Raw genomic sequence first — 109,211 nt, 5'->3', positions numbered from 1 at the left:
GCTTAGTTTATTTCAATTATAAGGCAACATTTCTATTTTGGTTAAATGTAAAGTTTTTCATCTAATATTTAGATTTTATTTCCGCTTCATTTCAACTGACAAAAACAATTTGTAATAGTTTTAGTAACAACAGTAACAACACTGTTGCATGAATGGACAAGCATATTAGTTGTCTAAGTATTTTTAGTATGAAATGGCTTTTAAATCCATAATGTTAACTGGCACTTGCTGATTTAAATGCATTATGTGAATAAAATAAGTATATAGACCATCACTGTCCAGAACAGCCTGCCACTTACTTGACTGTAATTTAACTGTACAGCACCATCTATTGGACAAATACATAATACCAAAAAAGATACTCCCAGTGGTTGCTTTGCTGGTGGTGTAACAGTGTGGGGAATATTTTACATTAGGCTCCTTATTTAAACATTACCTGCTATTAGGCATCAGCATCTCTAGAATGATTCCAGCAACATGAATTGAGTGTATGTCATTGTTTCACTAGACTTCTGCATGGCTGAGTGCAGATTAATTGCATGAAAACCAATGATAATGTGTTCAAGTGCGAGGCAAAATAACACTCCCTTTTTCAGGTTTCACTTCCTCATGAACAAAGGTTCAGCTTCAGCCTACATGAACAACAGAAAGAGAAAACATGAAAATGTTCACTTCTAGAAATACAACAAAGCTAATGTTTTCACAACAGCACGTTTAGCGTTTGCTGATTATTGGAACTCTGTTTGCACAGGTGGGTCAATATTTGTTCTTTATATTTTCAGCGTGTTGTGCTGTAGATGATATACCACACGATATACTAAAGCGATGTCAGATTTTCATCCGTTACATCTTCTGTTACCTGCACAACATCAAAGTCTCACCACGTCTGTGAGCCATTTCCTTTAGAGGTTTATTTATAGTTGTTTCCTGGAGAAGTGTGCCTTCTACCTTTCCTTACATGGGATACATCTGATGTTGTGTAATTCTGGGATAAACTTTTACATTTTTCTTTATTACATTTTTTACCATCAGAAAGAACTGTTATAGAAGCTTCCATTCATATGTAATTGAAAAGTATTGTTTTCCTTTACTCAGTGTTGTCTGCTAGTTTTGATAAAATCTGAAGTAACAAACTTTCTACAGGAAATACTCAGTTCCACAATCAGCGTTGTTTTTATTTTTTGCCTTACAAGAATAGCTTGGATGCTAAGATATGCCAGTGGGGTAAGTTGAGCCACCTCGTTTAGATAAGTTTAGTTATGTAATCATATAATCATTAAGGGTTCATCGTTTAGAGAATCAACAGACTGTGATTGAGAGGGTCATACAGTGAAATTAAAAGTATTTTTAATGCCAAAAAATTACCAGATAACAGTTTAAGTGTGATAGATAGATAGATAGATAGATATGATAGATAGATAGATAGATAGATGAATCATACAAATAAAAGAAAATAAATGCAATTACCATGGCTTAAATTAGTATCTTCAGAGCCATATTTCTTTAGAGAATCCAGAGTTTAATGCCTTTGAGTGCAATGACTCATGATAATGATAATAAATTAACATTTTTCATCATCCATAAAACTTGTTGAGGTCAGAATGGATCTGCCTTATCGTCCATGCTTATGTACCAAAATGTTATCTGTAATGATGACTCTATGTGAGTTATGGTAATAACCTATTAAATTCCTTTGCAGAAAGCTAAATTAGAGCACATTGTTATGGAGGAAGAACTAGAACCACACAACACCAAAACAGAAATGGTTTCGTCACCTCCTGAGCATTCTTCACCACAACAGGAGACATTATACAATAATGGTCAGTTGTTTTGTAACTGTGAAATTATGAGAGCAGAATCTGATTCAGTAGTCTATGGTGGTGTGTGTTATGACATTTGAACTGTGTGGTCACCGTTTTGATTACATGTATCCTCACAGCTGAAGAGGCTGATCTGGGTTTTAGCGCCTCCTGTCTGACCACAGCGGAACTGCAGCAGCACTGGAGAGCCGTTAAGCAGGAGTTCAGAAGCGTTAAACTGCTGTTCGACATCCCCAACACCCGAATCATCGATCAAACAATGTCCAAATACGTGGTACATCAAAGATTGTAGTGAAATAACTATAAAAATGAAATCAAACTTTCTATTTTTGTTATTCCAACAGATTAATAATTACATTATTCCATCAAAATGTAGCAGCTTGCCTGGCTCATTTTGTTATGAAAATATTCACGTTTTGGAATAACATTAGACCAGCCTTCTGTCTGTGCCATCTTGACTTAGACTACTTGCTCTCTTTCATCTCTTTCGCTTTAATTCTCGTGCACTGACTCGTTCGCTAAGCTGAACATCCAATCAGAGTTCCCGCACTCACCGACGGCCTCAACGCCGTTTCAACGTGCTGAATCAGGCAAAGGATTGGGAAAGGTCCTCAAGCCGGGACTTGAACTCGGGTCACCCAAAGCACAACGGCGCTATATGTCGGTGCGCTGCCCACGAGACTATCGGCGCTGATGACCTCGTATTTTTAACCGTTCCCCTTTTCCACTTTATATTCAAGGAATGTGCTGCATTTTACATCAAAATTCATTCATTCATTCAATTCATTCATTTTGGAAAAAGGATGATCACTGTGGAACCTTGTTTCCACCACAGAATTTAAAAAAAGGTAGCATTTATCTCATGATTCTAACTTTTTCTCTCACAATTGCCAAGTTCCACCACAGAATTAAAAAAAAAGGTAGCATTTATCTCACGATTCTAACTTTTTCTCTCACAATTGCCGAAGAAAAAAGTCAGATTTGTGTGATATAAGCTTGCTAATGTCAGAAAAAAGTCAGAATTGTGAGATATAAAATCACAATTGAACCTTTGCCGGGAGTTTGATTGACAGGTGATCTAACCAGTCATAACGTCGAATCAGCCGTTTTGAGCCGTCATTTGCAGTTCACGAGCTACAGCGATCTGTCACGACACATTAAAGAGCCACAAAATGGTATTTATTGTTTAAATTTCCTTAAAAATTACAAAATTTGAAATTGTTTCATATCAAAAGTAACCTGCTCTGTCTTGTCTGTCGACACATTGTCAGTGTCCTCTTTGCTCTGCGATGTATTTTTCACTGCGTGAGAACATGGTGAGAGCGGCATGGCACGTCGGATGTAGCAACAGTAACTAAAGGGGGCGGGTCTTTGCGAACAGTCAATTGCGAGAAAAAAAAAGTCAGTATTGGGAGATAAAGAGTCGCAATTACTTTTTTTTTTATTCCATGGCGGAAACAAGCTTCCATAGTTTACTCACCACCCAACAACACAGACCATTCAGCTAATGTTAGTGTATGGTTCTTATTTGATTATTATTTTTGGGAACCAAAATAATAACCTTCCTTTATAAACATATAAATTAATATCAGAACTTTTTTTTTTTTTTCAAACCTAAAGGGAACCTAAAGGGCAGTGTTGTAGTCAAGACCAGCTCATTTGAGTCTTGAGTCCAGGCAGAAACTAGAAGAGGGTCTGAATGATTCAGACAATGAAAATATGTTGTCTTTTGGAATGAATGAAGCCTGGTTTCACTTCAGTGTCACGCAAATAGCCGGAGCTCTGGTCTAGAGAAATGATAGCACAGAGCAGAGCATACGAGCAAGTTGGAACATACAAAAAAAACTTATCCCCAGTGTTACAGTAGTTGAGACCAGACTCTGTCTCAAGTCAAGGCCGGGTCCATGACATGACCAAGACTATGAAATTATGGTCTGGTCTCAACACGGCCTTAGGATCAAAAACTGTTAGCTGTACATGTCTTTACCAGACAGCAATGCTTCCTGTCTCCTCCATATTAGGTCTAAGTTTGCAGCTTATTTCTGTCCTTCAGGTGTACCAGATTGTGGTGATCCGCTCAGGCAGTTACGACTGTGAGCGTGTAGCTATTGAGAGACGCTACTCAGACTTCCTTCACCTTCATCAGGAGCTCCTGGTGGACTTCAATGAGGAAATGGAAGACATTGTGATGCCTAGGAAGAAAATGAGGGGCAACTTCTCAGAGGAGAACATCGCTGAGCGGCGCGTAGCCCTCAGAGACTATCTTACTCAGCTCTACTCCATCCGGTGTGTCCGAAAATCACAAGCGTTCCAAGCGTTCTTCACTCATCAGGAACTAAAAGCTGCATATAACCTCCTGCGTGGGGGGCGCTTTTCCCGCGCCCTTGAGGGCCTCCAGAAGGCGTTAATACTTCAGGAGAAACTTTCTTCTCATGACCCTACTTTGGTGATACCAACCTTGTGCGCCATATTGGTGTGCCAAAGGGATCTAGAAGACTTTGACGCAGCATTTCAAACTGGCAGAAGAGCTCTGCCCACAGTGAGACGCTACGAGCTCCGGCAGTATCAAGGGCCCCTGCTGGAGGCTCTTGTTGATTTGGGCTACAGTCTTGAGTTGCCTGTGGCCCAGTTACAGGATGAGCTGACCAGAGTGCAAGACTCTCCACATGCGCAGTTGTCACAGATGTCCCTTAAAGAACTGGTGGTGCAAGAGTTTGTATAATCAGTAACAACTGTAATTTAGTTGTGTTAACAAACATGGTTTGAACAAATTCCCTAATCCAGAATTGTTCTAAGTGATCAGACTAACAATTGTCACCTGGCAGACAATACAAGAGTGGAAGGTCCCTTAGACTTACATTGTGGAATGGACTTGAGCCATATCTAGAGACCAGAATTTCATAGAGGCTTGGGTGGGCTGTTTTAACTTGGACCAGAAAGCAACCGCCTTTAAACCACACAGAACATCCTAGCAACTGCAAAGCAACATGCCCCAAACAAATGTCAGCACCAGAACATCATAGACATGAGGATAGACTGCTTTGACTTAGGGGAGTGTGCTGACTTGTTCAAATGTATTTCATGAGCCCATATGGTCCAACTTTATATTAAGTGTCATTAACTACTATATACTAACATTTAAATTAATAATTTGATACAATGCACTTATTGTGTACATACATGTTTTTACATTGTACTTATATTTAATAAATACCTGCATATAATTACATATGTAATTAACTTCTGTAATTACATCTATAATTACACTATTGACCCTTTCCTTACACCTTAATTTCAATTCAGAGTTGTTATTGTTAACTAAAAATATTAAAGCTGAAATAAATCTGAATTAAATTAAAATATAAATATTAGAGGAAAAACTTTCTGAAAATTCTAAATGTTGCCAATGCAACTAACGGAAATAAAATAAGTTTAATTTGAGGTACTAAAATTACTGAAAAACTAACTAAAAAACTAAAACGGAAATAAAAATAAATAAATAAAAACTAACCAAAATGACAGCTAAAATTAAAATGAAAACTGAAAATATAAAATATCTCATTCAAAGTATTAATAAATACTATAATATTATATAAATAACACTAAAATTTTGAGCAGTTTTTCGCAGCTGCCATATGGAAACTTTGAGCCACAATGGGATAATACATTAAAAAAAAAAACTATTAATTTTTAAATTAATTTGTTTTTGTATTTGATATATTTATACACTTGCAAAAGCTCACACCAAGTGAATCACTAAGCATATGATTCTCATTTTGGGAAAGAAAAGTCCTGGTGTACAAATCCCGGACGAGCCCCCAAATAATGATTTGTACGTCAATATAAAAGACGAATAAAAACTGGACTAATTCCAGTATAGAGCACCTACAAAGTTGCTTTGAATGTACGGACTGGGACATTTTTTTTTAAATGGTAGCCCTGATTTAAATGATCAAGTTTTAGTGGTTTCGAACCTAACTTTTGTGTCGATTCTATTATTCTGGCTGATGGTATTTCCTAACAATAAGCCATGGGTTACTAAAGAGCTTAAAAATATTCTTAATATGAAAAAAAGGATATTTTTATCAGGGACAAATGAGGAGAAAAAAATGATCAATAAGAAGTAAAAAGAGCAATTAGATGTGCTAAATTGAACTACAGAAATAAAATAGAAGGAAAGGTTATTCAGGGTGATATGAGGGCTGTTTGGCATGGAATCAAAAATATGCCAGACATAAATATAACAAAGAAAGTTCCAGTTGAAAAAAGAAATGCAGATTTTTCAGCTAATGATCTAAACTTGTTCTTTACATGTTTTGAGAAGGATGAATTAATTGTCAAACTTGAAAAATATTAAACAGATATTAAGTGGCTCTGCCCCATTGAAACCGTATTCTCAGAATATATTGAAACAGCTAAAAAACATAGGGTATGTTAGCAAGGCTACTGGACCTGAAGGTATTTGTGGAAGAACACTTAATCACTGTGCGGAGCAGCTCAGTGGGTTGTTTTATAAACTGTTTCAAGCATCATTGGATCAGGCTGTAGTTCCTAAGTTATGGAAAACTTCAATTGTAGCATACCCAAGAGAGAGAAACTCCATTCTTTTAATGATTTTAGGCCCATTGCTCTAACCTCGCTAGTGATGAAAACTTTGGAAAGGGAAGTCAAGTCTCAGATTATATTAGTGACGGATAAGAAATTAGATCCGTTGCAGTTTGCATATATCACACTAAAAGAGGTGTGGATGATGCAAAACTATTTCTATTGGATACTCTCCATCAGCACCTAGAAAGCGGGAATTCTTTTGCCAGATTGTTGTTTGTTGATTTTTCATCAGCATTCAACACAATGAATCCTATTATCTTGGCTAAGAAACTTGTAAATGAATTTAATATGTGTCATGAACTGGTGTGGACTTTCTAACCTGTAGGGAGCAAAGGGTTAGGATGAATGGAGTTTTATCAGAAACACTTTGTACATCGATCACATCTCCACAGGGCTGTGTATTGTCATCAGTTCTTTTTATCCTGTATACGAATGATTGTCGAATTTATGAGGAAAACTGTCATGGTGTGAAATATGCAGATGATACAGTATTTTTATCCTTGTTGTCAAACACAAATCTAAACAAGTTCACTTTTTATACAAGAAGTCATTCGTATTTGTAATGCAAATTTTACTAAGGATTCTTGAGGGTTTTTTTTCGTTTTTGTTTTTTTTAATCTTTCTCTCCTTGTGTGAATTTTATTATAAAGCGTGGTGCATTGTAATGTTGTAATATGTAGATATTGGAGTTGAATATGATGGTTTTAATGTATGTTTTTCTTTTTGTTTGTGATGTGCTGCCATCGCCCTAATACAATTGCCCCTTGTGGGATTAATAAAGTGGTTAACAATAATATTAATATGTGAATATGTTTTTGTGCCAATATCCCCAGTAACTAGGTGAGTGAAATTATATTTATATTTTCTTGCTGTATGTTTGTCATTTTACTTTTTTTTTATATTATTATTATTTTTATGTCTAAAAGTGACCAAAAATGCCATTTAAAGTAGTTAATAATAATAAAAATAAATCCTCTGTTTTAAAATCCACAAACCACCACTGCCACTTACCTTAACTGTTTGAGCTTTGGGAAGTAATACAAACTTTAAACAAAAATACAGGTGCGCAAACAATATTTTTCATTGTGTGACAGCATCTAAATTTCAATTTAATCAGTTACATGAATTCCTACTGTCCCAGAACAACAAATGTTATGCATGCGTGGCCGACTTACTTATGTCAGCATATGAAACTCCAGAAAGCAGATTCTTTTTAATATGATGCACAAGTGCATGTCGCCGATCCCTTTACAGCCGGGATATTTGCACCTCCCTTTCTTCTGCTTGACAGGCCAGTGGTCCGTTCGGTCCAAGCGCATCTCAATAGACCCTTGGGCCATTTTTCTTCTCCTTCAGGGCTTCTGTCACTCTGTGATGGAGGTTTTCCTATAAAAACCAGAATATTGAGGCTTGGATACACCATATAATTACCACATGTATGTACCAAGGTACCTGGTAATCAAAGGTACTTTAAAGAATACCATGGTATTACTGTATGTCAAAAACCTGGTGGCACTATTGATAGTGAGATAAACAAATAAAATGGCGCTGTGGTAATGAGGGGAAAAAACAAACATTTCAGTATCAATATTTGAATATATTATGAAAGCAATAAATACAATTATATTACTACAAATACAAAAATAAAAAACTGAAATAATATAGTTGATACCTCCATCTATGGAAATCCCAAATAAGAAAATACATTGCAATTCTGTTCTTGTACAGAGCTGTCATATGACAACATTTAACTGTACAACTGTGTTACACAAAGGCGATTTGTAAACAACAACATCTGTTTAACTTACCAAAAAAAATCCTCACTGTGATGAAATATACAAGAAAGTGTTTAGTCATGCATTTTGAGAAGGAAAATCAGGTGTTGCCAACTTTTTAGTAAGTTAACAATTTAGTATCACTGGAAATAGAGCTCCTCAGACATGAATAATCGATACCTTAATTAAAATTATGTATTGTAAATAGTTTTAAACTAAATCATATTATAAATGATTAAACTATTATTAAATAAAAAACATTATTATACTATTATATTTGTAATATAAATGATACAACTGCAATTATTGTCAATCGATCTTTGTTGTGCGACTAATCGAGCCTTGCACATTTTGCTACAGCGCTTGCGCAGACTTCATGGCATGTGGTCTCGTATTTATTTCAGCGTCTTGTGCTACATACAGTCATGTTGCCCATGTGATACATAATTGATAGAATAGCACTTTATATTCGTTCACATTAAAACGTGCAGTTTAGTTCTTGTCTGAAATGGCGAAAGATGGTGCAGCGAAACTGTCTAAAAATCTCCTGCGAATGAAGGTAAGAAGCTCTGACTACATCAGAATCGGCCCTAACATAATTATGGTATTCAGAAAATCCAGTTATTCGGTGACGAGCTTTTGATTGAAACTGTAGCAAAACGTCTTCATGTTGGGGTTTTGTTTTGAGTCTCGTGGTGTATCTGAACGCACTGTGTTGTAGATCAGTCACGTGCTGCAGTGAACTGAGTCTGATAACAGCTGTCTGTGTGTCTGTAGTTCATGCAGAGAGGGTTAGATGCAGAGGCGAGAAAACAGCTGGACGAGGAGGAGAAGAGAATCATCAGTGATGATCACTGGTTCCTGGACCTGCCAGAGCTCAAGGCCAAAGAGTGAGTGAGACCTCACTGACATTTCACTCATATACTGACCTCAGTATAAAGTATTTCGAATCTTAAGTCACATTTAAAGGGATAGTTCACCCAAAAATGAAAATTACCCCATGATTTACTCACCCTCAAGCCACCCTAGGTGTATATGACATTCTTCTTTCAGACAAATATAATCAGAGTTATATTAAATAATGTTCAGGCTAATCCATGCTTTATAATGGGAGTGGATGGTGCCCCAAATTCTAAAGACAGAAAAAAATGCACTCATCCATTATAAAAGAAGTCCACATGGCTCTGGGAGTTAATAAAGGCCTTCTGAAGCAAAGTAATGTGTTTGTGTAAGAAAAATATCCATATTTCAAACTTTATAAACTGTAATCTCTAGCTTCCACTAACTGTCATACGCGCATTCACGAGAGAGTGGCGTCCCAGCTTATGACGTAGGACGCATGGTCAGTGTGAGCTCCGGTGACGAACACGGAAGTGCAGAGGAGAGAGCAAAACAAAATACCGGTCACGAATTAAAAGTACAAAACTAGGATTTCTTAAGAAAAATGTTGAAGGATTTCGATATAAGCCAAGAGAAGACTTTGTTTTTTGCCCAGCCATATTTGTTTGAACTGGAGTATACCGACCAGGAACTCCGTGAGATGGAGGAGGCTGCAGCAGCAAAACAAACTGAAAAACGAGGCATGTTTATATTGGAGTAAATGCCAATCACTAGCGAAAACCACATTAGCCAAACCCTGGAAGTCACATCACCAAAAACAGCAGGCTAAGAGGGAGACAACACACCCAGATAGCAAGCAGTAAACAAACCGCGCAACTGATAGAGAGAGCGGTAACTCACCCATCTGATGAGCCGAAAGTGATGGAAGACGCAACAGGGTAGAGAGCTCGCAGCAGCCCGATGACAGAACTTGCAGGCAGTAAAAATTGCAGTCAACAATCAAGTCCAAAGCACCAACAGTTAGAATTGGAGTAATCCGATGGTGATATAGAAATACAAATAAAGCAGTAATCCGATCAGTGCAGCAAAACATACAAACAAACAATCCAGGTTTGAAGCGGCAGCCAGTCACGCACAGCGCTCTGCATCTCCCCTTGATGTTGGCGCACGTATTCTCAAGACTTTAGCTTTGTTGAAGCAACCCGGATATTCACAAGAAATCAGCATTTTAACACTAACAAAATGTAGAGTATAGCTCAAATAATTCGCTTCTTTACGTGGATTTCCTTTGCTGTACACAACTTGGTTCTCTTGGTTCTCGCGAGACTAGCATATTCTCACCGGAGCTTAGGCTGCGCATGCGTCTTACATCACAAGCTGGAACGCCACTCTCTCGTGAACACGCGTACGACAGCTAGCGGAAGTTAGAGATTAGAGTTTATAAAGTTTTAAATATGGATATTTTTCTTACACAAACGCATCGCTTCGCTTCAGAAGGCCTTTATTAAGCCCCCGGAGCCGTGTGGACTTCTTTTATAATGGATCAGTGCATTTTTTCTGTCTTTAGAATTTGGGGCACCATCCACTCCCATTATAAAGCATGGATTAGCCTGGACATTATTTAGTATAACTCCGATTGTATTCGTCTGAAAGAAGAAAGTCATATACACCTAGGATGGCTTGAGGGTGAGTAAATCATGGGGTAATTTTCATTTTTGGGTGAACTATCCCTTTAATGTCTAAACGTCATTGTGTGACAAATGTCTATGGAAGCCCATTTCCACCACATAAGAAAAAAAACATGCTTTGGTAAATTATAATTATGAGAATAAAAGTCAATATTTTGAGATACTAAGTCTTAGTTATGAGTTAAAAATCTCGAAATTGTGACAAAAGGTAATAATGTTAAGTCAAAATTATGACAAAGTACAAATTATGAGATAAAAAGCCATGATTATGACATGATGAATTGTGCCATTTATGGCTTATTTTTTTGTCATAATTTTGACTTTCTCATAATTGTGAATTAGTATCTCATAATGAGACAACATCTGTACTGCAAACCCCTCCATGCTGCGGTTGTTGTTTTTGCCAAATGCCCACCAACGCAACGTCATTGCCTTAGAAACCAAAGCAGATCTTCTGGAAAACGAAATAGTGGCATGGACACACAAATCAGATCTAAACAGTTGCGATACACAATGTATGACAATAATTTTAGATCAGATTCCAATCGGATACACAAATAATCAGATTTGAACTGACAGTGTGAACATAGCCTTAGTTCTGAGAAAAAATTTGAAGATGACATGTATTTTTGTAATGTTAAATGTGACCTAAGCAACCAAATTCCTTATCCTACATATTTGATGTGTTAATGCCGTCTTTATTTATTAAACTCTGCTTCTGAAATTAAATGAATCGTATAATCAAGATCTGTATCTGAATAAAAAATAACTGGGAGCTTTTATTTTGACCAGAAACCACATCATTGAGGAGAGAAGTTACATTCCCTGTGAGGATTTGGTTTATGGCAGAATGTCATTCAGAGGCTTCAATCCTGATGTTGAGGTACAAATTTTGTGAACTTTTATGGAAGTGTGAGACCACAAGTTTGTTTCCATTTCGAATTTTTCCTGAATTGATGATAAATAACTTATTTGATCATCTTATTTTTCATTGTATCATGTTGTGTGCCATTTTTTTTTAATGTACTTGCTCAAAAATGTAATTTTGTTAATGTTTAACCAATAAATGTCTCAAATTTGGTTATTTGATTAGGAATCTGAAATATTCATTGTATGTAAAACAAACAAATTTTATCTAAATAACATTGAACGTTGTTTATTTACCACAAAACTGATTTCTTCTAGAAATTAATGTTACTAATGAACACACACAAAGAGGAGGAGGAGGATGGAGATGAGGACGACACTGTGAGCAGAATGGAAACCGATATTACAGATGAAGAGATGGCTAGAAGGTGAGAGGAAAATGTGATGTCATACTACAGGAGATGTCTGTAATATTCAGTCCAGATTTTGTGAGCGAAAGACATTTATTTTTTTCTTTCAGATATGAAAGCTTGGTTGGGAGCATGAGAAAAAAGTTTGCCAAGAAACGAGATCGCTCCGCCATTGCTAAGAAAGAAGAGGACGTCAACTGCAATGTTGTTGATAATCAACCCAAAAGGGCGTTCATGAAGCCTCAGGACTGAGAAATGTTGTAAATGTTTTTTTGTTTTATTCAATGGACAACTTTTTTAAAGATATTTTTTTTTTTTTTTTTTTTTAAAATATCTGTTAAGTGACAACAAATGCATTGTTAAAAGATCATATTTTTTATGGAAAAGGTACTAGTGTATGGATTTGTTTGAACATCCTAAGACATGATATATAATATTTTTTTTCACAATTAAATGTACCATCCTAAAAATTGTAAAAACCTGACCAGGATGTGATGACTAATTCTTTAAAAATGGTTGAGATCTCAGTGGTGAATTTATAGTAGAAAATAACCCATGAAGGTGCAGTCACATTTGTGAAATTTTGACAAACTTTCACAGGCAAAAAAGGTTTGTTTTCAGTAGTATAACGATTGTAGTTACTTTCAAACCTAGCAGCTTTCTGTTGAGCAACATGGAGAATCCAAGTGACCAAATTGTACCTGTTGTGAAATCTGTTTTGGAAAATATTTCGTCCTGACGTGATGACTTGGATAGCTGTCGGAATGACTGGATTTTGCTTGGATTTCATGATTTCTTGGATACTTACTGAAATGGCTGGATTTCACTTGCAAAAATTCGTTACAACAATTTTTCGCAGCACCATGCTAGACTTTAAAAATGGCCTCTGGTGCTGTAGTATTTGCTTGCCTAAATTGTTTACAAAAATGAGGTATGTAAATGTGAAGTGCATCACCAAACAGAATCACAATTCCAGAACTCTAAGTTCTGCTGGTTGGGCGTCACCAGTCATAAAGATTTGTGAGAGGATTCTGTCAGACAGTGAGGTGGGACAGTGTCTGTAGAGTAAGGGAAGAGCCCATGCTGCGGCCCCTGGGTAATAGAAGTGTTTTGGTCTCGGGGACAGTATTGCATGCTTTAAATCCTCCAGAAACAGCCCTGTGTCCGAGCTTGATGCTGAAAACATGTTGACCAGCCTCTGCTGCATTGAGCAGATGTATTCTTCTCCGTAAGACGTCATCACTTCCTGAGACAAACCACTGAGGATGTCCTCCTGAGCACAATTCCACTGCTCTCTGCTGCCAAAAATATCTGGAAAATCAGTGTAGATGACAAAATTAGTTGTTAAAACTGCTTACAAAACCTGTCAATATAAGTGGGTAATATTTCACTCCAAAAAAATTCCCCAGGAATACAAAAATAACATTGCAGGTGAATAAATAATGACAGAAATGGAAGAACTATTCATTTAAAGGAACACTCCACTTTTTTTGAAAATAGGCTCATTTTCCAACTCCCTTAAAGTTAAACAGTTGAGTTTTACTGTTTTCGAATCCATTCAGCCAATCTCCGGGTCCGGCGGTACCACTTTTAGCATAGCTTAGCATAGTTCATTGAATCTGATTAGCCCGTTAGCATCTCGCTCAAAAATGACCAAAGAGTTTTGATATTTTTCCTATTTAAAACTTGACTCTTCTGTAGTTACATTGTGTACTAAGACCGACGGAAAATAAAAAGTTGCGATTTTCTAGGCCGATATGGCTAGGAACTATAATCAAGGAACTTTGCTGCCGTACCATGGGTGCAGCAGGCGCAATGATATTACGCAGCGTCTCTCACAAATGTCTCCATGGTTGCAAGGCACGCTCCCTGTGCAAGCAGGGGGTCACAGGCGCTGCGTAATATCATTGCGCCTGCTGCACCCATGGTACGGCAGCAAAGTTCCTTGATTATTACGCCGGAATGAGAGTATAGTTCCTAGCCATATCGGCCTAGAAAATCACAACTTTTTATTTTCCGTCTTAGTCTTAGTACACAATGTAACTACAGAAGAGTCAAGTTTTAAATAGGAAAAATATCAAAACTCTTTGGTCATTTTTGAGCAAGATGCTAACGGTCTAATCAGATTCAATGAACTATGCTAAGCTATGCTAAAAGTGGTACCGCCAGACCCGGAGATCGGCTGAATGGATTTGAAAACGGTAAAACTCAACTGTTTAACTCTAGGGGAGTTGGAAAATGAGCCTATTTTAAAAAAAAAAAAAAGTAGAGAGTTCCTTTAAAGGTGCATACAGTAGGTGCGTTTGTGTTTTTGTAGAGTCCTCATGCGAGTGTACACCACTCGCATAAGGACTCTACAAAAACCCAATTGCACCTACTTAGATGAAGGCTGTACTCATAATGGTTTTACATAAATAGTGTTTTAATTATGTATGGTGCCAGGGTAATGATACCAGAATAAAGAGAGTAAGGGAACATTCTGGGAATGTTAGAATAACGTTTTACAAACCAAAAACTAACATTCTATTTCCGTTAAGAAAACACTATGGTTACTGACATAGTTTCACTGATGCTTATGAGGAAAACTCCTGTTTTCTCCGAATCCTGAAGCCTGATTGGTTCACGTCTGTGCAACTGCACAGACAAATGGTGTTTCAGCCCGCCAGAAAGGGTGGGGTGACTGCCCAAGTCATACAGAAACACCCTCAGTCAGAATCTTTCGACTGAGGAGCACCTAGCATGACTTGCTGGGCAGTGTAGTAGCAAGGCAAGCTATGCAATGGTTGTTCCCATTATGTCAGGAAACCAGGGTTACATGAGTAACCATAGCATTCCCTTTCAATATGGTTCACTCGCATTGTGTGAAAATTATTCAATAATTTACTCACCCTCAAGCCATCCTAAAAATTAATCCATACGACTCTATGGGGTTAATAAAGGCCTTCTGAAGCGAATCGATGCGTTTGTGTGAGACAAATATCCTTATTTAAAACTTTATAAAGTAAAATAACGAGCTTCCGGCACGATATCCATATGCATTTGACGGATGTCCAAAAAGCATTAACTTCCGCGATGTAGTACACAATGCCATGATGTTCTACACTATGTCATGGCGTACTACTACTTTAATCCAATAGCGCCGTGCTACAAGCACAGAATGGAAGTTTCTCTGTGAGCTGACAACTTGCAGGTGCTTGATTCGAAAGCCCCTCGATCGGCTGTATAAAGAGAGTCTCAGACCGCAGTCGGAGCCTGCTACATAATACGTAAGTATTTTTAGACTGACAACACCTTTGCTTGAAGAGCAGGCATGTCCAGGTAGTAAAATCTGATGAAAGTGGATGGCGAAGACCAGCCAGACACCACAAAGATATCTGCAATAGAGATTCTGATGGACCAAGCCCAAGAGGAGGCCATACCTCTAGTGGAGTGGGCCCTCACTCCTAAGGGGACTTGTAAGTCAGCGTTATCGCATCCACAATCCATCTGGAAAGTCTTTGCTTCCAAACCGACAGCCCTTTAGTGTGACCTCTGAAGCTGACAAACAGCTGCTCTGATTGCCGAAACTGGCCAGAGCGCTCAGTATAAACTCTGAGGATGAGGTCGATGAGGTGCCTGTTCATGTTCCATGAGCGGAAGAGCTAGCAGCGCTATCACCTGCGTTCTGAACGGGTTACAACGCACTTTTGGCACATAACCTTTCCTCGGACAGTAAAGGACCAGTAAAAGACTGCTCTCATTAGAGTTACTAATGATTTGCTCTTATCGTCAGATTGTGGTTGTATCTCTCTATTTGTGTTACTGGATCTTAGTGCTGCATTTGACACTATTGATCACAATATTCTTTTAAATAGACTCGAAAATTATGTTGGCATTAGTGGAATTGCATTGTCATGGTTCAAATCATACTTATCTGACCGTTATCAGTTTGTAGTAGTAAACGAAGACATGTCATATCGATCACAAGTTCAATATGGAGTACCACAAGGCTCAGTACTTGGACCGTTGCTGTTCACTCTGTACATGCTACCCTTGGGAGATATCATTAGGAAGCATGGCGTTAGTTTTCACTGTTACGCTGATGATACTCAGCTCTATATTTCTTCGTGCCCTGACGAAACTTACCAATTCACAAAATTAACGGAATGCATAGCTGATATAAAAAAATTGGATGACCAGTAATTTCCTACTACTAAATTCAGAAAAAACAGAGATTCTAATTTTTGGACCAAAAACTTCTTCACGTAATAACCTAGAATACTTGATGGCTGCTCTGTTAAGTCTTCGTCGTCAGTTAGGAACCTGGGTGTGCTCTTTGATACCAATCTTTCATTTGAAGGCCATGTTACTAGCGTCTGTAAAACCGCATTCTTCCATCTTAAAAATATATCTAAACTACGACATATGCTCTCAATGAAAAATGCAGAACAGTTAGTTCATGCGTTCATGACCTCAAGGCTAGATTACTGTAACGCTCTACTGGGTGGTTGTTCTGCTCGCCTGATAAATAAACTACAGCTCGTACAAAATGCAGCAGCTAGAGTTCTTACTAGAACCAGGAAGTATGACCATATTAGCCCAGTTCTCTCAACACTGCATTGGCTTCCTGTTTAACATTGTATAGATTTTAAAATCTTGCTAATTACTTACAAAGCACTAAATGGTTTAGCTCCCCAGTACCTGAGCGAGCTCCTAATTCATTATAGTCCTTCACGTCTATTGCAATCTCAGAATTCAGGCCAGCTGATAATACCTAGAATATCAAAATCAACTGCAGGTGGTAGATCCTTCTCCTATTTGGCACCTAAACTCTGGAACAATCTTCCTAGCATTGTTCGGGAAGCAGACACACTCTGTCAGTTTAAATCTAGACTAAAAACGCATCTCTTTAACCTGGCATACACATAACACATTACCAATTTATATTTTCAAATCCGGATTAAAGGATTATTAGGCTGCATAAATTAGGTCAGCCGGAGCCGGGAACACTTCCTATAACACCTGATGTACTTGTTACATCAGAAGAAGAATGCCATCTACGCTAATATTAGTCTTTCTGTTTATCCCGAGGTTCACCGTAGTCAACCGGATCCGGGCCGTATCCAGGTAAGACCAAGGACCTGCACCTTGACACGACCACAACGCAGCCCTGACATATCAGCAGAGATTGAGTCAACTAGATCATCCACTGTGAGGGCCTCATCGACACGACAGCCATGACACAGTTCCTCAACAACCGTCCATACCGGCGTGATCCTCAATACGATCCTCAATTGGATGGGACTGGAATAAATACTTTTAATGTTGCGATCCTATTGGACTTATGATAGCAACCTGAATTGTAACAAAGCACTGTTGGCCAGAGGAGAACTGGCCCCCCGACTAAGCGTGGTTTCTCCCAAGGTTTTTTTCTCCATTTTAACACCAATTTGCCACTTGTCTGCCACCTGATGTCACCTGATGAAGTTTGGGTTCCTTGCCGCTGTCGCCTCTGACTTGCTTAGTTGGGGACACTTGACATTTGATATTCAACAGTGCTTTGATCTGCCTGCATTGACACTATTCTTTAAGAGCTGCTGTGCAGCCAAATAATGTACCAGTTATCAATGTAAAGCTGCTTTGACACAATCTACATTGTAAAAAGCGCTATATAAATAAAGGTGACTTGACTTGACTTGACCATCATCTGGGGGTTGAGTCTCCATTCCCCCGGCGGCGGTCCACCACGTGAAAGCATGTCCACTCCTACATTCAAGTAGCCTGGCACGTGAACCAACCTCAATGAGCTGAGGTTCTTCTGTGCCCATAGGAGAAGACAACTTGGCAGTCTGTGTAGAGGGCGAGACTTGATACCTTGGTTGTTTATGAAGGCAACCACCGTCCTGTTGTCCGAGCAGACCAGGACATGATGACCTCTGAGTTCTGTCCAGAACTCCTTGAAGGCCAAGATTACCGCCAACATCTCTAGACGGTTAATGTGCCAAATTCATCAAGGGAGTCACCCATGAGTGAAGGCTATTCTGCCGTCACACAGGGCGCCCCAACCTATTTTGGAGGAGTCTGTCATGACCACTTTCCTTCTGGAAACAGAGCCCAGCATTATCCCGCTCTGATAAAGGTGGGAAGACTTCCAAGGAACCGCTGACACAGCGGTGGGTCACCCCTAGAGAGTGTCGGCCCATGTGCAATGAGGTGGGACACGGCCTTTTAACCAATGCTGAAGTGGACACATATGGAGCAGGCCAAGTGGAACTACTGAGGAAGCTGCCGCCATCAGGTTTATTGACGACTCGTATGAGCTCTGAGTCCACATGGGGCCGCACATCATCAGTCTTTTTAAGCAGCGGAGGGGTGGAGTCATCACTGGAGTTCGCCCACTCACCACTTTCAGAAGCTGCTAGAGACATTGAATTCAATTCGATGTTAGACCCGCCAAATGATATCATGCGACTCGCAGCAGATGAGGGGCGCTGATCTTCACTGCTCAGGCTGGTGGCTCTGCTTCTTTCACCTCGGCTCGAGAGGATAAGGAGATGAGGGAGCGGGCGCACTGAAAAGTGCGATTCGATCACACAGCGATGCGAGGCTCAGCTTCTCTCAGTGTGGGCAGCTGGAGTCTAGAAGTGCCGCCTCTATGACTAAGAATATTTTTAAATATATATCTGATTGTGTTCGTCTGAAAGAAGATAGTCATATACACCTAGGATGGCTTGTGGGTGAGTAAATCATGGGATAATTTTTATTTTTGGGTAAACTATCCCTTTAAGAGCTGTTCACACCATAGACAAAAACTTTGACAGTAGCTATAACTATAGCTTTAATGTTCTAATTCTTCGAGAATAGTGAAGTCCACACCATGTATATAATGATAATGACACAGTAACAATATGGTTGGAATTCATTTTAGGACAATTTTCTTCCATCTGATGAATGATAAAAAACACTTGACAGCCAATCAGAATCCATTTGACTCCAGCACAAGCATTTAAAGCAACAGATGACGAAAATATCACTTATAATAAATAGAATGTGATTGATCATTGGTGTGGACTCTAATATCATTATAGTCTTTGTAGTTATGGTTCATGGTGTGAACGGGCCTTAGTTCTCACTTGTTTTGAAAGCTCCAGGTTGAATGATGATGACTCTGACTCCCCAGCGTGAGAGTTCTTGTCTGATTGTTCCATTGTACATGATCATCGCTGCCTTAGATGCACCATAGCCTGCAAACCCAGGAAGTGGAACTTCTCCTGAAGGAAACCAATGATGTGATTGATTTCAAAGCCGTTGAAGCGAATTGGTATTTTAGACACCTTTAATTGGTTTATGCTATATGTTTTGTGAGAGACTGTTGAGTAACTTGAGTTAGTATTCCAAAAATAATGCAAGTTTACCTCCCATACTGGATATGCTGATTATTCTTCCTTTTGATTGTCGTATCAGAGGCAGAAAGACTTGTGTTATCTCCACACTACCAATGAAATTCACATCTAAGAATTTTTTATACATTTTAATTGGCAGAATTTCTCCATCACACACGTATCCCAGCACTCCTGCATTGTTCACTAGTGCCCAGAGTCCTGCCCACAAGAAACGAGTAATGAAAAATAATAACGCACTTGTCTCTATACACTCAACTTTAAACAGTAACATTTCTTTGTGAGTGTTAGTAAAACTTATTAGCACTATGCTAGCGAGATCTGAGAGGTCACCAGGGAATTGCTATGTGGTCGCTAACTTGAGTGGTATGTTGCTATGTGGATATTTTGGGTTTTAAAGCCTTGTGATCTACTATGTGGTTTCTAAAGTGCTCTAGGGGGTTGCTTTGCAGTAACTAGGGTGTTTTTTGGTGTTATTAAGTGGTCACTAGTGTGTTCTATGTGATTGCTAGGTTGTTGCTAAGTGGTTGCTAGGGTGTTCTGGATAGTTTCTAGAATGTAGCAAAGTGGTCGTTTTGGGTAGTTGCAAGGATGTTGCTAAAAGGTCGCTTCGGTGTTCTGGGGGGTTGTTATGCCGCAGCTAGGGTGTTCTTTGTGGTTGCTATGCGGTCACTAAGGTGTTCTTGGTGGTTTTTAGGATTTTTCTGTAGTTGCTATGCAGTTTTTAAAATGTTCTGGGTGGCTATGCAGTTAATATGATGTTCTAGGTGATTTTAGGTTGTTAAGTGGTTACTAGGTTGTTCTGGGTGATTGCTAGGATGTTGCTAAGTGGTTGCATATGGTTTTCTGTGTCTATGCTATGCTGTTGCTTGAGTGTTCTTAGGTTACTAGGAAGATGCTAAGTATGTGTTCTGGATAGATGCTATATGGTTTCTAGGGTATTCTTGATTGTTGCTAAGATGTTGCTGGTGGTTGCTAAGGTCTTCTGGTTGGCTGCTATAGCATTGCTAAGCGGTTACTAGGGTGTTCTAGGAAGCTGCTACAGTATATGATAGCTAGAGTGTTCTGGAAGTTGGATATTGCTATGATGTTGCCAAGTAGTCAGTTTCCAAGTGAGTGTTCTGGCTGGTTGCTGTGCGATTGTTAGAATGTTCTAGATGGTTGCTAGGGTGTTGCTAAGTGGTTGCTGGGTGTTTTAGGTGGTTGCTGTGCTGCTGCTAAGGTGCTATTGGTGTTTTTTTGGATGTTCTAACTTCTGAGTGGTTGCGATGTAGTTTCTAAGGCACGGCTGGGCAACTCTGGCCATCAAGATCCACTTTTCTGCAGAGTTTTGCCGCGTTCTGCCATAAATTAAGCTCCGAATGCTTTCGAATCACTCTCGCAGTACTATGATGTCATACATCGATCTGTCTGCACAGCACCTCTTCAAGTCGAACACACCTTAAATCTGCAGTGGTCAGGTGGTACAAGTCATAACTCTCCGAAAATTACCAGTTTACACGTTGTAATTACAAGCACGTGAAGGCTTTTTACAGTTCAGAATCATTATGGTAATTGTGACATGGCGTGAACGCACTTTTTAGCTCCAACCCTGATCAAACTCTAGTAATCCTGAGGACTGTGATTAGCTTGTTCAGGTGTGTTTGATTACAGCTAGAGCTAATGCTGTGTTCCATTTACCTCAAAGGAGCGATGTCGGAGCTGGGAATGATGTTACACCTGTCGACCGCATCCCAGTACATGGATTAGAAAACCAAGATGGACGCATCCAGGCAAACCTTTGTTGTGCTGAGAAGCCATAGTGGATTCTGAAGTCGGGATTGTTGCACTTCCCCCAGTTTCCCAGCCAAACTCCAATTTAAGGGAGTGTTCCAGTTAAAAGTTCCAACTGGGGACTAGGACTTTCCCACATCCAAGGAACGCACTATAAACTCAGCAGGAAATTGATCTTGAGGACCAGAGCTGCCCACCCCTGTTCAAGGGTATTCTGAATGGTTGCTACGTGGTGGCTGTGGTGTTCTTGGTCAGGGTTTCTCAACTCTCGCCCTCAAGGCACACTTTTCTGCAGAGTTTAGCTCCAACCCTGCTCCAATCAAACTTACCTGCCTGAAACATTCTAGTAATCCTGAAGACCTTGCTTAGATTGGTCAGATGCAAATGTGCCGCACAAGTCCTGAAAAGTGAAGCTGAAGCATTTATATCATCCCCTGGTGGCTGGCTGCAGTATAGGTCATAAACCCCACCCTCTCCGTATAATCAAATGGGACACAAGCCAAACTAAGTAATCCAATTACACTTAAAACTTTTAACATTTAAATCCAAAGATAGTTTCTGTCATTTTAGGTAGTTCTTATTACGTAGACGAATGTTCAAGTGTTCATTTTCCCAGTAAGTTAGGTTTTAGTTAGTGTTTTGATGCTATAAAAAGGGGGTGTAATGTCATGATTGAGTCTGCGGGAGCGGGAGTGTGGGTGGGACCTTAATGGTGCATTCACACGGGGCATCAACGTTAACGCTTCTCATTTACTTTGAATCGGTGACGTAATGCATTGCCGAAATGAATTTCTGTTGCGTTGCTCATGGCAGAAGTTGAAAATTTCTCAACTTTTCAAACGTCAATGCAAGCGTCATGCCTTATGCAAATACCCTAGTGCGGACGCTAGCCAATTGCATTCATGCTACACTGAAAAGTAATGTGATTGGCTGTTGTCACTATGACACCAGCCAAGCGTTGACGCCGATGCCCCGTGTGGATGCAGCGTGATACCACGGCTCCACTACTGCGTACATTCAGCCTCTGAACGACGTAATCAGCAATGAAGGTTACTGGGGTATTTTGGCTTAATTGTTCTAGAGTGGAAGGAAGCAGAGATGCGCTGTCCATCTATTTTGCACTCTATGGTCAGGTGTGTTTGATTAGGGTTGGAGCTAAACTCTGCAGGAAAGTGGACGTTGAGGGCCAGAGTTGAGAACCCCTGTTCTAAGTGTCTGCTTACTGGCCCAAATCAAAAGACCTCAAGTGATCATGAGTATTAGTAATAAGGATGCTTGCTTTATAAAATACTACCAATAAGATCAGATGTCAACGCCACATTTAGCAGTTCTGTTCTTACCTGCTTTGCCTGTTTGGCTCCTGATGTACTGATGTGCCTGTGTGATCTGGCTGCTGTTGGTGACGTCTAACTGTAGGACGGTGAGGTTTGGAGATGCAGCTTTCTTCAGCTTCAGAGCTCCAGGACTGAGTTCATCCAGAACCCCTGCAAACACCTTCATCCCAGCACTGTCCAAAAACCTGGCCAGATCATGACCAAAACCCGAATCACAACCTATGCAACATACACAATCTCAATTCCTTACACAATCACACCAGCATTCCAATATTCCATTGCATTGTGGGTAATAGTGGTTAGCTGCCACATAATCATGCGGCAATTCATGTATGTTTATCATTTTAATCTATGTTAAGTGACATCACAAGAATGCAGCAGTGATTTATGGTCTTATGGGAACCAGTGAAGTTAAGTTCAAAGTGCAAAGTTCACTAGGACATCAGACAAAAACTGTTTCCTACTAGGTTAAATGTTTACATTTCATCCCAAATTTTAAAGGGATGAAAAGACATTGTCAGACATATTTTCATGACAATTAAGAACATTTACCCCTAAATTCTCAATACTGTATGGCAAAAATCACATTTTTTTTACTATATTACAGTATCATTTAATTGATTTTACTGATGTAAATTGAAATAATGATGTGTAGATGTTTTTAAAATTAAATTCAAAATAAACATTCTTTTCAAATTACAGTAATGAAAATGAGCTACAGCATTACAGTAATGTTACATATATATATACATAAGTAAATCTAGATACATTATGAGAATGAGATTTATTTATTTATTTTACTGTATTGTTTTACTACAAAAATGAGAATATGGGAGGAAATGTGCTTAATTGTCATAAAAACAATGTCACAAATGCAAAAAATCACAATGGTCCTAAAAACAGTCTCAATTTCTTAGTGCAAGTTTTAGTTTCTTATTTCTAACATTTGATTTGGTGGTGAAATATGACCTTGTTCTCGAAGGGTTTCATAAGGGATACCCTACTACACTATACTGTGAATACATTAATATATGCTGACCTTCATTATATATACAAATGTACATAAACAGAATTTGAGAGCAAACAGGATGGTGTCTTACCTGTGATCAGTACCGCCTTGTCCAGGGTAGGCAACATTACCTCTTCTCTCCCTACATAGTAGATCACACTACACAGCACACTCACAAGCCCCACTTTAAGAACACTTGAATGGACGAAACAGCTCAACATCACTCCGGAAACCACAAACAGCACCAACCACCTCACTGACTGGCCTTGAGCAACACGCAGAAGCAGTTGCCCAACACATATTACCATGAGTAGATCGTATAGAAAGCCCAGGCAGCCTTCTACAATTTCCTCCATTTCTACACAGCACACAGGAGTGAAGCAGCCAATGCTATCAGGAGATCTAGAAGGGCGCCTGTGAGATTACAACCTGTCTATTGTGCTCAGCTGGTTTGATGAGTGTGTGAATCTTGTAAATCTTCAGGTTTATGCTTTACTGCACATAGAAATTAATCACGCCCCTCAACCAGTGCATAGCATATGTTGTATATTTAGGCATGTCTAAACGTGCTGTAGAGTGGTGTCACTAGAGGTGAATTCTATCATTGTATTATGTAACACTACACAGAAGTTCATCTTTCGTCTCAAGAAACTTACATGGAAACAAACGGAAACTTTAAAATAACATAATACATGTGACAGAATTTAATATGTGCTTTTAACAACATAACTGGATGCATTTACTGATGAATTGCGAAACTATACTTGGCTCAAAGGTCTTCTGGCCTGACATATAAAGAAACATTTGGATCTAATTTCACAACCAGCTTTAGTATCCTGTTTATGTAATTCTAAATACATTTTGTACAAATTCATCTAGATTGATTTGGTAATGCATTATACTGTATGTTTTTTTGAAGTAACCTGAGACGTTTATAGCTCAGTATCTTTTGTCCGGAGCAACATTCCTGCGAAACAAAAATAACTCCATTTATGATCTTTACTCAGTTACTTCACATCAAATTACAGGGAAATTATTGATTGCTAGCATAATCAATTGCAAATTCCAGCAATTCCCAAGTCTGATTGGTTGATAGGAACACCATTCCAGGATCGAAAAATTATGTCAAACCATCCTACTTGACAACACATGCCAAGGTAAACACACACACTCCTAAAACCTAAGAATGCAAACATGCATTAGCGTAGTTTGTATACAGTAGCTGCAATGTTAGCAGGTTTGCTAATTCAGGGAGAAATTTCTCTCTTCAACTCATTGAGCTTTTTAAGTAACATGTTTGATATAGATAAGGTTCCATAACAAGGACTGATGTCAAATTGGGCCAGATGGCAGGAGAAGTCATGGAGCATAAAAACAAAATGCATTTTACGCATTGTTTTGGCGTAACATTACCAAATAATGCCGGCGAGCCACCGGATTTTCACGTTTTGGAAATATTACTCAAAGCTAGTGTTCAGTTATTTACTAATGTGAAAAGTATCTGGGTAATAAGTTGAATACATAGAATGGGGTAGGTAATTGCTGAACATGAAATCTTAGCAATTAGGCTACATTAAAGTATGATAAAGAGGTGCGATCTTTAATTAATATGTTTAATGTTAGTAGAGATGAAAATATTCAACAAGTTATAGGCTATTGTACATAAATATATCCTATCAATTCATAGGCACTCCTTTGGCTAAAATGATCCGTGCTGAATTGGTCTGGTCTGTCTCAGTTTACCATTGATTGGGTGAAAACCGTTCAAACCTACTGGCTGTGGAATCAGTGGGCGTGACTCATTATACTATAAGCAAAACGCTGTAAAAGACGCGCGCTCTGTGCAACCAAAACGGTGTTTTTTATGGCATCATATGGCAAGATGAACGGCGTAAAAAGTAGTGCTTTTCATGCACACTAAAACGCTGTTAAATACGGCGCCATTGACGTATTTTCACGTTTTTTTACGGCGTTTGTAATCACAACGCTGTATTTTGCGGTGCAAATACCTGTTTAAAACGTTGTATTTGACTGCGTTTGACTGTAAACGCGATTAATCTATAGCGTAATTCTGACCCTTTTGGCTTGCCATAGATCCATACCCTCTATTCCGCGTCCTGTCTGAAAAGGCCATTGCGCGAGCACTCTTCACAAACAAAGCGCGCGTGAGCATTTGAAATTGACAGCAGTCTTCTGTTAGTGAGTTTCATATTTTAAATATATAAGTCCACTGCAGTCCAAACGACATAAATGATGCCTTCGTAGAGCATTTGTAAGGAAAATACAGAGAGTCGAGACTGCGCACTGCATGTGTAACTAAAGGCTGATTCTGCGTCGAGTGTACGGCGTAGGCTGTGTATAGCACGCGTAGCCTACGACGTAGCCTGACGTGCACCTCTTCAAAAATGTAACAACGCGTCAATTCTACGCGGACCGCAATCGGTTATTGGTCTGCTAGAACCCCTCCCTCAGGTCAAAAAAACTGGCGCGTTTTCAACTTCCATATGAATGAAAAAACACTGTTTCAGGGGACACATTCAGTCAAACTGCAACAAAAGTCGTTACCTATTTGTAAGCTTCTCTGACAACGTACATGACAAGCTGCTTCTTCTTCGGCTTCGACGCGGACAACTACGCAGAAGTATACATGAAAACAGACACAATGCTTACGGCGCAGAGGCTCCGGCGTAGGTCCGACGCATAAGTATAAATCAGCCTTAACAAGCGAGCGTCTCTCACAACGCATCCTGTGCAGTGAAGCCCGCGAATGTCCTTGTAATTTGCTTCAATCTTTCCGAACTTTATGAAAGATTATTTTATGGAAGGTTTGAGTGGTGTATTTGTGTGAGGAATTGGAAGCAAGCAGAATACGGTGTTTCTAAAGCACACTCGGCGTCATCGTGCATCTGAATAAAAACTAAGCTCAGAATCAATTCAGAATCGTTTCAGAGAGAATCGCGATGCATCGATTTTTTTCTACCACCCCTAATAGGCACGTAATGTTTCTTTAACAAAGTGACATCGCCACCTACTGGCCTGACAGCAGAATACAGCATTTTCAGTCATTCTCTGCGGATCTGTGTAAATGGGGATCCTTTTGACAACATTGTCGTCTGTAAACGGAAAAAACAAAGGAAAAAACGTTTCCGTTTTTAGTACACCATTGTCATGTAAATGTACCCTAAAACAGCTTACGAAAACAATTCTATAGGTGCCAGTTCTGGATCTGGAATATATGCAGGTTCATGTAATGGACACTTAATTGGTCATCACTGAATACATTTTGCTGAACAAAAATAATAAACCACCAGGGAAAGTGTCAAATAATACATTTATTGTGGTTCGCTGGTCCAAAGGAGAAGATGAAATCCATCTAGTATGTGCAGTGCATACGGATACAGTCGTCTCATACTGGTCCACAGATACATGAATACAGTCAAATCTTACACAACACACAATCTCATGGCTTATAGATAATGACAGACATAAAGTGCTCATCCTCCTTGTCTAGGCTTACCATCTGAACTATGCCAAGCGTTAAAACATAATTCACTAATCTCATTGGATGAGGGGGCAGCAGAGGTGGGGTTAAAGCCGAGGAGTCAGGAAACATTTAAGAGCGGTTCTTCTTGAAGAAGCTGATGAGTCCATTGGTGGAAGAGTCGTGGGAATGAACCTCTGCGTCGTCCTGCAGCTCAGGCTCGATCTTCTTGGCGAGTTGCTTGCCGAGCTCCACTCTGATGGGACAGAAAAAATGTATCATTCTCTATAAATGTACAGATGCCCGAAACTCTCTGAAAGTCTTTTTAAATAATTCACAGCATAATGTAATAAATTGCTAATGACTTTCCAAGCTCAATTCTTTTTTGGCTCCTCTAATCTAATTGCTTCATTCTGGTAAAGAGCGGCAAAATTTCACAAACCAATGGATTTTTTTTCCCCTCATGAATAAAGTCCCATCCTACACATCTTCAAGAGCCCTAATTGGCTAATTTGTGGTATCTATCAATTTTTATTGAATGAACTGGACCTAAATTTAAGTTGCAAAATATTTTGAATTGGACTCACCCCCACTGATCATAGCTGTTGATATCCCACATCACACCTTGCACAAAGATCTTGTGTTCATACATGGCTGAAACACATGAACAAATACAGCATACCATGAGCATAGGGTCTACAAAACACACACATCTACAAAAACAAGTACTGGTATAACATATTTGATACTCACCAACCAGCGCACCAAGCATGAAGGGTGAAAGTTTTTTAAAGATGATAGAGTTGCTTGGCTTGTTTCCTTGGAAAACCTACAAAAAAGTTTTTGTATTTCATTATACAAAAACAGATCACATGTACTGCAATTTTACTCTCCATTTCAGTCAGAATGAAATGCCACATACAACAAGGCTTCAAACAGTTAGGCTGTATCCGAACATTTCGTATTTTTTTTCCGAACACAAAAAAAAAAAAAATAATAAAAATACGAAAAGAGTAGTATGCCCGATGTCACAGTTTCGCAAAAACGTAGGCAGAAAAGTACTTCTACTTCCGGAAAGATTCTGAAGTGCGCATACAAAGGATACTTTTCCGTCCCATAAGGCCACAGGAGAGGATTCGTAAATGAAGGGTAAGAGATGCAACTGATGTTATTGGTCACATGACAGTTAAAGGGTTAGTTCACCCAAAAATGAAAATCATCCCATGATTTACTCACCCTCAAGCCATCCTAGGTGTATATGACTTTCATCTTTCTGATGAACACAATCGGAGATATATTAAAAAATATTCTGGCTCTTCCAAACTTTATAATGGGAGTGAATGGGGGGCCCGATTTTGAAGCCCAAAAGAAAAAAAAAAAAAAAAAATAAATAAATAAATAAATAAATAAATAAAAAATCGATTCCACGGCCTTCTGAAGCAAAGCGATGGGTTTTTGTAAGAAAAATATCCATATTTATAACTTTATAAACTATAATCACTGACTTCCGGTAATGGCTGTACGCAAGTCCGGCGGAAGAATGACCTCTGACCCGACGCATGACGTAGGATGTAGGAGTATCGTAAGCTTAAACGCCTCTCGCGGTTCAAACAAATAGGGCTGGGCAACAAACTCAAGCTCCTCTTCTCTTATATCGAAATCCTCCGACATTTCTCTTTAAAAATTCTCATTTTAGACTTCTAATTCATGACCGATGTTTTGTTTTGCTCTCTCTGAGCTTCTGCATTCGTCATTACGTCATACATGGGGTCAGAGGTCACTCTTCCATCAAAACTAGACTTGCATAAGGCTGTTACCGGAGGCCAGTGATTATAGCTTATTAAATTATAAATATGGATATTTTTCTTACTAAATGCATCACTTCACTTCAGAAGGCCTTTATTAACCCTTGTATGGATTACTTTTATGATGGATGGATGCATTTTTTGGGGCTTCAAAATCTTGAGCCCCATTCTCTACCATTATAAAGCTTGGAAGAGCCAGGATATGTTTTAATATAACTCAGATTGTGTTTGGCTGAAAGAAGAAAGTCATATACACCTAGGATGGCTTGAGGGTGAGTAAATCATAGGATAATTTTCATTTTTAGGTCAACTATCCCTTTAAGTTCAAAAAGATGTACCTAAGATTTTGGATGCAGCCTTATCTTATTTTACAGGACACTATGGAGTCACACTGCTGTTAACTGTCTGAAAAGTTATATTAGGTGTGTTTGAATAGGAAGAGTTTCAAAAATGTGTACTGTTGGAGTGCTTCCAGGAACATGGCTGGGAAAAGCAAATTAAAGCAGTCTTGGCAAGCATTGTTTGCTCAAACGAAATTTACTGTATGACCTTTGGACCATAACACATTGGTGGAAGCACATTTGTAACAGCATGTCCACTAACCACCAGGACCCAGCTCCACCACTCTAAACCAGAGGTCTTCAACTCTGCTCTCTAGTAGGTTGGAGATAAACTTTGCAGGACAGTGGGTTTCCAGGAGCAAGGTTGAAGACCTCTAAACAGACCCTAGTTTAGATACCATCCAAAGTGTTATATATGGACACATGGTTTTCAAGTAAAGAATCACTCACTTTATGGGGCAAGAGTTTCTCCAGTGCATCCCCAGACATCCCAGCACCCTGGAGCTCTTTCTTGGCCTCATCAGAGGTCTTTCCCCTCATCAGAGCCTCTGTCTGCGCCAGAAAGTTCGCCATCAGGATCTACCATATTCACAAAATGAGAGCGTGTAATGTTACACTTAGACAAACACTGGTTCAAATAACATGAAACATCATCTGGGGCATCAGATGCCCAAGAGAACCAGTAAACAAAGACGTGTTCAGAAACACATAGACCGTCGGCGCACCTTATGATGCAGATTATCTCTGATAGGATGCTGGCTCTGAGCAGGAATGAGGAAGTCAGCGGGAATCAAGCGAGTGCCTGCAGAGAGAAAGATCTATCATGATAAACGCATCACAAATGGGCATTAACATGTCAATTAAACAAGGAACTAGTCCATAGGGGAAGTTCAGGATCACAGACCCTGGTGAATGAGCTGGTAGAATGCATGCTGTCCGTTGGTTCCTGGTTCTCCCCACACGATGGGTCCAGTGTGGTAATTCACACGAGTGCCAGACTTGGTGATGTACTTCCCGTTGGACTCCATGTCTCCCTGAAAGATCAATGAAAACTCAATAAAGTGTCCTATCAGAAACAATGACATTTATGATGTCATTTCCTGAAACGTCATCAGACCAACCTGTTGGAAGTACGCAGCGAAGCGGTGCATGTACTGGTCATAGGGCAGCAGAGCATGTGTTTCGGCCTGGAAGAAGTTGACGTACCAGACGCCGAGCAGGGCCAGCAAGACTGGAGCGTTCTTCTCCAGAGGGGCCGAGCGGAAGTGGTTATCCTAAAAGAAAAATAGCACAGAGAGGTTACTCCCAGAAACACTTGAAGTGCCCCTATTATGCCACTACATTTCATGTAGTGTGTAATATAGCTGTGTGTGAATGTAAAAGGTCTGCAAAGTTTGAAAGATCAAAGTGCAGATAAACAGAGTTTATTGTCTTTCCAAAGAAAGAAGCGAATCTGAACTGCCTGAAACGAGTCGTCAGTAATTCAAGTCTCACTTTCTGTTGGACCTACATAGTTTTGTAACAAATTTGCCTAATACCCGCCTATGGTCTTCATTGGCTGCCCGCAAACAATGTCTACTTTGCCCTGCCCTCAAACACTGTAGTTGTAGCTGAGACCAGAAGAGTTTGGTTAGTGTTATCATCAAGTCGAGAAGACGCTGTTTACTGCGGCGCCAAAGCAAATCCACTTTGATGCACTTCCAAAAAAATGTGATTGATACAGTAAAACCAACGGCATCATTACCGTTCACATCACCGTTTATATAAGTGCCGGGGAAGATCCAGAGCTGAAATTCAGATATGGAAATGGGTGTTTGGTTTTTGACACGTGCTGTAAGCAGTAGACCAATCACAACAGACTGACTAATCAGTGCAGAGACGGCTCTCGGAAAGGAGGGGTTTAGAGAGACCGAATTGTTTATCAAACCGTTTCAGACACTGTGGCCCTGTTTACACCTGGTATTAAGATGTGTTTTGGTCGATCGGATCACAAGTGGACTAAGGAGACACATTCCCATTTACACCTAGTGTTTTAAATTTGTCTCTTTTGTCCACTTTCAACCACTTCTGTCCTGATTTCTTCGAAGGGGGGGGGGTCTATGGGTGAGTAAATGTATGGGCTTTTTCAGATCTTTCGATCTAATGGACAAAATAAACTCACGCAATTTACATATGAACACCACCAGAGATGACGAAAAAACACCAAGAGCATCAGCTTTCTTTCTACTCTGACAGATGCAAGACCGGGGAACACTGTGAGTGCGTGTTAGAAATCAGAAATGGTGAGAGAACATTGTGCTTGGTACATTTTTTGTCTTCAAACCTTTTGGGTCTTTTGCCGACAAAGTTTAAATCCCGTCTGGTTAGCGCGCTCCCCATAATGTTTACTCATTAGGTCAGTAGGCGGAGAGTAGACGTCTTTTATGGCAGTTCGAACACATTTGACGACATGAGCGTTTACAATACGAAAACAATCCAGTCGAATGCGTTTTTGACTACTTCTGGAAGTGGTAAAAAGTGGACAAGCTCAAAACATATTAGACCCCGTTTACACCTGTATTTAGCATTGATCACTTGTGATCAACCAAAATGCACCTTAATACCAGGTTTAAACAGGGCCTGTGAGAAAGGAAGTGATGCTGCAATGTATATTATAAGAAAATTAAAATGATTTTTGACCTTGGATGCATGTAGGGTTGCAAAGGGGCGGAAAGTTTCCGGTAAATTTCCGGAAACTTCCCACAGAACTTAACCTGGGGAATTTTGGAAATATTCCAATTTGGAAACTTAACAGGAATTTACGGGAATTTATGGGAATTAATTGGAAATTTTGGGAAATGTATATAAATGTGTAATATTTATATAAAATGTATCATATACAAACATAAATATACACATTTTGTTTGGTCATAACATGAAATAAGTTATTTCTTTTTCGCATTCAATTAATTCTAATTTAGTTAATATGTAAAATAAATATTTTTATTGCAGCAATTTTTGTGTGTTATTTATTTCAGTGTCACATGATCCTTCAGAAATCATTCTAATATGCTGATTTGATACTCAGTTATTATCAATGTTAGAAACAGTTGTGTTGCTTAATATTTTTTTGGAAACATACTTTTTCAGGATTCATTGATGAATAAAAAGTTAAAAAGAACAGCATTTATTTAAAATATAAATCTTTTCTAACAATATCACTTTAGTATCACTTTTTATCAATTTAACACATCTTTGCTGAATAAAAGTATTAATTTCTTTCAAAAAAAAAACCCAAAATTTTGACCGGTAGTGTATATCGTTACAAAAGATTTCTATTTTAAATAAATGCTGTTCTTTAAATATTTATCCATCAAAGAATCCTGAAAAAAAGTATCACAGGTTATAAAAATATTAAGCAGCACAACTGTTTCCAACATTGATAAATGAGCATCAAATCATCATATTAGAATGATTTCTGAAGGATCATGTGACACTGAAGACTGGAGTAATGATGCTGACAATTCAGCTTTGATCACAGAAATAAATTATATTTTAATATATATTAAAATAGAAAACTATTATTTTAAATTGTGGTTATATTTCACAATATTTCAGTTTTTTCTGTATTTTTGATCAAATGTATATGTTACGGACTGGGGGAATGCACAGTGCATGCAGGGGGTGTGGCCTCAATAGCCCTGCAGTAAGTAGTGTGCTGTGTGAATGTCAGGGTAAAAATTCAACTGAAATTGCATTAAATCTGGTTGTTTTAACCAAAATTATGCTGCAAGATGTTTTTTTTCAACTACATTTAAGTACCCTGTTATAGGCTAACCTGCAATTTTGCAAATTCCTTGTTTATTCCCATTAATTCCCGTTAATTCCCATATATTCCCGTTAATTCCCATGGAAAGTTTCCAGCTTTGAAAATTCCCGGAATTTTGCAACCCTAGATGCATGTAATCCTATTTTAGGAGACATTCAAAACAAAATTAAGAACCTTTAGAATAGCACTTTAACTCTCTGAGGTAAACAGTGTGCAGTGTAGAGTTATTCTCCTCTTGTATACTGGAATACTATAATTGTACTTACCATCCAGTGAGCACCAGCTAAAAGTTGCTCAAAATTGTCGAAACCTACAAGACGACAACAAATAAAGTTACTGGAACATTAACAGACAGAAAAACATAAACAATCTATTAGTACAAGATGCTGCATTAGTGGTCTTTCAAATTTGATTCAGGCAGTAGTTCAGTAGTAGGCCAGAAACATACTGTACGCAAGTACATAAACATGAATGTTTGACCAAAACATAGGAAGCGTGCTGCCCGTATACTGTATATATTTCTGGTGCATTCATACGTTACTGTGACGGTAGGAAACCTCAGTACTCAAGGGGGTGATGTAGTCACCTTCAAATGTCAGTGTCATTACGAGGTCAAATTGATATGGACTGCTAAAGACATTTTACTATTGGAACATAAACTTAAAATTTAGTCAATAACAATTTATTCAGTGTTGATGAAAGATAAAAACAAACCGTATTTTTGGGATTAGTGCCAAGAACATGGATTAAGAAAGTAGATGGGGTCAATTATGATTTAATATTGATTTTAAACCAGTTTATTTAGTTAACTTGCTCAGAGAAGCTCTAATCTGTGGCTCCAAATGACAGTAGTTGATCTGAAAGAACAAACTGACCATAGAAGACTGGTTAAGCTAATGCCTGTTATAGCTCCCCCTCTGGTGATGCAGAGAATGCAACACATATTTGAATTGTGTTTTATGTACAACACACCAAATCAAAGTAGCATAGCTATAAGTGTTTGCGTTCACATACTTGCATACAGCATGTTTTAGGCCTTAAGGGACCGTTCGCACAGCAGACGTACCTATGTGCAGTGCAATGGACAAACCGATAGCCGACCACAGTGAGTAGCGCCCGCCGACCCACTAAAACATGAGCAGAAAAACAGTCTGGGCTTTTGAGAAGCAATATGCCAGAGTATTTAAACATTACTAGCAATCATGCAATCAGTCATTACGTTCTCGTGCAGTAATATGCTTGTTAAGAATACTCACATCCCAAAACTCAAACATGTTGTTGGTGTCGATACCAAAGTCCTTGACTTTCGGCTGGTGAGAAGACAGGAAATGTATGTAAGTTCCTTACAGATGAATCCAATTTACTTTTAACACTGACATAACGGTGACATAATGATGTACTTACTGCATTTGTGGAAAGAGCCACAAAATGTTTGGCCACAGCCGATGTCTGAAAACATACAAACACAGAATTAGACCAATGGAAACTTTCCATTTAGGACAGTTACAGCAGTTTGTAAAGGTACTAACATCTTTAGCGCTCTTAAGGAACCATTCTCTGGCCGTCTCAGCGTTAGTGATGGTCTCCTGGGTGGTGAATGTCTAAAGTACAAAAAATATTAAGAAATTAAGTACTTCAACAAGTACAATTTGTATAATGAATTCTGTTTAACATACACTACAGTGCTGTACAAGACTGTACCCTTTACTGTTATCTCAGAATAGGGTATTCAGGTTGTCACCTTTGAAGCGATGATGAAGAGGGTGGTCTCAGCGTTAAGCTGGGCGAGGGTCTTGGCCATGTGCGTCCCGTCAATATTAGAGACGAACCACACATTGGGTCCTCCTTTAGAGTACGGCTTCAGAGCTTCAGTCACCATCAGAGGACCCTGAAGAACCAATCATAACAAACATTATTCCACACTCTATATTGCTTATGATTACCAGATTTGACATAATGAGGCCTAGCTTTTGGTTTAAAAGAGAGAATATCTAACAAACAGAATCACACAGTGGAAGAGGAAACACTTGATATAAGCGTAACTAACCATTTACTATATATATATTACTATAATAGACAGTTTTATTAAGCTGCCCAACTAGGAGATAACCAAATCTCCATCATCGGTTAATTTACAATGTGTGGAAACTGGCTCTCAAGAAACTCATGGTAAACTCACCAAGTCAGAACCTCCAATGCCGATGTTCACTACATCAGTGATGGCTTTACCACTGAAGCCTTTCCACTCGCCGCTGCGCACTTTCTGCAAAATAATTCACACATGCGCAATGTCAATATTCGGTAATATTATATTTGGTTTTGTTTTCATATTTGCGCAAGGTAATGACTGAAAAATAATTTGATCAATAGCGTGCATTATACATAATCGACCAATCGTGGCTTGCGAGAAGGCTGGATCTACAGAGAACGGTCAAAGCATTGCAAATACAACATTTTTAATGCATTGCATGAAGACTGTCAATAAGAACAGCGGCTTGCACAGACCTCCGTGTAGAAATCGCGTTCCTAAATCGCGTTCCGGGGGCACATCGATATGACCACTTTCACGATTAAAGAGGCAAGGGCTCAAGCCATTTTAGAAATCCTGGACAGGAAAATGGGCTAAGGTAGGGTGACCATATGTGCCATTTTCCAGGACGCGTCCTGGGAAAATGGCACATATGGTCACCCTACCTTAGCCCATTTTTAAACTATAATTTCATTAAACATACTGGTATGGATACTGGTGTTTTCAATAATACTGGTATTCTTAAATGTTCCTTCTTATGTATTTTAATATTATTTATACCATGGACTGTCTGAATACTTGATTCTGATTTGCTGGAAGGAGTGCATTAAATTGGTTCCAGCCAATATTCTGTCAAGCGATTAAAATTTTTAATTTAATTAATTACATGATGTGGCAATTAATTAATCTAATTAAGTGCAATTTAATCGCACATCAATTCTGGCTGTGAAATTACCCCCCAAAATAATTAGAAGTCATTATTGTGTAAAGCATCAAATAGACATTACAAAAAGTAGCTTCAGAAAGAAATATTTTATTCGATTCAATAACTTTTGTAACATTAAGGTTGATTAAATAATGACAATTTTAATTTTTGGGTGAACTATACCTTTTTAACTATATTTTGTTCAATTAGACTCTAAATAAGAAATTAAAACTGCCAGTAGGTGGTGGTAAATGTCTTAATGATTAAGTTGTTAATTCATTTAAATCGATTCATTCAAACCGGCTGATTCATTCAGGAGTGAAGTAAATGGTTCTCTTCAGGCTTGTTGGACTTGAAGCGGCGCTACACAGACCGATGACATGTATGACATCAAAGTATCACGAGAGCGCGAGAGCAGACGGCTGTATTTTGATGTCATACACCGATCGGTCTGTGTAGCGCCGCTTGAAGTCCAACAAGTCTTTTGTTTTTATCAAACAGGTTCTGTTCCATCTTGTTTTAAACATGCAGTGGTTCATCCACTGCTTAAAGTAAATCTGGATCCATCTGATCTTAATAAATATAGACCTGTCTCGAAACTGCCATTCTTATCGAAAGTATTGGAGAAAGCCGTTTTATATCAGTTATCCCCTTACTTAATTGAGAATAATATATTGGATCCTTTTCAGTCCGGTTTTAGATCTAAGCATAGCACTGAATCGGCCTTGTTAAGAGTGGTTAACGACTTGTTATTATTTGCAGATTCTGGAAATTGTGCAGTTTTGGTATTATTGGATTTAAGTGTGGCGTTCGATACAGTGGATCACTGCATTCTTTTAAACCGGTTAAAAACTGAGGTTGGTATTTGTGACTTAGAGTGGTTTGAGTCTTATTTTACTGAGAGGAGTTTCTCTGTGGAGATAGGTCAGTTTCATTCATCGCCTGCTTCTGTTATGGGCGGGGTGCCACAGGGCTCTATTTTAGGCCCGATTTTATCTTCCTTATATATGCTCCGCCTACGTTACACTTTTGAATTTCATAAGGTTCCACATCACATTTATGTTGATGATACTCAGTTGTACATGTCAATAAAACCTGGGTCTAAGTCCTTATCTGATTTGTTAGCCTGCGTAAAAGACATCAAAAGTTGGATGGGTGGAAATTTTCTTCAGTTAAATGAAAACAAAACTGAAGTCATTTTATTTGGTACATGGTCTGACTCCCAGTTTGGGTCCTCTGCAAGCAAATATCCACACTTATGTAAAGAACCTGGGTGTTGTTAAAATTCGACAAGCAAATAAACTCTGTTGTTAGAGCTAGTTTTTTTCCAGCTTAGGGGTTTACGGAAATTGAAATCTTTGCTATCTTTTGGTGACCTAGAGACAGTTATTCATGCCTTCATTTCAACAAGGCTTGATTACTGTAATGCTTTATATGCTGGTATCAACCAGTTTTCCCTATCACGTTTGCAATTAGATCAAAATGCTGCAGCTCGCTTTTTGACGGCAATGAAAAAACGTGAGCATATCACCCCTATTTTGGCACGCTTACATTGGTTACCGGTCAAATTTAGAATTAATTACAAGGTTTTAGTTTTTGTATTTAAAGCCTTGCACGGTCTGGCTCCAGTTTATATCTCAGACCTTATTTGTCCATACTCTACTCAAAGAACTCTCAGATCATCCTCTGACAAACTATTAGCCGTTCCATTGTCTCGCTTGAAATCTAAAGGTGATAGAGCCTTTTCTCATATTTGCCCCTAAGCTGTGGAATTTGCTTCCTCAGTCAATTAGGTTTTCCTCCTTCCTATCTGTATTCAAGTCATCTCTGAAAATGTATCTTTTTTCTCAGGCCTATTCATAATTTTTAGATCTGTTAGTCTTAGTGAGTTAAAATCTTAGTCTTGATTTTATTTGGTTTTATGGTTTATGTTGTTGATTTTGCTTAACTCATATAATCTAAATATAAGACAAAAACTCAAAAAGGAGAATTTTTGCCCCATTTCTTGAATTTTAGGGAATTTCTGACTGCATTCTATAGGCTTCATTATGCAGTGAGTTGTTGCCCTGCATCATATTTGTCATCAATCGACTGTATGTAATGTCAGATGAACTACATAGGTCTGGGGCGGGGCAAGTGCGTTAAATGCATTAAAAATCGAATTAATGCAATAAATTGACAGTGGGTTGTTGTTACACGCATGTTCACTCACATGGACAAAAGCCCTTCATCTGCTCCAGGACTCTGTTCACCTCCGGCATCACATCTGTACCGTCCACCACGATGGGAGTGTTGGAACGGTTCCTCAGGGCGGTGTGGAGAACAGCACGACCCTACAAACCAACATACCAAGACCTCGTTTTAACAGAGATTTAATAGCAACTATACTCTCTTTGTATATTGACATTTGTTTAATTTGTAACCGTTTCTTGTCAGCTATGTCTTTCTGAGGTGTTAATTGATATACACTTTTACATTAGGGTCCAATTATCACTATTAACTAACGACTTTTGCTTATTAATAGTTATTAAGGTAGTTGTTAAGTTTAGTTATTGGGTAGGATTAAGGTATGTAGAATATGGTCATGCAGAATAAGGCATTAATATGTGCTTTATAAGTACTAATAAACAGCCAATATTCTAGTAGTAATATGCGTGCTAATAAGCAACTAGTTTTAAGTGAGAATTGGACCATAACTAAAGTGTTACCGATATATCATTTACCATAACCAAAAAAAGAGAATACATGCTGCAGTTTCAAAACAGCCAGTGAGATAAAGAGGAAACTGAGGGTCACAACTTTCTGCTGTGTTTCCATAGAAATTTACACAGAAGCAAATTATAGAAGTGTATCACAAGAGGACTTGACATTTCAACCCAAACTGCTCAGTTTATGTTCATTCACGGTGAAATGTTTTTACTGAGATATTACCTCAGTGAAGTTGATCTTCTCTCCTGCAAACATCTTCTCTCTGGCGGCTTCAACACCCAATGATCGTGCCTAATCATGATGAGACAGGGACAGAAATCAGTTCATGTGACTTGTGCTAACATACATACAAAGAACTATAAATACACCAATTGTGTATTTTGTCCTGCTGTGATTACTATGAGAAATCTGCTGCATCAGAGTGATTTAGTTCTCAGTTGCTACTCTGATTGGCTGAAGACAGGAAGTACAGAATCAGGTTAAATATTTTCAAAGGCTCCAAAGTATACTTCCATTTTCACTTACACCGTGTCTAATAGGGATGTAAATTTACATGAATTCCCATAATCGATTGCGGTTTAAATTAACGATCCATTAATCGATTAATCGTTAACCTCTTAAATCCAAAGCGGAGACATTATTAAGTTATCATATTACTTAAAGTGAAAATTCTGTCATTTATTACTCACCCTCATGCCGTTTTACACCCGTAAGACCTTCGTTGATCTTCGGAACACAAATTAAGATATTTTTGTTTAAATCCGATGGCTCTGTGAGGCCTACATAGGGAGCAATGACATTTCCTCTCTCAAGATCCATAAAGGTACTAAAAACATATTTAAATCAGTTCACGTGAGTACAGTGGTTCAATATTAATATTCTAAAGCGACGAGAATATTTTTGGTCCGCCAAAATAACGACTTAATTAGTGATGGCCGATTTCAAAACACTGCTTCAGGAAGATTCGGAGTGTAATGAATCAGCGTGTCGAATCATGATTCGGATCGCGTGTCAAGCCGCCAAACTGCTGAAATCACATGACTTTGGCGCTCCGAACTGTGGACGCTGATTCATTATGCTCCGAAGCTTCCTGAAGCAGTGTTTTGAAATCGGCCATCACTAAATAATTCGTTATTTTGGTTTTTTTGGCGCACCAAAAATATTCTCGTCGGCTTATACTATTAATATTGAACCACTGTACTCACATGAACCGATTTAAATATGTTTTTAGTACCTTTATGGATCTTGAGAGAGGAAATGCCATTGCTCCCTATGTAGGCCTCACGGAGCCATTGGATTTAAACAAAAATATCTCAATTTGCGTTCTGAAGATTAACGAAGGTCTTATGGGTCTGGAACGGCATGAGCGTGAGTAATTAATGACAGAATTTTCATTTTTGGGTGAACTAACCCTTTAACAACAACTTCCTTAAACACAAAATAGGTGTCGTTTTAAAGCTTAGAAGCTTGGCTTTGCAGTAAATATAGGGAATATGACCATCACTTAACAAGTGCTTTTAAATTTGCTGACATAGTGCTCTATTTTCATATTGTGAAAAAATATCCTCTTTACATGAAAATGTGATCTGTAAAATCATAGTACACAACAGACAGACTTGTGTCATGTATCATTGAAAAGGACAACAAGCAAGTATTTGTATGGAAATGTGTAAACAGTATACACATGATGCTTTTACACCACGTTTTAGTTTGTAACTTTGTGAAACATTAGTAAACCATAGGAGATGACATAACTTTATTTAGAGCAGGTGGCCTCGAACGAGCCCAAACACAACATAAGACAACGTAGATCTCAGAGTGACAGTGACATGCCGCTTGGCTAAAGCTATAGGACTTCTGAGATCTGATTACGTTGTGATCATTCCAAAGACTATAGAATAACACAAGACACGTCACTCGCATTGCTTTGAATGGGAGAAAGTGCAACATGCAATATGGCGGAATAAGTCCTGCCTCTAAATAAGAGCCAATCACCGATTGGTAACAGGGTTTCTACAGGTTTCATCAAATCTAATTTAATGCTTTTTAATGCCAATTTTTAAAGCCACACATATACATATGTATATATTATTAATAAGTGAGTCATTCATTTAAACGATTCATTCCAATGGCTGATTCATTCAAGAATGAGGCAGTTGTTTATGAATGGGTCATTTAATCTTTGACTCAACCGATTCAATCATTCAGTATTGAAAACAAGGCTGAGTGTTGCGCTATGGTTCTGCTGTGATCTTTGTTTTAAACTATTTTTGCTGCTAAAATAGAACAAAAACAGTCAATGGTCCTTCTAAAACATAAGTGACTTAATATTAACTATTTGTTAACTGAACTGTTGTATGAAATCAGTGTCATGTTTTTAATCATGACGGTAGCCTATTTAAGAAAACAGCATTCTTGGTCGTGTGATTTTGTTTACCTGTATCAAGTTATAAAAACTTCTTTTTGTGTGTGCTTCGCTCATGTTTCCATTTCTCCTCAAGATGGTGCGTGAGCCTCAACAGGGCAACCTTGTTATCGTCACTACATTATACAGCCTATTATTATCCACTATGGATCGCCACTTAAAGTAAATGTAATAAAATCAGTCATTCTCGCGTTTTTTTGTTATTGGTATTGACGTTTTAATCAGGTCCTTGCCCGGCCTGGCAAGTAAAATTCTCTTTCACTTGCCTCTTCAAAAAAAATACACCTATCCCGGACTAATTGACAAGCGTTAAGGCCCAGGTATACTTCACTTTCCGCGCCCGAACACGTCCGCGCATCTTTCAAAAGTATACTAAACCACGGATGCGCGCGGATGACCAAGTTCGACACATGCGCAGTATAATTTTTTCTATACTTTTACCAGACATCATGTCATCAACAGGACATTCGCTGGGCAGGATCGGAGAAGAAAAATAGTGCATCCACCATTGCAACATAGTTCAGAAGATACACCAAGAGAACAGGAATCAAAAAGCGATGGAGAAGGCATGCTTCTGAGTTTACTCGTCTTGTTTTTGAATCGCTCTTTACACACTCTTCTTCGACGACTGCACATTGTGCTCAGTACCGTGCGTATTGCCACCTAGTGGACTCTTCTGTCCTGCTTGCGCGCACTGTCTGTGCGGTCTCGAAATTTGGGCTGCACGCGGATGGGGTGTGAGGCCGGCCGCGAGCCGTCCGCATGACGTAATTTTCGTCACAATACGCTTTCTTGGAAAAAAGTCGCAAAAGGGGTCTGAAAAGTCTCTAAGTTGGCAACACTGATTCAACCTTCCGTCTCCAGGTCCCAGCCCGCCGCTGTCCAAAACGGCGTTACGGCAAATTTGCAACGGCCGGAGGCAATTACCAAACTGGTTCCGTGTGTGTATCACACCAATGTACATATTTTGCGACAGCAAATCAAAGTTATTAATTATTTAGGCTTTATTCAATATAAACTGGTATTATTTTCTTTCAAAACTATCTAAAAAAAATTAATGCCTGTAGGAATAAAATTTAATGCTTTTTAATGCCATTTAAGGCCTTAATTTTCGCAAAATCCATTTAATGACTTTTAATGCTTTTTAATGCCCCAGGGATACCCTGGGTAAAGTCATCGTGTCACTGCAGCGGCCGTTAGAAGCTCTGGTTCCTATAAAAACAGTCAGAAGCGCTCTTCCTATAGAGACGCACACTTAGGACTGCGCATGCGCATTTTCAGCAGTCTGAAAAATACAGTTTTTTGTCATGATTCGAGCATTCAGAAACAAAATTTATGAGACAGTTGTTGTCAGATTTCACTGGTAATTTCAAAAATGAAATTTAATCGAAAGCTTGGCAAACAGCTTTGGAGAATTTGATGTTTCCCCATTTAAAGAGATAGGAGTTACACTTGCATGACCAAGAGGCGTTTCAAAGATGGCCGCTGAGTGAAATGACTTGTCTTAAAGGGACTTTGTCATTACACAGTGTTTTCCAATGTCATTTACCAATGGACCAATGGAAACTAGAGCTAAGCTTTCTAGAGTGCATGTGTCGAACGCCTGTGTTCAGGCACGCTATCAAATGAAATATACTTTGAAAGGTTATGCACTTCACTGTAAAAAAAACTGAAGTACTTTGGGCTTAAAGTCATACTATGTAAACATTACACCACACACGTGTGTCCCAGTGACACGGTTCACCTGATACACAGTCTATTTTCAGCAGCTTTTAGGACACATGCATTAAGCCAATTAACATCTGGAGATGGACACACATGAGGGGTTTAAAGATGCTTAGCTGGACTAAAGAGAGATTACAGTAACAGCTCCGATACTACACAGCTTTTTAATAGTAATGCCCTCTACTATGACTTTGTGAAGTGAAAATGTAGTCTGAAGAGTCGATTGTGATGTGAAAATTGTACCATGTCGAAGAGCATTGTCAGGACTTCTTCACTGATGAGATTCTTGGAGTAATCCAGCAGAATGTCTCCATCATCTGTTGCCAGCTCCAGACTGCGCAGAAGACGAGATCACACACACGGTTAGGATATACAAAAGCTGTATTATTATTTGTTTAATTCTGCTTCATGCGCAGCATGGATAATCCAGAAACATCATTCAAGCCTGGTATACATGCAAGTGTCAGGATCTTAGTGATATTTAGACTGGGAAAGTCAAATAAACAGATGAGGAAAGCTAAATGAGCCATTTCAGAAAACGTATTAGGCCCAGCAGCCACACAGCACTCTCAAACTGCAGTATGTCACATGAATCTGAAAATTTAGTTATACAAAAATACCACCGCAATGTATATCCCTGATCTATCGCTTACAAAACTGTATTATGGCAAACATAGTTTTGTGCAGTTATTTTCCATATGTGACCCTGGACCACAAAACCAGTCATAAGTCGCACAGGTATATTTGTAGCAATAGCCAACAATACACTGTATGGTTCAGAATTATCGATTTTTCTTTTATGCAAAAAATCATTAGGATATTAAGTAAAGATCATGTTCCATGAAGATATTTTGTAAATTTTCTACCGTAAATATATCAAAAAAAAAATATTTTTGTGAGTGGATATGCATTGCTAAGGACTTTAAAGGCGATTTTCTCAATATTTTGATATTTTTTGCACCCTCAGATTCCAGATTTTCAAATAGTTGTATCTCAGCCAAATATTGTCCTATCCTAACAAACCATACATCAATGGAAAGCTTATTTATTCATTTTTTATTTTTATTTTTTTAAATGACCCTTAGGACTGGTTTTGTGGTCCAGGGTCACAAATAAGCTTTCAAAATGTATTTTTTGTTATTTTTATAGCCTAATATTTGGACTCTTACGCCATAATTTGACCTTATTACGTTTGCTGCGCAAACTCGTGCTCGTTCTCCATCATCAGAACGGTCTTAGTTAATTAATTGTATTAATATCAGTAATAAATATATTCACTCGCTACACGTTGAGTACACAGTTCACCGCACTGATTCAGCCCTGCAGTGTGTGAGTGTGCAGGAAGGCACGTACTACATACTGCTATAGCGCCCTCTGTTGATCAACCCCTATAAAAACACTCTACTCTGAGAATGAATGCATACTAATTATGAACACTCAATACATTAGAATTTAATCCAGAACAGATCATAAATTCTTAAAATATAGAAATATAGTAGTGTAAACATGCAACATTTACAGAAGTATCGCAGTAGAGGATGTGACACAACTTTAAGAGATTGCATAAGCACTTGAGAAATGCCTGATCACGTGCATTTAATGAAATGTAGTCATACCAGAAACTATTATATATATATAAATATGATTCCACATAAGAGCCGTGTCATAAGAGCATGTACAGTTGTAACACATATGATCGATGAATGACCTTGTTATATGTGTAGCTGCTAACATGGCTATGTTTATACTGATTTAAAGCAAAGATAAATAGTTAAAAATGCTATTATTGTATTATATGAGAGTAAATGAAAGATATAAAGCAGGTGCAACAGTGCTGAGGGCGGAACCTGGAGCTCCAGACTATTGGCCTGATGTGGCAATAACCTTGCAAACATCAACGTGGAAATCAAGGGTAACATGTAACGCGCACTCTCGTGATATGTGCATTTATACACTAATATATGCCCTGATATTGCATTGTATTGAACATTAAGATACTATCTTACTAAAATAGTACATACACTGTGTTCTATATAAGAGATTTGCTCATATAGGCCTTAATAATCCAGATGTAAGTGCTACTAAGTGAAGCACGGCACATGTGATGCTGACACACGCTTGAGATGAAACATCAGTATGAATGTCTATCAGAGCTCGTGCACGCAACGGAAGCGCGTTTGATGTGTGTTTCACCTGAACTTGTTGAATCTGTCAGGATCGGCCTCGAACATCTCCCTCATGTTGAGGTTTCCTGCGTTGGATTTGTACCATTGTTCCAGTTTGCGGTAGATCGGATCGCTGCTGAGCCCCATGATGAAAAGATCCCGCTGTTTTTCGGTCCAAAGCTGCTAAAGTGAAACACAACCGTCCAAACAGTCGTTCAGTGAGGAAAAGCGTGAGGAGGAAGTCCAATGACAAATCCTGAAAGTCACGCCCATCACGACAACGGCGAATCCTGCGTAGCCCCGCCCACTGTTACACCGCACTGACTGCTGTGGCAAGATGGTTATGTGATGTAGTGTTATATTAAATTAGACACTCTTGACTATTTGGAAAACGTTTTGCATTGCAGTTTAATATCGAGCAACTTATTTTATACGTGATTTGGCGAGCTAATTTGTTTATTTTGCAACGTCATATGGGGTATGGAGGACCAAACCTGCAAGAAAATAAAAATAAATAAGTAAAGGGATAAATGACTTGATAAAACAAATATTATTCATTTTTAATAAAACTGAATCCTGAATTTATTTTTGTATTACTTTTTTTCATGTATTTTTTTTTTTTTTTTCTATATTTAATATGTATTTATTTATTTTTAACTTCTGGTCCTCCATAATAAACCCCACAAGGAAAATAAAACAGGTGAAAAAAAAAAAAAGTTTTGAAATATAAAATGTCCAAACAATATATCAAAATCAAAAATCTGTATCAATTAAAAATATAAATTAATAATAATAAACATTATATATTAGAGCAAAAACACTACATTAAAAAAAGATCCCCAAATTTTTGTACCACAATTAGCAAAAGTGCTTGTGAGAAAAACTGGTTACAAATATGCGTAGTTGCATAACTAGATCAGTAACCGGTAGATTATCAAAAGTTAATGAAACGTATTTATCTGAAGCATTTATTTTATGGCCCTTTTTTATTTTTTTTATTTCTATGTGTTGCCTCAACCTTATGCTTGCGGTTTAACACATACGTACGTGTTTGTTTTATTATTTATAACACAACAATAAATATCTTTATAGAAATTTTATAATATATTATGATGTAAAAGACATAGAATTGTCTCTTCATTTTAAATGGACAGCGCTATATTTAATTGTGTCCGGCAACTTGAACAATGTGTTCCCTTTCAAAAACGGTTCACTCGACATTGCGTCAGTAGCTGAAGCTATTGGGAAACCTCTTTCTCCTGGAATACAGAAGCCCTATTACATCAATCCAGTAAAACTTACTGGCCACCAGTAAAAATTGAGTGCTCGTGTGAAGGGCGGAGCCATCTGCTATATAAGACAGCTCTGGGCCGTCACTGCCTCAGAATCTTTTTCCGTCGCCGTAGATCTATGCACTCGAGAGGACGACACTCTCTTTTGCCAATCCCCTTCAGAGTTCTTGCGCTCACGGCGAGATGGCTCTTGACAGACCCGGCTGTCAGCAGTGTGAGGAGATGACAGTCGAAGTGCTGTGCACAAGACTCTCTAATGCTGTTTCTGCTGCCCCTTCGTGCCCTCCTCCCACCACCATTGCGATACCCACAACGGCCTCAGAGAAGGACAACTGGAATCACAGCTCTTTCCAGGAAGTGGACACTTGGATTGGTCTCCTGGTCATGGCGCACCCTCCATTCGACCTGGACCCATGCCAGAGAAGTCTCGCTTCTCTCATCTGTCGACGGAGCCAACTGCTGAGGCTATGCCGTGGGCACGTGCTCTGAAAGGTTCTTGGAGGCTCAGAAGCAGGCCATGAGCTACTGTTGTGGCAAATTCGATGTTTCTTCAGTTCTGGTCTCAAAGAAACTCTCAGAGTCGAATGTCCAGGTCCCAGGAGTTTAACTTTATTGACAAGCAACAAAGTGAGATGCCAGTGTAACCCCTCACCCAGGTCCTGCTCGCCCCGCTCTGCGCGGGCCTTAAACCTGGGTCTCCCGTGTGGGAGTCGGACGCTCTAACAAGGAGGCTAAAGGCTGCAACCTCTAGCATCAGTCACTAGAGCATCTCTTAAGATCAGTGGAGTGAGGTTTACTCACACAGCGATTACTAGCTGGCCTCCGTTACACTCACCCCCCTAAACCTCACTCCCATCCGGGTCACTGCACCAATGTAACCCCTCATCCAGGTCCTACTCGCCCCGCTCTGCGCGGGCCTTAACACCTGGGTCTCCGGTGTGGGAGTCGGACGCTCTAACAAGGAGGCTAAAGGCTGCAACCTCTAGCGTCAGTCACTAGAGCATCTCTTGAGATCAGAGGAGTGAGGTTTACTCACACAGCGATTACTAGCTGGCCTCCGTTACACCAGCTCCACATCTGAATCTCTCTAGCTAGGGCACAGTTTTTCTTATCTGTTAAAACAGTGTAAGATCCACCCCTACAGTTTTTTTCCCATGATCTCATTTACAGGTGCTCTCCTCCCTTTCTCTTCCTGGAGTCTCCCAAGTACTCCCCAACATTTTCACCAGTCACTTCACCAATTAAACTGCAGGTGTTGCTTATGCAAGAGATAATTCTCTTTGTAAGGGTGGCCAACTGCCAACTAGTCTACATCTTTTTACTAAATCTCTCGTGGTGGAATTCTGCCAATTGATGGTCAACCCTTTCTCATAGGCAAAATGAAACATTGTATCAAAAACAATCAACACTCCCTGGAGACACAAAGCCTTCACATGACACCCTTAATAATGATCTTATTCATTTCACATTCTCCTGTTGTCTGGTGGAAAACTACCAGCAAAATATGCTTAGTGGCCAAGCTAACATCTCAGATACATCTGACCCTTACAGTCACGTAGGCCAAGAGGCCTCAAAACACTTCTGGTTTTTATAGTAAGCAAACTAATTCTACAATTGTTTTCTATAAGACAGATAAAATACTCCATCACTAATTCCTGCCCAGACGCACTGGAGCTGCTTAACCAGAGCGTTCAAGGCCATTGTCCACCCAGTGCCCATCTCGGTGGCATGACAGGCACACAGCCAGTGGTGAGATCCAAGACTTCAAAGCGCTTCCCCAAGCAGATCCGACCGCACCCCAGCAAGCCAGCGACGGAGTCCCTGCCACACTCCAGGACCTTGCCTCCACTGCCAGCTTTCTTCTTTTAACTCGCCTACACACACAAGTCTGTTTCTCTGTGTTTCTCTGGGACATTATGTTGCTGTTTTGTTTTAGTTTAAGCAGCAGTCATAAGTGGGGTTGCCACTTTAGTTTTGTTATTTGTTTATTTTATGATTAAAGTTATGTTGAACGTTCGCCGGTTTCCCCCTTCTTCTTCCCTGAGCCTTTAAAATCGTTACAGTAAAAGAGGCTGCGAATGTTGAGTGCTCCAGCTAATTTCGTCTATTGGAGCAGGGGCCGGTTGCATAAACCACAAAGACTAGTCTTACAAGTTAGTTATCAATTTTTTTTCTTTAAGACTGTTCATAACTTTTATAAGTCAGTTACATAAAAATGTAGATTGGCCTAAATTGATATTGAAAAGTAAAACTGACTGCACCTTGACTAACTGCTAGTGGGTCGTACTAGATCTTAGGACACTGTCTTAATACACCGATCAGACATAACATTATGACCACCTTTCTTATATCATGTTGGTCCCCCTTTTGCTGCCAAAACAGCCCTGACCCATCAAGGCATGGACTCCACTAGACCCCTGAAGGTGTGCTGTGGTATCTGCACCAAGATGTTCGCAGCAGATCCTTTACGTCCTGTAAGCTGCGAGGTGGGGCCTCCATGGATCGGACTTGTTTGTTCAGCACATTCCACAGATGCTCGATTGGATTGAGATCTGGGGAAGTTGGAGGCCAAGTCAACACCTCAAACTTGTTGTTGTGCTCCTCAAACCATTCCTGAACCATTTTTGCTTTGTGGCAGGGCGCATTATCCTGCTGAAAGAGGCCACAGCCACCAGGGAATACCGTTTCCATGAAAGGGTGTACATGGTCTGCAACAATGCATAAGTAGGTGGTACGTGTCAAAGTAACATCCACATGGATGGCAGGACCCAAGGTTTCCCAGCAGAACATTGCCCAAATCATCACACTGACTCCGCCAGCTTGGGTGCCACACCTGGTGCCATGTGTTCCCCAGGTAAGCGACACACATGCACCCGGCCATCCACGTGATGTAAAAGAAAACTTGATTCTTCAGACTAGGCCACCTTCTTCCATTGCTCCGTGGTCCAGTTCTGATGCTCACATGCCCACTATTGGTGCTTTCGGTGGTGGACAGGGGTCAGCATTGACACTCTGACTGGTCTGCGGCTATGCAGCCCCATACGCAACAAACTGCGATGGACTGTGTATTCTGACACCTTTCTATCAGAACCAGCATTAACTTCTTAAGCAATTTGAGCTACAGTAGCTCGTCTGTTGGATCGGACCACACGGGCCAGCCTTCGCTCCCCACGTGCATCATTGAGCCTTGGCCGCCCATGACCCTGTCGCCGGTTCACCACTGTTCCTTCCTTGGAGCACTTTTGATAGATACTGACCACTGCAGACCGGGAACACCCCACAAGATCTGCAGTTTTGGAGATGTTCTGACCCAGTCGTCAAGACATCACAATTTGGCCCTTGTCAAACTCACTCAAATCCTTACGCTTGCCCATTTTTCCTGCTTCTAACACATCAACTTTGAGGACAAAATGTTCACTTGCTGCCTAATATATCCACCCACTAACAGGTGCCGTGATGAAGAGATAATCAGTGTTATTAACTTCACCTGTCAGTGCTCATAATGTTATGCCTGAACGGTGTATAATGGCTATGTTCATGCCCCAGGTCTTCATTTGTTTCGGAGGCTGCACTAAGGGTCTGCCGGTTTCAAAACAGAGACTATCTTACTGGATTGTGGAGGCAATTGCTTTAGCTTACACTTCCCAAGGTGAGACTTTCCCGTTTGGGGTTTGGGCCCACTCAGTGTCCTCGTGGCTTTGGCTTTGTCTAGCCGCAGGATGGGTTTCTCAGAATACATTTGCTAGGTTTTATAATCTTGAAATCTGTCTGTCTTGTCTGTGCAAGGGTATTGCTAGGCCTATATATCATATAGGCCTAGCTTACGCCCCCTTCTTGGTAAGAGGTGGTTTTGACCAGGTTGTATAGCCGACAACTCACTGCCATGTGTGCGAATATAATATACTGACTGTGCAGTTATGTTGATGCCAGCAATGCTGTCATCATCTCTCTATGCATTTACTGAGCACCGGTGCTGCCCCTGTGCTCTTACCAGCTGTATTTCTCTAGTGATTTCCGACAGGTCCACTAGCCAGAGTGTGACGTATTGCTCTTGGGCTTGAGTGTTATTGGGAGTATTGGGTTAGCCTGTCTTTGGCATGCTGCTGTTTGGCTTCTATTGTGACTTTTGTCACTGGGCAGTCGCTGTAATACGGAGGGATATTACACGATCCCCATAGTGTCAGCTACTGATGCAAAGTAGAGTTAACCGATCTCAAAAGGGAACGTCTCTGGCTAAATAACATAACCATGGTTCCCTGAGAGGAGGGAACGAGACTGCGTAAGTTGCCATGATACAGTCTCCAGTCTTAGAGCACTGAAATTGTCAGAAATCCCGCCTACTGATGCTCGATTGACACCCTCTCATTAACATGTTGCAATAAGGAAAAAGAAAAACACAACTACATGCAGAAATAAATTAATCATTAAAGAAAAACAGAAATATAGAATAAAATAATTCAATTTTTCATCACCTTTAACATTTTTGCATTTCCTCAACCATTTGTTTTGTTGTAGTATTTTTGCATTGGTGGGTGAATTTATTTATTTATGAATTATTTATCTTCTTGCACAATTATTTATATATTTGTGCGTGAATATGTGATTTGTTTATTTATTGTTTTTGCAGGTTTCATGCAACTAAAGTTCTAAAGGTAGGCATGACACTATAGCAAAGTTTCAGTATATATATAATTCTCATCATGGTGAACATTTTCTGGTTTGTCACCACAAGATGGAGCCAATCACACACAAAAAAGTTGTGTAACTGGATTTGTAAGAATGCCAACTTGCTTACCATTAAAACTGAAAGGCTATTTACTTAAAATGAGGCATTAATCTAAAATGAATTCTTATTATAGTCAAAACTATTTCATAAGCGCACAGAATTTTAAAAGACTAGGCATTGTGAAAAAGAAATGCACTTAACTGTATTGAATCTTAAAAGTATATTTAAACAACTGTACTTGAAGATAATATAATATGAAATAAAAGGCCATGCAACTAATTAAAGAGAATATTTCCATATTTTTCTTGTAACACTTAAGTACACTATTGTGGGCTTTGTATTGTGGACCTTGTAATGTATGTAAAATTAACAGTTTAACTCTTTGCAGTTTAACAGCTTAACTAATAAAAAAAACTGTTTAAAACTGTTAACTAAAACTAAAACCATTAAAAAAAAAACTTTTTTGCTCAAAATAAATGTTATCTGAAATTATAATATATACTTATTTTAACATATCTAATCTTCATGTAGTTTAACTTGATGTACTAACTAAAACAAATTAAAATAAACTATAAACATTTAAAAAAAAACTAACAAAAATTAAAATGAAAAATATAAAAATAATTCAAAATATCAAAAAAAAAAAAAAAATACCATCCCAATACAAAAATAACAGCTTTATATCACTTATAGTGATGTTACTAACACAATAAAGCACATGTAAAGTACTTGATTATAATTTAACTAGTGTGTTATTTGATATTACATTTAAAGTTACTATATTTTAAATGTACTAAATTGAAATTTCACTTTAAATGTAATAAATGCATGGCATACAAGAAGTGCCAAACTGTTTACCATTTTGATAGTTTGTCAGCATAAATATTTCAAATACAACAAGTTCAACAAACTACATTTACCTCTAAACTACATTTTCAATTTGAAATTAACATGCAATAAAGTGTCTGAAATCATTACATTCAGTTCGCAGTTAAGTATATTATTTCTGTGCTAAGTACTCATTTTATAAATATGCAAGAGTAACGTATGGGAGCATAAAGACAGCTCAAACCAAAGAAGTAAACAAATCACACAACAGATAGTAAACAGTTTATTCTTGCATCTAGTAAAAACCTCTTTACATGTAGTTGTGAACAGACACCATGCTGAGGTTCAAAAGGAAAGTGAGTCGACCCTGAAGGAAGGATTCTGTGTTTATCACAAGACATTTCCATAACAGTATTTGCCTCACAAGCATTGCCTATATTGGTGGATTGTGACAAGACCTGCATGCAGCAACTTCCTGTTTATATACGCGAGTATTACTGTTCCAACATTGAACAAACGTACAACTGGAATTTACACAAGTGTAAAACTGTAATACACGGTCTCTAAAATTGGGGGGAAAAAAAGTGAATGAAATTAACTGACTAATAATACAAGCTGGATCCTTTTACTGTAACGTTCCTAATTTTACTATATATTGTTCATATTGACCAATTAATTACACACAGCTCCTTTACTCCATGTCCATGTGCTTCAGATGATTCACTCAAGTCAAATTAAAATGTGTATTACTGGAACAAAGCGTCTGTTCTCTGATTTTAAGAGCTTGAAAAGTGCAAGAGGATATTTCAGACAAACTCCAAAACTTAAAGTGTTTTGGGTCTTACAGACTTGTACTTTAATATATAATCTGAGTTTATTTCATCATCAACTTGCCCAAATATCCCAACAGTTTAAACAAACATTTAAGAAGATGAAACATTTTTGCAGTGATGTCATAACCATATGCTACACAACTAGATCTGAAGTGAACGGATAATCATAACTGCCCCGTTAAAAGACCAAACCTTCAACTTTAGTGACACAAATCCATTAAAAAAAAAAAAAAAAAAAAAAAAAAAAAAAAAAAAAAGATTCATCTAACATGAGCAAGTCACTGTGAGGAAAACGCAAAGGTGTCAGAGACCAAAAATAAAGTTGATTACAAAACGAAATATCCAGTCAACATAGTGACATCTTGAGTGATCTATAGGTGTGGATATGACATCACGATGTGCACGTCAGGTAAAGCTGCATGAGGTTACGTGTCACTGTGACATCATGCTAGTGCAGTCAGTGATTATAAAACAGCAGCTGAACAAGGAGAGATGGGGAAAAGCTAAACTGCGCCTGCATAATTCTACACAACATATCAGCGGTCCAGCTTCCGGTCACATTAAAGATAGAAAGCAGAAGAAACGACCCACTAGGAAGTAGCGCTAATGAATTAACTTCTCAAATATCTAAAATAATTTTAAGAACTCACTTCCCAGCGAGCTCAAGGCTCAGTGTAGATATGTCAGTTTTACGACGTGAAGAATATACGATATCAATGTTGAACAACAGTCATAAAACTTAGTGGTGAAAGCTCAAAAGTGACAAAAACACATTGTCAAAGTAACTGCAGCAAAGATTTTCGTACACAGGAAAATCCCCAGAGTTAAATCAACTCTACTCAGAGTAAATATGGTCCTTCTCTAAATAGTGTTAAAATAACACTGAAACAGAGTTAAAGTTAATGAGATGATTAAGCAATTAATTAATGATTGCGCATTAGTGATGAACACCTGCTGTTAACAAGAAAAGAGAAACATAAGAACTACAACTTGATTCAGTCACAGCCTTATTAATCGCTTAATTTTCTCATTAACTTTAACTCTGCTTCAGTGTTACTTTACCACTATTTAGAGAGGGACCATATGTACTCTGAGCAGAGTTGATTTAACTCTGGGGATTTTACTGTGTAGATTCACAGAGTAGCATTGTTGTCTAAGTAAAGATGGGACATTCACTTATCAGTGAACGTCTGCTACAAAGTGCTACATACTGCAAAGTGTACCTCATCAAATATAAATCCATATAATATATAAACATATCGCTGTCACTTTAGTTCAAATTGCGTCATTACATATTCGAAAAGTAATTGTTTCCCTCAAACGCAGCATTTCCGTGTTTTATCATTTTATCTAAAATGTCCTTTAGTGAACTTCTATCAATACTGGCACTTGCCTCAAAGCTCGAGGAATCTCACTTTAAACTATAGACCTCTTACAATGGATGAATACATCCAAAGAAATCCAAGTCAAATGTACCACATTTCTATATATGTTTTAAAAAAATCCCTACTTACTACAGGAATAGTGATTTTGGGGGTTGAAGAATGAAATTACATTAGAAAAATATGGTAATATATAACTTCCAGGCGGTCTATTCTGATGCCAAATACACTGTATGATACTTCATAGCAAATCAAGTCAAAAATAAAGCTCATTCAGTGATCAAAATCATCACAATGCGTCGTTATAGATAATCTGTTAGCTGTAAGCAGCAGTATATCAAATTCAGGTTGAGCATGGAAGGTCAACACAACAAAAAGTCCCTCAGAAACCATAATATATTTGAATCCATCTAGAAATATTATTCTCAAATTAACAATTCAAAAGATTGCATGTGTTCCACTCCTCAGGAAGAAATAGAGTAGATGTTTCATTAATATCCAGGTTTCAAGCAGTCGAACCCCAGTGCTGGTGACAGATTTACAACACGTACATTATCTCCACGTTGTGACCCGAAACGCAGTTCCCACACAAATCAGGTCTTCTGGATCCATTTCCTGTCATCACTATGCAGCGATTTTGTTATCCTTCTGGAGAAACAAATAGAGAAAAAACAGTGACTGGTTATTCATAATTCGGTTTTAAAAAACAAAAACCACAACTACAAACTAACGGTCATAAAATTTAACAAATTCGGTACAAGGTGTTGGGAAAAAGTTCTCTTTTTTAATTCATTTTATTTTTTCTATATTTAACACCTGACTCTAATGATAAACATTAAATATCACAAATAAAAAAAATAAAAATAAAAATAAAAAAAAACAGGGTTGAACACTCAGTAGGGGCTAGCTAATCTGCAACCAAATGTTCACTAATAGTACTTATATTTCCCATACATTTAAGAATTTCTCTTTTAGTAAATTTGGTAACAAAGTTAAATGGTTGTGCTTAATAAATGCTATGAGGCAGGGTTGTGCAATTAATCGTAACAGATTTGTCAATTTCAGCTTCCAACGATTATGAAAACAATATAATCGGCGTGAAACGATTGTGTCGCTGCCGCATTCTGCCCAGTGCACCATCCTTTCCTTCACAGTGGTGCGCTTTCGTTACTTCCTAAGACAAACTTAACATCCAAATTAGCCAAATAAGTGAGTGTGGTAAAATTCAGTCTACTGTTGCTAAACGTGCTTGATATTAAACAGTGCTATTAAAAGAGCATTAAGCCGCGAAAGAGACACTGTTCACTGGACACTGAGTGGAACGAACATAAGCATGGTATACTATAGGCTTTAGATATATGCCTAAACGGTCAAATAGCCTACACACATATGCCGTTTTGGCAAGTATCCTCGTAAACACAGTCGGTTATGTCTTAAATGAATGTAAACGGTTGAGAAAGAAAACTCATGTGTAACAGTATACTGCAGCTCTTAAAGTGACAGCAGCCTAATAAATCTGCAGTCATTAATGTTAATCAAACAACAAAAGACAAAGATAAAATCACTCACTGCTCTTGAATGAATAACTTTTGTAGTTTTAATAAGGATTAGTCTATATTTAATGTATACAGCAGTGTTATTTTACATTTGATTATTCAATTTCTGTTGTAGGCTATTGCTAATCTAAATACCACTGTTAGTACATCTATCTGAAAAACCTAAAGCACTGCTTATTTCATTTGTATTTTTGTTCTGTTGTATTTGTCGGTTTTGTTTGTAATTCGTTTCCTTGTTCTTATTGTATTGCTGACCGTTTCGATCGATAATTGTGAAATTTCATTGACATTTAAAAGTCACTCATATCATGAAAGACTTTCTTTGATCATATGATTTCAATATTGACCAAAACAATCATGATTATGATTTTTGCCATCATCGAGCAGCCCTACCATCAGGCCTACAATGGGGAATAAAATGCAGAAAATAGATATTTTTTCCATCCACCATGTTATAAAAGGGTCTAAATGATGTCACTTCCTTGGTGTCACAATTTAATGAAACGCTTCATTGTTTGAAAGGGGGGAAAATCATGCCATAACAGGGTTGCACATTCTTTTAAAATAAAATACAGTATGTAACTTATTTGGTTAAAGAATAACAAAAATCAGTTATTGAGCAAATACATAAGACAGTGTTCAAAACTGTCTCCTTACCCTGATTCACAATGGTAAGCTTTTTGAGCTATCAGGTCCGATTCCACGGGAAATGTCAGTTTGAGGTCATTTGTCTTTACGTTTAAATTTGGTCAAAAGCGGCAAATGTTGACAGATGTCATTTTTTTGGATAAATGCCTAGTAAGGCATAGTTATTGTCATGTCGATCAGATTCATTCGCATGGAGAAGCAGTGCTGAAACAACCCGTGAAAAAAAAAAAAAAAAAAAAAACTCTGCAAGTAACTTGCAATTTTATGTTTCAAAAAGAGATGGCAATAGAGAAGCAGATGTTCTGTATTAGAGCTTTAAATTCAGTTGTGGGAAAACCACTTTTATTGTTCTATAAATTCACGATGCTCAAAGTAAGCCGAGATCCAAGTCCAAAGCCCTTTTTTGTGGGTTTAGGGGAACAGACATTTGATGCATTTAAAACTAGGGATGCACCGATACCATTTTTAAGGACCGAGTACAATACTTTTTTCCTAGTACTCACCGATACCGATGCCTATACATTTATTAATTTCTCTCTCTCTCTTTTTTTTTTTTTTTTTTTTTATTCTAATGAAAAAAGTAATAAGTCATTTTATGTGCTTGTCACAAAGTTAAAGAACAAAAATTTCACAGTGTCCAATAACCTTCAAAGGGCATAATTACCAATATATATAATTGTTGTTATATAAAAAGAAATTTACAAACAAATTACAAACAAATACTATAGAGATACAAATTAAATAAACTTTTCAGATACAGTAGGTTTATTTACCATGTATACATTTATTTAACATCTTTTGTTGTTTTATTAACATTAATGACAAATATAGGCTACGGTCCCTTTAAGACCGAGTCCATGGATACTGACACACATCCTGTTTTCACCCAAATGTTTACGTCCACTTAAGCCATAACCGACTGTATTTACGTGAGATACTCCACACGATGGACATTTTGACAACTATGTGTGCATTTGACCATTCAGGCACAAGGAAAACTGATTGCGTGCTGTCTGAGAGAACTGGGATTGCGCGCAAGAAAGAAAGAGAGCACTTCTGGTCTGTGTCATTCAGCGCGATTCCGCCTATCCCGCCTTCACTAATCGATAATGAATTGTGATTGAAAGCATGCAGTTCACAATGTGTGGGTTGTCATTAATTTTGAAGTATTTCCAGTCCCTTGAGGCTGACATTGTTTCTGCTGCTGCCAGTTACGTCAGTTACGTCATGTGAGGCATCGGTCTTTGGTATCGGGGGTATTTTTACGAGTACATGAGCTTGGTATCAGCCCGATACCGATATCAGTATCGGTGCATCCCTATTTAAAACTAGCTCCTGCTCTCTTATGTTAGATTTAAAAAAAAAAAAAAAAAAAAAAAAAAAAAAAAGGGCCAACAATTTGTGCCCTACTAGTGGAAAGCACCATATATTTGAAAAGTAAATTTATGTAAACTATTAATCTTTCTCACAAGAATCATTTTTGCCTCATTCATTACCCGGTATTCAAAATCTGAGAACTCTCTTCCTCCTTGACTTCCTCTGAATCCTCCTCTAAACCCACTTCCTCCAGGGTATGACCCAAACGACCCCCGACTGAATCCACGGCCCCGGCCCCCTCTGAAGCCCATGCCGCCGCGACCTCTGAAGCCTCCACGACCCCGTCGTAACGGGATGCCAAACGTCTCTGCGTTCATCCGCCGCTCTTCCGCCCAGGTATTCCTCCTCTCTCTGATTAGCCATGAAATGAGAACAAGATCAAATACATTTTACAAAGTTATTGTAGTAAATTTCTATACAAACTGAGGCTTTACTTCCTCTGCCACACAGTAGTTTTGGCTTCTGTTGTACTCACCGGGGGAAACCTGATCCTCCAGACCTCTCGGCCGCCTTCCTGTTTAGAATCAGGTAAGATCATGATTGTTGCATCATGTAACAACAGACATTTTACACATAGAGGCTCATATTAAAGCTGTGTAATCTGACCTTGTATCATCACAGGAGATGTTGTCAAAAAAGGACTTGGATTTATCATAGTAGCACTTTGGTCCGAGAGGATCTTCCTCCTCAGCGTTTCCTTCACTGTTCTGAGTGTCGACCCCTGAATCACCCTTATCCTCGCCATTCAAAGCTTTATCGGGCTTCTCATCTGAACAAACATATACCATTATTACACAGAGAAGTATACCTGCATATCAGTTAGACTACAACTTGAAAACAGCATCTGGCTCATATTCTTGATCTCAAACACTCTCAAAACAATCATTTTCAACATCGTCAAAATATTGATTTTGATCGCTGACAGCTTCTTCACCAGATTCAATATCAAGTGACAGTGACACTAATATTTGATTGCATTCAGTACTTGCTCTGCAGTACATCACTGAACCATTTCAAGTTTTGCTGATGATACTTCATATTCTTTTGTTTTCTGCCTGCAGTAACTATGAGTGAAATGTCACTTCATCATTGTGTATCAGACATTGCCACCTTGTGGAATATAGGTGAATTACACTTATTCAGTCATCAAAAATTATTGCTGTGCAGAAAAAAAATATATATATACTTATACTGTTATACACCTTGGGCCATTAACGACCCTATACAATTTTTTACAAAAAAAAAAAAAAATGAATGGGAAAACAGGCATTTATAATTTTTCCTCTTGTTATATTGTTCATAAGGAATTGACTGAGAAATATTAAAGGGTTAGTTCACCCAAAAGTGAAAATTGTCATTTATTACTCACGCTCATGCCGTTCCAGACCCGTAAGACCTTCGTTCGACCTTCTGAGCATAATGAATCAGCGTGTCGAATCCGCAGTTCGGAGCACCAAAGTCATGTGATTTCATCAGTTTGGCGGTTTGACACGCGATCCGAATCATGATTCGACACGCTGATTCATTACGCTCCGAATCTTCCTGAAGCAGTGTTTTGAAATCGGCCATCACTAAATAAGTTGTTATTTTGTTTTTTTGGCGCACCAAAAATATTCTCGTCGCTTTATAATATTAATATTGAACCACTGTACTCACATGAACTGATTTAAATATGTTTTTAGTACCTTTATGGATCTTGAGAGGGGAAATGTCATTGCTCCCTATGTAGGCCTCACAGAGCCATCGGATTTAAACAAAAATATCTCAATTTGTGTTCCAAAGATCAACGAAGGTCTTACGGGTGTAAAACGGCACGAGGGTGAGTAATTAATGACAGAATTTTCATTTTTTGGTGAACTAACCCATTACGAAGGTTGATGTCTAACGTTAAAAAAAAAAAAAAAAAAAAAATGAATGGGGGGGGGGGGGGGGGGGGGGTCACTAAAGACCCGAGGTATAAGTTTAAGTGTTAAAGAAAAGCAGGGTTTAAGGGTCAAGAAAAGCACTATAAAGTTCAGCTTGAAATTAAGGGACCAAAAACATTCTTTTAAAGTGTATTATTTCTATAAGTAAGACTGATCTTGCTCATTTAGTAGTCTGTTTGTACCTTTCAGTTTGAGTTTGCTCTGAAACTCTTTGTCAATCTCTTCTTTGTTGAACTGAGCGTTGGCGCTCTCAAAGTCAAAGTCTTTATCAAACTTCATAGGTCCTTCTCTCCGTACAGGGAATCGACCTCTACCTCGATGACCTCCGGCGCGACCACGGCGAGCAGCAGGATTCCCACCAGCTGAGAAGAACACAAACACAGGGTTATTGCTCTACAAAACACATCACGTCATTAATACATACTTATAATGTGGGCCATATATGAAATAGAAAATCAAAGATTGCAAAAGGAGGAAACGCATGCTTAGTGACGTTCAGTTGCTAGTAATGTAAAGGAAAGTCTATTACCACCTCATAGAGGCCTGACAGACATTAGTTACATTTAGTCGTTGGTGTAGAGAAAAAGGCATTAGTTGTCTACTGAAGAGGAGGCAAATCAAGCAGATTAAAATAAAAGTATCACTGTAAATAAACAAATACAGTGTGAACATACAAGCATCATAAGGACACAAAGCAGTGCAAACACATTTTCTACAGTGTCTGGGGGTGCAGAAACCCTTTAAACCAGCCGTTTTCCAGACACGTCTCCTTAAAGCATTTAAAAGGTATAATACAGCATTTTGAGTGAATCTCATGAAAACACTCCGGTCAGCAAAGCAAATAAATAATAATAATGCACATTTTGCTTCATGTTTTTTTTACGCATTTTCTCCTTTCGATTTTGGGGTGAAGCATGTTCTTCTCATCAGGTTGCATGAGATTCACACTTTCACAAGTTCCTATTAATGAAAGGAGCTTGCAAAAAAGCCATTGTATGGACACGTGAAACAGACGAGCGAAGCTCTTATAAGAATCATGCGGTTTTAGCATCCAAAAGCACAACATAACTGCAGTGAGGGGCTTTCAGCAGATGTGTTATAACCTGCGAGCTGTTTAGTAGCATCCCTGTTTCCTCCTTTGGACTGACTGGACTCTGGTATGCTTGGTTTCGGGACATCAGTACCTGGGAGAGTATAGCTCTTTAGGACTATGAGTCACATTAAGCTTTACCAAATCCTTGTTGCAGAACCAGTTTTAACACCAGTATTGCTTAAATGGTGTCATATCTCTATCCTTAATATTGTTCCTTTTCTCAGAAGCATTACTAAAAGGCTAAAAATTCTGAGTCATAGGCTGTGTCTTAAAAACTTGACTACCTACTTGGACAGCATTTTAATGCATTAAACATTACTGCAGTACTAGTAATGGTCTAACGTTCTCATAATGTTAAAACAACAACAGTTTGGCTAGACTGACATGACAAATTAAATTACCTTGGATGTTAAAACATGTTCTCCAAACTAGGAGTGAGACTCAAATACGTGTTTCACTAATGCTTTATGGCAGATGAAATCTGGAAATACCCAAGTTGACATTTCCCACTTTTGACCTGAGTGTGTTACAGTCACAATCACAAGTCACAGACCACAAGTGGGCACCATGACTCATTTCATGTACTGTAGGGCAGTTCACAAACCAATGAGAGCGAATCCTTGGTTGACCATTTGGAAAAGTGCTAACGCTGAACAGCAACAGTCAAAATTTCACAGTTCTGTGGTATCTAGACTTATTCTCACCCCTCATCTGTTCTGTGAGGTCCACAGGCATCTGCGTATTGGTGGAGGCTGCACGAGTTGACACAGGGCTCTTGCGGCCCAATGTCGTAGGAGCAGTGGTGGTGACTGCAGGTGCTGATGGGGCAGTAGGCTCCACTGGGGGACTTTTTTGAAGAGGGTCCAGAGCCGGACTGGTCTGACCTGCATTAGAGAAATGGCGAAAGTTTTAAGAGACATAAGACCCAATCTCACTGTTCAAAAGGAAAAATGTTAAAGGATTATTTCACTTCAGAATGAAAATTTCCTGATAATTTACTTGGAAAAAAACAAAAACAAAGTATATACTTAAACCACAAGTGCTCGTCTTGCACTGCTCTGCACCACGCATTATGTAATCACATTGGAAAGGTCGTGCGTGACGTGGGCGATACTCCTCCAACTTCAAAATCATCCGACATCGTTGTTTTACCTTTTTTTTTTTGGTAAAGGACGTTTGACAGTCTTTGCTTGTTCGCTTTGTAGACACTGAATCGGTACTTCCGCCTACGTCACGCATAACCTTTCCAACATGATTACGTAATGAGCAGAGCAGTGCAAGAGGAGCATTTGTGGTTAAATATATAAATTATTGTTTTTAGAAAATGATCGTTTCACTAGATAAGACCCTTATTCCTCGGCTGGGATAGTGTAGACCCCTTTGAGGCTGCACCAGAGTGGAGAGAAAAAAAAAAAAAAAAAAAAAACTTTTCAGCTGAAGAAAGAAAGACAAACATCTTGGATGACATGGGGGTGAGTAAATTATCAGTAAATTTTAATTCTGAACTAATCCTTTATGAACCACAGCCACCCTGAAGTGAGGAAATCAGTGATAGTTAGAAGACAATCTGGTGAATTGTGTTAATGAAATAATTTGATTAAACAACAGATCACCACAATCCAGTCACAGACACACTCAACTATAAATAGTAATAAATTACAGAAATCTTAAACCAGAATTTCAACAGTCACAGTGGCCATGTACACAGTTCAGGAGCGACAACAGAAAAAGTCAGGTAATGATAGCCACACTTATATTAAGTGTTGAAGTGTGCACAGAATCAAACTGAAGAACTAGTTGTTAATGCAGTTGAGTCAGTCGCGAATTTTGACATTTGGCTTCTGACCTACAGGATCATAGGTTAACGTCTCTACACGAACATGGTGGGAGTGGCTTCCTAGCGCACGGGTAGCTCTGATTGAGTGGCCACTCAAGCCAAGGAACATCACGGGAACGCAAGCACTGGAAGCGTCTTAGCATATTAGACCTCTAGCAACAGGGACAATCCAGCACAATGGTGGCCAGCTCTGGCCCCCGAGGTCCACTGTCATGAGGAGATTAACCCTAATCAAACACTGGTTATTTTAAAGTAATTCTGAAGACTTGTTAGATTTTTCAGGTATGTTTCATTAGGGGTGGAGCTAAACTTTGCAGGACAGTGTACCTCAAGAACCAGAGTTGCCCATCCCTAACCCAGCTCAACGACACAAGAAATAGCCTAAGCTGGAGTGAGAAACCTGGGAGGAAGGTACGATGGAAAGTAGGAGCTTCAAGGATGCTGGGCAAGGTTGGTCCTCTCCAAGAGGAAGATAAAAATTACTCCACAAGGCTAGAGCCATTTTGAATCTTTTCTGCTGAGGGTGATCCGCAACACCCTCTCGTCCCTGTGGAACTTGCACAGGTGGTGATTGTGAAAGGTCCTACTGTGTAAGCTCTTTGTCGAGGGACCTCAATGACACTCAATGGTACTATCAGTGCTCAAAGGCATCTTTGAACAGGAAAGGACAAAGCTATGTCAGGGCATAGCTGGCATAGGCAATTTCAGAAAGGAATAAGCCAGACACTCATCCCAATTTTGCACCAAGGCCAAATGTGTTGCACTGTTGCCAAGGGAGTGAACACAGAACTAGGTGGAAGGTTTCAGTACTCTGATCTGATCTTATCCACAACCCTGGAACCAGACAGATATGTGGTCACCAGAGGGAAAGAAAATTGTCCTTATGGAGCTGGCAGAACCCTGAAAAAAAGGGTAGCCAGGAGGCATCAGAGAGGAAAGCAAGTACAAGGAGCTGGATGACTGGTGTGGTTGTTGCCAATAGGTAGTTCCCCATCCAATCTTTCGGGTATCACCAGAAAGAATCTACTGTTATGGAACCGGAAAGAAGTGAGCTATGAGCCAGAGGATGAGCAGTGAAATACTGATCCAGTAGAGTCATAAAGGGTCAAAACACTCAAGGAAGGTTAGGCTGGACAATCCAGCCAAAAGAGTCTGGACAGCTACCAAGGAAAATCTGTGAAACAGAGGAAAGTTTTGCATGGACCTATTGAGCTGGAACACACTGCAATCACAAGAGGGCACCAAGCAATTTACAAGTTTAACAAGCTTGAGTCTCTTGAGAAGGTGGGAACAGAGACTTAATGTTTATTGCCAGACAATGCCTCTGGCCGGAAAAGTTAGTTTGGACAAGTAAATGAGTTAAAACGGAATTCATATTTCCTGCTTACATTACGTCAACTCCTGTATTCTGTACACACACATAATTCACTCCCCCATTTAAATGTGTTTATAATTCCCAAAGGTGTGCAGTGTGTACGTGGCCCATAAGGTGTGGTAATCAAAACTATTAGACCTCTTAATTTTTCCTCTACATGCAGGTGCCTTAAAACTGCCTCTGAGAGTGAGAAATGAAACTGTATCATACGAAACTTTCAAAACACAAAGAGACAACAGACACAGAAGACCACCAAGCTGTTAGGATCTTGCCGAGTTCTAAGCACAAGTCTTTATTTTACACTGATCAATTGTAAGCAAAATTTTGATTACATTTGATGGTTAGATGAACCCAATCATTTGGTTTATAAACCTTAAATAGTTTTTGTTCCCCAGGGAATGGTTTACCTTCTGTGAATGCACACAGAGTGTCACTGGTGAAAGCAGAGGCAAAAGCCCTGCTCTGAGACAGTGCTGAAGTCATGCCAGTGTCACTACCAAAAAATCCCAAAGTACTTCCTGTGAGGAAAGGAAGAGGAGGCACACGCATCAGAGGTGCCACAGGATCATCAAATATGGACTCAAATGTCCTGTTCTGTCACTTCTGCTTAGCACCTTGTAATAAATTAATGGATGTCAAAGTATTTTGCAGTTTAGTTTGAACTGAATCTTCTCCAGTACAGAGCTGTGAAGGGACACTTACCAACTCCAACAGTCCCAAACTGCGGTGAGACCAGTGGGGCAGGGTTGAACGGGGTGTACGCTGTGACTTGTGGACGGTTGAACAGTCCGTAGGAGTTCCCCGACTGGAAAGATGATGGTGGGGCAGTCGAAGATCCCATAGAGGACTAACAGATGAGAAAAAATAAAGCATAATGAGCTCAACTCCTTAAGAACTGTGCCATGAACAAAGACAAACTGAAACCCAACATCAATCTATGAATTATGTATTATTAATGAAGACTCAAAGACTTCAATTCTTAGTACAGGTTCTCACTAGTTTTGGCAAATGAAAGCTGAGCTGCATAACTAAACAGTATTTTTCGATACCATAAGTTATTTTCGGATGGAATAGTTTTGCAGGGTTTGGTTAATTTGAGTCATAAATTGTGTTCCATTGACTGTCTTGAACTATTCTGTTTTCCCCCCACACAACCTCAACAATATTAACTTCTCAGCAAACTCTCATCTTCTAAAAATATATTCCTGACAGGAATGCTTTTAACTGTAGATATTGTATTGTCAGGTTTCTCTTTTGTTTTGACTTCATGCTCCACACACTGGCTCTGCAATGAGCTGCTTCTCCTTTGTTATGGATTTAGACCTTCTTGGTAAACTTTTTGCAAAAATAACAGGCATCCAATCCAATGTTAAAAGAAAATGTAATTATGGAAACAAATTAATGGATTAAGGTGAAATAGATAAATGTAATTAATACACCCATCCAGTGTATCCACATGACCTTCTGTAACGCCCAAATCCAGAAAACTGATTTAAGTAGATATTGCAGAAATCTAGAGCTGCCCCCTGAAGGCTGATTTATACTTCTGTGTCGAGTGTACGCCATAGCTACGGCGTAGGCTGTTTGTACCATGCGTAGCCTACGACGTAGCCTGACATGCACCTCTTCAAAAATGTAACAACGCGTCAATTCTACGCAAACCGCAAGCGCTGCGATTGGTCTGCTAGAACCCCTCCCACGGTTCAAAAAACTGGCATGGAGCAATAGGAGAAGAGCGAGCGTTTTCAACTTCCATAGGAATGAAATACGCTCTGTTTCAGGGGACACATGCAGTCAAACTGCAACAAAAGTCGTTACCTATTTGCCGCTCTTTGGTCATTTTTGAGCGAGATGCTAACGGTCTAATCAGATTCAATGAACTATGCTAAGCTATGCTAAAAGTGGTACCGGAGATCGGCTGAATGGATTTGAAAATGGTAAAATTCAATTGTTTAACTCTAGGGGAGTTGGAAAATGAGCCTGTTTTCAAAAAAAAGTGGAGTGTTCCTTTAAAATACTCCATTTTTGAGTAAGACAACATTCGAAACTGTAAAGGGTCTGATTTTATTGGTGTACATTCACAATAAAAACAAAACATGGTGCTTTTGTAAAATAAAGAAAACAAACAGGGCATGCTTTCTGCCATCTTGGTCTCCGTGAACTGAAGTGACATAATTGCCTCACAGACATGAGAAATATGTCTATAGACATACTGATATGTCTATTAAATGAACCAATTCAAATCAGAAATAAATATTCTCTGCTTATGTAATCTGTATGAAATCTCATTTTTTCCTCTATAGACACTATACTGCAGAGATGACAAGTCAGCATCGTGAAAATGCCAATCTTCCCCAAAAGCATGAAGTAAACAGTTTAATAATTGTAACAAATATTATATATAAGACTAGTTGTCTCAAGTCCCAAAAATGCTGTGTTGTTAGTTTTAGGCCTTGCCTTCACTACCTTTTTGCCGCCAATGGCCAAGTTACTTGAGAAAATTTAACAGCTATATATATATATTTTTTTAATTGGCCAGGCGTCTTGTTCTCGGTTTATATGGTCTTGACTACAACACTACACGCCAACACAGATTTTTACTCACATTCGGCACATGGCGAGTGTTAATTTTAGGCTCTGGATCTAAGAAATTCTTGGATGCAACCTGTATGAGTGTAGCTCAAGAGATTAATCACATTTGTGTTGTGTTTTATTTTTTTTACCGTTTCTCATTCATTTACAATAATTTAAATATATTTGAATACTTATTTTCCTCACTCTTGCAGTGCTTGTTATTATTGTTTAATCTTATGTGGTTTCATGGGATATTTCTCTTCACAAGATAATAGAATGCCTCCATTTTAAGGTTTTTAATGTCACAGGGTCATGTTTTTAAGCTCATTTTTACAATGACTACAATTACATTTTACAATTGCCTGCCTCCCTCTTTGGCTGATAGAAAACAGTTAATGACAGTTTTGGGTATCAGACAAAATCTGTAAATTGGTTTAGGATGGGATATGGTAAAAAGACTGGATACAAATTATTGGCTTTCCTGGAGTACTAGAAGGATCTAACAGTAGGCAGCTCACTAGACTTTGGCCTACATGCGCCAAAAACACATTATTTGTACGTCAAACCTATTATAAACCTTTATTTGCTCATTTGTACAGAGATTAGCCACTGAGTGCATTCTTGGATATACCTGAACAATGGCGGGGTCCTGAGGCAGAGAGCATGTCGGCTTGGGAGGTTCACACACCGTCAGGTCCTTGATGTCACTTCCTCTGAATATAATGTACTCAAATGTCTCATCTCTGGGTGCGATGGGACGGTCCGTGGGTCGGTCCTCAGTGCCGAAGGAGCGCACTGCAACAAGCATTAAGAGAGCCAAACATGAGTTCATCCAAGTAATTAGCAATAAATTAGTCTTCTCTGAGATTTCTCTAATCTTCTTAAAATTGGAGAGCTTTTGCTCAGCAAGTAATCCGGTTGTTAAGTTTGACGTCACACATCAGAGCTTCCAAACAACAAAACGGTGCTAATATACACTCAAAGTGTGCTGTAGTACTACAAAAAAAAAAAGATGATTCTAACATTCAGCTTCATATCAAAATCTCAGTTGACCAGAAAGTGATTCATCTTTTCTGAATTGTTATATTAATGTCAGGGGTGTTTTAAAAGTTTAGCTTAAATGTGTGCTATATTACTAGCATTCATAAAAGGCTGTTGAGATCACTTGAAGCACAGAAAAGACTGGCAATAAATTATTCCAGAGAGCCCTGATTGAAATTCAAGTATAAAGGTTGGACATTTATAATTTACCATGTTGTCCACATTTTCAGCCAAAATACCATAGTGGCTATAATTAATACCATAAAACTGTGGCAACTCTGCATTAGCAGCCACTAGCATCAAATAAAAAACACAATATTCTGCTTACACTGTTTGAATTGGACACCACATTTTACAGTAGCAACAATAACTGTTGTACTTTGGCAGAAAGCCTAGTTAACATGCTAAATTTGTAAGAGAATGCATCATTTAGACAACAGCTAGATCCAACAGCTGGATATGGGGGGAATCCTACATTAAACACACCAACATGCTAAAATCCTCGCGAGCAGCCAGTTTGCGTTTTTGGACATGACTGAAGCATTTACTTTGCCTTTATAATGCCCCAAAATTACAGCAATTGAATATGTTGCTCAAAACTGTAACACGCGCTTATAAAGCCCAAAACTGCCACACGAGGCTACACTGCTGTCTGTTTAGGGAGCTTACTACATTTTGAGACGCGGCCTCGTTGCTAAATACAACGCGTAGCCACGAAACATGAACGCATAACACGAACTAGAGACCATAAATAGTATTTTTATGTTTAAAGAGTGTTTTGTGTTTTTCTAACCTTTGGCGAGCGCGACGGTGGAGTTCTCGGTGTCGATGGTGTAGAGAATGCCCTCATAACGAATCTCCGCCTTACTGATCAGACTGATCTTACTGCCGATATACGGCGTGCCGCCGCTCATCCTCACACGATCACTTTAACTAAACTGCGAGAGTTTTGTTAAAAAATTATCTGCACTTCACAGAGTAAATAAACTGCTGCTACTGCGTGAATGTGTTTGCTAATATAATATGGCCGCCTGCATTTTCAGGCCATCAAGCGGAAATGACGTTGAACCACCTGCATTTCGTCTACATCAGGGTTTCCCAACTTTTACATGTTGGGAATGTTTGGGAACCCAAAACAGTTAAAATATAGAATATCATTTATTTTATATCATCATTATACCTTCTGAGTTTATTAGTGAAAAATTCTAGTTTTACTGGACGAGTTCTTTCTTTCTTTCAATGCCTTTTCTCCCTGGCCACTAGAGGGCGCGCTGCACACTAGAGCGCAGTTACATTGAAGTACTGCTAGAATCTGCAGCTCTTTCGCCGGGCACAGTGGCGTGTGCCTGTAATCCAAGCTGCTGGGAGGCTGAGGCTGGCGGACCGCTTGAGCTCAGGGGTTCTGGGCTGCTGTGGACTATGCCGATCGGGTGTCCGCACTAAGTTCGGTATCGATATGGTGCTCCTGGGGGAGCCCGGGACCACCAGGTCGTCTAAGGAGGGGTGAACCGGCCCAGGTCGGTGACGGAGCAGGTCAAAGCCCCCGTGCCGATCAGTAGTGGGATCGCGCCTGTGAATAGACACTGCAGTGCAGCCTGAGTAATATAGCGGGACTCAGTCTTTTTTTTGTATTTTATGAGATTCTCATTTTAAACGGGATTTAATTAATTTATAATCTTTAAATTGACCGAACATTTAGCTTTATTTGGTACATTAATTAATACAAAATTAAAAATATGTTCACGGGTGCTTTTAATTTACATTTTTTCAACAAATTTGGTTTATTTTAATTCCATTTTAGTGGCCAGAAAGTAAGTGATGTAGAGCCCCCTACTGTTTACGAAATTGAATTACAACTGAATTTTGTGCAACATGAATCACTGAACCAATAGGAGTCGCTGTTCTCATTATTTTTATCGCATATTTTTATTTGTATTATTAATTCATTTCATGACACGGATTTTCCCCCACTACAATCCATTCTCAGCAGCCCAGTTTTCTGCTAAATTAGTTTGTTTGTTTTTAGGAAGGATGTAGCTGTATGATTGACTTTTCACACAGAGTCTGCAGTCAACATGGTTCACTGTGAGACCAAGACGGATTTCCAAAAGACATTAAGACAAAACAAACACACGGGGCAAAGGAGATCTACCCCAGATCACAACATCACCAGTCATCAACTTAACTGAACTGACACCAGCTCAAATATCAATATCATACATCCTTACTTATTCTACATTTGAACTTCTAGATCTGCAAAGACTTTTTTAGTTATCACGTTTCCAGCTGTTAAACTTAGAAATCAAAGTTCACCTGTTGCCTTAAAAAAATTTGAGTTAACTCAACTAAACATAAGTTAACTCAACTTGAAGATAATCTTTGTTTCAACTCACAAATAGTCAAGACAATGCATTATTTTAAGTTTAAATTTTAACTTAAAGTGATGCGTTGTCTTGACTATTTTTAAGTTGAAACAAAGCGTATTTTCAAGTTGAGTTAACTCACATTTTTAAGGCAGCAGGTGAACTTACATTTCCAAGTTTAACCAGCTGAAAATGTTTTACAGTGAGAAGAAAAACATTTATGAACAATGATCATATTTTTGACTGTACCCCCAACAGCACTTTTCAAATCAAGAGAACTTTTATCCCCCCTAAGAACAAAAATCATACCATTGAAACATGTTGTAAACTTACAGAAAAAGAATTTGAAAACCATTTAAAAAACAGAAACTCAGTTTATAAGAACATCTCGCATGAACAATACAGCACTTTCTGAACTTGAGAACAAGTCAATAGTTATAAAACACGCTGACATGGGCAGAACTATTGTGGTCAGGGACAAAATCTGACAACTGAACAATTTACGTTTTTATAAGAAATTAGCATGTGATCCAACAACAACAACAAAAATTCCATACTTCTTGAAAATGCTGTATATAATGGTGATATCTCATTACAAAAATCTACATTTCCATTTAATGAATATCCTCAAAAAGCTCTTTTGTATGTTCTTCACAAAAGCCTGAAAATCCACCGTTTTTTTTTTTTTTTTTTTTTTTCAGACCGATTGTTTCTGGTATGTAATCTTACAGATAGAATTTCCAGAACATCTTATAAAAGATCTTATTCCCAATGTAATATCATATATCAAATATATACCTGGTATACCTCGAAGATCTTCCACAACTTGATCCAGATGTAATTATGTGCACTCTTGATACTGAATCTCTTTACACCAATCAAGCATTAGAATAGTTTCTGAATAAAATAAAAGGTTTTTTTTTTATTGAATTGACTTTTTTTGTCTTAAAAAGGAACTCATTCATCGGTGCCAATAGCCTCGTGGGCAGCGCACCAACATATAGCGCAGCTGAGCTTTGGGCGTCCCGAGTTTGAGTCTCGGCTTGTGGACTTGTCCTGATCCCGTCCCCCTCTCTTTCTCTCCAGCTTCCCTTCCTGTCAACTTACTGCCTGTCATAATAAAGGAAAAATAATAATAATAAAAAGTAACTTTTTCTTCTTTAACATTACCCCATATCTTAAAATGTCAGGCACTGCAAAAATGGCATCTAGTTTTGCTTGCCTCTTTGTGGGTTTATTAGAAGAAAAATATTTTATATGAACCACAAAACAACATTTCATCTCACATTGTTCTTGGAAAAGATATACTGACAATATGTTTTTTTTGTTTGTTTTTTTACAATTTTTGAACATGAACTTTGGTGGTTTTAAAATGTTCTTTATCTTTTAACACAGAATAAATACATTTTCTGGATATACTTAAAAAATAATCTCACTTCATCTCTATACAAAACAAATAGACATTGTTGAACGGTCAAAATAGTTTTCTATTTATTTAAAAATAAGACTCACATGAATAAAAATGCATTTGCAAGGATAGCGAGAAATATGAAATAAAAAAAAATCAAATAATATTCAAATTTAAAGAGAGAAATTATAAGGAAAAGTGTCTCATCTGCACAACAGAAATTACAAGCTAGAAATTGTGAAGATTGTCTACATTTTTTGTAAAGTTTTAGTTATGTGTTTTCATAATTTTTATTAAAATATTTTTATTTCAGTTTTAAGTGTTAGTAATTTTAGTTCTTTAACTTAAACTTATTTCAACTAGCTGCCAGGCAACATTTCTAATTTTCATTTAAGTCTAAGGTTTTCATGTAATATTTATATTTTATTTTATTTCAGCGTTACTTCAATTACTGAAAACAATTTGTAATAGTTTTAGTTAGTTTTTGTATTTTTAAATGAAGTTTACAAAAAAAGTTTCTTAAATTTTGACAGTTCGATTTAATAGTGAGACAAAAAGTGCTTTAAAATCAATTCTGTTCATTAATTTCACTTTAATATCACTTTTATATTGCCCAGTGCAGTGTGTTTTGTAGTATATTGCACATTTTGACAAAAACACTTAGTCATCTATTGGCAGGCATATCAGGAGGAAGGAGGAAGTTCATACAGGTTCAACAGAATCATGAGAGTGAGTTGAGGAGTTTTCATTGCTACTGCTTGAATGTGGGCTGTGCCTTTAAAGGAAACATTTGTTCATTATGGTTCAGAGGTAAAATGTAGTATAACTGCATTCCATTTTACATAAAGAGAGGAAGGTAACAAGAAAAATGATACTCACAAACAGTTGGAAAGCAGAGAAATGGGAACCTACAGGGAGCAAAAATGTTTGTGTTTTCATAAGTAATCAGAAATCCGTATTGTGAGGTGAGTAATAAAATATGATTGCAATTTTCATTTGAAACATTTACATACTTTAGCAACATACAGTTATACATATCATGGCTCTTTTAAAACTCAGACAAACATGTACGTAGACCTGCGTATGTTCAGTGTAATGATTATACTATATTATGCATTTATTTTTTGTATGCAGTCAAAAGATACTTTAACACTGTTAAACTATATGTGTCTTTCACATGAGCAACTGTTAAAGGTAAACATTAAAATGAGTTTTAAGTTGTTTCAGAAAAGAAATATACTTATCTTTATATCAGTTATCACTGAAATGCTACTTTATGTATCTCTTGTATAATGAAACATATACATTTTCTAAACAATGTCTCATTTTACAAACTCTAAGCCCAAAACTCATAATAGTGGGAACAATCAGTTCTCAAAGTCTTAATGTAGTTTGTTGTCACGCAAACAGCCTCTTTGTGAAAGAATTCTGTCACTGGTAGTTTTTCTTTCAGTGGTGATTTACATCAATGCAGTCTGTATGTGACTGTCTGCCAAAATCTGTTGTTTCAGGTTAAAGGATGTCTAAATAATGCCTGTATACTAATCTAGACTATTCATGACTAGTCATTCCAACCGTAAAATGAGTGAAGACGTCGGCCCTGCTGTTGAACTGGATGTTTTAAGGTTTGAGCTGTTTCCTGATTATTCACTTGATAATATCTGCAGTTGATTCAACACACCATGAATATAAAACATATCATAAAGTGCCAGCTCTGGATTTTTTTTTTTTAAAGCTTGAACAAGCCAAATACATCTGCTTCACCGGGACCAAGTCATGTGTCTCTGGGAAATGAGTCTTTGTCTCATCTGTTAACACTGAAGGAGAAAACTTATCAATACTGGTGAGCTCACAGACCCCATCTCTGATAAACATGTGGAAACTGCCTCAAACAAGTAGAATGTCATGAAATTTTGTTTCCATTAAAACTTTCCTTCATTTTAGGTTGATTAATCGTGAGGACTCTGACTTCTCTTTGCCCAGCGTTTTGTCAATGAAAAGTGAGCAGTCAATGGATCTTGATCTTGAATTCAGCAGAGAACCAATCCGCACAGAACTGAAGTATGTTAGCAATGTGTTCTAATTATAATAATTCTAAAGGTAACAGCTTTTGATGCATTTATATATTTATATTAGTTTTCAGCAGTGATGGGAATAATGGCGTTATAAATAAACGGCGTTACTTTTTTCAGTAACGAGTAATCAAACGAATTACTTTTTCTCCCGTTACAATGCCGTAACCATTACTGACAAAAAAAAAAAAAAATGCTGCATTACTATAATTGAGCTCACTGAAGCAGTTTTCATCCAAGCTCTCTCTCAGCCATAGGACCTGCCAAGATTTTTTTCTGGTGTGTGTGTTAGGGTGGGACACATGCTAACTAATGATGGTTGATGTGTGACTAGAGATGATCATAGACCTGCAAAGCGTTTTGTTCTAAAGAAATAGCACAGGTTAGACATACACAAATATAATTTTAATCTGATAATAATGATGCTCTGTGTGTGTGTGTCTGTGAGCATGCAAGCGGAGCACAAGCTCAAACCAGAATACCCTTTGTGACATGCTGTGACATCGAAAATATGTGAAATAAGTTTTTTTCTAGTCAACTAGTGGTTGTTCATTTAAGCCATTAGTTGACTAATCACATATTAATTTAATTTCTTAAATACTGGAGAAAATAAACCATAATAATGAGCGTTTACATCATATCCCAGATAGCAAAATTGCTGTGGCCCAGATCTGGCGCACACTTGACGCTTTCATTTGGCCCACTTTTGGCAGGAATGATGGCACTTGGGCGGTCCGCTCCTGTTTGTCAGATTTGGGCCACAAGCAAGCCATAGTAATGCCGCATGTCAGCCATGGACAAAACAAATGAAGCAGAACTGGCCCACATCTGGCCCAGATAGCAAACTTGCTGTGGCCCAGATCTGGCGCACACTTGACGCTTTCATTTGGCCCACTTTTGGCAGGAATGATGGCACTTGGGCGGTCCGCTCCTGTTTGTCAGATTTGGGCCACAAGCAAGCCATAGTAATGCCGCATGTCAGCCATGGACAAAACAAATGAAGCAAAACTGGCCCACAACTGGCCCAGATAGCAAACTTGCTGTGGCCCAGATCTGGCGCACACTTGACGCTTTCATTTGGCCTACATTTGGCAGGAATGATGGCACTTGGGCGGTCCACTCCTGTTTGTCAGATTTGGGCCACAAGCAAGCCATAGTAATGCCGCATGTCAGCCATGGACAAAACAAATGAAGCAGAACTGGCCCACATCTGGCCCAGATAGCAAACTTGCTGTGGCCCAGATCTGGCGCACACTTGGCACTTTCATTTGGCCTACATTTGGCAGGAATGATGGCACCATAGTAATGCCGCATGTCAGCCATGGACAAAACAAATGAAGCAGAACTGGCCCACATCTGGGCTATATAGCACTCAAGCGCATGCATAAAGCTTGCCATAAAGAACCGGCAAACGTATTGATTATGAATGTGACAAAAACAGCAAGGAGACATTTTAATTGTTTATTAATAAAGAAATGTTTTCTGAATCAGTGTTGGCTGCAAAAATGAAGTTGACATTGCTGACTCTCATCATATCCGCATGGACGCGCCTGGAGAGAGAATGCACGTTTCATTCGGATTACAAAATCAGAGTAGCCTACTTCTTTTCGTTTTTAATTATTTCGTTTAAAAGTAGACATTTTAAGCTTTCTATAGATATTTTTCTCACGTCTGTGAGGCAACCAGCCTATACGCTGAGTTTCGGTTTATTTAGCCTATATAAGACGCACTCCAGTTCACGTGCAAGTGATCGCGCCGGTGCCTCCATGTCATGATTATATTGTCTGCTATTTGCTTCTTATTTATTAAATCCAGGCAATTGGTTGATGAAACATAGATTAAAATTAAGATACAATTTTTACAAAATGAAATTCACTTTAAAGAAAGGCTTTCTACAAAACAAAACTTAATGACGTGGTCAAAATCATGTCTGACCCACTCCATGTCTCCCGATATATTGCGCATCTTATGATGCATCTTACTCATGCTGTTAACTTTTCATAATCAAATAGATGAATTTAAAACATAACATAGGACTTTTTAAACATGTCGTGAGCAAGAGCGGATCATGAGTCACAAGTCGGATCAAGAATAATTTATTTTTAGACTTATATTTAATAGGGGTATCCAAGTTATTTGACATATTTAAAAAAAATTTTTAAAGTAACACAATAGTTACTTTCCCTGGTAATTAGTTACTTTTATAATGATGTAACTCAGTTACTATTTGTGAGAAGTAACTAGTAACTATAACTAATTACTTTTTCAAAGTAAAGTGCCCAACACTGGTTTTCAGACCAGTGCATGTACGCACAGAAAATTGTGTCAGCGACCAGTTTTGCCTCACAAGAAACCTGATGGCCTAACATACACACAGCTGACTATAAAATTACAAATTGCTTGTGAAGCACAGAAACTGATGTGTTTCTTTAAAATTTTGAACTTATTTAACGTTATCAACAAATATGAATAATGTTGCAAAATTAAATGAATATAGGCCCGTTCACTCCAAGAATGATAAAGATAACTATAACTATATTTGTGTCCACATTAACGAACGATAGCGGTCTGTTTATTCTAAGCTCACGCGCTGTGGTTTCAAAGTGTGTACAACATGTTTTTGCCGTTCTTGTTGCATTTACACGGCTTTAACCAGCAGATGTCCTCAGCATGCTATGTTTCGAGTAAGTAGCTAGTGTAATCAATCTAATCTAACAGTGAATTTAGCTGAAAAAGTCAATATAGTGGAAAAAATAAAACGACACCTAGTCTTTTTCACTGCATTTTTCAAAGGAAGCAAATGTTGTTGAAACTAGCGTTGAATACCTGAGGAAATTTTATGTGGTTGCAAGCCTGGCATAATGATCTCATCTCTGTTAATTATAAGTTACTTCTCTCACTGTTTATTCCAAGGGTATGACTGATTGTTTTCCATATATCCATTTTCGTTAATGTTTTCTTGAAAGGGGGTTTGACTTGTCAAACAGTGGTGGCTTTTTCTGGACCTCGGTGATAACTTCTCCGCAATGCCGTCTGCCATTTTAAAAGCACAAGCCCTTAAATTAGAATGGATTCTGATTGGCTGTTATTGTTCAACAGCTGGAAAAATCGTTCTGAAAGTGATCCCAACGATATTGTTTCTCTGTATTGTTATCATTATAGCTGTGGTGTGGACAGTGCTATTCTTTTATATTTATAACGATTTTTAGAACTATTTCTTTATCGTTATCTTTATAGTTATCATTCTTAGTGTAAACGGGAGTAATTTCTGTCATAATTTACTTGCAATCATGCCATCCCAAACCCGTGTGAATATTTTTCTTCCGTAAAACACCAAAGGAGACATTGTGGTCAACGGTAAATACAAAAAAGTAGACAGGAAGTTGGCGATTTTGTGTGAATTTGTATTTGATTTGTAACAATATGCACTTTTTTTTAAAGTCATGATGGTCCACGCATGCATCTAACTCTCAGCAGTAGGGCGTAAGCAGATCATAAAGAAATGTATGAATGAGATCATGTTAATTCATACACCAATTTTTTAAAAAAGTCAAAAATGAATTGACATGATAGTGTTGACAGGAACCAAGGGATGTAAAGCTCCAAAAAGCACCATAAAACGCCATAAATATCTTCAGAAGCCACAATAACTATGTGAGAGGACAACACAATTTCATGGCAGTTCATAACTATTTTATGTTTTGGTGAATTGGTAATTCGTATGAATTTGTATAATCTCATTTACATTTTTGTATGATCTGCTTACACACAGGAATGTTTAGAGGTGGGGATAGGGGTAGGATTCACATCGTACAAATTCATACGAAATCACCACCACATAAAATAGTTATGTTTTCTCTTGTGAGATCGGGTTGGATTGGAATATTATCAAAATTAAACTATTTACTGAAAATCTTTCTAATTTCAGCTTCAAATTTTGCATGTTTTGTTACAAAGTGTGTTTGGAGTCATCACTTTGCAATGACATTACGTAGAGTACATGATGATAAACGTACATTTTTTTAGGTGAACTGTTTCTTTAAAAGAAAAATGTGTAATTTCTGTGCCAGTTGAGCTACCAGTTGCTAAATAATTAGAAATAAGTTTCTCAAACACGCCCCCAGTTTTCCATTGGACGAAAAAATGAAAAACCAGAAAGTCATTGAGTCTGAGTTGCTACTCAGATAACTATTAAAAACCTGAAATGTGTGTTTACGTGGAAATTAAAATCATCGGTTTTGATGTCAAAATGTAAACAGACGTGCAGATTGAATTGAATGCTGTTTAAGATGTTTACACATAGAGCAAAATTGTGAATGGGCAACATTGTGATGTACTCGGTTTTGCTTAATTATGGCCTTTAACCAACATTTAACATACACACAATGGGATTATTTAGCAAAATCAGTGTAAGATTGTGCTTGTTTACATAATACGTGAAGCTCAATGCTTACACTTTTCAGAAGCATCATGGCTTACTTATACTTTCTAAATATTAAAAGTGGATAATTTCCAAAGTTTGACGCATAAAGAAATTAATAAAAATATGCTAATAATAATGTATACATGAGATCAAGTCATATCTGTAGCCTAATTTAAGCTGCTTTATTTTACATGGAGTGGGTCGTCTCATGCGGGCAGCCATGTTTAGATCAAATGATAAGCTGAATACTAATCACTCTTATCATTGTAAACCCGGTTAAGGGATGCTTTTGCCTCTGACTAAATCATTTCTTCATTTTAGGCAGATTCAACGCAAGGACTCTGACTTTTCTTTGCCCAGCGGTTTGTCAATGAAAAGTGAGCGGTCGATGGACGATCGTATAAAATTCAGCAGAGAACCAATCCGTACAGAACTGAAGTATGTGTAAACAGACATCAGCAAACAGAATAAGTGGCCCGAACATTGTCAAAAGTTTTGCACATATAGCAAATTGTGATGTGCTCATTTTGCTTAATTATGACCTTTAACTGACCTTTACTTGACCTGTCCTTGGGTATTGGGTATATTAAGTTTTGGTCTGTTTTTTAATTTGTTATATGTACTCATTCATCCAACAGAAATATACAACACAACATAAAGTGTTAGTACTGAATTGCATTTATTCATTCATTCATGTTTGTTTTTGAAGTTTGAACAAGCCAAATGAACCTGCTAAATCGAGTCAAGTGTCTCTCGGGAATCAGTCTTCGCCGTTATACTTTGAGAAGGAAATCCCTGAAAGCAGGTGAGATTATAGACCCTTATCTAATAAACGTGAATGGCACCTTAAACATGAATTATGTTATAAGATCTTGCCTCCATTAAATCATTTCTTCACTTTAGGCCGATCAGTCGTGATCGTGATCAGTCGATGGATTATCCTAAGAACTTCAGCAGAGAACCACCCACCACAGAACTGAAGTATGTTAGAAATGTGTTAAACAATTATAAACAATTTAATGTGTTTGTCTGATTGAGAAGTTGCATTTAATAGTATACTAGTCCTCAGAAAAGTGTCTGCTTCACTCACATGCCAAATTGTGGCAAAAGTTGTGCCTCAAAGTTTCACTTCATCATTTAAAGGGATAGTTAGTCCATAAGGTACCACACCATGTTGGTCCATAAGGGTGTGTTCACACTTGGCATGTTTGGTTTGGTTAAAACGAACTTTGGTGTGATTGCTTTGATTGTCTGGTTCATTTGAATAAGTGTGAATGTTGCCATGCGAACCCCGGTGTGCACCAAACAAGCAGAGAAACCGTTGAAAAGATGGGTCTTGGTCCACTTCCAAACAAACTCTGGTGTGGTTCAAATGAAATATGAATGCAACACAGACCAAAGACATCTAAACGAACCAAAATCAGGATGCTCAAGAATACCTTCTTCTTATCAAAGGACCTATGTTGCTCAATATTAGGTACAGACATCGGAACTGCCGTCTCCTTGCAGCAGATCTTCATTTCTGCGTACAGTGGAGGAAATCCTGGTGCTGTTTTGAACATTTTATGAGCTCTTTGTGAGCTCTCAGGTGGTAAAAATAAAACGTGGATGTTAAAAAAGATTTCATTTTGCAGTTTAGCTAGTAAGCCAACAGTTTTCGTTTATATGTATTTTTGGCTTAGCCTACAGTTTTTAGGGACATGTTGTAGGCTATTTAATTTAGCCTATTTTTCTCTGTGATATTTAGCCTATTATTCTTTGTGACATTTTTTCTCTGACAATTTTTAGGGTGTTGACAGCATCATAGGCAAATAACAAATAAAAATCTTGTATATGCTATGCAACATTTTATATTTGTTATCCCCAATCACTCTCTTTCTTTAGGGGAAGTTTAAATGCGAGATTCTGGAAACGATCTAAATTTAGCGGGACCCGTCGGGTCGGGAAGAAAATCACTATATGCGGATAGCGGGTGAACACAGAGTGAATTTTAGGCGGGAGCGGGTGCGTGCGGAATAGAACCTTGCGGGAGTGGGACGAAAAAAACAGTCCCGCGCAGACCTCTATTTCAGTGTTAAAAATGCCAGTGTGAACATTAAGTGGACCAGGACTAACGTATCATAAAATTAACCAAGAGAACTACAAGTGTGAACACACCCCAATATTCTTATGCTACATTACATTGTAAGTCATTGCGAATGAAGGGTTATGGAAAAAAATGTGATGTACTTATTTGCTTAATTATGACCTTTATCTGACCTTTTTACTGGACCTGGCTTTGGGTATTTTAAGGTTTGGGCTGTTTTTTAATTTGATACACGCACATTCATCCAACAGAAATATACAACACAACATAAAGTGTTTGCATTTAATTTAATTGATTGATTGATGGATTGATTCATTTATTGATTCATTCATTCATTTATTGATTCATTCATTTATGTTTGTGTTTGGAGATTGAACAAGCCAAATGAACCCACTAAACCAAGTCAAGTGTCTCTCGGGAATCAGTCTTCTCCATTATACTTTTAGAAAGGAACAATTATTCTAATAAACATGTGAATGCTGCCTCAAATATTATGTTATAAGATCTTGCCTCCATTAAATCATTTCTTCACTTTAGGCCGATCAGTCGTGATCGTGATCAATCGATGGATTATCCTAAGAACTTCAGCAGAGAACCACCCACCACAGAACTGAAGTATGTTAGCAATGTGTTAAACAATTTTAAACAATTTAGTGTGTTTGTCTGATTGAGAAGTACACACAAATGTTTTTGATGCATTTAAAGGGTTAGTTCACCCCAAAATGAAAATAATGTCATTTATTACTCACCCTCGTGCCGTTTTACACCCGTAAGCCCTTCGTTCATCTTCGGAACACAAATTAAGATATTTTTGTTTAAATCCGATGGCTCCGTGAGGCCTCCATAGCCAGCAATGACATTTCCTCTCTCAAGATCCATTAATGTACTAAAAACATATTTAAATCAGTTCATGTGAGTACAGTGGTTCAATATTAATATTATAAAGCGACGAGAATGTTTTTGGTGCGCCAAAAAAACTAAATGACGACTTATATAGTGATGGCCGATTTCAAAACACTGCTTCATGAAGCTTCGGAGCGTTATGAATCTTTTGTGTCGAATCATGATTCGGATCGCATGTCAAACCGCCAAAATACTGAAATCACGTGACTTTGGTGCTCCAAACCGCTGATTTGACACAAAAGATTCATAATGCTCCGAAGCTTAATGAAGCAATGTTTTGAAATCGGCCATCACTATATAAGTCGTTATTTTGTTTTTTTTTTGTGCACAAAAAATATTCTTGTCGCTTTATAATATTAATATTGAACCACTGTACTCACATGAACTGATTTAAATATGTTTTTAGTACATTTATGGATCTTGAAAGAGGGGATGTCGTTGCTGGCTATGTAGGCCTACCTGAGCCATCGGATTTCAACAAAAATATCTTAATTCACGTTTTGAAGATTAACAAAGGTCTTACGGGTGTGGAACGGCATGAGGGTGAGTAATAAGTGACATTATTTTAATTTTTGGGTGAACTAACCCTTTAATAGTATATTTTTTTATTAGTGCTGTCAATCGATTAAAAAAATTAACTAATGCACATTTTTTCTGTAATTAATCGTGATTCATCGCAATTAAAAACATTGAAGTTAATATAATAAAATAATTAGAAATAAGTTTCTCAAACACGCCCCCAGTCTTCCATTGGACGAAAAAATGAAAAACCAGAAAGTCATTGAGTCTGAGTTGCTACTCAGATAACTATTAAAAACCTGAAATGTGTGTTTACGTGGAAATTAAAATCATCGGTTTTGATGTCAAAATGTAAACAGACATGTGCAGATTGAATTGAATGCTGTTTAGGATGTTTACACGTAGAGCAAAATTGTGAATGGGCAACATTGTGATGTACTCGGGTTTTGCTTAATTATGGCCTTTAACCAACATTTAACATACACACAATGGGATTATTTAGCAAAATCAGTGTAAGATTGTGCTTGTTTACATAATACGTGAAGCTCAATGCTTACACTTTTCAGAAGCATCATGGCTTACTTATACTTTCTAAATATTAAAAGTGGATAATTTCCAAAGTTTGACGCATAAAGAAATTAATAAAAATATGCTAATAATAATGTATACATGAGATCTGTCACGAATGTGGCTCTCGCGCCTCCTCCTCCGCACCACCGGAGGGAGCCGTCACCTGAATATTGACTGGTTTACATTCGGACTACGTTTCCCATAGGCCCTCATTCCTGGGACTGATTGCGCACACACCTGCACCTCATTACACTCACACTATTTAAGACACACACACACACTCACCCTTTGCGAAGTCTTGATTTGCCCTGGTGATCACTACTGAGCGTTTTCTTGTGGATTGTATTTCTGTTGCCGTTGGACTGTTTATTGGACTGTGTTTGCTTGCCGCCTGCCCTGATCCTTGCCTGTTGTTTGGACTGTGTTTGTTTGCCGCCTGCCTTGACCATTGCCTGTGACTCTACTCTGTTTGTCTGCCGCCTGCCTCGACCATTGCCTGCCCCTGTTTATGTCTCTGCCTTTGCCACTGTCTGCTTTGGTGTTTATCTTAATAAAGCTGCAAATGGATCCTCATTCTGCTGACCCGTCATTACAAGATCGAGTCATATCTGTAGCCTAATTTAAGCTGCTTTATTTTACATGGAGTGGGTCCTCTCATGCAGGCAGCCATGTTTAGATCAAATGATAAGCTGAATACTAATCACGCTTATCATTGTAAACCCGGTTAAGGGATGCTTTTGCCTCTGACTAAATCATTTCTTCATTTTAGGCAGATTCAATGCAAGGACTCTGACTTTTCTTTGCCCAGCGGTTTGTCAATGAAAAGTGAGCGGTCGATGGACGATCGTATAAAATTCAGCAGAGAACCAATCCGTACAGAACTGAAGTATGTGTAAACAGACATCAGCAAACAGAATAAGTGGCCCGAACATTGTCAAAAGTTTTGCACATACAGCAAATTGCGATGTGCTCATTTTGCTTAATTATGACCTTTAACTGACCTTTACTTGACCTGTCCTTGGGTATTGGGTATATTAAGTTTTGGTCTGTTTTTTAATTTGTTATATGTACTCATTCATCCAACAGAAATATACAACACAACATAAAGTGTTAGTACTGAATTGCATTCATTTATTCATTCATGTTTGTTTTTGAAGTTTGAACAAGCCAAATGAACCCGCTAAATCGAGTCAAGTGTCTCTCGGGAATCAGTCTTCGCTGTTATACTTTGAGAAGGAAATCCCTGAAAGCAGGTGAGATTATAGACCCTTATCTAATAAACATGTGAATGGCGCCTTAAACATGAATTATGTTATAAGATCTTGCCTCCATTAAATCATTTCTTCACTTTAGGCCGATCAGTCGTGATCGTGATCAGTCGATGGATTATCCTAAGAACTTCAGCAGAGAACCACCCACCACAGAACTGAAGTATGTTTGAAATGTGTTCAACAATTATAAACAATTTAATGTGTTTGTCTGATTGAGAAGTTGCATTTAATAGTATACTAGTCCTCAGAAAAGTGTCTGCTTCACTCACATGCCAAATTGTGGCAAAAGTTGTGCCTCAAAGTTTGACTTCATCATTTAAAGGGATAGTTAGTCCATAAGGTACCACACCATGTTGGTCCATAAGGGTGTGTTCACACTTGGCATGTTTGGTTTGGTTAAAACGAACTTTGGTGTGATTGCTTTGATTGTCTGGTTCATTTGAATAAGTGTGAATGTTGCCATGCGAACCCCGGTGTGCACCAAACAAGCAGAGAAACCGTTGAAAAGATGGGTCTTGGTCCACTTCCAAACAAACTCTGGTGTGGTTCAAATGAAATATGAATGCAACACAGACCAAAGACATCTAAACGAACCAAAATCAGGATGCTCAAGAATACCTTCTTCTTATCAAAGGACCTATGTTGCTCAATATTAGGTACAGAAGTCGGAACCTGCCGTCTCCTTGCAGCAGATCTTCATTTCTGCGTACAGTGGAGGAAATCCTGGTGCTGTTTTGAACATTTTATGAGCTCTTTGTGAGCTCTCAGGTGGTAAAAATAAAACGTGGATGTTAAAAAAGATTTCATTTTGCAGTTTAGCTAGTAAGCCAACAGTTTTCGTTTATATGTATTTTTGGCTTAGCCTACAGTTTTTAGGGACATGTTGTAGGCTATTTAATTTAGCCTATTTTTCTCTGTGATATTTAGCCTATTATTCTTTGTGACATTTTTTCTCTGACAATTTTTAGGGTGTTGACAGCATCATAGACAAATAACAAATAAAAATCTTGTATACGCTATGCAACATTTTATATTTGTTATCCCCAATCACTCTCTTTCTTTAGGGGAAGTTTAAATGCGAGATTCTGGAAATGATCTAAATTTAGCGGGACCCGTCAGGTCGGGAAGAAAATCACTATATGCGGATAGCGGGTGAACACAGAGTGAATTTTAGGCGGGAGCGGGTGCGTGCGGAATAGAACCTTGCGGGAGCGGGACGAAAAAAACAGTCCTGCGCAGACCTCTATTTCAGTGTTAAAAATGCCAGTGTGAACACTAAGTGGACCAGGACTAACGTATCATAAAATTAACCAAGAGAACTACAAGTGTGAACACACCCCAATATTCTTATGCTACATTACATTGTAAGTCATTGCGAATGAAGGGTTATGGAAAAAAATGTGATGTACTTATTTGCTTAATTATGACCTTTATCTGACCCTTTTACTGGACCTGGCTTTGGGTATTTTAAGGTTTGGGCTGTTTTTTAATTTGATACACGCACATTCATCCAACAGAAATATACAACACAACATAAAGTGTTTGCATTTAATTTAATTTAATTGATTGATTCATTCATTTATTGATTCATTCATTTATGTTTGTGTTTGGAGATTGAACAAGCCAAATGAACCCACTAAACCAAGTCAAGTGTCTCTCGGGAATCAGTCTTCTCCATTATACTTTGAGAAGGAACAATTATTCTAATAAACATGTGAATGCTGCCTCAAACATTATGTTATAAGATCTTGCCTCCATTAAATCATTTCTTCACTTTAGGCCGATCAGTCGTGATCGTGATCAATCGATGGATTATCCTAAGAACTTCAGCAGAGAACCACCCACCACAGAACTGAAGTATGTTAGCAATGTGTTAAACAATTTTAAACAATTTAATGTGTTTGTCTGATTGAGAAGTACACACAAAGGTTTTTGATGCATTTAAAGGGTTAGTTCACCCCAAAATGAAAATAATGTCATTTATTACTCACCCTCGTGCCGTTTTACACCCGTAAGCCCTTCGTTCATCTTTGGAACACAAATTAAGATATTTTTGTTTAAATCCGATGGCTCCGTGAGGCCTCCATAGCCAGCAATGACATTTCCTCTCTCAAGATCCATTAATGTACTAAAAACATATTTAAATCAGTTCATGTGAGTACAGTGGTTCAATTTTAATATTATAAAGCGACAAGAATATTTTTTGTGCACCAAAAAAAAAAAAAAATAACGACTTATATAGTGATGGCCGATTTCAAAACACTGCTTCATTAAGCTTCGGAGCGTTATGAATCTTTTGTGTCGAATCAGCGGTTTGGAGCACCAAAGTCACGTGATTTCAGTATTTTGGCGGTTTGACATGCGATCCGAATCATGATTCGACACAAAAGATTCATAACGCTCCGAAGCTTCATGAAGCAGTGTTTTGAAATCGGCCATCACTATACAAGTCGTCATTTAGTTTTTTTGGCGCACCAAAAATATTCTTGTCGCTTTATAATATTAAAATTGAACCACTGTACTCACATGAACTGATTTAAATATGTTTTTAGTACCTTTATGGATCTTGAGAGAGGAAATGTCGTTGCTGGCTATGCAGGCCTCCCTGAGCCATCGGATTTCAACAAAAGTATCTTAATTCACGTTTCGAAGATTAACAAAGGTCTTACGGGTGTGGAACGGCATGAGGGTGAGTAATAAGTGACATTATTTTAATTTTTGGGTGAACTAACCCTTTAATAGTATATTTTTTATTAGTGCTGTCAATCGATTGAAAAAATTAACTAATGCACATTTTTTCTGTAATTAATCGTGATTCATCGCAATTAAAAACATTGAAGTTTTTAATATTTTTTTTGTTTAATGGCATCTTTTTATGAATAATTTAAGTGATCTTAACATAAATAAAACTTCACATAAACCTATTATAATAACTGTCATATTTTACCTGTGGCCTTACCTGTCTAACAGGTAAGAAATATACAGAAATTGAATAAAGTTATCAAACACTTCATTGGATAAATTAAATATAGATTAATCCTTATTAAAGCTCCAATTTTCTCTGTTACCTTTGTTTTTTGATGAACATTAATGACAGACATCACAGCAACTGGTTTATTAGGCTGCTGTCACTTTAAGAGCTGCTGCTGCCAAACATGACATGGATCTGACGCACATCTAATTTTCTCACAACTCTTTAAATTCATTTAAGACATTATTTAACTCATTTAAGACTGCATTTTGGCATAATTCTGTGTGTTATTGTTTGTTCAAGCACAAAAAAGAACTCGATACTGGCGCATGTCTTTCACACGAGTCGTGTGTGTTACTGTTTGTTCATCTTTCTGTGCACACGAGTCATGTTTGTGTCACATGACATGACATTCACAGACAGCGCGTTCTCGTTTGCCTTGTGGCGCTTGAATGGTTTAAAAGCATTTGCATAAAAAAGGTGTGATCATAATATAATGTAACACTAGCCATCAAATATTAATTGCGTTAAATATTTTTAACTCGTTAAACTGAAAAAATTAATCGCATACGTTAACACACTAATTTTGACAGCACTAATTTTTATATTAGTCTTCAGAAAAGTGCCTGCTCACACGTCATCATCAGTTTAAAGGGATAGTTCGCCCAAAATTAAAATTTTGTTGGTCCTTAAGGGTGTGTTCACACTTGGCATGTTTGGTTTGATTAAAATGAACTCTGGTGCGATTGCTCTGTTAGTGTGATTCATTTGAATAAGTGTGAAAACTGCCATCTGAACCCTGGTGCACACCAAACAAGCTGACCAAGACCCCTGAAAAGATTGGTCTCGGTCCACTTCCAAACGAACTCTGGTGTGGTTCGAATGAAATATGAATGCAAAATGGACCGAAGACCTTTAAACGAAACCTTCTTCTCATCATAGGACCTATGTTGCCCATTATTTGGTACAGATGTCTTTATGTTCGGCATCTTTAGGTTCAGTGTTAAAAATGCCAATGTGAACGCTAAGCGGTCCAGAATTAATGTATCGTTTTCTTTTTTGGTCCATACCAATTGAACCAAGTGTGAACACACCCCAATACTCTTATGCTACATTACATTGTAAGTCTTCAGAACCAATACAATATTTTGGTGTGTAGAACAGACCCTTATTTTCACTAAAAAAACCTTCACCACAATTCCCAAAATGCGGGAAGCAGTGTTGTTGATTGGATTAATTTAATATAACATACAGATATACAGCAGATGATGCAAAACTTTTATTGTTGGGTGTATTATTTCATTAGGTTAACTGTGTAATTTGTTATTGATTGTGAATAAAACTCTTTTTTTTAATGATATTGCGAATTAAAAATGTTTAGTTTTGTGTAATTTATGCTGTTAGGTGTCAGTATAATCCCAAGATGCCAGTGCAACATAAACAAAAAACACTTATTATGTGCAACTTTAAGCTGGAATATGAGCAACATCAGAAGAATTACACACTTCACCTTTAACATATTTATTTAACATTATCAACGAATAAAACGTGGCAACATTAAACAACAGGATGATTAAAAAAAAAAAAGTTTCATTTACATATCTATTTTGTCTTTCAGAATTCAGCACAAGGGATCAAATGTTCTAAATGGTATTCATTTCAGTGGTTTCATATGAATTTTTGAAATCTTTAAATAATCTAGTCATTTTTAGTTCTAACTACCTCTTATGTCAAACTTCACAGAGGATCTGATCTGGACATGTCAGCTTAAGAGGGTGTTGAGGAATAGGTGTCAGTGTATATTTGAGGGGAATGAAGAGCACAGCAGCCCCTCTCTGCTTGACAACATCTATACGGAGCTCTACATCACTGATGTTGGAAGCAGTGAGCACAGCTGTGAACATGAAATCAGACAGATCGAGATGGTATCTAAACATCCAGCCTCAGTAGATACACCAATAACAACTAATGATATTTTTAAAGCTTTTCCTGGATCTACTAAACAAATCCAAACTGTGCTAACCAAAGGAATTGCTGGCATCGGGAAAACAGTGTCCGTGCAAAAGTTCACACTGGACTGGGTTGAGGAGAGAGCCAACCAGGATGTCCAGATGATATTTACACTTCCCTTTCGTGAAATGAATGGATTTAAAGAAAGGAAAATTAGTCTGGTACACATTCTTAAGTGCTTCTTCAATTTAAAAATAGATGCAGAAGTGTTACGCTCAGAAAAATACAAGATAGTCTTCATCTTTGATGGACTTGATGAATGTCGGTTTCCTCTGGATTTTCAAAACAACAGGAGTTGCTCCAGTGTGACAGAAACAGTCTCAATTGGTGTCCTACTGACAAACCTCATCTGCAAGAACTTGCTTCCTTCTGCTTTGGTCTGGATAACTTCACGACCAGCTGCAGCAGGTCAAATACCACCTGACTTCATTGACCGGGTGACTGAGGTACGAGGTTTCAATGATTCCCATAAAGAAGAGTACTTCATCAAAAAAATAGGTGATCCAGACTTGTCCTCCAGGATAATCTCACACTTGAAGTCTTCAAAGATCCTTCACATCATGTGCCACATCCCAGTGTTCTGTTGGATATCAGCTACAGTCCTTGAAAAGATGTTTCGTGATTCTGAGGAGAGTGAAATTCCCAGAACCCTGACGCAAATGTACGCACACTTCCTAATTTTCCAGATCAAGCAAGGGAGTCTCAAATACGATGAAATTTCTGAAGAAGGTTTGAAGTGGGATAACCAGACCACGTTGTTGCTTGGAAAGCTGGCATTTAAACAACTTGAAAATGGTAATTTATTGTTCTATGAGGAAGATTTGAAGGAATGTGGCATTGAACTCAACGTTGCATCGGTGTATTCTGGAGTTTGCACCCAAATCTTCAAAGAAGAGGCAGGACTACATCAGGAGAGGGTTTTCAGCTTCGTACACGCAAGTATACAGGAGTTTTTGGCTGCGTTGTATGCTTTCCTTGTGTTTGTCAACAAAAAGCGAAATGTCCTCTGTCAGACGACAAACGCTAAAATCATAAATACTTTAAAAAAACTATCAATGCATGAATTTCTGAAGAGTGCTGTGGATAGGGCTTTAGAAAGTGACAATGGACATTTGGACCTTTTCCTTCGCTTCTTGTTGGGATTGTCACTTGAGTCCAACCAGACTCTTCTTCAGGGATTGCTGACTGAGGTCCTGAGCGATGATGAAAGCAACATGAAAACAGTTCAATACATCAAGGAAAAAATCAGGGACCACCCTTCAGCAGAGAAGGCAATAAGTCTTTTCCATTGCCTAAGTGAACTGAAAGATGATTCTCTGGTTGAGGAAGTGCAGGAGTTCATAAATTCACAAGGTTTTTGTGCTGGAAAGCTGTCTCCTTCACGCTTTTCTGCTTTAGCTTACATACTGCTGACATCTGATGAAGAACTGGATGTTTTTGACCTGGCAAAGTTCATTCATCCGAGCATGGCCTCGAATGAGGGACTGTTGAGACTGCTGCCAGTAATCAAAGCATCCCGATCAGTTCTGTAGGTATCTCACACTACACAAGTAGGCAAACACAGATGTGTATGCTTAGCCAGCATATTCCAAGCATGCAGTCCTGTTGTACATACTTAACATGCTGTCTTGTATTACTGTGATGATCATGATAACAATCTAATTCTCAGGTTGTGATACAATTACCTTCAAGTGTGATTAAACCAGATGTGCTATTACTCATATAGCTAATTGCAAATATGTCAACTAACTTTAACTTGCTCAAGAAGATGACAGTTCCCTTCCAAAAGAAAACTCTAACACCCATTGCAGCAAATCTGAGAATACAGTGCATATTTGTGTTATGACTTGCATTTGGAAAATAGCTTGTGAAAGTGAGCTCATGTAACTTGATCCATTCACAAACTTGCAGAGCAAGTTTTAGGACTTAGATGAGATAAACACTTAAGTGTTTCTTGTAATGTAATTTCAAATATAGTTGGTAAATCTTTTAATATGTGCTTTTTTCCCTTCAGATTGAGGTGTTGTAATGTGACAGAAAAAGGCTGTGCCGGCCTGGACTCTGTTCTTAGTTCAAGTCTCTCATGTCTGAGAGAGCTGGATTTAAGTTCTAACAATCTTCAGGATTCAGGAATAAGCCAACTTGCTGTCGGACTGGGAAATCCTCAGTGTAAACTAGAGCATCTGAGGTAGGAAGTAGACTCTGATCTCAAACTCATGGAATAGGTAAAATTACAAACTGCTTGCTAATTCCCAAATTACAAACTATAAGTCACTGCATTTGAGTTTTAAAACCTGTTGATGTGCTGAGATATGAAAATAAAATGATCAAAGATGGGTTGTCCCTCTGGAGAAACATAAAAAATCTCCATTTGCCCTCCATTTAATCACATTGCTGTCTAGGAGAAACAACTAACTTATTTCATTTGTGCTTTTCTTTTCTTTCTTGGGGTTGCAGACTTTTCAATTGTAGCATTGGTGAAGATGGCTGTGCCTCTTTGGCTTCGGCTTTGAGATCAAACCCATCTCACTTAATTGAACTTGATTTGACACACAACAATCCACATGATACAGGTGTGAAAATGCTTTCTGATGTGCTGACAGATACAAGCTGTAAACTGGAAACACTCAGGTATGTTCGAATATGTAATATGTGGGCACTAATATATATAACAATTACTTCCAACTGGATACAATAGCGGTGGCAAATGTGTTATTTAAAAAACTGTCTAGACTACATATGTAACCCAGTTCCCTGAAAAGAGGAATGTGGCACTGCGTCATGGAATTGATGCTATGGAAATACTTTGCAAGAGCCAGTGTCTGAAGCATATGTTGATACATGCCAATTTTGATTGGCTACGACAGTCAGGTGACATCACAGGTGCGCCAACAGGCTATTGAAGGGGTGAATTGGAAATCATTGGTTTTTAATTCTGGAATTTAGGTTACAGGCAATGTCTGTATTTGGCATCTGAGAGGTGACTGAGTGTCTGACCCATGTCAGAAATGCAGTAATAGTGTTTATTCATTTAGCCTGGCTTCCAGAGAATAAATATGTACTTGTTTTGTAATTTATTAATTTGCTCATACAACAAAATGAATCAAGAGTCATATTTTGGTAGAAAGAGAATTGTCAATTTGAACTTTATTCTTATTCATTTTATTCTGCTGTTCTCATGATAGCTGTATGAGACATGTAAAGACAACTGTGTCATGAAGGTCATGAAGGTCAACAATGCATTACATGTATCCACTAACGCATATGCATACTTAGCAATTCTTTTTAGGGTTTTTAGCACCATTGGTCACTATATGTTACCAATGGTGCTAAGGGTTTATAGCAACATTATAGTTACCAAGGGTTTATAGCAACATTGGTCACTATATGTTAAACTATGACAGTGTGTAGGAGTTTATATCAATGCTCTGTGTAGATGTTGTGTTCATGTTCTGTTCCAGTGAAGTCCTGACAAAAACTTGAGAAACATGTGAAAGTGAGCTCATGTAACTTGATACTGTGAGGAAGTCGACATGGAGGCAAGATGGAATCCAAATGCTGGAAGTTTAATAAATATCAGCGAACAAATCCAATACAAAAGGCAGAGACATAGTCGATAAGGCAGGCAGGATAAACAGTGACAAGCCGGTGGTAACAAAACCTAGGTATAGACAAGCGTTACAATAAACAAAACAACGAACAACATTTCCATCTGTGTGCCTCGTTTGTGATAAGGCGATATAATAACGCACTGCGTTACCACAGCAAGGAAAACAGTGCTGTGTATTTTGAGCTATATGAGTTGCCATAGTTTGCTGTAGTTCTCAAGCAATGCTGGAAAATGTAGTCTTCCAGTGAGCACCGACAGTAACAAAACCTAGGTATAGACAAGTGTTACAATAAACAAAACAACGAACAACATTTCCATCTGTGTGTCTCGTTTGTGATAAGGCGATATAATAACGCACTGCGACTTAACAAACCGATCTGTGGAAATGAGTCAGATGGACAGGGTCATAAAATGCGCATGGAAGTGCTCGTTCAATCCAAATACCAAATAAACGACTTGCAACTTAAGTGTGACTCGAGTCCAAGTCGCAGACTCGAGTTTCCATCTCTGGTATTTGGGAGAGGGCTCCCTCCGGTGGCTGGATGAATGAGTACCAGCCTCATTCATTACAGAACCCCTCCCTCTACAAACACCTCCTGGTGTTCTCCTTCTTGGTCGTCCCCTTGGTCGTGGTGCAGGACAGTTTGGGTGCTGTTGGTGGAACTCTAGGATCAGCAATGGGTCCAATATGTCATTGGCGGTTACCCATGATCTCTCCTCCAGTCCGTAGCCTTCCCAGTCCACTAAATATTGCATCTGGCCCCCTTGATGATGTGAGTCTAAGATTTTTTTGACCAAGTAAGCAGGTAATCCATCAATCTCCAGTGGAGGAGGGGGTTCAAGATCCATGGTTCCGGGGCCAGATGCCGGGTGGACCGGTTTCAGCAAGGACACATGAAAGGAGGGAGAGACACGGTAGTTAGCAGGAAGCTCCAAATGGTATGTCACAGGATTGATCTGTTTGACAGTTCTGAACGGACCAACATACCTGGGGTTTAGCTTCCTGCAGGGTAGCCGCAACTTCAGGTCCTTGGTGGATAACCAGACTCTCTGTCCAGGCTAATAGTTGGGGTGGGGACGCCTCCATCAATCAGCTTGGATCTGTTGGGCCTGAACAGCCCTTTGCAGTCTTACATGAGCACTGTCAAGTCAAGTCACCTTTATTTATATAGCGCTTTTTACAGTGTAGATTGTGTCAAAGCAGCTTTACATTGATAACTGGTACATTATTTGGCTGCACAGCAGCTCTTAAAGAATAGTGTCAATGCAGGCAGATCAAAGCACTGTTGAATATCAAATGTCAAGTCAAATGTCAAGTACTGCACTGTCCCACACCCGTTCTTTGCGTCTGATCCAATCGTCCACCGCGGGCACCGTAGAGGGTTCACCTGACCAAGAGAATAATGGAGGCTGGTAGCCTAAGACACACTGGAAGGGAGTGAGTCCAGTTGAGGAGTAAGTGAGGGAGTTCTGTGCGTATTCTGCCCAAGGAAGAAAGTCATTCCATTTTTGCTGTTCACGGCTAAAGTAGGACCTGAGGTATCTTCCCATTTCCTGGTTTAGCCTCTCCATTTGTCCATTAGACTCTGGGTGATAACCTGACGTGAGGCTAATGTTAATGTCCAGCTGTTTGCAGAAGGCCTGCCAGACTCTGGAGGTGAACTAAATTAAACGCGATATGTGGACAGCATTGTGCTATGTGGAGCTGCCTGAAGTGGGAGCGAGGGTCTGTCCATATAAACTTACTTCCTTTGTCCACTTCACGAAGTGGAACGCACTTCAAAATTCAAAGGGGAAGTGCTTCGGGAAGTTTGCGCGTGCTTGTCTAAAACTAGAGTGGAACGCAGCCCAAGTGTGTGTAGAAATTTTGATTACCCAATGGGACACTTCTTGCAAAAAATGCAAGCGTTTACAGCTTTTTATTATTATTATTATTATTATTATTATTTTCGGTACTTTGCATTTTAAAATACACCTCTAAATGTCTGTTCAGTGGTCGCTATGTAACTAACAGAAGACCCAATTTTAAAATTGTGGTGCTTCTTTAAGTGATAAAATGCAGTTGCAAATGTATAAAATACAAATAGCCTATTTATCTTTGCATCAATAAAATGTGCAACACTTTATGTTTTACTACCAAATGATATGTAATATATAATTAACTTACAGTCGAATGTTTTCCTTGACATCTCGCGATTTCGGGGCATGTGAGTTCCCGAACATGATGCATGATGGAATACGGTGAACCTCGAATACCACTCTGAAGCGGTTAGTGTGCATTAAGGGCACTACACTTGGGCATTTTTAAGACATGGGACAGTCTTGCGAACTTACTTCTTGTCGCGTGCACACGCTCTCAAGTGGCCAAGACGGCAAGTGTGGGTATTTGGACAGGGCAAATGTCCTCTGGTAGGCCATAAATCCTAAAAACTTGGTGGAACAGAGTAACAGCAGTTTCCATAGCAGTGGGTAAACCTTTCATGGGGATTAATGATTGATGATTGATGATTTTGAGAATCTGTCAATGATAACAAAGATGATTGTATGCCCATTGGAGTTAGGTAGATCCATGATGAAGTCGATGGACAGGTGGGACTAGGGTCTCTGTGGGATAGGGAGTGGTTGAAGCTGGCCGGCTGGAAGTTCTCTGGGGGTTTTAGACTGTGCACATACTGAACAAGCTTTAACAAAAACAGTGACATCGTTAGAAAGAGAGGGCCACCAGAATGAGTTACGTACCAAGCTGATGGTTCTGTAGATGCCAGGATGTCCAGTACTAAGAGAGGTATGGACCCACTGTATCGTTCTTAGATGTAGGGAATGAGGAACGTACGGCTTGGTTCTAGGGCATTCAGGTGGTACTGGCTCTGTTTGTTGTGCTCTTTGAATCTCTTCCATGATGTCCCAGCTAATGGGTGCAATTATGACAGATGGTGGTAGTATTGGTTCACTTTGTGGTGTAAGACGTGGAGGGTCATGGCAGTGGGAAAGAGCATCTGCTTTGCTGTTTTTGCTGCCTGGACGATAAGTGACAGTGAATTGGAATCTTGTGAAAAAGAGTGACCATCGCGCTTGTCTTGGATTCAGTCTCTTGGCTGCCTTAATGTATTTGAGGTTCTTATGGTCGGTGATTACTTGGAACGGATGGATGGAACCCTCTAGCCAGTGGCACCACTCTTCTAATGCAGCCTTCATGGAGAGTAACTCCTTGTTACCTACGTCATAGTTTCTTTCTGCAGTGTTCAGCTTGCGTGAGATTAATGCACATGGGTACAGCTTTCCAGGAGTACCATGACATTGGGACAAGACTGCACCAATGCCACAGTCGGATGCATCAACTTCTACAATAAATGGAAGATTTGGATTGGGGAGTTGGGTGGTGGATGTATGGTTTTCTGGACTTTCAATACTGGTGGTGAGACATGGCATGGAAACAGCAACTTGTAGACAGTTAGCCATATAATAATATGACCATTGTTTGAGGTCACCCTGGTGCCAGGAAATAAGGGGATCGTGGACAGCCAGCCATGGATGGCCCAAAATGAGAGTGTGTTTGGGGGAGTTGTCTCTATGTGAAACAGTCCAATTCGGAGAGATACTGGAACAGCCAGGTTTCTGTCAAACACAGCAAATCTAGATTATAGTCTGTGATAATATCATTTATTATAAGTGCTTTTGAAGAAAGGGATCTAATATTCAGCAACCCAAGCTTTATCATTTGTTTATCAGTATTATCTCTGTTTTTTATTTGTTGAACAACAATTACATTTTTACCCACAGTCTCTATGTGATAATATCTAGGTGAAAGAGTTTCAGTGTGTTGGGAATTATCTGACTTCTGTGACGTGAGATGGCTAGCAGACGGTCGGTTTAGCCAGTCTGTCTGCTTCCTGACCTGGGCCCCAGTTTGTCATATTTCAGCTCTAAGACTATGTGCCATATTACTAGAGAGAAGTGCAGCACCATCCCAGGAGGGATGAATACCATCTCTTTTCAACAGGTCAGGTCTGCCCCAAAAACTTTTCCAATTGTCTATGCTACCTATATTATTCTGCGGACACCACTTAGATAGCCAGCCATTGAGTGATGATAATCTGCTAACTATCTCATCACTAATAGGAAGGGGACCAGAGCAAATTACTTTTTCTGACATCGTACTTGCGAGTTCACACACCTCTTTAATGTTAATGCGAAGTCGAACATCATTAGTGCCGACGTGAATAATAATCTTAGAGTATTTATGATTAGCATTAGCCAGCACTTTTAAATTTTCTTTGATGTCAGGTGCTCTGGCTCCCAGCAAACATGTGACTATGGTGGCTGGTGTCTCTATTTTCACGGTCCGTGTAATAGAATCGCCAATTACTAGGGCACTTTCAACAGGATTCTCAGTGGGTGCATTACTGAGTGGGGAGAACCTGTTTGATGTTCTAATCGGAACGGAAGAGTGGTGTTTTCCACGGCTATGCCGCCTCACAGTGACCCAATTGCCCTGCTGCACGGGCTCTACAGCTGGAACCGAACAATGTACAGTTCACTAAGCTAGTCGCATCCAATACAGTATCTAAAGCCCTTGCATTCTTACTTTCCTCAATTAAAGTTTGGATGCGTGTCTCTAATTCTGAGATTCCCTCTGTCAGCCTGACTATCTCCCTGCATTTATCACATGTGTAAATCTCACCGCTGACAGAGAGAGCTATACTATGCATGTGACAAGCAGTGCAAGTAACAACAAAAGGAGAGGATGACATGACTCACCGTGTTTGTCGAGTGATCCGACTTACCACAGTTATTTGTTAGACTCGAGTTGTAGAAAAAGGAGCACGCGAGAGAAAAGGATGGTTCGTGGCCCGGATGGCAAGCTAACAAGCTAGCGAGATGCTAACGCGCTGTGATAGCGATTTGGATTAAAAGATTAAACGCTAGCGACATCAAATTAATGTGATAGGCAATATCAGATATATGGTGATGATAAAATAGAAAAGTAATTATAATAAATAGATTCAAAACAAAGCTCTACGGAGCTACAGACGCACGGAGCTACAGACGCAAACTATTCAGCAGCGAGGCAGAGAGGAGCAGACTGGAGCAATCGATCAGGAGCACTAAACACAGTCTTTAGTGCAACATCATTCCATCCACTTTGGGTGGCTAGCGTTCTGAATTCTACAGCATAGTCAGCTGCTGAGCGAGTACCCTGGCGTAGATAGAGCAGTTGAACAGAAATATCCTTACCTCCTTCAGGCTATTCAAATACTTCATGTAATTGTGAGACAAAGTAATCAAATGAGGTTTGGAGTTGCCTGTCTCTTTCCCAGACTGCTGATGCCCAGTCTAATGCTCTCCCCATTAGCAGTGTCATCATGAATGCACATTTCTTTGAGTCTTGGTTGACTGATTTAGGTTGACATGAAAAATAGATTCTGCATTGTCGTAAAAATCCTCTACATATCTCAGGAGAGCCATCAAATTTGTCTGGAAGAGCAAATTTTACAGAGGTAGCTTGAGGAGATGGAAGAGAGTGGATATACTGAGTTTGTAACACAGTTCGTATATACGGGAAGAAGGAGGCGGGAACCAGCGAACATTCAACATAACCTTAATATTAAATAAACAAAGAACAAAACAAAAGCAATGCCGGCAGACCCTCACGGACATCTGCCGGCCACACAAACATAATAAAACCATAAAAAGTCCAGGCCTGGTCCTCTCTCGTCCTTCACTGTTGTCGCTCCCCTTTTATTCTTCCGGAGCTCCTCCGTGAGAGATTCAAGGCCGGTGCGACTCGCAGCTGATGCTCGTTATCACTCGCGTCACCGGCCTCGTGCCGTTCCCTCACGGCTCTCGCCCGCCCTGCTCGTCACAGAGTTAAACTCTCATTAGCAGCACTCAGATGACTCAGTTGTTCCTGGTAGCCCTTCAGGATTTCACTCTGGTAAGCATAAGCTGCCTGAAGTTGAGAAACTTCCACTGGATCCATTGGTGGCGAAGTATTCTGTGAGGGACTTGACATGAAGGCAAGATGGAATCCAAATGCTGGAAGTTGAATAAATATCAGCGAACAAATCCAATACAAAAGGCAGAGACATAGTCAATAAGGCAGGCAGGATTAACAGTGACAAGTCATCAGTCCAATCAGGCAAACAAAGCAAAAACGATAATCTAAAAGGCAAAAATCCAATAAAGCAAGCACAATAACTTGAGGGCAATGAAATAGGCATGCCTGAAGTATGGCAACACGACTCAGTGTCTCGTTTCCCTTCTCAGGGAACCAGGTTACATACTTAGCCTAGACATTCCCTTTCATGAAGCTGACGCTATGGCAGGGTTGCCAGGTTTTTACAACAAAACCCACCCAATTGCTACTCAAAACTAGCCCAAAACTTCCCCAATCGCATTTCAGGGGGGTCCCCCAGTAAAAACCAGGGTTCCCCTGGTAAAATTCGCATTCCAGGGGCTAAATATCATGTTATTTGGGGTCGCTTCAACCTGCGGACATGAAAATCAACCCACAGCAACAGTGTTAAAGTAGCCCACTTCCACAGGAAAACCACGGATTTGGCAACACTGCGCTATGGGAGCATTAATGCCCACTGTGCCATACTGAACAAATGCCTTTACACTGTGCTGTGAAACCAGCTAGGCTGTAGCCAGATATTGCCATACAGCACACCTAGTGACCTAGATCTTCAGTGTCTGGTGTGCGAGGACCCCAGCTCAATGCCTCAAATCCTTATGCATAACTGCCCCAGGGCAGTGCTAGTTATGTTGAACACAGTTTCGGTGCATCCACTCACAACTCCCAAGGGAAGGGGGGCAGAGCGAAGCACCTGCCATCCCTAATGTCCAGACCCTAAGCAATAACTCTCAGGGGTAAGCTACCAAAGGGAGCATAGAATAAGCCTTCTTTCTTTTAGGCCTGGAAGAGGCCTCAGGAGAGAGCCATGCCTTCTCAACTGCTCGCTCAACCTAAGGAAAACTGCAAAGTCCTTCAGAGATGTGTGGTGAGAGAGTACTAAGAAAGGAGTGCCTTAGACATCTTCCATATTCTCTTGCTGTCTATCACTGATCATCCAAAAACGGGTTTGAAAACCCTGCCTGACAACATCCCACCTCCATTTGGAGGGAGCCATAGGGAAAGAGGGTTACCCATGGCTATAAGAACAACTTCTTTCTCCACCAAGTGGCCCTGAGGCTAGTGGTCACCCAGTCCTACGGTTCTAATATGGAGATGTAGATTAGGCAGAGAATTGGTAGCAATGGCATCAATGTCCACCATTATGCTCTGTCCTCCCATTGCTCCTCATGATCTGATAGGAAACCGTATAAACAAAGCAGCATTATTATGTCTATCACCTTGTGGTGGCATCCCAAAAAGGTACAAAATCACTTTCACCTTTACCTTGACTGTTACCTGCTGGTGGAATTACCTGCCTAATTCCACCTGAGCAGCTGAGTCTTTAGCTGTCTTGCCGGCAGCTATCACCCTGTAGTCCAAGACCGGTTGCCCACTGAAGCTAAGCAGACCTCCTGGGAAAACTAGGTAGCTCCTGGTAGAGGTGTTAGTGAGGCCAACAGGGGGCACTCACCCTGTGGTCTGTGTGGGTCCTAAAGCACCAGTATAGTGACACTATTCTGTAAAAAAGCACCCCCCTTCGGATGAGACGTTAAACCAAGATCCTGACTCTCTTTGACCTCTGTGGTCAAAAAAAAAAAAAAAAATCCCAGGATGTCGTTAGAAAAAAGAGTAGGGGTGTAACCCCGGCATCCAGGCCAAATTTGCCCATTGGTCTCTGTCCATCATGGCCTCCTAATCATCCCCATATACTGATTGGCTTCATCACGCTCCTCTCAACCAATAAGTTGATGTGTGGCGGGCATTCTGGCACAATATAGCTGCCGTCGCATCATCCAGGTGGATGCTGCACATTGGAGGTGGTTGAAGAGATTCCTCCCTTCCATATGTAAAGCGCTTTGAGTACCCAGAAAAGCGCTATATGAATGTAACAAATTATTGTTATTATTATTAATCTATTCTATTTCTATTCTATTTATTGATTTAAAAAACTTGCTATGTGTACTGTGCTAGACTAACTAGGACCTGTCATAGTTACACTTACATATTGTTACTGTTACATAACTACCCATCTAGGGTTGGGGAGCTAGTAACAAAATAAGAAAATAAATAAAGAAAGAAAGAAAGAAAAAAAAAACCTTGGAGAGAGAACCAGGGCAATCCAACCTCCTGTCCCAGAGTCAACACAAACACCAATTCAAATTAAAATCTTTTAATTTGAAAAGATAAAGAATGATAAACAGAAACAATCTCACAGAAAGTACTAACAAACATATAGGGAACAAAGACTTCAGGGGAGAGCTAGGCCAAAATAATAAACAAAACCAAACTAACTAACTAACTAACCCAAGAGTGTTTATAAATTACCTAGAAAAAAGATAAGCCAAAATAAAGTACATAGAACGTCCCTCTCTTCCTGTCTCCCCATAACCAGGAGAAAAAGAGAAGTAAAAACAAAAATGGCGCCCTCACCCTACATTCCCTTAAATCAAAAAGAACATAAAAATACTAACAAACATAGTTAACGTAAGACATAGAAATAATCGAAAAAAAATTAAACAACTTCAGTTCTCTTTCTGTTAAAGAACACAACAAAATCCTGAGTTCACTTACTCAGAAATGGATCAACAAAATCAAACAACAAATGAGTCTGGGCAATCAGGAGGAAGTGTTGCCCTGGCAGAAGGAATTCTCTGTCTCTTCTCCACAGATCCACCACTTCTTATATTTCTACTCCTTCCCGTCATCATTCAATCACCCCAGGAATCACCAGATTGAACACAGCTGATTGGAGCACCTGTCTCATGACGAGAGAGAGAGAGAGAGAGAGAGAGAGAGAGAGAGAGAGAGACAGAGCAAACAAAACCACATCCAACACACACGTACATAATTATAAAACACATTGAATACATCCTCGGATGTAACATTTCTCTATTGTTGGTTTGATTGCCTCTGTTGTTCTCCTCATTGGTAAGTCACTTTGGATAAAAGTGTCTGTTAAATGATTAAATGTAAAAGTAAATGTAGGTCCACACTATCACTATCGACAGATGAGGGAGTGAGAGTGAGTGTTGGCCATGCCCATTCTCCTCTACTGTACAGCCCATTTGTACATGACTGCATCAACCTCCGCATTTATCGGAGGGGCAGACAAATAGGAAAGTGAGACGCTGCTAGTGGTTCTTTTCCATTCTGTGAACAGCCCATTCCCTTGACGACAAGGGAAGCACATAATAACTCCTCCATGTCTGATATGCAAATGTGATTCCATGGGAAGCATAGGCTTCCCCGGACTCCAAGTATGGCAAGAGCGACAGATGTGAGCATGGGACACAAGTGACGTACTGTGCACCATCCTCACCTGTACTAGCCCACCCCAAAACTGAGGGAGCGTATCGCTACCACCCCTGAACTGCCTGTACTTGAGAATGGTGGCCAAAAAAGTGAGATAAGAATGCAATATTGCTCACTTTTCCTCTTAAGCTCAAGTAAGTGAATATGTGAATATGGAGGGCACTTACACCACAGAGAAGGTGACAGATGAGGAAGCGGGACATGAGTGGCAGTACTGCCTGCTTTCCTCTTCTGTAACAGCCAATAAAATATGTTCTATATTCCCAGTATTAGAACAGCGATAGAAGTGGGATGCGAGTGGCGGTATTGCCCACTTCCTTCATCCATATATTAATTGTGAATACAGAGGGAGCACATAGCTCCTACCAACGTACTTCCAATTGGGTACTGGGAGTAGAGGATAATAGATAAGGGGTGGGCCACAAGTGGCTGCATTGCCCGCTCTCCTCTTCTGTAATAACCCTTTCTATCTATTTCAGAGGGAGCATATAGCTGTCATTTGCACATTTCTAAACCAAAGGTTGACGCAATGTTGCGGGATTGCCCACTTCATCTGTAACAGCCTTATATGCACGCTCTTCATAACGGGGACAGCGACAGACGAGGAGTGGGACGCGAGTGGCCGTAATGCCCGTTCTCCTCTCCTGTGACATCCTCATCACAAATGGAGGTCACAGATGAAGAGGTGGGGCATGAGTGGTGATATCCCCCACTGTGTTTGTCTGTACCATCCTTACAATGGAAGCAACAGCTATCAGCCCTGAACTGGGAAGGCGACTGATGAGGGAGTAAAGTGGCACAATTCCTTTTTCTGTCCGAATGCAGCATGTACCATGTGCATGGCCAGCCCCCTCAAGGGCTGACTGATTGTGCTCCACTCCTAGACAGATAACGCACAAATCATGTGCATCATCTGGAGGAATAAATCTTGTACATGATGTGACATATCTCCTAAATCTAGTTGACATGCGTGATACTTTCCTTTCGAACACACATGCTAGATTTCACACACACAACACACAAATGGCTTCCTGAAGTCAAAGAACCTGATGACGTTTTTCCTAGGTACACTTTTATAGCCTGTTGGTGGGTCTGTGACGTCACCTGACTGCAGTAGCCAATCAAAAGGGGCATATATCAAGGGCTTCAGATACCGGCTTACATGAAGCATTCCCATAACGTCAACTCCATGACGCAGTGTTGAGTTCCACTTCGAAAGCAAACTTTTCGAACATCGAAAGAGTCCTTTTAAATTCTGAAAGTTTTCACTGATTATCAAATTAAAACTATTTTTTTTATCCAAATTGCTTCAGAAGGCCTGATTATTATCTGATATATGTCATCTGATATATGTTAAATTTTTAATCAACTTTGTAACTTATTTTTTTCAGTTATTACTGGTTTTCACATACCTTTAATTAGGTAAAACCACTGACAAAAGACCATGTCAGCCAATGATAAATTTAAATTTATTTCCCATTTTTAATCATTTACTGTTACAACAAATAAACAAGAAAAAAAGAAGAGAAATTAGTTAATATTGCAAAGTCATTGTATTTCATTTCCAGGTGCATTTTCACGTTTACCTTTATGCCTATTTTGTTCTCAGTATCTTATGTCAAATAATTAATTACATTTGTAAACTGAATAATAAATTTAGAATTTATTGTTCATAACTTATCAACATCAACAAATTTATGTGATAATGTGTACTTTATAATTTAACATAGAAATATATTTTGCCTTTGCATTTGGAATTTCAGTAACAATCCTTCATGAATTTCTTTGGTATTGATTTGCCAAATTTGCAGTACTTTTAACCACATCAGGTCAAGTCGTAAAGTTTGCAAATATAAACTGAGGGCTTTTTTTTTTTTTTTTTAGGTTGATGGGCTGTGAACTGACAAGAAGAAGCTGTGCTGCACTGGCCCAAGTGCTTCAGTCCTCCTCTACAAGCCTAAAACATTTAGATTTAAGTTTGAATGACCTCCAGGATTCAGGAGTGGAACTGCTCTGTGTTGGCCTAAAGAACCCTTCCTGCAAGCTCAATAAATTGAGGTATTAAAATTAATCAAGACTAATCAAGTAGAGTAACACACAGCCCACATGGCAATAACATGATGCTGTTAGATGACAATCTGATTCTGAGGAAATAATGTCACATGCTGTGTATCAAATGACAGTAGTTCATGTTTGTTTGCCTTTACTATTTGCAGTCTATCAGACTGTAAAATTACAGTCAATGGATGTTCTGCATTGTCATCTGCTTTAAAGTCTAACCCATCACACCTGAGAGAGCTGGATCTCAGCATTAATAACCTCACAGACTCAGGAGTAAGGCATCTGCTCCCTGTGTTTGAAGATCCACATGTTTGTCTAGAGAAATTATGGTAACAGGCTCTAGATTCATGTGAACATTTCACAATTAACAAGTGAAACACGATGAATTTTTAAAACTTTTTCATTGTTTTTGTGTTTCTCTCAGGCTGAATAATTGCAATCTCACACATAAAAGCTGTCAGATGGTGGGTTATGTAGACACATCCAAACACTCAGGTCTGAGAGAGCTGAACCTCAGTGCTAATGACCTGCTTGACTCAGGTTTAAAGCAGCTTTCAGCGGGAGAATGTCATCTTCTATCAGGACTGCAGTCACTGAGGTAATAAAATTTCTTTTAACCCAATAATGAAAATTCTCCCATCATTTGCTCACCCTTTGTAATGGTCTGGGTCTATGTTACTTTAAGGGTGTGTTTACTTGGCATGCTTGGTTCGATTAAAATGAATTCTGGTGTGATTGCTCTGTTAGTGTGGTTCATTTGAATGAGTGTGAGCGCTGCCATCTGAATCCTAGTGCTCACCAAATAAGCAGACAGACACCGCTGAAAAGTTGGGTCTAGGTCTGCTTCCAAACGAACTCTGCCACGGTTTGACTGAAATATGAACTCAACATGGACCAAAGACATGTAAACAAACCAAAAACAGTACATGATGTCACAAGATGCAACCCTAAAGTGACAGAATGCTCAAGCATACCGATGTTGCCCATCACAGTTCGGTACAGGCATCAGAACCGCATCTCCTCACAACAGATCTTCATTTGTGAGTGTGACAGCTCTTCACTAGTTCTCAGCTAGTCAAAATACCATCATATAGCACACACCATTTTTTGGATGTTTGTTAAGTTCCGTCTTGAAATATACGTCACAAAAGCCGACCAATCAGATTGTGAAGGTATCCCTGTGCCTTTAGGTTCGGTATCTTTAGGTTCAGTGTTAAAAATGCCAATGTGAACGCTAAGTGGACCAGGACTATTTTTTTTTTTTTTTTGGTCTAGACCAAACTAACCAAGCGAATTGAACTACAAGTGTGAACACACCCTAAAACCCATGTTTGGGGTTTCTCTGAGCCCTGCATTCATGGGGAGAGGGAATGAGGTGAATATTTTCAAATTGAACCATGTGTTGAAAGGTGGATCTGTACACTACAAAGAACATTTTACTTGTTCAGAAAATGTGATTTAAAGTAATCTTTTTTATAATTGCACAACCCTTTGCAGTGTAACATACTGTGGGCTTACGGCACAGGGATGTGCTGTTCTGGCATCAGCTCTCAGCTCTAAACAGTCACAGCTAAAAACACTGGATCTCAGAGGAAATAAACTGTCAGATTCAGGAGTTAAATCGCTCTCAGAACTGGTGGAGGATCCACACTGTGAATTAGAAGAACTAAAGTAAGTGTTTGAAACAGCATACTCCTTGTGCTATGCCATGATAATTTATACCTTATTTAAAAATGTTATGTTATTATTTAAATAATAAGACAGGATTGGATTAACGTATATATCTTTTGATTATGTGCCACATAAAAAAAAAAAAACTAAATGAAAAGTCCCGGCCACATTTCACCCCAAAACAAAATCACAAAATTAGCAATAAAAGTAGTAATTTTGAAAATACTTAAATGTACATGTATATTTGTATATCTAAAAATATATAGTCTATATATACCAGTACCCTCAAAAAGAAATAAAACAAAAACAAAATAAAAATAAAAAACAACACATTTTACCATTATGTATAAATACTTTACAACTGAAATAATATTCACATTTTACATTGCAGTAATGAGAATGGCATATTACAGACAATAAACAGTTACAAATGGCTCATTTTGTCTTTCCTCCTCACAGATTCATGGATGGAATAATTCCGATGACTACGAATGTCTCTCACAAACAGGATGTTCTACCTGTAAATCCAACAAAATCAACGAAACAAAAAACAAAAAACAAAAAACACATGCGTGTGCTTTTAAGAAAATAAGTGACTGTGTTATTAGTTTATTTAGTGTTTTCAGTGAGTTGAACAAGTTTGTTCCATGCTGTGTCACACCAAACCAGTCAAACAGACCTGAAAGAGAGCTATATATTAGCTCTATATACATCATATGAATTATTCAAACCAACAAAGAAAGGACATCATGGAAAATGCTACTAGAAAAACAGTATGGAACATTGGTATGGAAAATGCACCATGTGCGTGACATGGCATCACTGATACTGAATGCATCACACATAGTTCTGTGCTTGAGCAGGAACAAAATGTCAGTAGATGGTTGGAGTTTAGGTTCAAAAGAAACTATGAGGACTAGCAGGTTTGATGGGTTAGCTGCAGGTACAGATCCACATCAGCTGCATCTTAAGACTTTTCTTTCAAACAAACACATTTTTGCATGAATAATTATTGTACATTTTGTAGTACATATGTTGTATATAGTCGAGATTTATAGTAGAAATTATTGTAGTTGAAATGTAGAAAATTTATTTAGAATTTTTTTTTATATAGTGTGACTGCTGCTAAATATGTTGACTTGGCAAAGTGTGACTATTTATATAGTATTTCCTGTAAACTACTACCTCTTCTGAGATCCTAAACGTCTGACTCTATCATTTATTTATCCATCTGTCCGTCTGGTAACTACCTAACAACCAGCCACAACACCCTAGCAATCGCCTAGCAAAATTGTAAGGATGAGGATTCCCTTGTGAAAAAGAAGTAAACTTTTTTTTTGTACTTTTTACGGAAATAACTTTACTTCTATTACCTTTGCAATATGGTAAGAGTGTACTGTTGAAAGTATTGATAAGTAGATATAGTAAACTAAAATATACTTTAATGCAATTTCTATTGAAACATGTATGTCATGTAATTACATATATTGTATAACTTTACAATACGGTTTCATTAGTTAACATAAGTTAACTACTTAAATGGTTAGTTCACCAAAAAATGAAAATTATCCCATAATTTACTCACCTTCAAGCCATCCTAGGTGTATGACTTTCTTCTTTCAGCCAAACACAGTCGGAGTTATATTAAAAAAATATCCTGGCTCTTCCAATCCAACCTTTATAATAGGAGTGAATAGTAACTGAAATTTTGAAGCCAAAAAAAGTGCATCCATCCATCATAAAAGTAATCCATATGGCTCCAGGTGGTCACTTTGCTTCAGAAGGTCTTTATTAACCCACTGGAGTCATATGGATTACTTTTATGAAGGATGGATGTGCTTTTTTGGGTGTCAAAATCTCAGTTACTATTCATTACCATTATAAAGCGTGGTAGAGCCAGGATACTTTTTAATATAACTGTGTTTGACTGAAAGAAGAAAGTCATATACACCTTGGATGACTTGAAACCTGGAAGCACTGCACTGTGTTTACAACGTAAACAGCATAGGAGACTGACAGGGAACAGAAAAGGTCGTTGAATAAAGTCGTTATTTTTGTTTTGTTTTTGTGCACAAAAAGTGTTCTCGTCGCTTAATAAAATTAAGGTTGAACCACTGTAGTCACATGGGGCTCTCGAATTTCATCAAAAATATCTTAATTTGTGTTCCGAAGATGAACGAAAGTTGAACAAAAGTCTTACAGGTTTGGAACGACATGAGGGTGAGTAATTAATGACAGAAATTTAATTTTGGGGTGAACCAACCCTTTAATAAATACTGTAACAAATGTATTACTCATTATTAGTTCATGTTAGTTAATGCATTAACTAATGTATTAAATTGTAAAGTGTTACCTTATTGTAAAGTGTTACCGTTTTTTCCCTGTGTTTTTTGCGCATAGACAACAACGTTGTCAAAACTATCCCTATTCTCATGGATCAGCAAAAATTACTAAAAACGCTGTATTATTCATGCCAGGCCAGTAGTTGGCGGTCTAAATTTGTAAAGAAACACTACACACCTATAGACTGAACACATAATACGTGTGTGCATGACATCACCATTTTCACAAATTAATGTTTTTGTAGTTTACACAGAGACGATAACGGTATCGTTTTCAAAAACTTGCACTTTTCAAAAGTTTGCATTTTCAGACCCCAAAACGCTGTTGTCATGTAAATGAACAGCAAAAACGCATAAAAAGTTTTCCGTATTTAGTTGAAAATGGTGTTTATCAAGTCATCAAAGTTCAGCTTTACATACATTCCTTTTAAAGTTTAATTAATAATTGTCATTGTGCCACATGTTGATGTATTGATATTTATATCATCAAATAATTGTCATTGTTGAATGATTGTTGCTATCAGTAGGCTCTTTAGTTTACAAAATAATGAAACTAGCAATAATAATGCAAGTCTCTGTGTGAACAGTAGAGTGCAGTACAGGGTCTGTAGGAGACTTGCTGCATAAAATAACAACATCATGCTTTCCTGGGAAAAATTTATGATCATATTCTTTATTTGTCAAGATATGTCAAACCTGCCTTTGTTTCTTCAAGCTGTAATGTTGCTCTCACATGTATAAAAATGCAAATGTTGACATTTGTCTAAATGAATATAAGACTGTGAATATGTAAGAATGTAACTCATTGGAGTCAATACACAGAAAAATGACCCAGTATCATCAAGTGATTCATTTGAATGTTTATTTATGAAAGAAGAAAGGGGTATCATTTCATTAGTCATTATAGTCATGACAGCATCTCTTTTCTCATATAACATGATAACATGTTGATATTCAGAGTTTAGCAAATCATTTGCTGCACAATACTTTGGTCAAAATTTGGCCCTTTTTGTTTTGAATATTGCATCGGCAACATTTGACAAAGTTTTTTATCTATCCCTAACAAAACAATTGTAGAATTAGTTTGCTTACTATAAAAGCCAGAAGTGTTTTGAGGCCTCATGGCCTATGTGACTGTAATTACAAGGGTCAAATGTATCTGAGAAGTTTAGCTTGGCCACTAAGCATATTTTGCTGATAGTTTTCCACTAGACAACAGGTGGCTGTGAAATGAATAAGATCATTATTAAGGGTGTCACGTGACGGCTTCTTGCCTCTGGGGAGTGTTGATTGTCTTTGATACAATGTTTCATTTTGCCTATGAGAAAGGGTTGACCATCAATTGACAGAATTCCACCATTAGGGAATAAATCAAAAGATGTAGACTAGTTGGCAGTCGACCACCCTTAAAGAGAATTATTTCTTGCATAAGCAACACCTGCAGTTTAATTAATAAAGTGACTGTGGTGAAAATGTTGGGGAGTACTTGGGAGACTCCAGGAAGAGAAAGGGAGGAGAACACCTGTAAATGAGACTATGGGAAAAAACTGTAGGTGTGAATCTTACCAGAGAATTATGCTACTTTGTTGTGATTTAACAGATAAGAAGATTGTATAAGAACTGTGCCGTGGCTAGAGAGATTCAGATGTGCAGCTGGCATCTCACTTTGTTGCTTGTCAATAAAGTTAAAACTCCTGGGACCTGGAAATTCCACTCTGAGATTTTTCTTTGAGACCAGAACTGAAAGGACATTGAATTTGCCACAACACAATATACAATATTTTTAAATAATTAAGAAGTTCTTTCATTAAAAAGTGCTACAATTTAAACAGCACCTGCATGCGTCTCATTCCCAAAACAAACTGCTTTGAACCTCGAGTCATTCACATGGAGAGTGTTAAAAAAAAAGAACTGAAAAATACAACAATAGAATATGGTAAATTTGCCATAACACAAATAAATGGTCTATTAAGGCAAACTTCATTTCTAAAACAAACAATCTACAAAATAAGTTTATTTCTTTTTAAAACACTGCTCATGCAAACATAATGCAGGCAATTTAAACAGTGATTTCATAATCAACAAAGGTAAACAATAT

The 109,211-nt window shown here is 38.6% G+C and overlaps 6 protein-coding genes across 22 annotated transcripts; 3 read left to right on the top strand and 3 right to left on the bottom strand.

The window, feature by feature from the left end:
• The first annotated feature begins 584 nt into the window (after positions 1 to 584).
• On the top strand, positions 585 to 7,222 carry snx20 (sorting nexin 20). 2 transcript variants are annotated; one of them, XM_051883846.1, is made up of 4 exons: positions 585 to 751; positions 1,700 to 1,820; positions 1,940 to 2,094; positions 3,874 to 7,222. In XM_051883846.1, exons 2-4 carry the CDS (start codon positions 1,724 to 1,726, stop codon positions 4,540 to 4,542), a joined length of 921 nt encoding a protein of 306 aa, XP_051739806.1. In that variant the 5' UTR covers positions 585 to 751; positions 1,700 to 1,723; the 3' UTR covers positions 4,543 to 7,222. The 2 variants fall into 2 exon arrangements, with proteins under 2 accessions (XP_051739806.1, XP_051739807.1); XM_051883847.1 differs by lacking the exon at positions 585 to 751 and having other exon boundaries at positions 758 to 1,820.
• Positions 7,223 to 8,544: 1,322 nt separating this feature from the next.
• mphosph6 (M-phase phosphoprotein 6) lies at positions 8,545 to 12,492 on the top strand. Its single transcript, XM_051883848.1, has 5 exons — positions 8,545 to 8,762; positions 8,981 to 9,093; positions 11,524 to 11,614; positions 11,917 to 12,026; positions 12,119 to 12,492. The coding sequence occupies exons 1-5, from the start codon at positions 8,712 to 8,714 to the stop codon at positions 12,258 to 12,260; spliced, it is 507 nt and encodes a 168-aa protein (XP_051739808.1). The 5' UTR covers positions 8,545 to 8,711; the 3' UTR covers positions 12,261 to 12,492.
• On the bottom strand, positions 12,265 to 23,985 carry hsd17b2 (hydroxysteroid (17-beta) dehydrogenase 2). 3 transcript variants are annotated; one of them, XM_051883842.1, is made up of 5 exons: positions 23,595 to 23,980; positions 22,501 to 22,713; positions 19,403 to 19,588; positions 19,121 to 19,258; positions 12,265 to 13,319 (listed from the first exon to the last, which is right to left on the bottom strand). In XM_051883842.1, the coding sequence occupies exons 1-5, from the start codon at positions 23,857 to 23,859 to the stop codon at positions 12,973 to 12,975; spliced, it is 1,149 nt and encodes a 382-aa protein (XP_051739802.1). In that variant the 5' UTR covers positions 23,860 to 23,980; the 3' UTR covers positions 12,265 to 12,972. The 3 variants fall into 3 exon arrangements, with proteins under 3 accessions (XP_051739802.1, XP_051739803.1, XP_051739805.1); XM_051883845.1 differs by lacking the exon at positions 12,265 to 13,319 and having other exon boundaries at positions 19,189 to 19,258; positions 19,403 to 19,479; positions 23,595 to 23,985; XM_051883843.1 differs by lacking the exons at positions 19,121 to 19,258; positions 19,403 to 19,588 and having other exon boundaries at positions 23,595 to 23,984.
• A 2,830-nt stretch (positions 23,986 to 26,815) lies between these two features.
• On the bottom strand, positions 26,816 to 45,096 carry gpia (glucose-6-phosphate isomerase a). Its single transcript, XM_051883849.1, has 18 exons — positions 44,945 to 45,096; positions 42,995 to 43,085; positions 38,824 to 38,892; positions 38,109 to 38,225; positions 35,118 to 35,204; positions 34,680 to 34,826; positions 34,468 to 34,539; positions 34,343 to 34,387; positions 34,195 to 34,248; positions 34,005 to 34,065; positions 33,205 to 33,248; positions 30,252 to 30,404; positions 30,035 to 30,164; positions 29,856 to 29,932; positions 29,581 to 29,709; positions 27,738 to 27,813; positions 27,572 to 27,638; positions 26,816 to 27,240 (listed from the first exon to the last, which is right to left on the bottom strand). The coding sequence occupies exons 1-18, from the start codon at positions 45,061 to 45,063 to the stop codon at positions 27,117 to 27,119; spliced, it is 1,662 nt and encodes a 553-aa protein (XP_051739809.1). The 5' UTR covers positions 45,064 to 45,096; the 3' UTR covers positions 26,816 to 27,116.
• Positions 45,097 to 52,032: 6,936 nt separating this feature from the next.
• On the bottom strand, positions 52,033 to 68,468 carry lsm14aa (LSM14A mRNA processing body assembly factor a). 4 transcript variants are annotated; one of them, XM_051883966.1, is made up of 11 exons: positions 68,197 to 68,468; positions 66,994 to 67,157; positions 64,491 to 64,635; positions 64,196 to 64,306; positions 61,281 to 61,460; positions 60,587 to 60,667; positions 59,666 to 59,845; positions 58,165 to 58,327; positions 58,034 to 58,072; positions 57,678 to 57,909; positions 52,033 to 54,625 (listed from the first exon to the last, which is right to left on the bottom strand). In XM_051883966.1, the coding sequence occupies exons 1-11, from the start codon at positions 68,315 to 68,317 to the stop codon at positions 54,602 to 54,604; spliced, it is 1,440 nt and encodes a 479-aa protein (XP_051739926.1). In that variant the 5' UTR covers positions 68,318 to 68,468; the 3' UTR covers positions 52,033 to 54,601. The 4 variants fall into 4 exon arrangements, with proteins under 4 accessions (XP_051739926.1, XP_051739927.1, XP_051739928.1 ...); XM_051883967.1 differs by lacking the exon at positions 60,587 to 60,667 and having other exon boundaries at positions 68,197 to 68,467; XM_051883968.1 differs by lacking the exon at positions 64,196 to 64,306 and having other exon boundaries at positions 68,197 to 68,467.
• A 3,453-nt stretch (positions 68,469 to 71,921) lies between these two features.
• LOC127507647 (ribonuclease inhibitor-like) lies at positions 71,922 to 106,441 on the top strand. 11 transcript variants are annotated; one of them, XM_051884923.1, is made up of 21 exons: positions 71,923 to 72,139; positions 72,686 to 72,799; positions 72,910 to 73,017; positions 73,119 to 73,235; positions 77,991 to 78,107; positions 78,379 to 78,474; positions 78,573 to 78,650; positions 80,293 to 80,370; positions 82,517 to 82,633; positions 82,905 to 83,000; positions 83,101 to 83,178; positions 84,798 to 84,875; positions 87,608 to 87,639; positions 87,733 to 89,527; positions 90,014 to 90,187; positions 90,457 to 90,630; positions 102,924 to 103,097; positions 103,256 to 103,429; positions 103,525 to 103,698; positions 104,598 to 104,771; positions 105,231 to 106,441. In XM_051884923.1, the coding sequence occupies exons 2-21, from the start codon at positions 72,732 to 72,734 to the stop codon at positions 105,361 to 105,363; spliced, it is 4,035 nt and encodes a 1,344-aa protein (XP_051740883.1). In that variant the 5' UTR covers positions 71,923 to 72,139; positions 72,686 to 72,731; the 3' UTR covers positions 105,364 to 106,441. The 11 variants fall into 11 exon arrangements, with proteins under 11 accessions (XP_051740884.1, XP_051740883.1, XP_051740886.1 ...); XM_051884924.1 differs by lacking the exon at positions 84,798 to 84,875 and having other exon boundaries at positions 71,922 to 72,139; XM_051884926.1 differs by lacking the exon at positions 72,686 to 72,799.
• Positions 106,442 to 109,211: the final 2,770 nt, after the last annotated feature.

Source organism: Ctenopharyngodon idella, chromosome 24, assembly GCF_019924925.1.
Source record: "Ctenopharyngodon idella isolate HZGC_01 chromosome 24, HZGC01, whole genome shotgun sequence".
NCBI classification, from domain to species: domain Eukaryota; kingdom Metazoa; phylum Chordata; class Actinopteri; order Cypriniformes; family Xenocyprididae; genus Ctenopharyngodon; species Ctenopharyngodon idella.
The sequence above is the reverse complement of the archived record's forward strand: the minus strand, read 5'-3'. Positions and strand labels throughout refer to the sequence as shown.

Coding starts and splice junctions, on each gene's coding strand:
- snx20 (XM_051883846.1), top strand. CDS start 1,724: ATGGAGGAAGAACTAGAACCACACAACACCAAAACAGAAATGGTTTCG. Junction 1,821..1,939: donor GGAGACATTATACAATAATG/GTCAGTTGTTTT, acceptor GTATCCTCACAG/CTGAAGAGGCTGATCTGGGT. Junction 2,095..3,873: donor AAACAATGTCCAAATACGTG/GTACATCAAAGA, acceptor TCTGTCCTTCAG/GTGTACCAGATTGTGGTGAT.
- mphosph6 (XM_051883848.1), top strand. CDS start 8,712: ATGGCGAAAGATGGTGCAGCGAAACTGTCTAAAAATCTCCTGCGAATG. Junction 11,615..11,916: donor GCTTCAATCCTGATGTTGAG/GTACAAATTTTG, acceptor GATTTCTTCTAG/AAATTAATGTTACTAATGAA. Junction 12,027..12,118: donor GATGAAGAGATGGCTAGAAG/GTGAGAGGAAAA, acceptor TTTTTCTTTCAG/ATATGAAAGCTTGGTTGGGA.
- hsd17b2 (XM_051883842.1), bottom strand. CDS start 23,859: ATGGAGGAAATTGTAGAAGGCTGCCTGGGCTTTCTATACGATCTACTC. Junction 19,589..22,500: donor GAGCCAAACAGGCAAAGCAG/GTAAGAACAGAA, acceptor TCTTGTGGGCAG/GACTCTGGGCACTAGTGAAC. Junction 19,259..19,402: donor CAGCATATCCAGTATGGGAG/GTAAACTTGCAT, acceptor GGTTTCCTTCAG/GAGAAGTTCCACTTCCTGGG.
- gpia (XM_051883849.1), bottom strand. CDS start 45,063: ATGGGGCTCAGCAGCGATCCGATCTACCGCAAACTGGAACAATGGTAC. Junction 43,086..44,944: donor GACAGATTCAACAAGTTCAG/GTGAAACACACA, acceptor TCTTCTGCGCAG/TCTGGAGCTGGCAACAGATG. Junction 30,165..30,251: donor TCGCTGCGTACTTCCAACAG/GTTGGTCTGATG, acceptor TTGATCTTTCAG/GGAGACATGGAGTCCAACGG.
- lsm14aa (XM_051883966.1), bottom strand. CDS start 68,317: ATGAGCGGCGGCACGCCGTATATCGGCAGTAAGATCAGTCTGATCAGT. Junction 67,158..68,196: donor CACCGTCGCGCTCGCCAAAG/GTTAGAAAAACA, acceptor TGCTTGTTGCAG/TGCGCTCCTTCGGCACTGAG. Junction 64,307..64,490: donor GTTTGGGACTGTTGGAGTTG/GTAAGTGTCCCT, acceptor CTTTCCTCACAG/GAAGTACTTTGGGATTTTTT.
- LOC127507647 (XM_051884923.1), top strand. CDS start 72,732: ATGACTAGTCATTCCAACCGTAAAATGAGTGAAGACGTCGGCCCTGCT. Junction 78,651..80,292: donor CCACCCACCACAGAACTGAA/GTATGTTAGAAA, acceptor TCTTCACTTTAG/GCCGATCAGTCGTGATCGTG. Junction 83,179..84,797: donor CCACCCACCACAGAACTGAA/GTATGTTTGAAA, acceptor TCTTCACTTTAG/GCCGATCAGTCGTGATCGTG.